The following is a 144,179-nucleotide window of genomic DNA, read 5'->3' as shown; positions in this document are numbered from 1 at the left end:
CTATTTTTAGGTTTCTACTTCAAAGATGAGAAGTAATGCAATGTTCAAAGGAACACTTAAAAGTGCATTTTGAACAAACTGGAGTATATGTAAGTGTGGGGGTTGCAAGCGGCAGAGGCAGTGCTAGCCTATTGAGGGCTTTAAGCAGGAATATTTTTGCGGCCTCCAACACACCATATGATAAAAAGCATATGGGGGGGGGGCGCCATGAGCTGCTCCGGAGCCTAAGCAATTGCTTAGTCAGCTTATGCCTAGCACTGGCTCTGGCTAGTGGAATGACACTGTGGTCCTTCAAGCAAAGAGACTGCCGAAACTACATTAAGTGTTAGTGTCAGAGGGCTTTCCCTTCACCCTCTCCCCTAGTTTTTGTCATGCAGACAGAAAGCAGAAGACCAGCAGTCCGAAGTGAAGCAATGCGATGTTTATTGGGGTTAGTTCCAAGCAAACATATCCATAGCTCTACACGCCAGCAGAGTTGGTTTGCCAGTGTTCTATTCCCAGCCCTGACACAGCAGAGCATTTACTCCATGTCCTCCTTCCCAGCTCTGACGCCACAGAGCCTTGCCTGTGTTCCTGTTCCCCCTTCCTTATTCCCCATTTCACACCTCCTCTTTCTTAGCAGGCCCAAATATACCTGCAATGCACACCCTCGGTCCCACTCCTTACAATTTATGGTCATGTTCTGTTTTTGGGGGTCATGGGTCTGGGTCTTCATCCCACCTCTTTTGTACCCCATGGGAGAGGTAAGGAGTGAGGTTGTGTTCTGGCCAAGGCCAGGCCTTTCTTTGACTTCTGGAGTTTTTTATGTCCCCCCCGCCTCCACCATCCCCTTTGCTCCTCCTAACTGGTTGCTTTACCTTAGCTTGAGAAAGGAGCCAGGCAGCCTTTCAGTGTATGTTCATATATTAACACTCCCACCATACCCTCTAACACTTTAGCTCTACCCCTTATCTTTTCTCATTGTACTAAAACCCCATCTGGTTGTGGGAAACGCAACACACAGTGTCTTTGTTCATTGTTCTCACACGTTAGTATAAGATATAAGAATATCAAAAAGTCAAACCCAAAATTCTATCTCAGGGTGACAAACAAGCCAATATACTAATAGTTAGCATTAGTTTTCAGAGAATGGTCAGGATGTTGTGTTATCACCATATGAAATGCACCACATCTCCAGTTCCTGCACTGGGGAAGTCTGGAGGGTTTCACCATCAAATTCTGTATCAATGTGATTATCTCCATTTTACTACAGCCAGCTCAGATCGTCATTCCAGTAGTTTGTTTGGTTTCCCCCTCCCCACAATCAATATCATCTTCCTTTTCATCCTTTTTCCTTTGGTTACTTTACTGTTGTCCTTCCTGGCTCATCATTGCTTACTTGATACTTCTTTGTAAAACTAAAAGTCTGCTCAAGATCTGACTACATCTTGGACTACACTGCTTAGTCTCAAAAATTCAATTTAAAAGCTAAACAGGAAAAGTTACTGTTTGGGGTTTTTTCTTTTTCCATTTGGTTTCTTCTTCAGAGAGCTTTGAAAATAGCAAAGACAACAGATCATTAGAGTTGCAGGTGGTCCATGGAAATATCTGCATCTCGTCACTGGTAATATAATTTAAAATGCACTAATTTACTAAGTAAGATGGGACCATCTAGGGAATTCATGAATACAAAATTATATTTTATGGCTTGAGTGTTTTTCTGTCTGTCCCCAAACACTCAGTCAATATTGACTGAACGTCAAGATGTTATTTTGATTATAGAGGTTTGTACTGCTTGGCCCAGATCCACAAAGGTACTTAGGTACCTAAACTCCAGACTTAGGAGCCTAAGTCATAGGTGTGGTTCCACTGTGATCCAGAAGAGTTCCACTGTGACGTTCCCCTCTGGTGTTATCCGGACCAGCGATCTGTTAGGTGACTTCAATCCTTGACTCTGGGAGCCAGCCTTACCCTGTTCTGCTGTGAGAACCTCTACTCCTGGGCTGTTCACGCACAGCCTCTAGCATGTAAGCTGCTCCTTGGATTGTGCAACTAAATGACACTAGACAGTATCTCCGGTCCCAGACACAACCCTAGGAACCCTTTGTCTTGCAGTGCCCAGTTATGCCCGTTGGACACAGCAAGCTTATATGAGTTTGTCAATTTAACAAAGAAATTGATATGTACCAGGCTTGTTATCCCAAGGGGAGTCTTAGTCATGCTTCAAACCAAATGCACTGCTTCAGGTAGAATAAACAAACAGATTTATTAAACTATAAAGATAGATTCTACTTCTGCAGAAAAGGACCTGGGGATTACAGTGGACGAGAAGCTGGATATGAGTCAGCAGTGTGCCCTTGTTGCCAAGAAGGCCAATGGCATATTGGGCTGTATTAGTAGGAGCACTGCCAGCAGATTGAGGGAAGTGATTATTCCCCTCTATTCGGCACTGGTGAGGCCACACGTGGAGTATTGCATCCAGTTTTGATCCCCCCCACTACAGAAGGGATGTGGACAAATTGGAGAGAGTCCAGCGGAGGGCAACAAAAATTATTAGGGGGCTGGGGCACATGACTTATGAAGAGAGGCTGAGGAAACTGGGGTTATTTAGTCTGCAGAAGAGAAGAGTGAGGTGGGATTTGATAGCAGCCTTCAATTACCCGAAGTGGAGGTTTCAAAGAGGATGGAGCTAAGCTGTTCTCCGTGGTGGCAGATGACAGAACAAGAAGCAGTGGTCTCAAGTCGCAGTGGGGGAGGTCTAGGTTGGATATTAGGAAACACTATTTTACTAAGATAGTGGTGAAGCGCTGGAATGGGTTACCTAGGGAGGTGGTGGAATCTCCATCCTTAGAGGTTTTTAAGGCCCAGCTTGACAAAGCCCTGGCTGGGATGATTTAGTTGGTGTTGGTCCTGCTTTGAGCACAGGATTGGACTAGATGACCTCCTGAGGTCTCTTCCAATCTCTTCTATCATTTTAAGTTATTATAAGTTAAAACATAACAAGTCAGATTTGGTCAAATGAAATAAAAGCAAAACGCATTCTAACCTGATCTTAACATGTTCAGTGCCCTTACAAACTTAGATGCTTCTCACCACAGGCTGGCTGGTTGCTCGTCAGCTAGGCTTTCCCATTTGATCAGCACTTCAGTCATTCGTCTGGTGTCTGTAGCTGTAGGTGGAAGAGAAAGAGAGCATGGCAAATGTCTCTCCCTTTTATCATGTCTTTTCTTCCCTCTTGGCTTTGCCCCCCACTCCCCCTTCAGAGTCAGGTGAGCATTATCTCATCGCAGTTCCAAACTGACCAAAGGAATGGGCGTGACTCCCTCAAGAGTCCAACAGATTCTTTTGTTGCTGCCTCAGCCAGCGTCCTTTGTTCCTGTGAGGCTGGACTGGGTTTGTCCCATACCTGCCCTGATGAGATGTGAACTGCCTCTCTGCTCTTGGAGAGTTTTTGCCTGGGCTTATTTTAAGCCATGAGGATATATTTTCAGCCTCATAACTATATACATGACATTATAACCTATAACCTTACTATAACTTTACTGTAACAATTACTATAACAACCATGCTCAGTGCTTCATGAGCCTTACGAAGACACCTGACATGACAAACTTTGCATTGGATACCACACAATCATTTTACAAGGATGAACATGGGGGTACTGAGTGTTCCCCTGTGGTACAGAGCGTCCCATCCACCAAACTCTGTAAACACACTTGGCACCTACATTTCAGGGTAAAAGTTCTCTCAGCATCCAAATTTCTGCCTCTGGACCTGTGCACTGCTGCCTCCCCCTACGTATCCAGATGCCTCTCTCTCACCTAAGCAGTTCATAAACCAAGCGTAGACAGTGTGGGGCCCAATCTGGTAGATGTGCTCACAGCCCACCTACCAGATCAGGTCCCATTCAAAATCTGTCTCAAGGTGGTGGTGCCCACCTTACAACTTTTAGCCTAGTGGTTAGAACACTCACCTGGGCTGTGGGAGACCCAGCTTCAATTCCCCCTGTTGGCAAGAGGGGGAGAAGAGATTTGAGCAGGGGTATTCCACAACTTAGAAGAATCCTCTAACCACTGATCTATTGTGATGCGGGCCTGTTGAAGCTGTTCCACTGTGAATAAATAATGAAAAAGTGGTTGGAGCAGGGAAACTGGACCCTGGGTCTCCCACCTCCCAGGTAGGTGACCTAATCACCAAAACTATAGAATCACTCTCAACCTTTGGCCCAATGCCTATTTATTTATCCACAGTTAAATGGCTCAAGCCCAAGCCCAAATGGCTACACTGCTTAGCCACATAGCATGAATCCAAGTCAGTTGACCTGGGCTCTGAGTTTCACTACCATGTGTCTTTTTTTTTTGGCAGAGTAGCCATACCCTGGGTCTCCCACATCGCAGCTGAGTGCTCTAACCACTGGGCTAAAAGTTGTAAGGTGGGCATCGGACCACCACCAACTTCTCCTCGTCTGGCTATTTTACGTGGAGTGAGGCAGATGTCTAACTCACTTGTGCACAAAGTGCCCAAACTGTCTGACTTCAAGAGACTGTTTCCCACTTGTTGATTACTAAGCAGCAATAGGTGCTTAAATCTGGGCTGCAGGAAGGCGACTATCTGGGAGAGAGGGGAAGGGATTACCACATACCCCTCTGGTGAGCATCTCCCATTGGCTAGCTTAGACACCTCACTGCCTAGTGTGCTGGGTTTTGTGGATCTCTTCCTATAGAATAGATGGCATGGGGGTTGAGGGGTGAGGGAGTCTAGGCACCTAACTCAGGCTTTGTGCACCACAATGTGGTTTCTAGGTGCCTAGATAGATGGCGTGATGCTCAGCGTTACAATCCCTATGTCCCTTGTGTTTAAATAAGAATCCTAACATGTCAGTGGAGACTAAGTCTGTAGGAAGAATGAAGCTTGAGATGCATGGTCTAGTGAATGGTCTTCTCCTGCTCGGACCAGCTCTGTTCACAACACATGAACAGTGTGCTCATGTGTGGTGTCCCTTTATAAACCAAAGTGCTACAGTGAGAGAAGTGGCAATAAAGCATTTTTTTAAGTAGGAAGATGGTGGGAAAGGATGAGATTTGTAAAAGCCTCACATGGAGGAGATGCAAGGAGCAGAAGAAGCCTCTTGGAGGGGCAACAAGGAGAGAGAATGAAGAAGTTAGTATCTTTGGGAAATGTTTGGGTTTCCTTTACAAACGTGTGAGGCCAGCGCTGTCTGCAAACACTGCCAAACACAGTGAGCGTGAGTGTGTAAGTACATGTAGGTGTACAGTTGGGCCTCAGGCAATGTGACAGCCCTGGATGACACACCCGGGACTGACCAGAGACCTCCAGAGCTGAAAACCATTAGTGGCTAGAGCCTGAACTAAAGAGGAAAGACTAACTGGGGGCTGTAACAACTCACAGCCTCTTGATATCAGCACAAATGGGAACCTAGAACACGCTCACTAGTGGGTTACAGCAGGACCTCAGGAGTCTTTCATTCTGTAGCAATCTAGTGCTAACACCCATTGTCCACAATAACAAAGTTTCACAGTCAGAACCATAACTGAGCATTTTAGCACCCGCGCCGAGCTATAATATTTGCGCCTGACTCCCATTTAGCACAGAGATTTTCAAACCATGGGGTGTGCCTTTCTAAGGGGATGTTCCCCACAGTTTGAGAACTGTCACCTCCAGCCAAGAGCTGGCAGATCGGAAGCTGGAGGGAGCTGTCCAGCCTGCTCGGGCTCCTGGCTCTCTGTGCTGTGGAAGCCAGAGTGCTGGTTGGCTGCCCAGCAGCCCTCCCTGCCCTGTTCCCCAAGCTGGCCGCCTCTGCATGGCCGGGCACTCCCTATACGAGCTGCACCCCGATACGCTCTTGCCTCTGCCCTGAAGGAGCCTGGCAGTGGCTGGCAACATCCCCTGGAGCCAGGATCTGCCCTTGGAGCCTAGCTGCCATGAGCCGCTTCCTGCAGCATTCATCCCCTTGGGCTTCTGCCTCTCAGCAGCCAGGCCACACTACTCTTGCTGCCCATGGACCTGCCACTGCAGCCAGGTCATTCTCCCTATGCTCCCTGTGAATAGAGAGGAACTACCCCTTGCTCCCCTTGGCTGCCCTGCCCCAGTCCCATGGCTTCTGGTCTCAAGGTCACAAAGCCCAAGCTCTGAGCTCAGCCACATGAACCCAGTGTGCAGCCCAAGCATTGGGGGCCGGCGGCTGCTGGCAGGGCAGACTTGCTCCCACCAGCTCCAGAAACCAAGGCTGTGAGAATGGAGTGACCCCGAGGGTTACCATATTTTAAGCTCCCAAATGGACGACACTGCCGGGGGGAAAGGGAGGAGGAACTGAAAGGGATATTTGGGGGGTGTTCAAAGAGATGTCTGTGCACTGGGAGGGATATTTGAAGGGCACTGAAGGGGGTACCTGTGGCTGGGGTACCTGCAACAGGGGTACCCTCTGGAGGTGGGCTGCCAATGCTGGGGGAGATGGGCTGGCTGAAAGGGGGAGCCCCAGCTGCTGATGCCACTGAGGAGCCACTGCACTCAGGCTCCCACTCCCCCCTGCCATTCCCCATCCCCTTCTCTTCCCCACTATCCTGTGCCCCTATCTCCCTCCCCGGCCCTATCCCATCTGCCTTCCTGCCCCACTGCCTCTTCCCCTCACCTCACCCCCCTTTCCCCATCCCGTCCCCCCCCTGCCCCCACGGGCACTCACCCTTGTACAGAAAACAGGATGCTGGCCATGCAAGGCACCCAGGTTCTTGTGTTAAGCGACCCCTTGTTCTTGTGTTAAGTGAAGGAGTAAACAACACTTCCTTAGTCATTTTCTCCACACCAGTCAAGATTTTATAAGCTTCTATCATATCCCCTCTTAGTCGTCTCTTTTCCAAGCTGAAAAGTCCCAGTCTTCTTAATCTCTCATCATATGGAATCTGTTCCATACCCCTAATCATGGTTGCAGGTTTCAGAGTAACAGCCGTGTTAGTCTGTATTTGCAAAAAGAAAAGGAGTACTTGTGGCACCTTAGAGACTAACCAATTTATTTGAGCATAAGCTTTCGTGAGCTACAGCTCAAATAAATTGGTTAGTCTCTAAGGTGCCACAAGTACTCCTTTTCCTTTTGCTAATCATTGTTGTTGCCCTTCTCTGTACCTTTTCCAATTCCAATATATCTTTTTTGAGATGGGGTGACCAGAACTGCATGCAGTATTCAAGATGTGGGCATAGCATGGCTTTATATAGTAAAAGTGGAGGAGCTTGGTTTGCCAGACTGATCAGCTAAGCCAATACTGACAACCTATATGAAAAGGCTGCAAAACACCGTGCCTCAGGTCTGCACCAACATGCAGAAAGCCTTATAAGCAAGTCACTGTCAAAGCAAATTTTAGCAGAACTTAATGAGGCTGTTAAGAATGCTGGAGACACAACTCAGTTTATGTGAACACAACTCAGTTTATGTTGCATCATACTTTCTATTTAAGCAAGAGAAACCACACGCTACAAACTGGAGGCCAATGTTAAGTGCATTGTCACTTGTTAATCCTGAAGTTGGACACTGGTTTCGAACAAGACTGGCAAATGCTCGCTATCTTTCTGAAAAAATGCAGCTGACTCTCGAAGCATGCGGTGCAACAGTGAAAGACTCAGCAGCTGAAAAAGTGAAGAACTCTCTCACCATATTCAAAATATGTGCATATATGCCTGATGAATGTACCAATGCAGATAGCATCAAGTCATTGAGTATGTTATCTTGATGTCGGTGGTAGGCCAGTAAATGCATTCTAATTGTTCAGGTTATAGAAGACACATCAGCTGCATCTGTGACATCTTAGAAGAGCTAAATGCTTGTAAACTGAATCCCAAACAGATGGCTGCTTGTGCATTTGAAGACATAGTGGAGTACAAGCTTTGCTCAGAGAAAAGTGTAACCCTAATCTCTCCTCTACCCACTGCAGAGGCCATCTACTCCAACCGGTGCTAGTACAAGCTGCAGCATCTTCAAAAAACATTTAGAAGCCATAAATTTAATGGCTTTTTATACTCTTTTTTTTTTTTCAGCAAGAGTCCAAAAGGACTTTATATTTTGGAAATAGAAGAAACACTGAGATTGAAGTTCAAATTAGTCCAAACTGGGAAAACTTGCTGGCTTTCTCATGAGCGATTCTTGGCTGTTGTCTTAAAATTACTGCAACCATTATTACTGGCTTTGGAAAGTATCCACCAAGATAGGACAGATCTAAGTAGTGAGGCTGGTGGACTAAGTTCAGAGAAGACTATCGCCGTTCTCTCTCTTGTAAGTTTATGGTTGAAACCACTTGGGTCATTAAACAATGTCATCCAGGCATCTGCTACAACAATAGTAGATCTTGTCCAGGAACAGAAGCTAGCCCTTGGATTAGTCAGAGATATCCACTGATAATGTACTGGAAGAAGCAAAGACTTCAGTTCAGAAATTGACTAATGAAGGTACTTATATTGACTCCTTTAGTGAAGAGGACAAGAAGTGTTTGTTGAGCCAGCTGAAAAAGTACACAGACTTGATTCTTACAAATCTACAATAGCGATTTCTGGATTCTACTCAAACTCCATGTAGCTTTTTCAGATGCCTGTCTTATAAAACACCTGCAGTTGCGTGGAGTGAGGCACTACCAGCATAGGGCTGCTATGTGATCTGGACAGAATAGAGAATTTTGAACACAGAGTGGAATATCGTACAACGAACGAATGAAGATTTAACTTCAACTTCTTTATCATCACAAGTGGTTCGACCCAATCTTTGTGCTATGTTTCCTAGGATGAAAGAAGTAGGAATTCATCTCTTGCTACTCCCAGTCACAACAGCTACAGTTGAGCATTCTTTTTCCTCATTGAATAGAACATAACATGAGAACATAAGAACGGCCATACTGGGTCAGACCAAAGGTCCATCCAGCCCAGTATCCTGTCTACCGACAGTGGCCAATACCAGGTGCCCCAGAGGGAGTTAGCCTAACAAGTAATGATCAAATGATCTCTCTCCTGCCATCCATCTCCATCCTCTGACAAACAAAGGCTAGGGACACCATTCCTTACCCATCCTGGCTAATAGCCATTAATGGACTTAACCTCCATGAATTTATCCAGTTCTCTTTTAAACCCTGTTATAGTCCTAGACTTCACAACCTCCTCAGGCAAGCAGTTCCACAGGTTTACTGTGTGCAGAGTGAAGAAGAACTTCCTTTTATTTGTTTTAAACCTGCTACCCATTAATTTCATTTGGTGGCCCCTAGTTCTTATATTATGGGAACAAGTAAATAACCTTTCCTTATTCAGTTTCTCCACACCACTCATGATTTTATATACCTCTAGCCTATCCACCTTTAGTCTCCTCTTTTCCAAGCTGAAAAGTTCTAGCCTCTTTAATCTCTCCTCATATGGGACCCATTCCAAACCCCTAATCATTTTAGTTGCCCTTTTCTGAACCTTTTCTAATGCCAGTATATCTTTTTTTGAGATGAGGAGACCACATCTGTACGCAGTATTCAAGATGTGGGTGTACCATGGATTTATGTAAAGGCAATAAGATATTCTCCCTCTTATTCTCTATCCCTTTTTTAATGATTCCTAACATCCCGTTTGCTTTTTTGACTGCCACTACACACTGCGTGGATGTCTTCAGAGAACTATCCACAATAACTCCATGATCTTTCTCCTGCTTAGTTGTAGCTAAATTAGCCCCCATCATATTGTATGTATAGTTGGGGTTATTTTTTCCAATGTGCATTACTTTACATTTATCCACATTAAATTTCATTTGCCATTTTGTTGCCCAATCACTTAGTTTGGTGAGATCTTTTTGAAGTTCTTCACAGTCTGCTTCGGCCTTAACTATCTTGAGCAGTTTAGTATCATCTGCAAACTTTGCCACCTCACTGTTTACCCCTTTCTCCAGATCATTTATGAATAAGTTGAAACACATTGGTCCTAGGACTGACCCTTGGGGAACACCACTAGTTACCCCTCTCCATTCTGAAAATTTACCATTTATTCCTACCCTTTGTTCCCTGTCTTTTAACCTGTTCTCAGTCCATGAAAGGATCTTCCCTATTATCCCATGACAACTTAATTTACATAAGAGCGTTTGGTGAGGGACCTTGTCAAAGGCTTTCTGGAAATCTAAGTACACTATGATCCCCCTTGTCCACGTTTGTTGACCCCCTCAAAGAACTCGAATAGATTAGCAAGACATGATCTCCCTTTACAGAAACCATGTTGACTTTTGCGCAACAATTTATGTTCTACTATGTGTCCGACAATTTTATTCTTTACTATTGTTTCAACTAATTTCCCCTGGCACTGATGTTAGACTTACCGGTCTGTAATTGCCAGGAGCATCTCTAGAGCCCTTCTTAATTATTGGCATTACATTAGCTATCTTCCAGTCATTGAGTACAATAGCTGATTTAAAGGACAGTTTACAAACCATAGTTAATAGTTCCGCAATTTCACATTTGAGTTCTTTCAGAACTCTTGGGTGAATGCCATCTGGTCCCGGTGACTTGCTACTATTAAGTTTCTCAATTAATTCCAAAACCTCCTCTAGTGACACTTCAATCTGTGACAATTCCTCAGGTTTGTCACCTACAAAAGATGGCTCAGGTTTGGGAATCTCCCTCACATCCTCAGCCATGAAGACTGAAGCAAATAATTCATTTAGTTTCTCCGCGATGACTTTATCATCTTTAAGTGCTCCTTTTGTATCTCAATCGTCCAGGGGCCCCACTGGTTGTTTAGCAGGCTTCCTGCTTCTGATGTACTTAAAAAACGTTTTGTTATTACCTTTTGAGTTTTTGGCTAGCTGTTCTTCAAAACTCCTTTTTGGCTTTTCTTATTACATTTTTACATTTAATTTGGCAGTGTTTATGCTCCTTTCTATTTACCTCACTAGAATTTGACTTCCACTTTTTAAAAGATGCCTTTTTTATCTCTTACTTCTTCTTTTAAATGGTTGTTAAGCCACGGTGGCTCTTCTTTAGTTTTTACTGTGTTTTTTAATTTGAGGTATACATTTAAGTTGAGCCTCTATTATGGTGTCTTTGAAAAGCGTCCATGCAGCTTGCAGGGATTTCACTCTAGTCACTGTACCATTTAATTTCTGTTTAACTAACCTCCTCATTTTTGCATAGTTCCCCTTTCTGAAATTAAATTCCACAGTTGGGCTGTTGAGGTGGTCTTCCCTACACAGGAATGTTAAATGTTATTATATTATGGTCACTATTTCCAAACAGTCCTGTTATAGTTACCTCTTGGACCAGATCCTGCACTCCACTCAGGACCAGATCGAGAGTTGCCTCTCCCTTTGTGGGTTCCTGTACCAGCTGCTCCAAGAAGCAGTCATTTAAAGGATCCAGAAATTTTGTATCTGCATTTCATCCTGAGGTGACATGTACCCAGTCAATATGGGAATAATTGAAATCCCCCACTATTATTGAGTTTTTTATTTTGATAGCCTCTCTAATCTCCCTTAGCATTTCATCGTCATTATCACCGTCCTGGTCAGGTGGTCGATAATAGATCCCTACTGTTATATTCTTATTAGAGCATGGAATTACTATCCATAGAGATTCTATGGAACATGTGAATTCATTTAAGATTTTTATTTCATTTGATTCTACATTTTCTTTCACATATAGTGCCACTCCTCCCTCTCCCCCCCGCATGACCTGTTCTATCCTTCCGATATATTTTGTACCCTGAAATGATTGTGTCCCATTGATTGTCCTCCCTCCACCAGGTTTCTGTGATGCCTATTATATCAATATCCTCCTTTAACACGAGGCACTCTAGTTCACCCATCTTATTATTTAGACTTCTAGCATTTGTGTGCAAGCACTTTAAAAACTTGTCTCTGTTTATTTGTCTGCCCTTTTCTGATGTGTCAGATTCTTATTTGTGAATGTTTCTTGTCTGATCTGGCCCATACTTTATCCTCTTCTATCCTCTCCTCTCTATCAATAGACTCTCCTCTAAGAGAAGTCTCTGTCCGATCCACGTGCGCCTCTGCAGGAATCGGCTTTCCCCCATCTCTTAATTTAAAAACTGCTCTGCAACCTTTTTAATGTTAAGTGCCAGCAGTCTGGATCCACTTTGGTTTAGGTGGAGCCCACCCTTCCTGTATATTTTGTGTTCTGAAAGAAAGAATTTTGTGTCCTGAAAGAAGTCGCCTTCTCCTGATCATGAGCATATCATGAAGGACCAGAAGTAACGGACACACACGAAGACACCAAAGAGTGCAAAATTACAAGAAGAAACCAAGAAGAGTGCTTCATAGTAGGCTTGAGTAGCCAACTTTAATTTTTGTGATGATTTTAAAACATGAGTTAGATCTAATAAAATGGTTGTGAAACATTTATAAAGTTTTTACTATGGTGCCATACAGCCCACCTTCACAGTCACAGTCTCAACCCTCGTTGGCCCTCACCCCCCCCCCGTGAATATTCCAACACCCACTCCCTAATTTCAATTCCAGGGAAAAACACTGCATGGCGTAAGGCCCTAAATAGAGCAGAATGAAATTGTGCATTCCTGCTGTTCTCCCTTACTGGCAGCTGCAACAGCCCTGTCAGAAAAACTGATTCATATGCGGAGGGGCCACTGGGAGACTTTAAACATTTTCACTGACATGGCTGCTGCTTCCATTGCTAGCTTACCTCTCAAAGGAGTGGCGCAGGGGATCAATGATGGAATATGGTAAAGAAAGAAGACTGGCAGAAGGGAGCTAGAAAGAGAAAAGATAACAGGAGAGCTAAAAAGACAGATGTGGGAGGGAGGCAAAAACATGGGGAAGAACTCCACAGCCCCTGCCAAAGATTCACATTCAGGCACTTTCCACTATCTCCACCTCCCTGCATAATTCTCTTCCATTCTTCTTCAACAAGAATGCAATGTCTCCCCTTGCTCGGCTTCAGTATTTAATATTCACTTAATCACAACTTAAAATAGGAAGTGCAGCTTGGCGCTTTTAGGACTCCAGGCTGCACTCTTCACGTCAATAGGAGTTTTGTCACAGACTTCCAGGGGAGCAGAATCCAGCCCAGAAAGAAGATCATCATTTAATTGTATTACAGTAGCACTCACAGTCCCCTATCAAAGATCAGAGCCCCATTGTGCTCGGCCCTGCACAGACAACAGAGAATAAGATGATTGCTGCCAGAAACAGCTCTCAGTCTAGGTTTATGACAAGGTGTGACAAGCAAATGAAGCAGACACATGGAGGGGTCAGTGAGTGGGAGGTCAAGGTACCAGCTCACTAAACAAATTTTGCAGACTAGACAGGAGTCAACTCCTCACCTGAGTCATAAGCAGCCTGTGGCTTTTTACAGGAATTACTGCACTGCAAGTTTTAAGGACAAGTCTGTCTGGATTGTGATGTGGAGTTTTTCAACAAGCATAAGGGATTGCACAGAAGAAAACATAGAGGCACTTGTGAAGATAAGAGAATAGCATTTTGAATGGCACAGGTAAACGTGGTGATGACGACGCAGCAAGATGAGCACTGCCAGTTGGATATCTACTGCTCTACTTGGGCCAGCTAATCCAGTGTTTCCAGTTCCCTAATGCATTTTGCAATGCTGAATTAGGGCAAGAGATTTTGTTCGTATTACTTAGAAAGAACTCTGCTTGTGTCCATTTTTAATGGTATTCAGTACAATGCAAGAAAATGAAATACTTTTTGGGACAGTCAGTTTTATTTTAGGGGACAAAGTGGGTTCACATTGCCTAATCTCTATTCTTGCAGTTGTATAGGAACATCATGGAGTAGATGCACAGTGTATTCCTAAACTTCCAGAATATACAGCTACCTAAATGTTTGCTGGTACAGGTTTTGGTAGGGCTTTCCACCTATATTTATGTTCCAAACCTCCATAGCTTCCGATTCAGAGTTATGACACATATCACTAACCTGTATGTTCAGTCACTCCCTGGAAGTTTATTCTTGACAACGAACTGTAGCAACTTCATCACCTTTTCAGTAAGCACCTGCTGGCTCATGCTTACTTTATCTGAAACTGTGATTGTGCCAGGTTAGTGCTTGCTTCTGTTCCTACTGAAGTGAAGTGGGTGAAAGCCCCGGTTCACAGAAGAGGGGCCCAATTTTGGGAGATGCTGAGTGCCCTCAGTGACCATCTTGCCATACCGAACACTGTGAGCCTGGTCCTGCTTCCACTGACATCAACAGCAGGCTTTCTGTTTACTTTAATGGGAGCTGGGCCAGACCTATAGAAGTATTTCAGAAAAAGACACGTGTCTATCACAATATCCTGAGCAAATCAGCTTCCACCAGGACAGGTGGCAGCACAAGGTGTTCACCAGCTGTCTAACTTGGCACGCCCATCTCTCTTTTCCCGACATAAATAGATCTATCAATGCTGCTAAGGTTTTGGGGACTCTAAGTAGAACTGTGAAAATAACTGATTTTTCTGGGTTCAATAGCCAAACCGAAAAGTTATAAAAAAAATTGTTTTGGGTCAAGCCACTAAAAACCACAAACAAACACGAAAATCCATTTGAGGCACTATTTTCTTACATGAGGAGTTGCAGAGGTGAAGACCAGCAACTACAGGAGTTTGCTGAGAAGGTGATTGAACTTCTCATTGTAATTTGCCTACTGCGAAATGTCTAATGTTAAATAACTCGAAAACTACATTGGTTTACATTTCCCAGGCACATGTTGACTTGATTGTGACTAATGAAACGGTACAAACTGGGAAAGGATACACTATAAGCAGGCTTTTACTCTACACCCCCAAAGGGACAAACCGACAGAGTCTATACTTGTAATATATATCACTGAACAAGGGCCCAATTTTTCAAAGAGTTCCTAAAATGCCCCTGAAAAATCCTGCATTGGCAGGTTAGAAGGTTTATTTAACACATAAATATGGTTATTTATTTGTGCAAATTCATAAAGTTTGCTGGCACAGCTTAAAAGGCTCTTCGGAAATTTAGGACCAGATCCTCAAATGGCATTAATGGATATCTCCATTGATAAAATAAATTCACCTTTCGCGTTTCCAGGGCATTCCACTTACCAGAGAGAGCTGCCCGCTGCTTTAGTAGTGGTATGGCTACCACATCCCGGGGTGGCAAGAGGTGCAGTGAATTCAGCTCGCTTTGACTAAACCAGAGTTGTGGGTGCTCGTGCTTCTGAAAATCACATCCTGGCAGGACTGGATTATGATATGCCTAAAATATGCCAAGTGTAAGAGGTCCCATACCATAAAAAAAAAATATATATTATTTTCATAGAAAGGTCATTGAAAAATAAACACAAAACCTTTACAGTTGCATACATACCAAGGCAAAGTTGTAAAAATAGAACAATCTAAGTAAAACAAATGTCTTGCAATATGCTTGTTTGCATTATAAAATAGTTTCAAAATTAACATTTTCATCTGATTTCTGAATTAGTAGATATCTACAGCAACACAAAAGCAGTTACTGTTACACACACCGGCTTACTTAATGAAAGCAGTAGAACCTGCAGTATGTCTGGTTGCACATCACATTAATTTTAACACTGAAATTTAAAATATTTTCTTTTGTGATTTTTGAAGCGCGAAGTCAAAGCTCAAATGATAAGCTATGGAGTTTGTCACTTTCAATGCACAGAATGCTTAGGGCAGATAGCTTTTCTTTCAGCATTTTCTAGGCAGACATCTCTCTTCGCGTTCACTTCTCTATCGTCTTTTGCTCTCAGGACCATTAGTTAATCTCAAGTAAACATCTTGGACACACAGAGTGACAACAAGCTATATGCGTGAAAGAGAAAGAAAGAATTTACCAGAAAAAGACTGGTAATTTCTAAACAGGCATTGAGAAAGTGAGGGAAAACTAGCCTATATTCAAGCAAATATAATGACTATTATAGGCTTTAAATCATATATACACATAGCTTGAAATAACTTGCTCACCAATTACTCAGAATATTTTGATACATATGTATATGTTCCTTCACTTCTCTCAAAACCCTCTATTTATCCTTTTGACAGCACTCTCTGATATTTACTGTGAAGGTTCCCGAAACTGACGGAGGGAAGCCAACACAAATTTATCCTCCTCAAGATCCACTAGATCCAAGTCCGTAAGATGATCACCTGCAAACTCAATCATGTGAAGCATGGACAGTGCATGAAGCAGAAAGTGGTGTGCACACTAAAACAACAATTGTATATATGTACATATCAAAAGAAGAAAGAACATACTAACACTTAAGAAAAGGAAGAAAAACAGGAGGGAAGGCACTATACAACTGAGCGTGCTGGACCATAAACAAAATATGGCTGCCTTCCAGCTATTATCAGCCAAGGGGGACACTATACTATGATGTCACTCCTAGGACGAGACCCATAAGAGTATGAGCTTGGCAGGATGGCTTCACGACACTGCCGTCTCCGACCTCATATTTTTCCCGATTTTATCAGCAGTGAGATTATTTATTTATTTAAATAAGTTATGAAGGCACAGTCAAAATTTTACTAGTAGCAGCTGGCCAAGAAAACACTGCTTTAGGAGATTTATAGCAGACTTCCTCATAGAAATACTAATTTTACAAGTGCAATTATTGGTGTTTTTTCTCAGCCCCGGCCTCCCACCTGTCAATAATAAATAATTAGTGAAGGGTAAGGGTAGGGTAAGGGTATTTGTATAGTCAGATGTGTACATTTTTGTCATATTTGAACAACAATGTCTATACTTAGAGAGAATCTTCTCTTTCCTATATCTCCTTTATTTATCAATCGATTTTGGTAAAATTTGACATGGAGTCAGTTTTTTCTTCTTTAGAGGCCCCTCATATTGCAAGGCCCTAAACTGTAGTTTAGTTATCTTATACCTTAATCTGGCCCTGGATATCTCATGTCAGGTACCCACAATTATTAGATACATTCAGAAATGTAGGGAAATAGGCTTTTGTCTCTGTACCATCTTTACAATGGCAATAACAATACTCCCCTACCTTGATAAATGGTTATGTGGGGCCCACATAGTATGGTGGTGAGTCCCATAGAAATGTCTCTCAATAGTATATCTATATTTTTAAAAATCTGTCTTCTACAAAGGAGACACAGTTCTAGTTCAGCTGTCAGTCCATCTGATTTCATTATATCCAAAGCAAACAGTTGCCCATAACTATAGTCTGATTTGTATTCTTACACTAAATAATGCAGATCAAGAGACATGCAGTAATCTCAGTGTCTAGGACAGTGGTTCTCAAAGCCCGTTCACTGCTTGTTCAGGGAAAGCCCCTGGCGGGCCGGACTGGTTCGTTTACCTGCTGCATCCACAGGTTACCTGATCGCGGCTCCCACTGGCTGCGGTTCGCCACTCCAGGCCAATGGGGGCTGCGGGAAGGGCGGCCAGCACATCCCTTGGCCCGTGCCGCTTCCCGCAGCCCCCATTGGCCTGGAGTGGCGAACCGCGGCCAGTGGGAGCTGCGATCGGCCGAACCTGCAGACGTGGCAGTAAACAAACTGGTCCGGCCCGCCAGGGGCTTTCCCTGAAAAAGCGGCGGACCGGCTTTGAGAACCACTGGTCTAGGACATGTACATCATAGTGTGAACTGGACACACCACCTACTGCTACTCACTGAATATATGGCTTATATATAAAAAAAACCTGTGTTGAACCAAGACCACCAATATACTCGAATGCTCAAAGTTGTAAATGGTGATTGCTCTTTCTTTGTGTTAAAGGTTAACATGGGAATTTGGACCTCAATTCTCTCCTACCTTAGCAGAAGGGAGCTAACTAGATTTGGGGTTGGTAAAGGAAGCACAAAGAGGAAGCTATGGATATTTAGCAAATGTCCTCCTGGGATGGGTATGTACCGCACCCAGGCAATGAAAGGGTCAATGTGGGCCTGCCTATACATGGAGGATTAGCCTGTCTTAATTATAGCTGGGGAAGAAGCTGGGTGTCTCTAATAAAGAGAGGAAATGCAGAGTAAGAAGCTGCAGGGAGAAATGTTGCAGTCACTCTGGGACTAGAACAGAGAGACTAGGGAAAGATCAAGGAGGAAGCCTAGGGGAAGAATTGGTCCTTGGTTCCTCACCTGAGTAGAGAGGCTGGCAAGAGGCTAGGAGGGAGACAGAGCAACCACTGGTATGAAGCAGGTTCCAGTGGTAAGGAGCCCTGATTATAATGGCAGGATCTGGATGTCAGGGAGAGAGCCCTAGGAGTGCTCAACTGAGGAACAGAGCAAAGGATCTTAAGAGACATGAAAGGTCAAGCCTGAGGCTAAGGCAAAAGTTGGCTTAACTTTATACTCTTGGTTTGGGATTTATTGGTGGATTCCAGGGGAGTCCTGCCCCTGAGAGAAGGGTGAATTTACAGAGGCTGTGGGAGAGGCCTGCTGACAGGCACGGTAGGAAGCAATTCAGGGAGGTAGCTGCAAGGAGCCTGGTGGCATGAGTCCAGCCTCCAGCCCAAGCGGGAAAGCCTTCACTGCTATTTTTAGCCCCAAAGTGGAAGCCTGAGTCAGTTGACCTGGGCTCTGAGACTCACTGCCATAGGCTTTTGTTTTTTTATCCCTCCTCCCCACTGTTGATGCACCCTTTGAGACTAAATCTCTGGGATCCCCCCCGTCCCAACCATATTAATGACATGTCCAACTCAGTTTTGACACAAGTGTTTCCCTTTGGGTACCTATGACAGCAAATCTTTGCAGTCATATGGAAACAAAGTCTTTGAAACAAAGCACATTTTATTTGTTACGCACAGGTACATGGCCTTTAGGAAAATGGGTTACCACAACTAGAGACCTAGAGGCAGACTTCCTTACCTCAGTTTAACTTCTCTATCCAGAGTTCTGGGAGGTCCAGCTTATTCCCATCTCAGAGTCGAGAGAGCCTACCTGTCCTGCTTGCAGCATGCTCCCTCCATCAATCTGGGTGTCAGCTTCCATCTGCTGACAACCCACTCCCCATCCTCTGTTCTGAGCCCAGGACATTGTAGTTCTAGGATTCCCTCTGATGCTAGACTCAAACTTGGGAAGAGTAAACTGTTCTGGCCCTGGTGGAGCCAGGTAGGGGATACTCCTCAAAACAGCTTTTCCATGGTTTCCTCCAGGATTGTGTCTAGTCTCTTCATTTCCAGTTGATTTTGCCTTACCACCCTCCTTTCATTTGACTCCTGGCAGTCAGGTTGATTAATATGACTCAGGTAACCTGAGGGGCATATAATATTCATAAAACATGGTACTCCTAAGCCCCTAATTCACCACATCCAGACAATTTGTTTGACTTTATAAAATTTTTTGCTTTGCTGTTTAATCCCAGTATCTCTGCATTGATCCCAGACAGCCTAGGGACAAGAGCTTGATCAACAACTAAAACTTTCTTTGCTTTAAAGCAGCGGGCTAGATTCTCCTCCCTGATAAGACAGCCATGTGCCATTCTATTAGAGCAATGCAGCATTATAGCTTCTCTAAGTGACCAGCTAGGGATATCCTCAGTGCTGGGGAATCTCTGGGTTGAAAATAACTGGCTCTATGGAGTATTCTAGACAGGGAAGAGACATGGCAAGAAAGCACTGTGCTTCAGCAATGCCTGACCAGAATGACAGCCCCTTCAGAGTCATTGTAGCTAGCTGTCAGTTAGCCTCAATGGAATTTGACCCCAGCAGCCCTGGGGCACTGGGAACACAAAATTGCTCTCCTGCACTGAGCACAACTCAACCAGTGTTTAGTTAAGGTTACACCAACACTGTAATATATGTGCAACACATCATTCTTCAGCTTTCTAGGCTCCATGTCTGTTTTGTTTTTGTTTCTAAACACACGCTGCAGTGTCAAGGAGGAGTTAGTACAGCATACAGAGCACCTTTACATTTGATAGATATTCCAATACAATGAACATCTTTGGAATTCAGTAGAATGATTTTCATTGCTTCAATTACATCTGAGAAATAGGGATTAGTTGGCTCAATACATAAAATTTAATTAAATGATGCAGATCAACATTCCGTCTGTAAGAGCTAAAGCTACATTTAGTCAGTCTTAGTTTAAGATTCCCAACCCCATTTCATTTCCATCCAGAAGATAAATATTTAAATATACAAATTTATTTAAATAAATACATTTAGATAAAAATTACGAGATTAGACTAGCTGGGGACATAAAAGGAAACAAGAAAACATTCTACAAATAAATTTGAAGCAAGAGGAAGACCAAGGACAGAGCTGGCCCGTTACTCAATGAGGGGGGAAAAACAATAACAGAAAATGTGGAAATGGCAGAGGTGCTTAATGACTTCTTTGTTTTGGTTTTCACCAAGAAGGTTGGTGGTGATTGGACATCTAACATAGTGAACGCCAGTGAAAATGAGGTAGGATCAGAATCTAAATAGGGAAAGAACAAGTCAAAAATTACTTAGACAAGTTAGATGTCTTCAAATCAACAGGGCCTGATGAAATGCATCCTAGAATACTCAAGGAGCTGACTGAGGAGATATCTGAGCCATTAGCAATTATATTTGAAAAGTCATGGAAGATGGGAGACATTCCAGAAGACTGGAAAAGAGCAAATATAGTGCCCATATATAAAAAGGGAAATAAGGAAAACCCAGGGAACTACAGACCAGTCATCTTAACTTCTGTACCCGGAAAGATAATGGAGCAAATAATTAAGCAATCAATTTGCAAACACTTAGAAGATAATAAGGGGATAAATAAGTAAGCATGGATTTGTCAAGAACAAATGGTGTCAAACCAACCTGATACCTTTTTTTGACAGGGTAACAAGCCTTGTGGATGTGGGGGAAGTGGTAGATGTGGTATAGCTTGACTTTAGTAAGGCTTTTGATACTGTCTCGCATGACCTTCTCATAAACAAGCTAGGGAAATACAACCTAGATGGAGCTATTATAAGGTGGGTGCATAACAGGTTGGAAAATCGTTCCCAAACAGTAGTTATCAGTGGTTAACAGTCATGCTCGAAGGGCGTAATGAGTGGGGTCCCGCAGGGATTTGTTCTGTGTCTGGTTCTGTTCAATATCTTCATCAATGATTTAGATAATGGCATAGAGAGTACACTTATAAAGTTTGTGGATGATACCAAGCTGGGAGATGTTGCAAGTGCTTTGGAGGATAGGCTTAAAATTTAAAATGATCTGGACAAACTGGAGAAATGGCCTGAAGTAAACAGGATGAAATTCAATAAGGACAAATGCAAAGTACTCCACTTAGGAAGGAACAATCAGTTGCACACATACAAAATGGAAAATGACTGCTTAGGAAGGAGTACTGTGGAAAGGGATCTGGGGATTATAGTGGATCACAAGCTAAATATGAGTCAACAGTGTAACGCTGTTGCAAAAAAAAGCAAACATCATTCTGGGATGTATTAGCAGGAGTACTGTAAGCAAGACACAAGAAGTAAATCTTACACTCTACTCTGCTACGATTAGGCCTCAGCTGGAGTCTTGTGTCCAGTTCTGGGTGCCACATTTCAGGAAAGATGTGGACAAATTGGAGAAAGTCCAGAGAAAAGCAACAAAAATTATTAAAGGTCTAGAAAACATGACCTAGGAGGGAAGATTGAAAAAATTGGGTTTGTTTAGTCTGGAGAAGAGAAGACTGAGAGGAGACATAACAGTTTTCAAGTACATAAAAGGTTGTTATAAGGAGGAGGGAGAAAAATTGTTCTTCTTAACCTTTGAGGATAGAACAAGAAGCAAAGGGCTTAAATTGCACCAAGGGCGGTTTAGGTTGGACTTTCGGAAAAACTTTGTAATTGTCAGAGTGGTTAAGCACTGGAATAAATTGCCTAGGGAGGTTGTGGAATCTCCATCATTGGGGATTTTTAAGAGCAGGTTGGACAAACCTCTCTCTCCACCCGGAGTGGTACCTGGGCGGCCAGTGCTGGGGGGACAGGCCATCTTATCGGGGCAGCCCCAGCTGCTCCTGGAGGCCACTCCAGCACCGGCTGCTGAAGTGATGTCCCTGCTCTGGTGCTGCTGCTGCCACCGAGGGGATGCCACATGCCAGGCTCCTGCTTCTCCTTATCCATTCCCATATCCCCTTCTCTTCCTCACCCCTTCCTCTCCCCACTGTCCCCTGCCCCATCCGATCCCTTTCTCTTCCCCCTGCCCTATTTGTCTCCCCCTCTGTCCCCCGCAGCCCCACCCTGCCCTCTTGCCCTGCCCCGCCCCTCCCATGGGGCCTGATCATTGTACAGGAATTTGGGGGGTACTAGGACCCAGGAGGAGGCGGCATCCAGCTGCTGAGGCAGCAGCCTAGAGTGCAGGGGGGAAAGCTGCTCCGTCTTGCCCCCCGAGAGCTGAAACATGCTATGGGGAGCAGGGGGAAGGTGTGTGTGGGGGAGGACAGAGCCCCCCGGCCCCGGGCAGCGCAAGCCCTAGAAGGCAGCTCGGTGCTCGCAGAAATGGGGGAGTAGCACGTGACCCCTCCCCATGCCTTACCTCTGTTGAGAGGGGCAATGGCCCTCCCCCCACATGCTGCCTCAGCCCCGACTTCCACAGCTCCCATTGGCTGGGAACTGCAGCTAATGTGAGCTGGGGGGTGGTGCCTGCAGGCAGGGGCAGCACGCGGAGCCCCTCCCCGTCTCGGGGCTTGCCAGCCAGGAGCGTCGCGGAGTCGAGGAGCCTGCCTCAGCCCCGCTACGCCACTGACCGGGAGCTGCCCAAGGGGAGCAATACCTGGAGAGAGCCCGCGCCTCTCACCCCCTCCCCACACCTGCCGCCCCAGCCCTGAGCTCCCTCCAGTATCCAAACTCCCTCCCAGAGCTTGCACCCCACACCCCAACCCTCTGCCCCATGCTCAGACCGGAGTCTCCTTCCACACTCTGAATCCCTTGGCCCGAGCCCAGAGCCCACACTCCCTCCTGTACCCCTGCCCCAGGCTGGGGAGAGTGGGGGAGAGTGAGTGACGGAGCAAGGGGGATGGAGTGAGCCGGGCAGGGGCATTTGGGTTTGTGTGGTTAGGCAGTTGGCAACGCTAGTCTCACACCTCCTGTTCACAGTCGCTCTGCGCCTGCAGTGGGCTGCCTTGCCTCCCAGCTCGACCCTCTGGCCAGGTCACTTCTTAGTATTACACTCCTGGGGTACTCCAGTCCCGAATCCACAGAATAATAACCAATCTTCAGGGTTACTAAGACCCATGGGATCACTGTAGATCACTCGAAGAAATCTCCACTCTAGTACTGCTACTCCCACTGAACAGCAAGTACTTCATCACAGCCAGTCTTGGACTTGCCATGGCAAGAACCCCTCACCTCCCACTGTCTTGGTACTTCCTCAGTCTCAGCTCCATACTGAGCCACCTTTTGGGCTTGCTGTAGTGAGAATCGCCATTTTCAGCAGCCTTTGCCTTTTAACTGCCCATACTTGGGATCTACCCTGTTCCCAGCAGCCTTCCCTGATGTGTTCAGCTTCCAGCAAGAAGCCTTGAGGAAGAAGTGCATCAGCCTTATGCCTGCAAAGTCATTCCTTGCTCTTATTTCAGAGCTTCTTCCTTAGAATCTCCCCTCCTCATGGGCCATTTCACAGCCTTCTGAACTTCAATCCAAATGCCCCTTTCACTTTAGCATCACTACCCTTTGGGCTTCACTGCCTCTGGCTTCCCCCTGGTTCAGGGCAACCTACCTCTGCCGCCAGGCTTCAGTGCCCTAGGCACCCAGGCTGCTTTCTAGCTCACCAAAGTTTCAGGCCTCCCTAGCTTCTCTCAGCCTTTAGCCCAAGAAAAGAAACACCCCGTTACTTTTCATCTGGGTCTTCTCCCGGGTCTCTTTTTCCTCTCTGCTCCCACTGTTAAGAGGGCCCTGCTGAGTTTGATCACCAGTTATGCACACACCTCCAGGTGCCACCCCATGGCCTAATTGGGCTTAGTCTCCAGTTAAACCCCGTGCTGGTTAACTAGAGGTTATACACCTGACCCAATCACATGGCCCATTCCCTTTTATTACAGTGATTTACTGTACTTGCTAACACATCAGCTACACCTTACACAGCAACCCAAAAGCAATGAATTGACTTGTATTACCAACTGCACTGGTAGCTAAAATCCTAGTTGTCCAAAAGCAGCTAACAATTAGTGTCTTCACTACAAATGACGGATGACAGCAGTCCTTGCGTAGACTATAAACTCTTTGGGGCAGGGACCATCTTTTTGTCTTGGTTTGTACAACACCTGGCACCTATGTGCTACTACACTGAAAATAAACAACGACAGATGTGTATTGTAAATATCACTGAGTTTATCCAAGTACACAGAGCTACGTTCATGACTTTCATGTGTTAAGGGCTATGAAAAGTTATAGTACTCAATAAATCCATCGCATACTTACATAAACAGAAGTGATTACCAAATCCTGTGTCTCCACGTAGTGATATGTAGAAAATACAGACCAAATTGCTATCAAAGCAATCACTGTGAAAATATCTCAAAGCCTTTAATCATTTAGTGTCACTCCCTTATGCATTATTTCTACTCATTATGTGCAGCGCACCCTTGGGGCTTGTTCTGCCTATGCACTCATAACATCATCAGTATCTGAGCACCTAACTGTAGTGAATTATTCCCACAATACCTTCATGAGGTAGGGAAATATTATTGTTCCCATTTTACTGATGGATCTTGAGGCATGAGTGATTAAGTAACTTGCTCAAAGTCACACTAGAAGGTTGCAGTAAAGCCAGGAATTGACTCTAGCTCTCCCGTCCCACACCTATAGTTTTAAACCATAAGCACACACTTCTTCTCCCTGATCTATGCATTAAACACCCTTTAACATCAAAGGGAGATGTATATACAGCATGTATACAGGTTAAGTAAAACCCTTCTGGGTTCTTTCAACTTTAGGTTGTAGGAGGGCTTTAAACATAGAAGAATATGCAATTTTAGACTCCACTCCAGAAAGGGATTCCACTCAGACAGACCTCTGGGTGTATGCAGATGTGCAGGATCATGACCTTCGTTTATTCGATGTGCACAGTTCCCAGCTGCTTTGAAAAGCCAAGCTACATTTTATAATGAATCTTAATTATTTAAGTTAGTTAGTTATGCAAGTGCCGTAGATGCTGCCATTATGAGAGCTAAAATAAAAATAAACAATTGACATAAAATCAGGGGAGAGAGCATGTTTCAGTCAGTGTGATACACACAATAGCAATTCTACAATGGAACATGTTAATTATTGTGTAGCTCCTACTATATTGAGTGAGTATCAAGCAATTGCCTGCTATTGCTCATTTGTTAGAACTAAAAGAAAGCAGGAAACAGCATGGGAGTGAGAAAACATTGCAAAGATGACTCAAAAGCATTAATTTTGGAGTTAGAAATATTTAAGCCAGTTTGTTAGAAATGCTCACACTACCAGCTAGGGTGTGGCTGTGATGGGAGTAGAAGCGGAGAGGTGAGCAAAGGTAGTGGAAGGATCTCAGCTGGGAGCAGCACAGTCAATGTTCCACAGGTCCCCTCTCTGTTCCTTCCCTGCCACTTGCCTTCAGTGCATGGGGGCTTCTCTCTTTCCTTTCCTTTGTTGTGCTGCAGAGCATGGGTGGGAGAGGAGCCACCAGCTGCACCTGGGGTCTATCCCATGCATTGCTGCTGCCGCCACCACCATTGAACAGGGTGGTGTTGCTGTGGCCAGGTGATTGGCTCCCAGTTGGGAGACCTCAAGAGGAGGGGTTGATGGAGTTTGCTGCCTGAGTGGGTAGTCATTGTGGGTTTCATTTCAGTCCCACTTTTCCCACCCTTAATCTAGCAGCTGGGTCTCTAGTGATGCTAGGCTGACTGCCAGTTTTGGTGTCTGCAATGGATTTTTCACCTTTGGAAAACTGGAAAATAGCCATGTGGGTTTTTCACTTTTCACCAGCCATCCAGAAGGTCTAGTTTTGGGGGTTTCAGTTACAATTGCTGCAGCTTCGTCAGGTTACCAGTGGATTTGGTGGGTTAGTAACGGTGTGACTTAGATTCCTGCAACCCCATCGGTTGCTTGAGCATTGGTCACAGCATAGCCTTGCACAGTGAGAGGGTACATCGCTAATTTTCATCCAAGAATATTAAAGGAATTGGCACATGAAATTATAGCCCATTAGCAAGAATTTTTAATGAATCTGTAAACTCAGGGGTTGTACCGTCTGACTGGAGAATTGCTAACATAGTTCCTATTTTTAAGAAAGGAAAAAGAAGTGATCTGGGTAACTACAGGCCTGCTAGTTCGACATCTGTAGTATGCAAGGTCTTGGAAAAAAATTTGAAGGAGAAAGTAGTTAAGGACATTGAGGTCAATGGTAACTGGGACAAAATACAACATAGTTTTACAAAAGGTAGATCGTGCCAAACCAACCTGATCTCCTTCTTTGAGAAAGTAACAGATTTTTTGACAAAGGAAACGCAGTGGATCTAATTTACCTTGATTTCAGTAAGGCGTTTGATATGGTGCCACATGGGGAATTATTAAATTGGAAAAGATGGGGCTCAATATGAAAATTGAAAGGTGGATAAGGAATTGGTTAAACGGGAGACTACAGGGGGTCATACTGAAAGATGAACTGTCAGGCTGGAAGGAGGTTACAAGTGGAGTTCCTCAGGGATCTGTTTTGGGACGAATCTTATTTAATCTTTTTATTACTGACCTCGGCACAAAAAGGGGTCAGTCCTGGGGCCGGTTTTGTTCAATATCTTCATAAATAATCTGGAGGATGGTGTGGATTGCACCCTCAGCAAGTTTGCAGATGACACTAAACTGGGAGGAGTAGATATGCTGGAGGGTAGGGATAGGATACAGAGGGACCTAGACAAATTGGAGGATTGAGCCAAAAGAAATCTGATGAGCTTCAACAAGGACAAGTGCAGAGTCCTGCACTTAGGACGGAAGAATCCAATGCACCGCTACAGACTACGGACCGAATTGCTCAGCAGCAGTTCTGCAGAAAAGGACCTAGGGGTTACAGTGGACGAGAAGTTGGATATGAGTCAACAGTGTGCCCTTGTTGCCAAGAAGGCCAATGGCATTTTGGGATGTATAAGTAGGGGCATTGCCAGCAGATCGAGGGACGTGATCGTTCCCCTCTATTCAACATTGGTGAGGCCTAATGTGGAGTACTGTGTCCAGTTTTGGGTCCCACACTACAAGAAGGATGTGAAAAAATTGGAAAGAGTCCAGCGGAGGGCAACAAAAATGATTAGGGGACTGGAACACATGAGTTATGAGGAGAGGCTGAGGGAACCGGGGATGTTTAGTCTTCAGAAGAGAAGAATGAGGGAGGATTTGATAGCTGCTTTCAACAACCTGAAAGGAGGTTCCAAAGAGGATGGCTCTAGACTGTTCTCAGTGGTAGCAGATGTCAGAACAAGGAGTAATGGTCTCAAGTTGCAGTGGGGGAGATTTAGGTTGGATATTAGGAAAAACTTTTTCACTAGGAGGGTGGTGAAACACTGGAATGCGTTACCTAGGGAGGTGGTGGAATCTCCTTCCTTAGAAGTTTTTAAGGTCAGGCTTGACAAAGCCCTGGCTGGGATGATTTAGTCGGGGATCGGTCCTGCTTTGAGCAGGGGGTTGGACTAGATGACCTCCTGAGGTCCCTTCCAACCCTGGTATTCTATGATTCTATGCGGGAGTGTGTTTGGGTTTGTGTGATTAGACAGTTGGCAATCCTAGCTGGTGGTTGCCTCATGCAACCATTTTTATCCTGTTTTTATCCTATTTGTCAAGTTTTATCCTGTTCTTACTTTTCCCTCTCCTCCCTCCCCCCCCGAGCCCAGAGCACCCCTACCGCAGCTGCCAGCCTCTCAGCCCCCAGTCACCCCAGTGCCCCTGACCCCAGCCCTGGAGTGTGAGGCAGGCAGCACTGCTGACACAGTGTCCCCGACCCCAGCTCCAGAGCGCCAGGCAGGCAGGCAGCAACCCCAGCATCCCTGAGTCCAGGCAGCAGGCTGTCAGGCCTCAGCCCCAACCTGAGACAGGAGAGAGTCAAGGCACTCCTGGGGGGCAGAGCATGGGCAGGGCCACGCCAGGCTGTTTGGGGAAGCTCAGCCTCCTCTGGCCTATGGTACCCACCACCCATGTCGAGGTGGTTTTATTTTGTCGCTGAAACTGAAGAGTTTTGTTGCCAAAAGTGGCATTGCAGTGTGTAAACCTCCACCCTTTCGTTACCAAAAACTGCCTTTTGGCGACAAAACCCTGCAGTGTAGACAAAGCCGAAGATGCAGGGTTCTCACTGCTATGCACCAACTCTTATGGTTAAAGCATATCAAGCTCCTAGAGAACACAAAATGATTTGCACCTCGCAGAAGCTCTGAAACAACTTGTGAATTAATGCTTGAATTGCGTTGCTGGGTGGGTTGCCAATCCTCCTGGTTTGACCAGGAGTCTCCCGGAATCAAGCTCTATCTCCCAGAGGCTACTGAAGCCAAACAGGGAGATTTTAGGCCACTGAAAGTCTGGTGGTGTTGCAGGGCTAAGGCAGGCTTCCTATCTGCCCTGGCCCCACACTGCTCTTGGAAGCTGCCAGCACATCCCTGTGGCCCCTGCAGAGGGGCGGGAGAGGAAGTTTACATGTTGCCCCTGCCCCGAGGCTGGGAACTGTGGCCAATGGGAGCTGCGGAGATGGCGCTTGGGGCAGGGACAGCACATGCAGACCCCTGGCTGCCCCTAGGGGCCACAGGGCCATGCTGGCCGCTTCTGGGAGTGGCATGGGGCCAGGGCAAGCAGGGAGCCTGCCTTAGCTCTGCTGCGTCGCTGACTGGGAGATGCCCAAGGTAAGTGCTGCCTGGCTGCAGCTCGCAGCCTTCACCCCCTCCTGCACCCAAACTCCATCCCAGAGCCTGCACCCCAGCCCTGAGCCCACTCCCACAGCCAGCATCCCAAACCACCTCCTGCACACCAACCCCCTGCCCTAGGCTCAGCCCAGAGCCCCCTCCCACACTCCAAACTGCTTGGCTCCAGTCCAGAACCCACTTCCCAACCCCATGCCCAGTGAAAGTGAGTGAGGGTGGGGGACAGTGAGCGACAGAGGGAGGGTGGAAAGGGGTGAGTGGGGAGGGGGAGAGGGCAAGGGTGTTTGGGTTTGTGTGATCAGACAGTTGGCAAAACCCTAGCTGGTGGTTGCCTCATGCCCTTGTCCAATTTTATCCTGTTCTTACTTTTCCCTCTCCGCCTCCCCCCCGCACCTCCAAGATTCAAATATACATGATTTCCTAAACAAGATACTCCCCCAGGGAAACCAAACTTCAGCCTGTGCTGCCATAGGAAGTTAAATACAATGTATTCTTATTAGGGCTGTCAATTAATCACAGTTAACTTACACGATTAACTGATTAAAAAAATTAATCATGATTAATCTCACTGTTAAACAATAGAATATAAATTGAAATGAATTAAATATTTTTGGATGTTTTTCTACATTTTCAAATATATTGATTTCTATTACAACACAGAATACAAAGTGTACAGTACTCACTTTATATTTTTATTACAAATATTTGTACTGTAAAAATGATAAAAGAAATACTGTTTTTCAATTCACTTCATACAAGTACTGTAGTGCAATCTCTTTATCTTGAAAGTGTAACTTACAAATGTATTTATTTGGTTACATAACTGCACTCAGAAACAAAACAATGTAAAACTTTAGAGCCTACAAGTCCACTCAGTCCTACTTCTTGTTCAACCAATTACTAAGACAAACAAGCTTGTTTAGATTTACAGGAGATACTACTGACTGCTTCTTATTCTAAAGTGTGAATAGGCGTTCGGCGTGGCACTTTTGTAGCTGGCATTGCAAGGTATTTACATGCCGGATATTCTAAATATTCATATGCTCCTTCATGCTTCAGCCACCACTCCAGAGGACATGCTTCCATGCTGATGATGCTCGTTTAAAAAAACAAAAAATGCATTAATTAAATTTCTGACTGAACTCCTTGGGGGAGAATTGTATGTCTCCTGTTCTGTTTTACCCACATTCTGCCATATATTTCATGTTATAGCAGTCTTGGATGATGACCCAGCACATATTCATTTTAAAAACACTTTCACAGCAGATTTGACAAAATGCAAAGAAGGTACCTGTGCCAGGTTGGATCACAGGAACCCCCTGGGGCTGCCAACTGATGTGCCAAGACTACTTCTGCCCCTGCTTTCTCTACCCTCCCACCTGGGGACTTCAGTGCTCTGCCTGGTTTGAGCCAGACCCAAGTCTGAACCACGTCCCCTAACAGCCGTAGGCTTAAACTGAAAGCAGCTTAAGAAGTGTTCCTGTCTTTAACACTGATGCCCAACTCCCAGTGGGGTCCAAACCCCAAATAAATCTGTTTTACCCTGTATAAAGCTATACAGGGTAAACTCATAAATTGCCCGCCCTCTATAATACTGATAGACAGATATGCACAGCTGTTTGGTATTAATACATACTCTGGGTTAATTAACAAGTAAAAAGTGATTTTATTAAATTCAGAACGTAGGATTTAAGTGGTTCCAAGTAGTAACAAACAGAACAAAGTGAATTACCAAGCAAAATAAAATAGAATATGCAAGTCTGTGTCTAATACAGTAAGAAAACTGAATACAGATAAAATCTCACCCTCAGATGTTTCAATAAGCTTCTACCACAGACTGGACGCCTTCCTAGTCTGGCACAATCCTTTCCCCGGTACAGCCCTTGATCTAGCTCAGGTGGTAGCTAGGGGACTTCTCATGATTGCAGCCTCCTTTGTTCTGTTCTACCCACTTATATATCTTTTGCATAAGGTGGGAATCCTTTGTCCCTCTCTGGGTTCCCACCTCTCCTTCACAATGGACAAGCACCAGGTTAAAGATGGATTCCAGTTCAGGTGACATGATCACATGTCACTGTGAGACTTCATTACTCAATTGCCAGCACACACCTATACAGGAAAACTTACAAGTAAAACAGAGCCATCTACAGTCCATTGTCCTGGTTAATGGGTGCCATCAAGATTCCAAACCACCATTAATGGCCCACGCTTTGCATAATTACAATAGGCCCTCAGTTATGTTTTAAAGTTCTAGTTTCAGATACAAGAATGATACATTCATACAACTAGGATGAACACATTCAGTAGACTATAAGCTTTGTAAAGATACCTTACATGAGACCTTTTGCATGAACCATATCCCAGTTACATTATATTCACACTCATTAGCATATTTTTATAAAATCATATAGAGTGCAATGTCACAGTACCAATGTGAGATTTCTAAGGATAGATATAGCACTCGACACAAGGTTTAAGAATCTGAAATGCCTTCCAAAATCTGAGCGGGATGAGGTGTGGAGAATGCTTTCATATGTATTATTAAGAGCCATGCTCCAATGCGGAAACTACAGAAGCCGAACCACCAAAAATCAAAAAAGAAAATCAACCTTCTGCTGGTGGCATCTGACTCAGATGATGAAAATGAACATGCATCCGTCCACTCTGCTTTGGATGGTTATTGAGCAAAACCCATCATCAGCATGGACACGCCTTCTGGAATGGTGGTTGAAGCATGAAGGGACATATGAATCATTAGCGCATCTGGCATGTAAATATCTTGTGATGCCAGCTACAACACTGCCATGAAAACACCTGTTCTCACTTTCAGGTGCCATTGTAAACAAGACGTGGGCAGCATTATCTCCTGCAAATAATCAAACTTGTTTGTCCGAGTGATTGGCTGAAGTAGGACTGAGTGGACTTGTAGGTTCTAAAGTTTTACGTTGTTTTATTCTTGAATGCACTTATTTTTTGTACATAATTCTACATTTGTAAGTTCAACTTTCATTATAAAGAGATTGCACTACAGTACTTGTATTAGGTTGCAATCAAAAATAAATGCAAAGTGAGCACTGTACCCTTTGTATTCTGTATTCTAATTGAAATCAATATATTTGAAAATGTAGAAAACATCAAGAATTTAAATAAATTGTATTCTATTTTTGTTTAATCACAGGATTAATTTAATTGCTTGACAGTCCTAATTCTTGTGTACAGTAACTCCTCACTTAATGTCATCCCAATTAATGTTGTTACGTTGCTGACCAGGGAGAGCACATGCTCATTTAAAGTTGCACAATGCTCATTTATAATGTTTGGCAGCCACCTGCTTGTCCACTGCTTGCAGGAAGAGCAGCCTGTTGCAGCTCACTGGAGGGGGCTTGGAACCAGGGTGGGCTGGCAGCCCCCCCCCATCAGCTCCCCTAAGTTCTCTGTGCAGCAGCCGCCCAGCAGGCTACCAATTGCAACACAGTTCAACTGTCCCTCCCCGTGCTGCTGTGTGGTGCTCCTGCCCTCTGCCTTGGAGCTGCTCCCAGGAGCCTCCTGCTTGCTGTGCGGGGGGTGGAGGGAGATGGGTGTTAATATCAGGGTGTCCCCCTCCTCCTGTACCCCATCTCCACAGAGCATGGTGGGATATGACAGGGCTCAGGAAAGAGGGAGCTTGCTGGCTGCAGCTGCTGTCTCAACTTACTGATCTACTTCAAAAGGCAGTGTACTTAGGGTGGGGTCAGCGTACTTAAAGGGGCAATGTGCATCTCTCTCTCTCTCTCACACACACACACACACACACACAAGGTGGGTGGGTGTCTCTCTGCCATGCTGGGTCTCCTCCCCCCATTCATGCTACCACATGGACTGTGAGGCTACATGAACAACGTGTTAACCCTTGAGGGCTCAGCCAAGTGTTAGCGCATCATTTAGCAGTAAGGCATTCCCTGGGAAATATCCCACCCTCTTCCACCCACTGACTTCACCACCTCAACCAAGCTTCACAGTACAGTATTAAATTGTTTGTTTAAAACTGTGTATGTATATATACACACATATCTGGCAAAAAAAAATTCCCTGGAACCTCCCTCCCCCCATTTACATTAATTCTTATGGGGAAATTGGATTTGCTTAACATCATTTCACTTAAGTAGCATTTTTCAGGAACATAACTTCAATCTCAGGCGAGGAGTTACTGTACTGCACTAGCAGTGTTACCCTATGCTGAAGACGCCCTGTTCATATGTCCTCTCAAGCAGCTGGCCCCTCACTAGTTTGTGGTGGTAAAAGCAGACTTTTTAGGTCACACTGGTGTCCCAATTCAATTGTTTGTCAAGCCAAAGCTATAATATAGAGTGCAATTATTTACTGTGATTTTCTTGTGCACACTATCTACTGTATCTTTTTATCTCCCTAGATGTTTTGACCAAGTGTGATTGGTGGTCTAAATCTTCTCATGCACGTACTCAGGGGGTGAATTACTGAATAAAGAAAGAGCTCATTAACACTGTTTGAGAATATTTAAACAGTATAAAAATGTCATTAGTTTCACAAGTTGATGACAGTGTATTCAATTATATTCAATGGACAAGGAGTTAAATTACACATTTAGCTAGGATATTTGTACTTCATCTTAAATTCCATAAACATTTAAGTTACAACATACAACAAAAATCAGATTTTAAAGTCATTTATCAGTTGTTAGAGGTGAACATGCAGTTGCAACTGGACATTCAGATCAGTGTTATTCTATACATATTAGTCTTAAATAGCTTAAAGGCAAACACTACAGCTAGGTTACTGGTCACATGAGAACTGGAGTTTCAGAACTGATAGGCTGATTTTATTTTAATTCATTAACTTGTTTATCTGATCACTGAATTCTCCCTACCATTGTATCAGATTGTTCTAGCTCTTTTCAGTTGTCTTAAGCTATGTCTCATTTGCCTATGAATGCAATAGAAAAATAAAAACAAGTATTTCATATGTCTACTGAATAGATGTTGCACTCATGCACATACACTACACTGCTCTTCCATTCTATTTTGTGAACAGATGCTAAAGTAATCAGGGAGAAAATGGCATTTTCCAAAGAAATGAATTTTAGTAGTGTTTGGTAATATGACCTTTCCTTTTACCGAAAGCTATTTCTTCCTCAACAGCCTTCTAAATGAAAAGCAACTGCACAGATTACAAACTGATACTGAATATGCAGAAGGTATTCAGTGCCAAGCTTTTTGAGAACACTGGTGTGAATGAGCAAAAAAGAAAATTACATCTTGACTCAAGACTGACAGGACGCAGCCTCAAGCTTTCTTGATAATGGCACAATTTAGTTCTGAAGCTTTGATCATCTTTGCATTCTTGACACAGTTCCTGTTTCATTTAAGATGTGTTCCTGGCACAGTTCTTGTCGTTACGGACATGTTTCTGAAAAAAAAAAAAGCTAGATTTAATTCAGTGATGCTCAGACCTCAGTGGTTCAGGAACCAGGTTAGCAATAAACATTTCACACTACTGTGGCTCTTTTGAGAGTATTCATTGTTTCGTTTACTATTTATATTTAGTATTAACCAATTGTTGTTAATAAAATACTTGGTCAGTCATATATATTCATTCTCATAGCAAAAGGACAAGTATTTTATTAACAACAATTGGTTAACATAGTAAAAGCTCAGGATAACTTAAATTGGTTAATAATTAAGTCACACACTGTTTTAGTAGATGCTGCAATGAGCCGCAGGAGATACATTAAAGAGCCACTTGCAGCTCTTGAGCCTCAGTCGGAGGGTCACTGATTTAAATTAAAACAAATGGCACCCTTTTCCCCTTCACAGGAACAACCCGCATGATGGGAGGAAACTTTGCAAAGTTCAACTCACAATTTCCTACTCACAGGTCTGTTGGAGGGTTCCTCCATCCTGCAGAAGCGTTCAGGGATTTCCCCACCTTTAATCCACAGGTTGCAATGGAGCATCCGCAGAAGTGGCCTATGCTCTTGAGTATAATTCCTGATCTTGACACAGACCTCCTGACTATACTTCTCTTTCTCATAACTTTGGACAGCACTGGCTCCAGAAGGAGCTGTCCTCTGGGGGTTCCCTCGGCACAGCTGCTGCTGGTGCCCCTCAAAGGGGATGTTTCAAGTGCACACAGAAAAGCAGTGTACATTAATACAGCCTCAAGTTGTATTTGCTTACACCTTCCTTTCTTGTGGGATTTGGGGGGCAGAATATGGGAGGAACCAAGATGGTTCTTGTACCCTGCCCACTAGATTCCAAGCTGAAATCCTGTGGAGTGCCCATGTAACACAATGGTGGAGCTGAGCAGGCATGCTGCAGAAGTAAAACTCCTCTTTCATGGTTGAGGAGGAAAGCATGCATAGATTAACAGTCACAAGGACCATAAACAGCATGACAACATTTTCACTAAGAGATTGACTCAAGCATGTGATCTTCACATAAGCAAATATACTAGTAACTCATTTCCCCAGGCTTGTAATAGGTGTATGTCACTTACAGTCTTCAAAGGACTGCTAGCTTTCTTTAGATATAGTGAAACAGGTTGATCTAATTCAAACCCTGTGACTTCCCATGAATTTCTATAGTAATTTAAATAGATTCCCAAGTATCTATAAGAATGTTTGTGTATTAAGAAAATTGACTTGTATTGCAGTACTCTGCACTGCTTTATACAATTCTATTCTGACTGACAATCTAGTTACTTTACAGACACTATATAATACTGTATATAAGTACTATACTTAAGATATTTTTTCTTACAATGTTTAATAGGAACAAAGTATACTGCATTCTAAATTAAAACAAAAATAAGGTATTGTGGCAGAGTCCAATGTACATAAAATCTCTGCATCGAATTAACATGTTCCTACATCTGCTAGGGTATAATATGCTTATTTTCCAACTTCTACTGAATTAAAAGTAAAAATGATCAACTTCTCAAGTTTAGTATAACCCTTTTAGAAACAAACATTGCAGTAATAATATTATATGTACTGTACTCCAACCAGTGTATAGCTCAGACACACACAATTAGTTTTTCAACAGCACGCTTCTATCAACATCCTTAACACATATTCTGGTTTAATCTCTGCTAGAGCATATATCAAAGAGTCATGTCTGTCACCTTCAGCATATATATATTCTTATAATCCCAAAGCCAGACATTATTTTTTTTTTAAATAAAGCTTGTCAGACTGCCAGTTTTAGATATAAAGCAACAAATATCTGGGAACTGGGGTTATTTAGTCTGCAGAAGAGAAGAGTATGGGGGAATTTGATAGCAGCCTTCGATTACCTGAAGGGAGGGGTCTAAAGAGGATGCAGCTTGGCTTTTCTCAGTGGTGGCACGAGACAGAACAAGGAGCAGTGGTCTCAAATTGCAGTGGGAGAGGCCTAGGTTGGATATTAGGAAACACTATTTCACTAGGAGGGTGGTGAAGCACTGGAATGGGTTACCTAGGGAGATGATGGAATCTCCATCCTTAGAGGTTTTTAAGGCCCTGGCTGGGATGATCTAGTTGGTGTTGATCCTGCTTTGAGTAGGGATTGGACAAGATGACCTACTGAGGTCTCTTCCAACCCTAATATTCTATGATATAGCTAACAAGCAAGGTCTTAAGAGTTAGGCAAGTGGTGCAGGCAAACTTGTACCTTGATGTGCTTTAGGGCTTGCCAACACAGGGAGATTACGGCACTCTGAATTGAAGCACACTAGCTGATACACAGTATGTAAGAGGCAGTAATAGCATATGCACAGGACAGTTGTGTCCTCTTTCAATTCAAATAATTGCATACATGAAGCATGTTAAGTAGATCAGGTACAATGAATTCGCTTTCTCCCTTCTGGGGACTTGGGCTTATTTAACTCTCAAAAGAAAGTAAATTGGTGGCATCATCCTAGTTCCGGTTTGTTCTCATTACAACCCACCACATGACTGGCAGTCTCTGTACAATGAAGAGTTAGCACTGGAATGGAAAGTGCACTAGCCTGTACTACATCTGGCTCAAGCGAGCATAAACAATCCCTTGCATTTAAAGAGAGTATAGTCAGAACCAGTTAAATGTTTAATCATTAGCTAAGATTCCTTATCAAATGTTTTTCTAAAAGACATCACTAATACAGCCCTGTTAAAACTGCAATTATCCCGGGTACTCTTTTGGACCAGCGAGTAAAGCATCAGTGATGACAATGAAAAATAACCGCAGTAGAGGGCAGCTGTAGATTTTGCACTAGAACTGACCATTTTCTTAACTAACACAGCATGGTAAAAGTTACATGTAGTTTGACTTTCTGGAAAAAAAATCTACGGCTTTCTTTTATTCACGCTTCCCTGATATTTGAGAAATGGATTTTATTGAAAATAGCAGTAACTAAACTATTACGCAGGTACAATAGGTACTCATTTTAAAAAGTAATTACAAGTCAAGAGAAAGTGTTGCTTCAGTAGTGAGTACAAAACCTCACAAAGCATAAAACATACAAGACAAGAAAATGATAGCTCTTGTGACTTAAAACAATTCAAGCAGTGTCATTTTAGCTTTTTTCATGGCGTAACTTTTGTTCGGGAAACAATTTCATTCACAAAACCGTTGTTCTTTGCCAACACTTCAGCTTTCAATTGTTTCAGTTTGGTTCTGATGTCTTCCTCTGACATGTCTCTCAAGGGCAATGCTTTCACTTTACAAAGGAATTCCTGAATTATTTTTTCGCCTTCCTGAAAGAAAAATGAAAGCGTATTTCACCTTTAAGATCATTCTCTCCCCAATCCCACCAAGGAAGCATCAAGAACAGAATTTCATTAAGTGTCAGAAGTTTTCCTGAAGTAAAGGATTTAGTAGAGTAATTAGTAGAGCAATTAGTAGCAGAGCAATAAGAGTGCTTTCACCTTCTGAACGATGGGTAGAAATCTTTTGTTGACAAACAAAAATGGTTAGAGGTTAGTAACTGGCCATGTAAAGACCTGTAGATTTAAAAACCTGCTAGTTTGAAAGGCTGGATCTACTGTGTGTGTTTCATATTTAAATCCCAGTCCATAGTTTAGCTCTAGAGCTGTGCATTAGATGAACAGAGAGACTATTCCAATATATTTGATCGGCAACAGCTGGAATACCTATACAGCTATTATGAAGCTAAACTGCAAATAGAAACATGTTTTTAAAAACAAAGGAAAGGACAAGTTGTTACCAAGCAACCAGAGACTGGCAGTCACCAAGGGGAACACATGAAAATAGAAAAGCTTTATGCATTTGACTTTAAGGAAACCAATGAGAAGAACTTTTTTAAATTGAAGTGGCGTGCAATAAAACCAAACATTAAGAGCACCAAATTCTTTACTAGTATTCAATATCCCTGTGTTGGTAACATAATATGTCAAGAGTACAAGATTCTGCATAAGCCCCTATTGCACTGTGCGACTCCAATGCAATAACCTGCTTAATCCCATGGCTCCTATAATTGTGATTTCCTAGCATGAAGTGCTTATGCAAAGCACATCCAGTGGGGAACCTTCATCAGTCTAAAGGACTTGCAGATATAATAGCATGTGTCTGCCTCTAGAAGTGATGTTAATGCATCTGGTAAGTTAACACAGACAAAACAGCTGAAACTATGCAGTACTACTGCATCTCTTTCTGAAGTGACACTGTATGGTATAACCTTAAGAGTATTTTTAAAAAACACCTAAGAATGAAACATTTCCCCCTACTTTGAGAGGTTTGCTACAGTCGGTTATAGCAATTTAATTTACATCCGATTAAGAGATGACATCATTTGAACTCAGACAAACAATTTTGCAGATTATTTTACCCTGACCTTGATTAAGATGCAACAAAAGAACAGTTACTGGTAAAAAGTAACCTAAATTGAGTAGACTACAGATTACATACTCTTGAGATGTGTATGTACCTACTCTGGAAACCCCCCTGGAATCCTACTGGGCCACGACCACAGGGCTGTGTGTATGCTCCCTCACAGGGAGGAACATTCAGACTTCGGAGTACAGTATTGTATGGAACTGTTGCCCCAACCATCCCTCAGATCCTTCCACTTCCTCAGGACTCCATAACAAGACGATGCATTTATTAGGATTTATAAAAAGATTTATAGGAAGGAATGTGGGTTTGGACTAAGTCTATCTGAAGAACTACAGCTACTGGCTAAGTTCCCTCTAAGCTGCGCAGCCGCGCGCAGCTGCCTATTAAGCCCTGTGCAGGAGCTCACGGCTGCAGCAGGGAGAAGAGCCCCTCCCCGCCAGCCCCACTGCAGACCTGCCCCGGTCTTTCCATGTCTGGGGGAGAGGAGCCCCTCCCTTGGCCCGGCCCAGCCCCGCTGGAGCTGCCACGGCTGGGGAGAGGCACCTCTCCCTGGCCTCGAGATGCTGTGATGAGATAGGGCTGAGGAGAGTCCTGTCTCCCCACTGCAGCCCTGGAGCAGCCTGCACCCTAAACCCCTCATCCCTGGCCCCACCCCAGTCTTCACTCCTAGATGGAGCCCTCACCCCCTGCACCCAGACCTGAGCCCCCTCCCACACCACAAACCCTTCATCCCCAACCCCACCCCAGAGCCTGCACCCCCAGCCAGAGCCCTCATCCCTCCACACCCCAACCCTCTGTCCCAGCCCTAAGCTCCCTCCCGCACCCTGAACCACTCATCCCTGACCCCACTTCAGAGCCTGCACCCCCAGCCAGAGCCCTCATCCCCCCACACCCAAACCCTCTGCCCCAGCCCTGAGACCCCTCCCACACTCCGAACCCCTCAGCCCCATCCCCACCACATGAATTTTGTTATGTGCACCAATATAAGGAGATGGTTTCCTCAGATTCATCTCCATATGTCACAAACCTAGGAGACCTAGGTTAGATTTACATGCACCAATGTAACTAGGATAAGGTGGATCCATTACTGGCACCCTTGGTGAAAAGGCAATATGGGATCATTATTGGCACAAGGACTCCCAGAATGGCAGAGAAGCCAACTAGAGACTGTTTATAAGAAAGCCTCCTGTTGCCTATTACTAGGAGGCATTCTGGGGAATGAAACCTTGCTTAAGCCTATTAGAGGGGGGAAAGGAAGAACAAAGATTAAGAGGAACAATTTTAATTGGCAGCTCATTTCCATGATCAACGGCAGCATCTAGTACTGAATGATCAATTGGTGCTGACAAAGGCAACAGACCACTGGAACCATGGCAGTGTCTGAATCAGCTTCCCTTGATATCTGAGATTGCTCTCAGATCAGCACCTCCTCAACCTCCTCCCAGAGTCTGGGTAAGGCCAAGAGGGAACACTCATGCCTTTTCTTCGTCTGATGAGGAAGAGGAAAAATCTCAGCCCAAATTCTCTTACGGTCTTTGAACCTAAAGACTGCTTCAGAACATCTATAAAACACTGAAGTTCCAGAGTCCAAATAGCTAAGTCTTTAAGCAGATTAACCAGTAATGCTCTCACCAACAACAGTAAGTTTACTCAAAGAACAAGAGTCTAAATGGGTATAGGCTATGCACCTCCCCAGGGAAAAAAACAGTTACTCACCTTTCCTAACTGTTGTTCTTCAAGATACGTTGCTCATGTTCATTCCGTTGTAGGTGTGTGCGCTCCCCACGTGTGCTGGTGCTGGAAGTTTTTCCCTCAGTGGTATCTGTAGGGGACCAGCTCTGGCACCCTCTGAAGTTGCACGCTTATGCACCAGTATAAGGGGCGCCACCCCTCCTCCCTCTTCAGTTCCTTCTTGCTGGAACTCCAACAGAGAGGAAGGAGGGTAGGTATTAGAATGGACATGAGCAACGCATCTTGAACAGTTACGAAAGTTGAATAGCCATATTTTTCTTCGAGTGCTTGCTCATGTCCATACCATTGTAGGTGACTCCCAAGCAGTACCTCCAGAAGGGGATAGGAGTTCATGGACGTGTCAATTGCAACACAGCTCTGCCAAAGCCAGCATCGTCTCTGGCTTGGTGGGTAATGGCATAGTGCATCGTGAAGGTGTGTACTGAGACCGCGTTGCAGCTCTGCAGATGCCCTGGATAGGGACACGTGCCAGGAAAGTGGCCTGCGACGCCTGAGCTCTTGTTGAATGAGCCATCACTATCGGTGCAGGCACAGCCTGTGCTATCTCAAAGCAAGTACAGATGCAGGCAGTGATTCAGGTTGAAACCCTCTGAGAAGACACCAGGAGGCCCTTCATCCTGTCAGTCAGCACAATGAAGAGCTGAGTGGATCTGCGGAAGGACTTGGTGCACTCCAGGTAGAAAAGCCAGGGTACGCCTGACATCTAGGGTATGCAGACGCCTCTCTTCGTTGGATGTGTGAGGCTTTGGACAGAACACTGGGACAAAGATATCCTGGTTAACATGGAATTGTGACACTACCTTTAGCAGGAAGGCTGGATGGGGACGCAGTTGTACCTTGCAGAGTACTGTATATGGGAGCTCCAACGTAAGAGCTTTAATCTCAGAGACTCACCTCGCCAATAGAGGCTCACCTCGCCAATAGAATGTGACCTTCCATGACAGGTGCAAAAGAGAGCAGGAAGCCAGAGGCTCAATGGGAGGGCTAGTGAGCCTGGAGAGGACCAGGCTGAGATTCCATTGGGAAACCAGATTCCAGACTGGCGGGAAAAGTCTTGCAAGGCCTTTCAGGAATCTGATCATCATCTTGTGTGAGAATACTGATCTACCCTGGATGTGAGGGTGGAAGGCCAATGTGCCAAGTGCACCTTGATGGATGAAAAGGTGAGGCCCTGGTGCTTTAAGTGAAGGGGGTAATTCAGGATGGATTGTAGAGATGATTGGACCAGAGAGATATTCTGGTCCGACACCCAACAGGAGAAGCACTTCCACTTCACCAGGTAAGTTGCTCTGGTGGAGGGTCTTCTGCTTTCCAAGAGAACTTGCTGGACCTGACTACAGCAAGCTTGTTCCTCAAGATTTAGCCACACAGCATCCACGCTGTGAGGTGGGGAGAGGCGAGGTTTGGGTGCAGTAACCATCTGCAATCCTGAAAGAGCAGGTCCTGGACAGTTGGGAGAGTTCATGGGGCTGCTACAGCTAGGTCCATGAGTGTGCCGAACCAACGTGGCAAGGTCAAGCCGGGGCGATCATAATGATTCACACTTTGTCCCTATCGATCTTCAAGTCGCCCTGGGGCACACCCTCAAAAGGCCTGCTTGCTATCCAGCTAGTGGTGGGTAGAACCCGACTGAGCAGAGGTGGTCGGCAGTTGGCCCTGACAGTGCTTATAGCCATTACCCTTCTTGTGGTAGGGCTCCGACCTGCATTTGCTCCCGAATCTCTGGGTCTGCTGCGGTCTGAACCACATCCTTGCAGGCGTGGGCGTGCAAAGACCCAGGGAGCACAGTGTAGCGCTGAAATCTTTTAGACTGTGCAATCTGTCGTCTGTTTGGTCTGACAACAGCACCAGGCCATCGTAGGGGAGGTCCTGGATTGACTACTGAACCTCCACCAAGAGCCTGGGTAACTGTAGCTAAGACGCCTTTCTCATGGCCATGGCCAAAACCATGTCCTGGCTGCAGAGTCTGCCATGTCTGAGGCTGCTTGGAGGGCAGCCCGCACCACTGTTTTGCCCTCCTCGAGAATGGCCAGGATCTCCTGCTTCCAGCCCTTTGGCAATGAGTCCACAAACTTGGCCATGGATTGCCAAATGTTATAATCATATCTTCCAAGCAAGGCTTGGAGGTTGGCCACTTGCAATTTGAGGCTGGTAGTTGAATAAACCTTTCTGCCCAACAAATCGAGCCTCTTTGCATCTTTGTTCTTAGGGGTTGAACTGGGTTGCCTCTGCCTTCATGCTCATTGGCAGTGGATGTGACCAACGAGCTCAGGGAGGGTGGGTGTAAAGGTATTGGAAGCCTTTAACCAGGACATATTTTCTCCCCGTGTGCTTGGAGATGGGGCGCAGGGAGGAGGGAGTTTGCCACAAAGCCTTGATTAACTTTACCACAACCTCGGGGATGGGCAGGGCCACATTAAAAGGGGCTGCTGTGCTCAATATGTCAAATAGGGTGTCGGAGGGTTCCGACAATACCTTGGCATCCAGACTTAGATTCGCTGCCACTCTTAAGTAGCTCGTGGTGAGCTTTGACACCCTCCTGGGGAACCACGTGGGAGGGCCCCACCACTGTCTCATCAGGTGAAGAGGATAAGGAGGCGGGCACAGGGGAGTCGACCACCTCCATTTCCCCTGCTGGGGGAGCCTTGGCCGAGGCTGGCTGGCCCTAGGCACCCTGCTCCAACTCCTCTTTTGAGTCTGGGGGTGAACGGGAGACTGTCACCGATTGCTTCTCAGATGTCCCTGAGACCGACTGCTGCACATGCTCCGATATCTGAGGGAACCCCCACAGATTTCAGAACTGCCACAGAGCCAGCCACTGGCCCTGAGGCCACACGTTTACTGGCAGTCCCGGGGGAAATCCCAATGCCATTGGTGGGTGATGTGGGCCTGGGCACACTGTGACCTCCTTGCCTTCCAAGTCTGAGGAGGAAGAGACTTGTCCAGAGGACCAGAGTGGTACCGCTGCCGCCTCCTTGCCCTTTCCATGCTGGCTGTCTCCGTGCTCTTCCCTTGGGGACTGGTGCCGGGATGTCAGAGCTCGGTGCCATGCCTCTGGTGATGGCGCTCGGCGGATCAGGGATGGTAGCCCGGTGATTGATGCCTCACTCTGGGAACGGCGCCATGGCTCCGGTGACTGGGTATGTGAAGATCTTTGTCTTGATTCCAGAGACCAGCGTCAGGCCTCTGGAGAGGCGTACCATCGATCCGGAGACCGGTGGCGTGACTCTGGGGACCGGCATCGAGACTCAGGGGATCGGTGCCGCGAGTCTGGAGAATGACGCGGATGCTCAGGAGACCTCTGCTGGGCCTCTGGGGACTGGCAGCATGCCTCAGGAGGTCTGCGCCAGATAGCCGGTGATCAACAGTGGTATTACGGAGAGCAGTGCCGGGAGCTCTGGCAGGCCAGCCAGCTTGTGTTGGAGGGACGATAGCGCGGTTCTGGAGACTGCTGGAGGAATACCGCCTACAATGGTGCTGGGGAGCGGTGCTGCGGACATGGGGATTGTTGCAAGGGCCACAGGGCTTGCCTCTCAAGCAGGCAACTTCTCTCGCACGTGTTGGTGGCACCAAAAGGGACAATATGTCCTTAAGCAGCTTGAAAGGCTCCAGCGTGGACGGCACTGCCAGGTGCTGGGTGCTTCTTCCACTTCCCGGGGTGGCAGGCGGGCCCCAGAGGGGGCTCGACAGATCAGATGGTGATGCTGAAACCTGGCTGTGCTCCGGTGGGGATGAGCTGCCCCACGTGGGTCATTGCTCGGCTCCAGCTTTCTCCTTTATGGGACATGGGAGGCCGCTCTCTCCCAGTGTGTTTCTTCTGCTTCTTAGCAAGCACTGGTGATGGGGACAGTGGGGTGCTCCCCACTGATGCAGAGGTGCTTGGAGCAGAGTCCAGTCTGGCCAGCTTGGAGGCCGATGTGAGGGCCCACTCCATAAGGAGCACTCGAAGCCGAACGTCCCGCTCCTTTTTGGTTCGCGGCTTAAAATTTTTACAAATGCGACACTTGTCACTTATGTAGGTTTCCCCCAAGCACTTCAGACAGCTTTGGTGAGGATCGCAGATGGTCACAGGTTTTATTAATGCTCACCATGCTTGAAGCCCGGAGACTGGGGCATGCCCCATCTCTGGGCTAAGTCCCATTGGGGACTAACTTTTTCTATACTTACATTAAGGGAACTAATAAGAACTACACTGGAAACTACTCTCAACAACTATAAATAGCAAAAAATACTGGAAAGCACACTGGAATAGTCAAAAACTTGCTGAGGCAAGGGGACGTTGCAGCACCGTCACTGGCGGTAAGAAGGAACTGAAGGGGGCGGGTTGGGGGCAGCGGCACCCCTTATACAGGCGCATATGTCGTCCACTCCAAAGGATGCCAGAGCTAGTCCCCTATGGATACCACTGAGGGAAAATCTTCTGGCACCAGAGCATGTGGCGAGAACATACACCTCCAATGGAATGGACATGAACAAGCACTCAGAGATTGATGACTTTCATTTTGCATAGCACACACCTGGTATGCTAATCTTTGACATTAATGTTAAAAAAATTTAGTGTCTGTACATCTGGGTATAAGTGCTTAGATTATCCACACATACAAAGTTTGTTTTAAAAGTCATAAGATACATATAGATAAGATACATATATAGTGCATAATCAGCAATAACCCACATTTAGGTGAATTTTAACAATACAGTTTAGATATTGTACCCCAGTATTCAGATTCTATCACTCATGAAAAGTTGTCGAGAGTTTTCATTGTGGAAAGCAATATATATTAATGAGTGAAGATTGTCCCTCAGTAATAGAGAATTTAGGGTACATTGTCTATTTAGAAAATACAATCCATGAAGGAAGTATTTCAGTTACTTTCCCGACTGTGCTTCTCATCAGAACTCCAGCTTATCCCTCCTGGTATTGCTGATGTCCTGTGATATGTTCATGTAGATGTCCCTCGACCACCTTATGGCATCTAACACCATGAGTTGCCACATCAGCCAAGCATAGCGCTGACTGATTCCACATTCTCTTAATACTTAGAAAACAATATGAACCTAACTTTTTACTGGCATCAACTATACTGAACAGGCCTGTCTGAGGTTCAAGAAATTAGTACAGATGAACACTCACGTAACAGGACAAAGACAGTGCGTCAACTGCAGAGCCATGCAAACTACAAACCTAACAAATGCAAGAGCTATTAATTGACATATAAACTAAATTACAACCAAAGGCGCACACAAAGCTCCCCACCCCCACAAAAAAACCCAATTCTGGCCTCCAGCCCATGGGAGAAAGAAATAACTGAAGGATAGTTGGAGCCATAGTCCCATATATGCCTTCAGTCCCCTACTGTTCTGCTCAGCGAGAAGACATGCATGCAACTCCACCCACTGCTTTCTAAAGGCTTCATGTGTATCTCCCTGGAGGGGAGCTGTAAACTGACAACACTAGAGAAGATGACATTCTCAGAGTCTGACATTTTTCTAGCCCACTTAAACAGTGGCTAAATATAGCAAAATACAATTCTGCAAGCTGTTTGTTCACAGAAAGGATGAAAGGCTTTTGCCAGTCACCATCTTTTTATTCAAAATCATGTATTGTTTGTGTATAACCATTATTCACTGAAAAAAGTTGTCAGTGTGACTAGCAGACATAGGTTTTGTTTGGCCTATGTTAACAAACCTCTTTTTCTCTGTAGCATCTCTTAGCTGCTGGTTCTCCTTCAGATTCTTCAGGTTTTCCAATAGTTTGGAACTCCTCTAGCTCCAGAGCCTTCTCTTTTGCACTCTCTATTACATGCTTTGGAAAAGCAGCAAGCTCTGCTACATGTATTCCAAAACTCTGATCACAGACACCTGGAGAAAAATAAATAAAGTCAACTCTCAGGAAAAAGTATTTACAATGACTAACAGATCATAAAAACAAGCCCTGCAATATTTCTCTTTTTGAGAAGGGAGTGATATGATTTAGGTCCTCCCAATATTTCTTGACTTACAACCACTTAGTTTATGTTTGATAACATCCTAGGAAATGTGTTATTTGCTTACATCCCTGCATAGAATAGTGCAAAGAAAGTAGATAACATTCCTTTAAGTTACAATAATTTTTGTCTTCAGTCTGTTAGTACTATTTGTAATTGCTTTAAAACATTTTTCTTTCCTCAATTTCACCCAAGCATTTTGGTATGGAGCTCTGCAGCATATAATTAGCTATGCCAAGATATAAGTCCAAAAACACACACAAAGCTATGAAGAAACTTGGAGGTTTATTTGTATACATTTTGATGGCTGGTACATCATGGCATATTCCTTTAATCTCAGACTTTAAGGCCCACAGGAACCATCATGATCATCTAGTCTGAGCCTCCTGCACATCGCAGACCATAGAACCTCATCCACTCACTCCTGTAATAGGCCCCTAACCTCTTGCAGAGTTACTCACAGAATCATAGAATATCAGGGTTGGAAAGGATCTCAGGAGGTCATCCAGTCCAACCCCCTGCTCAAAGCAGGACCAACCCCCAATTTTTGCCCCAGATCCCTAAATGGCCCCCTCAAGGATTGAACTCACAACCCTGGGTTTAGCAGGCCAATGCTCAAACCACTGAGCTATCCCTACCCCCTCAGGCCCTCAAAACTTGATTAAAAGACTTCAACTCAAAGACGCCACTATTCTAGTTCAAACCAGCAAGTGACCCATGCCTCACACTGGTAAGGAAGACAAAAATCCTCCAGGGTCTCTGCAAATCTGACCTAGGAGAAAATTCTTTCCAAATTCCAAATATGGTGATCAGTTAGACTCTGAGTTTGTGGGTGAGACCCACCAGCCAGAGACCTAAGAAAGAATTCTCAGTAGTAACTCATGGCTTGTCTACATTGGCAATTTACAGTACTGCAACTTTCTCGCTCAGGAGTGTGAAAAAACACCTCCGAGCGCAGGAAGTTTCAGCGCTGTAAAGCGCCAGTGTAAACAATGCCCCTCGTAAACAGCGTGCCACAAAGCAGCACTTTAGCGTTGCTAGTGTAGACTAGCCCTCAAAGCCCTTCCCATCTTGTTGGTGGCCAATTTATTTCCATTTGTTCTTGTGCCAAGATTGGCCGTTAATTTAAATAACTCCTCTCCCTACTTGGTGTTTTCTCTCTATACATACATCAGAGGGATAATCAGATCTCCCCTCAGCCTTTGTTTTGTTAGGCTAATAAAGCCAAACTCCTTAAGTCTTCTCTTGTAAGTAGGGTTCTCAATTCCTCCGATCATCCTAGCAGCCCTTCTCTGAACTTGTTCCAGTTTGAATTAATCTTTTTTAAACAATGGAAAACAGAACTGCACACATTATTCCACATGAGGTCTTATCAGTACCTTCTACAATGGTAATAACTCTTCCCTCTCTCTACTGGAAATACCTCGCCTGATGCATCCTAGGATTATATTAGCTTTTTTCACAGATAAAAGAAAAGGAGTACTTGTGGCACCTTAGAGACTAACAAATTTATCTGAGCATAAGCTTTCGTAAGCTACAGCTCACTTCATCGGATGCATTCAGTGGAAAATACAGTGGGGAGATTTATATACACAGAGAACATGAAACAATGGGGGTTATCATACACACTGTAAGGAGAGTGATCACTTAAGATGAGCGAATACCATCAGGAGAGCGGGTTGGAGGGGGGGAAGAACATCTGACGTTCTTGTCAACTGCTGGAAATGGCCCACCTCGATTATCATTACAAAAGGTTTTACAGACTAACACAGCTGCTACTCTGAAACCAATTTTTCACAGCTGTGATTTACCAATACACCCAGGTCTTTCTTCTCCTGTGTCGTTTCCAACTGATAAGTCTCTAGTTTATAGCAAAAATTCTTGTTGTTAGTCCTTAAGTGTATGACCTTGCACTCTGAACTATTAAATTTCATCCCATATCTATTGCTCCAGTTTTCAAGGTCATCCAAATCTCCTTGGAGGATATTGTGGTCCTCCTCCTTATTGGCAATACCTTCCAACTCTGTGTCATGTGCAAATTTTATTAGCACATTCCTACTTCTTATGCTAAGATCGTAACTGAAAATATTAAAGAAGATTGGTGCCAAGACTGATCCTTGAGGAACTCCACTAGTAATCTCTCTTCAGCCTGGCAGTTCACCTTTCAGCATGACCCATTTTAGTCTCCCCTTTAACCAGTTCCTTACTCCTCTTTTGATTCTCACATTCATTTTAAATATGGAACTATCAGATGCTTTACTGAAATCCAGGTAGATTCAATCTACTGCATTTCCTTTGTCTAGAAAATCAGTTATCTTCTCAAAGAAAGATCAGGTTGGTTGGGCACAATCTACCTTTAATAAAAAACATGTTGTATTTTACCTCAATTACTGTTTAGCTGTAGGTCTTCAATTATTTTTCTCTTTCAAAATTTGTTCTAAGGCCTTGCATACAATTGAGGTGAAACTTTCGGTCCTGTAGTTTCCTGAATTAATTTTTTTCTCCTGTCTTAAATATAGGTACTATATTTGCATTCTCCAGTGATGCAGTACCCGAGTTTATGGATTCATTAAAAATCCTTGCTTTTGGGCTTGCAACTTCATTTGCCAGTTCCTTTTAAAAAGGGCAAAACCTTTTTCCTAGATATGAATTGTTGCAGAAATAAGTTAGCCAATACCTTCAGTGATTACGCCTCCACACATTGAACCATTTGTTAATTAAGACATACGTATCCGGAGCTTACGGTTTTATTTCTTTTTACTATCTTACTGAACTGTTCTGCTAAACTCTAAACACCTATCCTCCCCGTAGAAATAGGTTCCAATTGTTTGCTCTAAAACAAAATTATAAGGCATGAAATATGCCAGAGTAGTTATAGGTAGTATGTTAATTAGAAAAATGCAGAGCTGTGAAATTTGGGAAGGGTTTCTCCTTTTGATAATCCAATATTAAAAACAAGACAAAAAGCTTTAATTTGTGTTGTAGAACTATGTTTGGGGATCAAAACAACTCTTTTCATTACCAAAATATACTGATTTTCATCTGTATTCACCCAGAGATGCAGCTCTCTGTAGGTATCCGATTTCAGAGAGAAATGTACCAAATCATTAGTGATGGCTAAGAACAGCTTGAGACCTAGTATCAGAATAGGAAAGGTAGTTTCAGGTCTTTTTGCAGGAAAGGCTCCCTCTTCTTCTCCCACGGCATCTGATAGTTTTATCTTGTTCACCATTTAAAAGATCTTACCTTTCTTGACACGATAAAGCATAGTCAGCATCTCATCAGTGGTTAGTGCTGTAACATGTAAATTATTCACAGTTGGCACTTGGTTAGCAAGTGCTGTCAGTTCATGAAAATGTGTGGCAAACATACAAAAGGCACAAATTTTGCTGGCGATATATTCTGAAATAGCCCATGCCAATCCAAATCCATCATATGTTGAAGTTCCTCTTCCCAACTCGTCAATGATTATTAAGGAATTTTCAGATGCTGTCCTAAAAATAAAAACATTTTTTCAAAGTTTAGATACTGTAAGTGCTCTGAAATTCAAAATTTAGTCTAATGCCAAGTACAAATAGCTAATTGTGTACACACACAGAAAAAGAAATGAGATTATGCAAGAGACATGTTTATCAGACTCACATGACAATGTGTGAATGAAGATGAGCACTTATTAAGTATAACACTTAAGCTGTCCTTATCTAGGAGCACAAGTATCTATGGTGATAGATTAGATATTTTCTAAGTAATAGAAACAAAAATGGTACAATATAAAGAAATCCTTTGAAGTAGCCTCATCCCGCTTTGATGAAACAACGCAGGTACAACTCTTACCGAAGAATTGAAGCAGTTTCTAACATTTCCGCCATGAAAGTTGAGACACCTTTCAACTGACTGTCTCCTGCTCCTACCCGAGCCAGGATACAATCCACAATAGTCACTTCTGCTGAGTCACATGGTACAAAGCACCCAATTTGGGCCATAAGAACTATCACTCCAGCCTGGCGAATGTATGTTGATTTCCCTCCCATGTTAGGGCCTAAGAAATGAATTTTGACAAGAAATTAATAAGTTAGCTTCCTCTCCTTGGTACATTGTGTATAGCTTTAAGGGATTCTTCAGCTTAATGGGTCTGAAGCTCAATTTAACCTAAAACTGATATTTTAAAAACTTCTTCCTCCCTATATAACCAACAGCTGCAACAAGTAGCACAGCTTCATGGACAGACTTGCTTGCAACTGCAAATACTTGACTGCAGTTCTTCCTAAAGAAGATTTTTTTTAACCCAACTTCTCAAAAATATGAGCAACAATCTGAAGCACATGTACATACCTGTAAACTAAAGCAAAGGTAGAAGGGTTTAATTTTATGCTCATCAGTCTTGATAGTGTTTCCTTTCAACAATGAATGCAGTCTGTTTTAAGTTACAAGATCAATTATTTCCTCCACAATCTGCTCCATATAAAACTATTTTTAAAAATGATTTATTAAATGAAGGAAACATCAACTGTAGTTAGTGAATTGGTGATTGTTTCTGGTCATCTAACTTGCTCCGGAGCTTTTGAAAATCCTACTCGACACCTATCTGCATCTTTAGGTGCCTATATACACACACACACACACCCACCCACACACCTTTGAAAATCTGGCTCCATGTCCCTCAAGTTTTCAGAATTAACAGACCTCATCCTCCCCCACCTAATTTTTATTAGTAGACTGGAAGAGGAAAACAGGCTCTCCTGATTTTTCAACATCCAGTCAGTTTCTCATCTTTGAATTAACTCCTCCAAATGAAGAAAAACATTCTCTGCGCCTGCTAGACAAACAAACCAGAATTTGAGGAGGGCTCATTGCTGCAGCACTTCTTTATGTGCATGATTGTAAGAGATTATAGTAAGTTTAGGCCTTAACATCGGTTGTCAACTTCAAATTTAAACAGATTTTAAAAATAGAACTGTTTAATTTACATTCCCCCCCACCCCACCCATACACACTTTTTAAACCATCAATTTTTATCCACTCTGGTAACAGAAGAGTATGAAGGTATAGCAGATTATTCATATTAAAGATGAACTTTTACAGGAAATGTACATATATATACAGTGTAAATACTTTTTAGACAAACTACACATCTATACACTGTATAGAAACTACACTGTCTGCTGGACATATTAAAATATATTGCTCCTGTAAAGCCTGCCTGTAAAGTAATCCACACTTACACTATTAATGTGACGTTTATACATCTCCACTGATAAGTCACATTAGCAACAACTTCTGAACAAGGACTGTAGACAAAATTTTCAAGTAGAATGACCTATCTAATTATCATAACAAGAATGGCAATATAATGCAATGAATTATGATGCTTTTCAAGTTAGATCCTGTGATCTTTCAAGGCAGAAACCACGGTTTCCTCCATGTATGTACAGTGGCAATCATGCTGTTGGTGTTAAGAATGATTTCACCTTATAATTTGTTACCAAAACAAGAATTTATTATATCACTAATTTATTAAGTCATACTACCTTTTAAAGTAGTCCACTGTACGTTAATTTAACAGAGAAATTTAACATTCCCTTAAGTGTTAACTTATAACTCTGACTCAAGCGTATTGCAACTCCACAGAAATCGTGAACACGTACACGGTCGTCTTTTAAAGTGTTATGGGATTTACTAATGTTTAGTATTTATTTATAAATATCTTGTGTGACCTCTCTCTCCTGTACCCTAACAATCCTGTTTAAATGTTACCAGACCCCAAATGCCATGACCAGCATTCCCACAAGCGCACCTCTACTAAAATCATGCAGACTAGTCATTTTGAAGACTGCTGAGTCCGTGTGTATGAAGTACCCAGCACAGAAGGAAACATTTTATAAGTACATCATGGCCACTTTTTGTTCTAAAACACATGCTCATTAACCATAACCATCACAAAAATAAAGCGGTGCTGAAACTGGCCTATAAAAGCCAGTCTCATCTTTTTTTCAAAACCTACCCCAAATGCCAACACTGGTATAAGTAAATTACTAAATGGTCTCTTTCCTCCCCTCCCCCACCTATAAAGCACTGAATGGTTTTGATAGACTTATTTTTTAAAAACATCTTCCACAAGAAATACTTCAAAATTGACATTGCTTCTTGAGTTTAAATGAAAACTGAAAATATTGCATATAAATTAGTTTTTACCAGTAATAATATGGAACATCTGCTTGCCCTTCTCAAAGTTAACATCATTGGGGATGAATGCTATGTCATCTTGAACTTCAATGCAAGGGTGCCTGGAACCTTTCAACAGAATCCTTCCTTGTCCCTTTTCCAGAATGACCGGACGTACGTATGGCACAGGTGCTCCATTTGATACATGAGCAAAACTGACGACAGCATCTAACTGAGCTATCACATCATTCATTGTCTGTATTGGCTCTACATATCCTGTTTTAAGAAAAGCAGAACAATTCATCTATAACTGTACTGAATTTATATTTATAGAAATAAAAAACAAGGGAACTTTTAACATAAATTTGAACTAAAATAGGGTAAGTTCTTTAGGGCAGGGACTGTCCCTCCTTTTGTGTTTGTCCAGCACACAGCATTTTGTGGACACTATGAAAAACAAAAGACTGCAATTTACAATAAAACTGCATGGAAAATCTCAAATCAGAGTTCAACTTATCCTTCACATACTTTCCACTCAATTACTATGATCTGGTCACAAAATTCATGTTTTTTTAATTAAATTTTGCTTTAAAGCAAATATGGAAACCAATAATGAAGACATTTTTGATAAATAACTCCATTCATTTTGCAGACCACCTATTGCAGATGATAGTGACAAATCTGAACTGAATGAATTGTATGTGATAATACAAATGTGTACTTGGCTGCTTAAGTGACAAATCACCACACACCATATTTGAAGCGAGAGTTAAGACGTCATGATGTGATTCCTCCACTTGGGCCACAAAGATAAGATGCTCTCAGTCTATAATAGGGAGGAGGCATGCCCATTACTAATTGCCTCTTACTGGCATTAGAGAAGGGGGGAAGCTTATTTTAATATGGAAAAATAGATGGTCAGAATGACAATGTAGCTGGAAATATTTTCCTCCCACACAATCTCTGATGACCACTATTTGGATGTGTTGCGAAAACAAGGTCGAGTGAGAACATATATTGTGCAGTTATTTAAATTCTATAACCTGTGTTAATAGCATTAAATGTTTGTTGGGGGTGTTTATAGTGATTGAACTACAAACCTGTAATTACTTTAATATTTACAAGTGATATAACATGTCAAAAGAAGTGACTAGGGCAGTGCAAAAAAATTTCATTCCAGAACATTCTACCAGGCAATCTTCACTGGGAAATTAGAACTCTCTCACTGGGTTTTAACTAGCTCCACTGACATCTCATTGAACAGCAGGGTACAGAACAGCATGAAGGCTTTTTTTTTAAAAGATCACTTCCAATTAAGAATTGTATACCCAATCCAGACTGTAGAAAGTTTCTTTATTGTATTGCTTCCACTGAAGGAAGACAGAAAAATTATGTTTAAATATAGGATTATACATCTGTGGGCTTGTGTTAACACACCAGTGAAGTCTTCAAATGAGTCAAGAGAGACCTACTTTTATGTCTGCTGGATGTTTATTGTAGAAGATGCCATTTTTACAAACCTCCTAATTTGCTTTCACGCAGCTGCACCATGTATATTAAAGCAAAAGACATAACGAATAGCTACTGCATGATGCAAACTATGAAAATACGATCCAATCAAGCCAAACGAATGCTGGCTTTGCAATGTGTGAGTGAATTCTATACATAGTAGTGTATGCAAGCGGCCACTGCAACTGACTATAGTTAAGCAAATGAATACAACAGAAATTGAGAATAAAAGTTAAACAAGCTTTATGCAAAAAAATCATTATGGGGGATTTTGCTGCCTTTAACTCCAGATATAAGTAAACAAAATGTAATATAAAACTTCAGTGGAGAGCAAGAGATTCAGTCGTCTTCTAAACATTTTGTATTTCTTTAATTATGGTACCCAGATACAGAATAGGACCTACAGTTCCTATAATCTGGAACAGTTTATGTGGCAGAATGAGAAATCTTGAGTAATTTCCATTTCTTTTTCAGCATCATATCTGTGCTTAACCATCTATTCCCAAAATATATTTGCTGTGAGAGACAAGCTAAAGAAAGAAAAACCATTAGGACGAGGCTGCTGCAACAGACTGGTCTCAAGTACGTGACGGTTGCTACACACACATGCACCTACTGTAGTTCTACAGAGTGTGAAACACACGTGGGTGCTGCAATGCTAATTGATTATTTATCCCTCTGCACCTAACATTTTTGCCTCCTATCAGCAGCTTTTTTCCTCGTTACTCATTCTCCCTTTTATGCACTTGCAAGTTTACCAATTATTATTCAAAACCCACTGCAAAGCCAGTTCTTAGGAGCAGTGCTTCACATAAATAATTACCAGCATTTCTTTGATCGACTTAAAGCAGTCAAGAAAGTATTCATAAAGACACAGAACGCTTATACTGTGTTGCTTTCTACAATTTTCTTTACTATTCTTTGGCTTAAAGATGCAGAACTGTCAGCTCTTTCCTTACTGGGCTAGTGGCTCATTTAAATAAAGCTTGCTTAGCAGCATTTTTTTCTTCCCCCCTAGATTTGGGATTTATGTCCACGAGCTTTTTAATTTGTCCCCTAAAGATTTAAGAATTGCTTTGCATGAAACTACGCTTCCAGGTAAGTTATAACTCTTCATCCAGGAATATTAAACATTTTGGACACCTGAATAGGTGACCAATCCATTTTCAAACAATTTGGGAGTTAAGGGACTCGTGCTTGAAACCAACTGCAAACAACAGATCATTGTGTATACAGGAAAAAAAGAAAGATTATAGTAAGTTCTCCAAACATTTCAGCTCATTTCATTTGTTAACAGAGCCCTATTTACCTGAAGCAATATTAATGATTTCTTTAACAATGGCTTCCTGAGCCTCTTCATACTCTTCTCTGCTTCTTACGTAGTCTTCATTGAAGGAGCTCAATTTACTGTGAACAAAATCACAATATTTCAAGTTGATGTTCTCTCAGTCTGTACTACCATTTGCTACAATACATCACTTTTTGTTTTTTCAGTTAATGGCAAGATATTGTCCTGGGTGTTCAACTTGGGGAGGACAATCCAAAAATCAAGATGCAGAACGTCTAAGGTTATGTTGGTCTGAACAAATGGATCAGAGTTTAGACTACAGTCCAACAGAAGATCACTGCTGTGACCCTAAGCAGCAGTTTAATGTGTCTGTACACTGCTATTTTTAAAATCTAGCAATGTACCTGTTTGCTATGTGTGTGTGTGATGAGAATGGATTTATTTTTTAAAAGGACAGAAGCAGAACTGAACTTTGGCTACCCTATAATGAACTGAGATGTGTGGAAGATCTGATGGGGGAAAACCTGACACTGAGCAAACTGATTTGTCCAAACACGTAGAGAGGTCCATATTAGAGCTGTGCACAGTTGAAGAAAGCAATGTATACTATGAGAAGTCTACCTTTTTCATTCATAAAGTCTCAAGTAGCTACTACACATTATGAACAATTCATAGTCTTCAGATAAGGTGGATTCAGATGGATGTGTGATGCTGGCAGATCAGGAGACAGCTCATTCCAAGGCCCCTAGGCTTCAACTGAACATTCACAAATGCATAGCTGAAAACCAGTCTGGCTCACCTGTATGTTAGCATTGTTACAACAGGTATTAGGTTTATGAAAACATGTTTAGTGTTAGACTTTATGAAATGCTTGTAAATTGATGCAGGCAGTAATCTCACATATCTGCATCCCATGTTATAAGGTAATATTTACGTGTTTGCTCTGAAACTGTAAACCCCCAGGGTCAAGAGAGAAGCACTAGCATGTGCTAAATACTAGTTCACCACAGGAAGTATTATTTCCTGTCCAACAAAAGAAGGCCCACAGACACCAGACAAATCATTGTGGAACACCAAAGGACAAGACTTCATTGATTGCTCCCCCCCACACCTATGAAGAGGAGATGTGCATGGGGACTTGTCAGATCAGCTTGAACTCTGCGGGAAGGGAATAAAAATCCCTGACAGGAACAAACCGCTTCTCTTCACTGCCTGGACTTGGAAGGTGCAAGATTTCTAAGCATACACAAGGGATCCCCAGTGCTTGGCCTGGGTTAACCCTAGAGGACTTATAGAGCTTGCATATTGTAGCAGCTTCCAATACACACACAAATGAGTTAATCTTAGGTTCCAAAGAGTATGTTTACTTGCTCTAACCTTGTAAATAACTTATTTCTTTTTCTTCGTTAATACATTTTTAGTTAATTTATTATAGAATTAGCTACAATTGTCGTCCTTGGAGTAGGACCTAAAGTACAACTGACCTGGGCTAAGTGCCTGGTCCTTTGGGACTGAGAGTAACCTGAATATTTGATTTTTGATATAAGGGACCATCTATCACAACAGCAAGCTTATCTGGGAGGCAAGATAGACTGGAGTACCTAAGGGAACTGTCTGACTCCATGTTAAGGCTACCGCAGTGCCTGAGGAATTCACACTTGGTAATTCGTTGGTGAAATCTATGTGTGCCCTCCTCCTTAACAGTCTGCCCTGAGGTTGGTGCTCATGCTCCTGAGCCACTCCAAGCAGCTTCACAACATGATGTTCAAACAAATATATATCTACATACAACTCTAAGCTACCTTTTAATCTCCGCTCTCCAGGTTAGGTTCTATGGGGCCGTATAGGAAAGCATGCACTGCGACTATGCCTATTCTATGAATAGAGGAGATTCAGCTCCATGACTGTCATCTCAGTCTATCTGGGTGCCTTTATGCACAACAAAAATGTTACAAAAAAGTTCAGTTTTTCTAAGGGATTCTTTTCCCTTGTTAAATTTAGCATCTTCAATAGCTGATTAACAGTATTTAACATCAATTTTGGATTGTGAAGTGAAACAAGATTTAGAACAACTAAGAGCACAAAAGATAACTGCTTTACATTTTAGGGATGTTTTGAAGATCATTGTAATCTTTCAATCAAATTAATGTTTATTTCCTCATTCTTGTTTTGATCATCTACACAAATGTACAAAACAAACTAAGCCAGCATATTTGGAAAGGCCAAGATGCAAGAAAATTAATTAAGCACTAGAGGACAGAAACGATTACCTCAAATAGCAGCATATAAAATTCAGGGATAACTAGAATTTGCTGTATTCTACAACAGCCTGCAAGAATGCCTTCACTGCAGCTGTTACTATGGTCAATTGCAGCCAAATCATCCAAGAGAAATGGACTGAAATCAAAGCAGCAAAAATCTATAGCAGTATACAAGGGGAACGTGTGGTCGTGACAGCCATGCCTGCACCAGCACTCCCTTCCCTCACGCCTATCTCAACAACATTTCAGTCTGTGAGCAGAATGATTACACAGAAGAGGGGGAAACCAAGCAATTCAGTATGTAAATAGGCTACTCCTGGGGGCATTCTGCAACAAAAAATTAAAAATTCTGCAGATGTTGTCAAAATAACACTGCATAATCACACCAGTTTCAACTACTTTGGTAATTTATTTCAAAATACCTGTCGGCAAGTAAGTCTATAACAATACAGACGGGCAAAAATTCCCCCAGGAGTAGAGAGTTAAAGAAACCCCTATGACAACCCAGTTCCTGTTTCTCTTCCCCATTCCACCCCCATCCAGAGCCCAGATGGGGGGGCTAGACAGCCACAACCCCTCCCCCCCAATCCAGCCACAGGGCCCCCCCCAGCCAATACACCCAAACCCACTCCCCCACCTCCCCACAGAGCCCAGCCACGCTCCCTGGCCCAGATACCTGTATCCCATCCCCCCAACCCCTGCCACGGGGCTCCCCCTTGCCCAGATACCCCCGCCCCCTCTCCCGCCCAGAGCCCAGGGATACAGAGGGAGAAACAGTCTGATGCTGGGTCCCAGGCTTGCTCACTGTCTCCTTCCCTCAGGGCGTGCTTGGAACTGCAGCTGCCAGGAACCCTCTACCTCCCGCCCCCTCCCCCCCCGTGGTGTCTTCTATGTGCGAGCTAGACTCTGCCAGGTCCAGCTGCCCCTAGTGGTGGCTAGCAGGACTGCAAACCATTTCTTGGGGGGTGGGGGGGGGAGGGAAATTCTGCATGCAAGTTAATGCAAAATTCTGCATTGCGCAGTGGTGCAGAATTCCCCCGGAGTAATATGCTAACAGTATTTTTCTGAAAGACGACCCCCATAGGTCTACACAAAAAGGGATGAATTAGCATCTCAAAACAAACAACTGAAAAGATGAATTATGTTTGCCAAATACCTGTTTGTGAATTTCACACCATTCTTCTGGGTATCTAAGATCTTATATTTTGCATTGTTCCGGAGAACTTTTTCTTCCCGGCAGGTAATTCGGAAGTAATGTCCTAACTGTGAATTGGAGTCCAGTTTGATGTTCTTGCCAGCTTCCAAGCCTTTTCAGTAGGAGGAAGGTGGGGAAAGAAAAGAGAAATGAATGATTTCACCATTAGAAATACATGTCACCATATTATCCCTATTCTCTGAATGCTGCCTGTCAACTGGGTTGCCATTTAAATGATATTGGGCACGCCATGTTCCATGTTCTTGTCTTTGGTGCTACAGATAGGAAACATCTGAACTTTATTCGGAAATGTATTGCTCACCTCCACCATTAATTCAGTAAACCATCAAATGGCACATTTATCTAACTCAAAGCTCCATCCTGCTGCTGGATACAAAATAAGCATCACATCATAGAATCATAGGACTGGAAGGAACCTCAAGAGGCCATCTAGTCCAGCCCCCTGCACTCATGGCAGGACTAAGTATTATCTAGACCATCCCTGACAGGTGTTTGTCCAACCTGCTCTTAAAAATCCCCAATGATGGAGATTCCACAACCTCCCAAGGCAAATTATTCCAGCGCTTAACCACGCTGACAGCTAGGAAGCTTTTCCCTAATGTCCAACCTAAACCTTCCTGGCTGCAATTTAAGCCCATTGCTTCTTCTTCAGCAATTAAGAGGATTAATTTTTAACAATTAACAATTTTTCTCACTCCTCACTCCTTTTCCCTCCATATTCAACTAAGACTTAATATGATGTGTACAAAGCAAATTACAAGTATTGTCTATACAACTATCAGTATAGAACAGCGGTTCTCAGACTGTGGGTTGGGAACCCAAAGTGGGTCGCGAACCCATTTGAATGGGGTCACCAGGGCTGGCTTAGGACTTGCTGGGGCCTGGGGCTGAAGCCGAAGTCTGAGCCTCAAAGCCGAAGCCTGAGGGCTTCAGCACTAAGTGGTGGGGCTCAGGTTACAGGCCCCCTGCCTAGGGCTGAAGCCCCTGGGTTTTGGCTTTGCGCCCTCTCCGCCCAAGGTTGCAGTGGGGGAGGTTTAGGTTGGATATTAGGAAAAACTTTTTCACTAGGAGGGTGGTGAAACGCTGGAATGCGTTACCTAGGGAGGTGGTAGAATCTCCTTCCTTAGACATTTTTAAGGTCAGGCTTGACAAAGCCCTGGCTGGGATGATTTAATTGGGGATTGGTCCGGCTTTGAGCAGGGGGTTGGACTAGATGACCTCCTGAGGTCCCTTCCAACCCTGATATTCTATGATTCTAAGGTGGTGGGGCTCGGGCAGGCTCAGACTTCAGTTCCCCCTCATAGGGTTCTGTAGTAACTTTTGTTGTCAGAAAGGGGTCACGGTGCAATGAAGTTTGAGAACCCCTCATATAGAGCTAAGCTCATTTGTATTAAAAGAGCTGCTTATCTCAATTGATACATGCTTCTGGAGGTGGAAACCCCAGTTCCACTCCTAGCCAATCAAGTCTTTTGCTCCCTTTCATCCAGGTATTTTGTTTAGAAGCACAAAGTAAAAACAAGTTTGGTTTACTTGTGTCCCAAAAACCAATCAAAGTAGCCAGAAATAAGTTTAGTTCCATTTTTGGAAAACAGCAAACTAAGCAGAGTTTCATTCACTCAAGTAGTCGACTAACTAGATGATCTATAAAGAAAAACTGAATATTCTGATAGCAGTGTGTGTGTAGGGTACATCTGGAACCTCCAGAAGAAGCAGCAGGGACACATGAGCAAAACCATGATGTAAATATAAAACTAATTTAGATTAATTTATTTTGTCAGTTACTTACCACTTTATTTTCATTAAAAGAGATCATTTAATTATTGATCAGTGTGAGATTTGCACTGACTGTACACACAAGAAATTGTAGTCTTTAAATCTTTAATTCTGCTTAATAGAATTCTGTATTCCATTTTATATGCACCTTCATACCACAGAAATGGGCATTTCCAGAATGGACACCCATAAGAATAGATAAGGACAGGATATTTGAATACACATTCCCCAAGGATCTTAATAAAAATAAAATCAGTGGAGAAGGCTAGACACAGTTACAGTAAATAAACTCTGTACAACCCTGTAATAGGTATGCAGCAACTGGGTAAACGTTCTGAAACACCATCTTTCACAAAAAGCAATTTGGACATAAAGCTGCTTGTTACTCTCCATGTACCATACTAAATAACACCATTAAAATCATCCAGCAGTCTAACAAATAATTAAATAATTAAACTAAAGATAAAAATACCTTACTCTTAAATGGTCAGTAGAGCTCAAAGCACTTTATGAAGAAAGTATTCAAGAGAGTTTTACCCCACCGTACCTAGTTCTCTGGCTGCAGTCTTTAGAAGAGACTGCATGCTCTCCTCTAGTTTGTTCATCTTCTCTCTCAACTCTGTCAGATTAGGATCAAAAGAAGCCTTCACAAGGAATTCATGATTTTCCACCTACGAAAAGAAGAATGAGAATGAATATAACTATTTTGATTGCTGCATACATTTGTTATGCAGATATTCAATGTTTTTACATTAGTCATTTAGTTTGATTTGGTTTAATAGATTTTGTTCAACATTTCATAATTCAGTATTGTTTGTGTCAGATTATATTCTTAGCTGGTGAGAGTTTAGCTGAATCACATACAAAGCCTGGTAGCGCTCCCCATCTGGCTGGACACTCTGCAGGCTGCTGTGTTTGTCACTGGGTCCCATGTACGCTAAGCTTTTTGAATCTAAACACATTCTAAGCATTATCCCATGCTAGAGTGTCCCTCCTGAGACCTGGCACCCTGTGCTTCAACTGCCTAGCCCCTGGGAATAGTGTGGTCTCATCAGACTTCCCCATAGCTTAAATACACCTTTTCCCAGAACTCCAGCCTCATGGGAACTCTGGGTTTACAGTTACCTCTTTAGGGATATGTAGTGTTCTGCATTTTCAGTTTTTACCTATTTTCACGGAAAAATTACCCATTTTTTTATTAAAGGAATTCGGTTTTTACTGATTTACACCTGTTTATCAATCCACTCAATTTTTTTTCAGGTACTTATTTTTGTTAAACACTGCGTGTTGTGTCCCGCAGCTCTGTGATTCAAGCAGTTCCAACATAATACACAGAACACACACAAAGTGGTGGCTGGAAAATCAAACAAACAATATTAATACTGCACTACAATAGGCTCACTGCTCGGCTATTTTTTTGTATCCATTTAGCGCAGTACTGAATTCAAACCAGAAATCCTCCACAGATAAAGATGAGGTAAAAAGGTAAACATGGGGCGAAAACACAAATCTATGCCTGAATACCAACAAGAAAATCAGTGCTTAGAAATTTCCAAGAAAAGTAAAGACAGGAACGAAGAGAATGCATTGCACTGCAAGTATTACAGCACTGAGGTCAGTGCTCACACTAACAGAATAAAGGAGCCTGTCGAAAGCAAGAGACCCAAGAAGCTTAAAGAAGAAAGTGAGCTTTCAAAGTTCCAAGATCAAAGATCCATTTAGTCAGCTTACTCTCTCTGACCTTGGCTGGTCCTGCAGTTAAACAGGACCACCCACTACAAAAGCATGCACATTTCTCTCTCCTTACCTAACAATAGTGCTCAAGCAAAACTACTGGACAGGTAGCCTACACTATCCTGACTATAGTTTTTCCACCCCCAGATCTGAAAGCTGTGCACCAAGAAAGCTTTCCTGCACTGAACTTGGTGAAAAAAATCCTGCATCTGGATTGACTACCACCTGCCTGACATATCAAGAAGACCGATCCATTCACCTACAAGAACGGGAGCCACATCACAGAAACTAATTTCACACAGACCAAACAGCTACGAGGAGCTACAGATTCTCGTCCCCTGCCAACTAGGACTACACACAGACTCACAAATTAAAGGTTGAAAGACTCCCATGTTCCATTTCAAACCAAATCCAGTTCCCCCCTTCTGCTCCAAAGCCAGTAATCACAAAAAGGCAAAACATGAAAATAAGTTTTCAGCATTTATATCCATAGACACCTAGAGGTGTGTATCCCAGTTTGCACTGCTTCCAGTAAGAGTCTGTAGGAGCCAGCAAATTGATTGCTTACTCCAACTCCTGTAAACAGATCTGTTATCACCTGTGCCACTTTCAAGTATTTGAAGACTATACTCAACTATCCTTCACTAGCAGATGCTGAAACAGAACTGTTACATTTGACCACATTCTCCAAGGTAAGCTGATTAAGCTAATATTTAATGTTTTATAAACCTTAACTGTGAAAATTGAACTGACTAGATGATGCAGCTTATTAACAAACACACACAAAGGAGTTCCTAAACTATTTGGTAAAAAAACCAACCAAACAAGCAAAAAAACCAATCAATCATATCTGCCATTCCGGATAAAACTTTTCAGAATAATAAAATAATCAATCTATTATCCCAAAATAGAACATTGGAAAGTTTAAACTTTAATTTTTTTACAAACTGTAGCCCTAACTGTATTTAGAAAAGTTGCCCAACACAGAAGCTATTCTCTTCTCCTTCACCAAGTCTCTCTTCATTCCATGTGCAGCTGCCAATCTGGTGTGAGAAATTTTAGAAAGAACATGTGGAATTGTGAATCCCAATAGTTTTCAGACATTAAAATGCTTTTTATGGCAACATTCTGCCATATGACTATGGAAAAATCCACCAGAACCTAGGAAAACACTGAAGGACTGGATTTATTCTCTCCTGGGCTTCCCATAAGAGCAGGAATAAAAAGTCAGCCACCATCACCATGCACACATTTTCAGCTTTAAGAGCACATCAATGATTTTTTCATTGTTGAAATGGATACTGAATTCTAAAATAAAGGATTCTCCTATTCCAGTATAGCCAAATGTCCACCTGGCTTCAGAGATTAAGGAGTACAAACATGCAGTTAGTTTCAATGGAATCTGCCATAACAGATCAAAGATTTTGATTTCCATTCCGGGCATGGAACAGTAGATGAATAACAGTCATGAATGGACAGATTGCTGTATCAAACATATACCAGGGCATTCCCTTACACCATCTTCTGCTTTTGCACATTGGGCTACCCACATTTGCCATCCTTGCCAGTCAACTGCCCTTCTCTCCAAATCTTCCCATTTCATGTTGAGGTGCTTGATGTTGTTCAGAATTGTTCCTTTCCACGTTATTCAAAGTTTTCCTCTCTTTCTTCCTGCATTTTCTGGCTTCCATTCAAGGGCAGTATTTGGTGACCGCTTTTTCCATTTTCAGCACATGTCCCAACCACTGATGTCTTCTGTAGATTATTTGTGAGAGGGTGCCTTATCCAGTAATTTTTCTGACTTCATTTGTCTTCTTATCTCTGTATGTTATTCCCAATATTCTTCTCAGACATTTGTGATTAAATGCATCCAGCTTTTGCATATCTTTCTTGGTAAATTGCCATGTCTCACTGCTATATATTCTGATGGCGATAACAATTGCTTTGTTCACATTCAATTTTGTCTTGAGGGAGATGTTTTTGAGTTGCCAGATGTTTTTGAGTCTTCCAAATGCAGCATTTGCCTTCCAGTTTCTTCTTATTTCTGCGGAACTAGTACCATATTGGCTGATGGTACTTCCAAGATCCGTAAAACTGTCCACCTTTTCCATTTTCTCTTCAATTTTGATTTCTGTCCCTGTAGTCCCCATTAATATGACTTTACATTTTTTTGCATCGTATCTCAAACCTTTCTCCATTACTTTTTACTTTGTTTGTGCATTTTTGTAGTCCGTTGGCATCTTCACTGATAAGAGCAATGTCATCAGCAAAGTCTAGATCAAATAGCCATGAGTTGTTCCATTTTAAGCCATATGTATCTCTGTCACATTGTTTTAATCCACATGCATTCACTTACCAGGGCATTAGACTGAATGCAAATCTCCTAACTCAGTGCTGACTAAACAAGAGAAGAACTAGCTAGCCCCCTCCCATCTCACCCCCCGCATCCCACCCAAAAAAGCCCTTTTTTCAGCTTGCCAAGATTTAGTTTTCTCAGGACTGCTGGTGTATATTAATAAACACTCCGACACATTTGGCTATGTTAAAAATGTACATGGGCGGATAATAAATAAGATACAGCTCAAATGCTGCAAACACTTAAGTAGGTACATATATTTACCCATTACTAATTAAAATCTATTCCATTTGGATCCCTCTAGGCAATGCTGTAGTCTAATACACTCTTTGTACATGTACAGAGCATCAAGCCTATGGAAAAAAGTGATAACTAATCAAATACAGGAATGGAAAAAGAGTTATCCAGTTACCAATATTTATTACAGCTATTTAAGTGAATAAGTCATTATTAGGACTGCAAATATATATGCTGCTTTTCAAATAGTCTTCTTTGATACCTACCCCAGAAAGCTTACTCTGAATGGATTACTGATCAAACTTGGTTGCTATGACACCTTGTAATTCTGTCATACCTTATTCTCTATTAGACTCAGCCATTATAGTTAAATCCTATAAAAACCTAACAAAATGCAAAGCCGGAAGGCATAAATTTTAATGCTCATACTGAGGAAAGGTTATTGTTCCAGTACAACCACAGCTGGCAAATCAACAACCATTTTAATTAACTCCTATGACTTGAAAACAAATCCCACATAGTGCATTTTATAAGGTGCTACTACAAATATCCAATTCATTATTTTGTTTAGCAGAAGTGCAATAAAAACATTTACATCAAGTTGGAATGTGATTTGAAGGGTAAGAGCTTAGCACAGTTGTTGGAAAAGAACAGAAGATGTCCCAAGGCATAAAACTAAATCAACAGATGGTCTCCAACTAGTGTAAGGTTATAAATCTCTATTAGCATATATTGTAAATTCTAGGATTTTTGTCAATCGACCTGTCTTCCTTCAAACAAAGAGTGAAAGCCAATTATTAAGCTATACCATCAAAACGGCACACAGATGAAAAAAACCCTGACTAAATCTTGGGTGCTCGGGGGCAGGGCAGACCAGGGGCGCCATGGTGCTGGGCAGCAGCGTGCAGCCTGGGACCCCCACTGCTGCTTGGGGGGGGAGGGGGGTGGGTGTTTAGCAGGGCTGGCAGGCTCCCTACCTGGCTCCACACGGCTCCCCGGAAGTGGCGACATGTCCCTAGGCGCAGGCGCAGCCAGGGACCTCTGCATGCTGCCTCCACCCTGAGTGCTGGCTCCGCAGCTCCCATTGGACGGGAACCACAGCCAATGGGAGTTGTAGGGGCGGCGGCAGTGCACGGAGCTGCCTGGCCATACCTTTACCTAGGAGCCGAAGGACGTGTTGCCGCTCCCAGGGAGCCCCCCGTCCCTGCAAGGTAAGCACCACCCAGAGCTCCAACCCCCTCCCCAACCTCCTGCCCCAGCCCTGAGCCCCCTCCCACACCCAAACTCCTGCTGCTGCTGGGGGTGAGGGAGGTGTGGTGGCCTAAGACTGCCTGAGCAGCGGCTGGTGCAGCTGACCTAAGGGCTTCCTGAGCTGCTCACGCGGCGCCCGGGTCAGCCACACCGGCCTCTGCAGAAGCCCCGGAGGTACCAGAAAGTCATGGAATCTGTGACTTCCGTGACAGACTTGCAGCCTTAATTATCAGTAATAAAAGCTTTTCCTGAAATGACTGAAAAAATATATTGTGAACAGAATATTAATATATAGTACTAACCACGTGGGGAAATTAGTGACATCTATGAATCATGTTTGCTATTTTACACTTCAAAAATTACCGTTACAGAAATGCATAGGACCTATTTTAGTGAAAGGACATGAAGATGTCAACTCTGAATTTTCAGGACTGTTGAACATAGTCTACAATAAATCGCAACTGATTATTGCCACTTACTTTCAGAAACAGACCAAAAGGTCAGGGTTTTCTCTCTCAGAATCAGAAGCGTTGGGTTGGAAGAGACTTAGAGAAGTCCTCACATCCAGCCCCCTGCACTGAAGCAGGACCAAGTAAATGTATACCAACCCCGACAGGTGTCTGTCTAACCTCTTCTTAAAACACTCCACTGATGGAGATTCTACAACCTCCCTTGGAACCATATTCCAGAACTTAACTACACTTACAGTTAGAAAGTTTTTCTTAACGTCCAACTTAAATCTTGCTTGCTGCAGACTAAGGCCAATATTTCTTGTACTACCTTCAGTGAACATGGAGAACAATTGATCACCAAACTATTAGTAACAGCCCTTAACATATTTGAAGACTTATCAAGTCCCTCCCAATCAGTCTTTTTTTCTGAAGACTAAACATGTTCACTTTTCTGAACCTTAAGAATTTGATTTGAAAAACTAACCTTTTTTTAAAATCATTTCTGTTGCTCTCCTCGGGATTCTTTCCAGTTTGACTGCATTTTTCCTGAAGTATGGAGCTCAGAACTGGACACAGTACTCCAGCTGAGGACAACCGCGCCCTGTGTCTTACATACAACATTCCTGTTAACGTATTCCAGAATACAAGCCTTTTTTGCAACAGTATCACACTTGACTCATTTATTTTGTGATTCATTGTAACACCCAGATCCTCTCCTGTAGTACTACCATCTAGCTATTCTCCATTTTATAATTGTGCATTTGGTTTTTCCTTCTTAAGTGAAGTACTTTGCACTCGTCTTTATTGAATTGCATCTTTCAAGTCTTCCTCAGTGATCTGACATAAAATAGAAAGTTTTGCCAAAAATCTTAGACCTGTGATCTATGGTATCTTACAATGAAGTTATGTAACAGTTTAACAAAAGTTAATACAGGTTGTTTTTTTTCTTCATAAGAAAAAGCTTCTCTATGCTGGGAAGGAAAGTTAACTTTTATATCTGGATAAATTATTTGCCACAGAGGCAACTTATTAGCGATGCACACTTGATTCAATCAAACAATGCTACGTGTACTTGACATTACAGCAGTAGAGAAAAGTATCATGAACTGGTCACATGCTAGAATTACGAGTCCTGGAACAGGTTCCCTGACAGCACCAAAACTACGGGATTTAGAAACACTTCACAAGTGCCAATTAGTGGTTCTACACAAGTCTCTGTGGAAAAACAGTTTCAGAAGGTAATTATTTATATGTCCATCCAGGGACAAGTGACTTAAGAAATGCAGAACAATTGTTATTGACAATTATTGGTCAGTAAACAGATGTAGAAGTCACACAGTATTCAGGCTACAGGACGAACATCAATATTTAATACCATTTAGGAAAACTTCATTGGCCTCTTCAGAAAGTCAGAATTGCAATGATCTTTAAAGCCAAATGTGTGGCAGAAACTTGTTAACTTCCTTCTTTTGCTTATACAGTTGCTCAAGAGGTGATAATCTTACTGCAATTTTGATATTAGTGAATGAACTGTACATTTCCAATATACCCAAGAATAGAAGGTAAAGTATATTTAGGATATAGAGGTGGAATACAAAACATTAACCAATGTTGCAACACAGGGCCTACAGCCAAAGAGAAATGGGAGATCCCTAAATTAGTGGGGTGTGGAAGTATGGATAAGGAAAAAGGGGTTGGAAACGGTATACAACCTTAGTAGGGTAACTCAGGATAAAAGATATTGCCTAACCTATGTGCGGGGGTGGAAGTGGGGATGGGGAACGCACCAGGAGACGCTAGGACGACCACTACAGATGATGAGGAGAAAGTAATGACTGACACTCTGGGGTTCCTGGGCAGGAGATGTGAGCGATAGCAGTCATAGGGCTAAACACTTTGCATTGTTTCTATCCGCTGTCATATTTCAGTGCTTGTGGCACTGTTTAGCTGCATAACAAAATTATTAATAAAACAGTTGGGTAGTTATTTGTGAATGTTTCTGATGTCACTGTCATGTGTTCTTACAGTCGTTCATTCTCATGATAAGGATAATCTTCCTGATGTTGTGGGCATAAAGAGACCGAACATTTGCTAGACACTACAGTCTGAAAGACTGACCATTAATCAACACCCATCTATTAATGAGGCCTTACCAGTCATTTTTTATTGTCAGTATTGTCAATTTGTCATTTGTATTTTATTTTACCTCAAAACAATTAAAATACATATCCTAGTACTAGAGTAAAACATTTGCTTTATTTATTATTTGCATTACCATAGTGCCTTTGGACCCTAGTCATGAACCAGGACCCCACTGTGCCATGTTGTACAAACACAATGGTCCCTGCCCCAAGGGACTTACAATCTAAGTATAAGACATGAGACAGAGTGGCACAGGCAGGGGCTTACAGATGTGTCTCTTCCAGATACGCCCTCACATATAACATTCCACAGGAGTCCATAAGAGTTATGAATATTCATAGATTCATAGACTTTAAGGCCAGAAGGGACCATGATGATCATTTAGTCTGACCTCCTGCACACTGAAGGCCACAGAACCTTACCCAGCTGCTCCTACAATAGACCCATAACCTCTGGCTGAGTTACTGAAGTCCTCAAATCATGATTTAAAGACTTAAGTTACAGAGAATCCACCATTTACACTAGTTTAAACCTGCAAGTGACACCATGGTCCATGCTGCGGAGGAAGATGAAAAACTGCCAGGGTGTCTGCCAATCTGATCTAGGGGGAAATTCCTTTCCAACCCCAAATATGGTGATCAGTTAAACTCTGAGCATGTGGGCAAGACCTACCAGCTAGACAACAGGGAGAGAATTATCTTAACAGTAACTCTTCCCATTTAGTGTTCCATCACCAGCCACTGGAGATATTTGCTGCTAGAAGTCATGTATCAGCTATATGCCATTGTAGGCAGCCTCACCATACCATCCCCTCCATAAACTTATCAGTCTCCGTCCTGAAGTCAGTTAGGTTTTTTGCCCCACTGCTCCCCTTGGTAGGGTCTTCCAGAAGTTCACTCCTCTGAGGGTTACAAACCTTTGTCTAATTTCAAGACTAAACTTGCTGATGGCCAGTTTATATGCATTTGTTCTTGTTCCACACTGGCACTTAATTTAAATAATTCCTCTCCTCCCGCCCTAGTATTTATCCCTCTGGTGTATTTATAGAGAGCAATCGTATGTCCCCTCAGCCTTCTTTTGGTTAAGCTAAAAAAGCCAAGCTCTTTGAGTCCTCTCTCACAAGATAGGTTTTCTGTTCCTTTTATCATCCTAGTGGCCCTTCTCTGCACCTCTTCCAGTTTAAATACATCTTTCTTAAAGACTGGAGACCAGAACTGTACACAGTATTCTAGATGAGGTCTCACCAGTGCCTTGCATAATGGTACTAACACTCCCCTGTCTCTACCGGAAATACCTTGCATACATCCTAGGACTGCATTAGCCTTTTTCACAACCACATCACACTGGCAGCCCAGTCATCCTGTGACCAGCCAATACTAGATCTTTCTCCTCCTCCTGTCTCTTCCAACTGACAGCAAAACTTCTTGTTGTTAGTCCTTAAGTGCATGACCTTGTACTTTGCAGTACTAAACTTCATCCCATTTCTCCAGTTTTCAAGGATGTTAAATCTTCTTGTATGATATTCTGGTCCTCCTCTGTATTGACAATGCCTCCCAAATTTGTGTCATCTGCAAATTTTATTAGTGCCCTCCCACTTTTTGTGCCAAGGTCATTAATAAAATGTTAAATAAGTTTGGTCTCAAGACTGATCCCTGAGGAACTCTACTAGTAACCTCCCTCCAACCTGACAGTTCACCTTTTAGTATGAACTGTTGTAGTCTCCCCTTTAACCAGTTCCTTATCCACCTTTCAATTCTCATATTAATCCCCATCTTTTCCAATTTAAATAATAATTTCCCATGTGGAACTGTATCAAATATGTTATTGAAATCCAGGTAGATTAGATCTATTGCATTTTGTTTGTCTAAAAAAATCAATGATCTTCTCAAAAAAGGAGGTCAGGCTGTTCTTGCATGATTCTACCTTTTGTAAAACCACGTTGTATTTTATCCCAATTACCATTTACGTCTTTAGAGACTAACCAATTTCATGAGCTTTCGTGAGCTCATGCTCAAATAAATTGGTTAGTCTCTAAGGTGCCACAAGTACTCCTTTTCTTTTTGCGAATACAGACTAACACGGCTGTTACTCTGAAACCTGTCATTTACGTCTTTGTCCTTAGCTATTTTCTCTTTCAAAATTTGTTCCAATACACAAAATACAAATTCAGTTATTCTCTCCCATATTAGCCTTGGTACTTTGAATACCAGAGGTGAATTTTCAAAGCATTTTAGGGGATTTAGACAAAATCCCCCATTAACTTGAATGACAAATTTCTTACATAGTTTTGAAAATCTCAACCTCAGTATTTAGGATAGGCTCCCATGTGCAAGCATGTATTTATTATTTGTAGCACCTAGGAGCCCAATTTATGGACGAGGACTCTACTGTGCCAGAAGAGCTTACAATCTAAGTAACTTGTAATACTATCAACAGAAGATTTAGGTAGCTTTATTTTAGAAAAATTGTGCATCTAAAACCCTAACAAATGCTAAATCAGTAGCAGGAATTTGAATGTATAGCATCAGAATAGCTCTAGTCATCCAAAGTATCATCTGTACACAATTTAGCAGAAGAATATATCTTCGGTGGGAATTTTTTTTTTGCAGAAATTAAGCACTAGTTCAGGAAGCAGAGAAACATGTTTCTATAACTATTTAAAGGAACATATATGGATCAGATGGGGTGAACCAAAATCTATTTAGTCATGTTTACAAGTTCAAACCTCTCTAATATATCTTTAATTTGGGAAGTAACCAACCACTGCCTCTGAATAAGCTGCTGCAAACTTGAACAGGGAACTAAAAATAAGTAAATTAGCTTCAGTTTGGAAAGTTACAGTACCACTGCAAAATACAAAACAAAAACAAATAAATTGGAAGTGTAGGCAGATCAACCTGGCAATCCGCCACATATGAGTATGGAAACACAGCTGTGTAAACTTGTCTAAAAAACAGACTTTATATAATCAGCTATTCTATTTGAAAAAAGTTCTTGTACAGCTTGCTCAAGTGTGCCATGTTACCTGGCGGGAGTAGTTACCCCTGGAAATATTCTCTTCTATGTGAATTTAGGGTGAAAGTGTTTTTAAAATGGAAAAAGAAAGAAATTTCTAACTTTTTTAAATTGATCTTTACACTCTTGCTGGCTATTGCTCTGAGGATGAGAAGCAATGCTGCAGGCTTTGGATTTCAAGCAAGTAAGCACATTCATGCAATAAAGTGGTTTATTTAAACATTTTATATTTTATTTCCAAAACCCCAATTTGCAATTCTTCCAGCATTTTCCTATTATTTGAGTTCAATGAAAAACCTCTACGTCATCTCCAGGGCCCTACCAATTTCACAGCCATGAAAAATTTATTATGTACCGTTAAATATTCCCTTCCCCATGAAATCCAATCTCCCCATGCTACTGGGAGCACCCCAGCCGGGGGCTCCTCGGTCCTAGTCCGCGCTGGGGAGGGACAGAACTTGTCCATCCCCTGCACAGGCGCTCTCGACGGGGAGTTCTGATCCACTTCTAGAGGCAGGGCAGAAGTGAGGCCAAGACTAGCAGCTAAGAGCCCCTGGATGGGGTGTTCTCAGTAGCAAGGGGGAGATCAGATCCGATCCACCTCCACGAACCTCCTCCAGCTCCAGGAAGCTCTGGGGCTGCTGCCCAGCTGTGGAGCTTCCTGCAGCCTGTGGAGGTACCCAGAAGTGGGTCTGATCTCCCCGCCCTGAAAGGGGCTGTTCAGGAGAAGAGCAAGTCCTGTCCTTCCCCAACCTGTGGGGACTAGCAGCTAGGAGCCTCTGGTTGGGACACTCCCAGCAGCACATGGAAGATCAGACTCACCTCCACCTCCGGGAGCTTCCTCCAGCTCTGAGGTTTTTACCCACGAAAGCTTATGCTCAAATAAATCTGTTAGTCTTTAAGGTGCCACCGGACTCCTTGTTGTTTTTGTGGATACAGACTAACACGGCTGCCCCCTGATACTATCCCATACCTTGTTCATGTCTAAAGTTGTTTCTATCATTTCCTGAAACTTGGAGAAGTCAGAGTTGAGATCGTTGAGAGGCATTACAAATACTGCCAGCAACAACATCTGGTGTGCTCCTGTCAAAGAAAAAAAATGTGATAGTCATTATTTCTCTAAATATTCAGTTGAACTTACCAGCCTGAAGCAAAATAGCACCAGTACACAACTAATGAGTTGTTAGTTTTCACTGAGATGTGACAACAGTTATTTCACAGACTGCACTTACTTCAGAAATTCTTCCTACTTTTAGCTTATCTACCTCATTCCTAGGGTGGAGACTAACCATTTGCCTCTCACTAGACAAGTGGTTCTCAACCTACGGCCCGCTTGCGGCCCAGTCAGCACATAGCTGCGGCCCATGCGACATCCTCAGGGCCATACAGGTAGTATATATATATATATATATATATATATATATATATATAGAGTGTGTGGATGTGGCCCACGTAACACAGACAGCTCCATATGTGGCCCACAATGGTAAATAGGTAGAGAACCAATGCTCTAGAGAATCATTTCGTGCTATTACATGCACTTTATTCATATCCAAAGTGATCTAAATAAACTGCATTGAGTGCTGCATAGCATAGGTAAAGTGATCATCAGCCATCTCAATAGAACGCAGCGTTGCTGGGGGATGCAGAAATTTGAAAACTGCTTTTGCTGAGATTTTAACCTCTAGAGTTACCAATTTTTAAGATGTATTAATTGAAATTATTTGAAAACTTCTATTATCTTTGCCCCATGTGAATTGTTTGTATTAAAAATAAAATCCCACAAGTTAGGAAACTTCCGACATTACAAATTGTAACTCAGACCTTGGGCATCACTAGGAAATACTGTTAAAATATCTCTTCTTCACCACTCTGCATCAGATCTTTACATCTGCTAATACTAATTTCAAATGGGAAGCCAATTCATTAAACATTAAAAAAACCTGAATTGTAAAACATATCATCTATTTTTCTATATGTATGTCCTGTATACATGACCTAACCCTGAATACAATAGTCATACGAGAAGATTCCACATCTCACACAAAAGTGTATAGAATTTTCAAAGTATGAAATAATCCATAAGCAATGAAAAACAAAAACATAAGACTCCAGATTTATTGTTAGCACTTGCAGACTGTGTTCTGTGAAACCAGCATATTTTCTGAGCTGCAACTGTGAGCCTATACAATAGCCAACTGCAAACACTTCATATCAGTAAATAAATGTTTACATTTTTGCAACCATGAGGTATAATTTAATCACAGCAGCTAAAGTTACATCAGTATTACTAATAGGAATTATCATAGAATTCTTCAAAATGAATCAAAGGCTGTAACACTGCAGCAGCTGATTAAGTATAGAATTATGAGGTTTATTTCTGAACATAATCTACACCTTTCATGTTCACAAGTAACCTCAATGCGTTAACATAGGGGCGGGCAAACTTTTCGGCCTGAGGGCTGCATCAGGTTTCCGAAATTGTATGGAGGGCTGGTTAGGGGAGGCTGCCCCATCCAACCACCCCTTCTCCCTGTCCCCTGACTGCCCCCCGCTTCCCCATTCAACCCCCCTCTCCTTCCTGACTGTCCCCCCCACCCCCCGGGACTCCTGCCACCATTCAACTCCCCCTGTTCCCTGCCCTCTGACAGCCCCAACCCCTGTCTACACCCCCTCCCCCTGACCACCACCCCAAACTCCTCTGCCCTCTATCTAATCCCCCCCTCCCTGCCCCCTGCCCCCTTACCATGCTGCCTGGAGCACTGGTTGCTGGCGGCGCTATAGCCTTGCCGCCCAGAGCACCAGGACAGGCAGCCGTGCCCCCGGGCTGGAGCCAGCCACGCCACCTCACAGCACAGAGCGTTGGGTCAGGCCGCGACTCTGCAGCTGCACTGCCCCAGGAGCTCACAGCCACGCTGCCCAGAGCATTGAGCCAGCAGTGCAGTGAGCTGAGGTTGCAGGGGAGGGGAGAACAGTAGAGGAGGGGTCAGGGGCTAGCCTCCCGGACCGGGAGCTCAGGGGCCAGGCAGGAGGGTCCTGCGGGCCAGATGTGGCCCGCAGACCATAGTTTGCCCTCTGCATTAACATGTAAAGATAGTACTATGTACTGGGTATTACCAGAACTTCGCATTTCCTTACCAACCTGTTTAGAGAAACCCTTGTCTCTTCCCCTCCATTTCACTTTCACACTCACCCCTCGCCTCACCTCACCAATATTAACCACTGAGAAGTAACTGACTACTGCCTAAATGGTCTAGGTCTAGGACATGTTTATCCACAATCATCCCTCCCCTATAATAGTACTCCAGTTGCCAACATCTGAAACACTTGACTGGAACACCCTCCATTTGAAAAGAGTGGGCTACTGGCTCTGTTTTGATGCCCTCTCTCTCAATTCTAGAATCTGGATTTTTTTTTTAAATTATTTATTTATTTTAAAAGTTTTTAGGTATGAACTGACATGAACCACAACCCATCTTTTTGTCCTCAGGTATCTGGAGAGGTAAATTATTTCATTTCCATAAAACTCAACACCACTCTCTCATCTCCTGATTTCTTTGGAACCATACTGGGGGGAAGAAACATATACACTTCTTCAGTGTTTGTCCCCTGGTTTGAACACTCCATATCCCATTAGGTGTTGGACAGCTTTTAGCATAATGGAGTGCATCTAAGGATTTATTGATTTTGTGTACTGAATTGTATTTGATCCGTGACTTGGAGACCTCCCTGGGAATTGTCTACAGAAATTATCTTCAAGACTTGCCTGAAGTTTTCCTTTTAATTCCCCTCCCTCCTCCAAACTGGTGCACAGTGCAGAACAGCAGCAGCAGCTCACTTCCAGTAAGGAAAAATGGGAGCATATTCTCTGCATCTACTTCTGCCTATAATAGCGGCATGAACTGAGATAGTAGACAGTGTCTTAGTGCACTCCAATCCGTGTTTTTTCTGCCTTCATGCATCTCCAATGCTCAGCAGTGCAGGACTTGCAAAGGGAAAGCTAAGACCGTCAGGCTCCTCAACCTGCAGGGGAACTTTTCTTAAAAGTTACTATTCCAAAAATATTCTCAGGCTCCAAAAGACTGCTGGACTTTAGCATCACAAAGCAAATGCTGAAGCAGGAAGGTGAACAGCAAAGTTCTCACCATTTTCTGTTAACTTAATGAGCTCTGCAGACCTCCACTGTCAGGATTCTGCTTAAAACATGCCAAAATTTTGAATGGTCTAGGTTTCAAAATGCTAGAATGCCATCCTAACCTTTCTCACAAATTGTATTATTTAATAATGCACAAGTCTTTGAAGCAGTAGTAAATATTTGCTTCTTATATTTTTTTAAAAAGGAGTGAGACATTGTGTAATCTAGGTGCCAAGTCGTGTTTTACACTTTTTTTTTTTTTTTTTTTTTAATATAAAGACTCTCCCCCAACCCAGGCCAGCAAAGGCTAAAAAAATGCACAAGCTAGGGGACTAGACAGTTCAGGTGATCACTATCAGCATTATAGAGCCTTTCAATCCTAAATCATGAACTCCATTCTATATCAAGTTTCAGAGTAGCAGCCGTGTTAGTCTGTATTCACAAAAAGAAAAGGAGGACTTGTGGCACCTTAGAGACTAACAAATTTATTTGAGCATAAGCTTTCGTGAGCTACAGCTCACTTCATCGAATGCATCCAATGAAGTGAGCTGTAGCTCATGAAAGCTTATGCTCAAATAAATTTGTTCGTCTGTAAAGTGCCACAAGTCCTCCTTTTCTTTATTCTATATCAAGTACATTGTGACCTGTCATTTCCATCTGAAGGCTATTTAATGGGCTAAGCAACATAAGTTGTTGGTCTCAGTGTACATACAGCTACATCAAGTACCATCACTAACACAACTCTCACTGGCAGGCCAAGAATAGAATGGGCTCAGAGATTAAGCTATTCTGCTTTCAATCCTAGAGTTTCATAACTGACCGAGGGAAAGCTGGGTTTTTTGTTCTCCTTTTCTCTTCTGGATTTATTTTTGCTTAAATTTTTTTGATTTAAAAAATTGATCAATATCTATTCCTGAGTAAAAGATTAAATCCTTTCATTAGCAGACTGCTGAAGCTGCCGAAACGGAAGACAGTCATTTTAAATCTAACGAGTCTCTGGAAAATAACTTTGAAGAACAATGCAAGGGAGCACAGCAGAACAGAGAAAAGAAATATGTACCAATAAACTGGAAGTATGAAGTGTGCTACTATTTCAAGTGCGGAGTTTAAAATTGTGGATTTATGTGACATTGCAAAGTCACAAATTCCAGTCCATCTACAGTATGACTAATATGGAGGCAATTACGTTTCTCATTCCCAAGAGCTGAAGGAACATGAATTGTGATTAAAAAAAATAATCTAATATGTAAGAGAAAACTCGGAAGACAAACCTGAACTAATTTGGAAAAACGGGCAGCACTAAGGAGGTGGCAGGGATTAGATAAATAGAGTCAAATAATTTCTCTTCTCTGAAAGTGGACTCTTCAGTTTTTCATGCACTGATTAACAGAGCTGGGGCACATACAGTGCAATAATCTCATATATACCTGACTACTTGATAAATTATAGTAATTAAGTAGCAGTAAAAATTCACCTTCTTTAAAAGAATGAAGGAAGTTTAATGATACAACTTAAATAATGAATTTAGATGAACATGTTTTCCAAAAGTCTAAATGCAAAAAATATATAAATTCACAAAAAAAGTCAAATTTAAGATTAAGAAAATACTGGATTTCTTTTGCATATGAATCATATCAAAACAGATACTTTTAAAATTAGTTTAAATGAAAATTCATTTTCATTCTAGTTTTGTTACTTAAATCTAAGGCACGGTGATACAAGGCTTAAGACACAGTGAACACTGAGTTTTCATATGCACACTCTTTATATCAGGGGTTCTCAAACTGGGGGTCGCGAGGTTATTACATGGGGGGGTCACGAGCTGCCAGCCTCCACCCCAAACCCCGCTTTGCATCCAGCATTTATAATGGTGTTAAATATATTTTTAAAAGTGCTTTTAATTTATAAGGGGGGGGGGGTCGCACTCAGAGGCTTGCTATTTGAAAGGGGTCATCAGTACAAAAGTTTGAGAATCACTGCTTTATACGCATAATGCACCATATTAATGAATCAGTGATAGAATCCGATGAAGTGAGCTGTAGCTCACGACAGCTTATGCTCAAATAAATTTGTTAGTCTCTAAGGTGCCACAAATACTCCTTTTCTTTAAGCTTTATCAAGAAGCTCCAAATTAAACTCCATTTGTCACACTGTTGCATTTACAGCTTCATTTCAAAGGCCATTCATTTTATCACCCTATCAACATATTCTCTGCATGTAATTCCCATTGTTATTAAAGTAAGCTGTGCACATACATAGGAAGAGAAGAATTGACCTATAACATCTCCAAAGGTGAAAAGGAAAGGAATTAACCCATTGCAACACCCACCTCTGCTCTCATCTTTTTAAATTAAACTACTATTTCACAATTGCCACGATTTTCAATTTACTATAGTAAAAGGTTTTATTATACCTATTAACTCAAAATTAAAAATACTGCATTACTACACAGAAAGTTGAAAGGTAAGAGCACTTTGCATCTCAAATCTTGAAATATTATAAATTAAATTTTTTGCTGCTAGAAACAGCATTTTTACTAATAACTTACATAATTCATAAAAGTAAGACCAGCAATATAAAGAAATCCTCCAGGGAAAAGTAGTCACTGATGCCAACTTAATGATATGGTTGATATACTTCCCAAGAATCATTAATCAGGAAACAAAGTCCTGAAATGTGTCAGATTCTCAAACTTACCAGAAACTGTTTGAAAGTTTGACAATGAGTCAAATCTCTCAATGAGGTAAAAGCTCTTCCGGTCTCAATAAACAAATGGATAGGAAAATAATCAGATCAAGACTGAATGACAACATCATAACAAAATCACACCTATCCGCAATCATTAGGCCCATACCAATATTTTTCAGCAAGGGCAGCCGAGTAGTGAGAAAAATTAGAACAAGGTCACCTACTACAAATGATCATTTAGGTATGCTGCAAATAAATGAAATATCCTATCACTGTCACTCTCATATAAAATAATCAGAAACTTTTTGCACAATCATCTCAGGCATTGACACTCTTACAGCAGAATTATCTGGCTATTTGGACTCTCTCCTCAGACTCTATGCTACCAGCACTCTTAGCTATCTTTGAGACACCACCGACTTCCTGAGGAAACTACAGTACATTGGTGATCTTCCTGAAAACAACATCCTGGCCACCATGGATGTAGAAGTTCTTTACACCAATATTCCATATGAAGATGGACTACAAGCTGTCAGGAACAGTATCTTTGATGAGGCCACGGCACACCTGGCGGCTGAGCTTTGTGACTTTGTCCTCACTCACAACCATTTCAGATTTGGGGACAACTTATACCTTCAAGTCAGCGGCACTGCTATGGGTACCCGCATGGCCCCACAGTTTGCCAACATTTTTATGGCTAACTTAGAACAATGCTTCCTCAGCTCTCATCCCCTAATGCCCCTACTCTACTTGCGCTACATTGAGGACATCACCACCATCTGGACCCATGGAAAAGAAGCCCTTGAGGAATTCCACCATGATTTCAACAATTTCCATCCCACCATCAACCTCAGCCTGGACCAGTCCACACAAGAGATCCACTTCCTGGACACTACAGTGCAAATAAGTGATGGCCACATAACCACCACCCTATACTGGAAACCTACTGACTGTTATACTTACCTACATACCAGCTTCCATCCAGGACACATCACAGGATCCACTGTCTACAGCCAAGCCCTAAAATACAACCAAATTTGCTCCAATCCCTCAGACAGAGACAAACACCTATAAGATCTTTATCAAGCATTCTTAAAACTACAATACCCACCTGGGGAAGTGAGGAAACAGATTGACAGAGAGAGATGGGTACCCAGAAATCACCTACTACAGGACAGGCCCAACAAGGAAAAACAACAGAACACCACTGGCCATCACGTACAGCCCACAGCTAAAACCTCTCCAGCACATTATCAATGATCTACAACCTATCCTGGAAAACGATCCCTCACTCTTCCAGACCTTGAGAGACAGGCCAGTCCTCGCTTACAGACAGCCCCCCAACCTGAAGCAAATACTCACCAGCAACTCCACACCACACCACAGAAACACTAACCCAGGAACCAATCCCTGTAGCAAACCTCATTGCTTTCTCTGTCCTCATATCTCCCCTAGTGACACCATCATAGGACCCAACCACACCATCATTCACCTGCACATCTACTAATGTGATATATGCCACCCTGTACCAACAATGCCCCTCTGCCATGTACATTGGCCAAACCGGACAGTCCCTACGTAAAAGAATAAACAGACACACATCGGACATCAGGAATGGTAACATACAAAAGCCAGTAGGAGAACACTTCAATCTTCCTGGACATTCTATAACAGATTTAAAAGTAGCTATACTTGAACAAAAAAACTTCAGAAACAGACTTCAAAGAGAAACAGCAGAACTAAAATTCATTTGCAAATTTAACACCATTAATTTGGGCCTGAATAGGGACTGGGAGTGGCTGGCTCATTACAAAAGCAGCTTTGCCTCTCCTGGAATTGACCTCTCTTCATCTATTATTGGGAGTGGACTACATCCACCCTGACTGAATTGGCCCAGTCAACACTGGTTCTCCACTTGTGAGGCAACTCCCTTCTCTTCATGTGTCAGTATAATAATGCCTTCATCTGTAATTTTCACTCCATACATCCGATGAAGTGGGTTATAGCCCACAAAAGCTTATGCCCTAATAAATCGGTTAGTCTTTAAGGTGCCACTGGACTCCTTGTAGTTTTGGTAGATATGGGAGTTTGCCATATAATTTGCTCCTCAGTTCATTTCATATGTATGGATTTTCACCTGTAATGATGTCAGAGTAATACTGTTGATTCAAAGAAAAAGCCAATAGTGAAAAACAAAAATAAAACAGTGACAGAATGCACAGAACTACAGTATTCAAAGCGGACGAAAGCTACATCTGACAGATAGTCTAGGCAAAGGCACACTCCATCCCAGGGAGAAAGGGCAAGTGCAGGCTGCTAAGTAAGGTCAACATTGACTTTGAGGTTACACCCAGAGGTGGGAATAAATCCTTAGAATAAGGAGTAAGTGCCTGAAGAGCCTGGAAGAGGTGGCACCACAAAGGGTAAATTCAGCCAGAGCAACAGTTTTAGGCTGGATAGTGCTGAACAATATTTAGTTCCATTTTTAGTTCTTGCATAGTACATTGAGAGTATATTTTGCTACAGTATCTTGCAAGTGACTATAAGGCTCAAGTACAGCGCCTCTAATTTAGAGGAAAAATCTCGTTACGGGGTGTAAACTAAATACAATCTAAACTGATGTGAAGTTAGCAGAGTTTTAAATTTGCTTAATATTATTTTAAAACAAGTTAACAAGCATTACTTGTTCATCTTAATACACACATGCTTTAAGTGAAACAAAGATCTTTGCCAGAGGGGGCCAAGACCACAAATCCAGTATCTAGTTTTGGCAGTACTTGGGTTGTGGACAGACCTTGTAGAAGAGACCATGAATTATTCCCCCCGCCCCCAATTTGATCTGTGCATGTACTGTGGAGGATAAGAAGCCTAAACTTTGATCAAAAATGATTTTATTAATAAAAAATATAATTTATTATGGTAATTTTAGTTTATTACAAACTTGTTTAAGTAACTCCTAAAATTTGGTAAAAACAGTTACTTTCATACACATATTACTTGGAGAATAATAGCTCAGATGCTTGTTTTTGGTTGCTTATTTTATTTTATTAAATGAGATATTCAAGCTAATTAAAGGAACTCCTAGGAAACTTTGCTTTCTGTCAACTGTTTTCTAAGATAAACTAAGATAGGACTCACAACTGATTTGTGGAATAATATACTGTGGTCTTAAATTTACCTAGAGAAGGATGTCCCCACCAGGGCAGACCCACTCAAAGGTGTAATCTCTGTTGAAAATTCTCTACAGAGAGACATACAGGAGAAATTGTAACTCTTCTGGACCCACTGTTTACTGCTTACTTGTGTTTTGGTTTTATTCCTTTCTTTATTAAAATACTCACTTATTAATTGTGAGCATTTTACTTGTCTTAGTCATGGTATCCCATAAGACATGGTAAGACCTCCAGGAGATTAAAACAGTTGGGGCCACATCCCTTAACTGGCATCAATAGAGGCAATTAAGATTTGGCCCACTATTTCTCCTTTTTCCAGACTACAGATTTTTAGTAATTTTGGGGATCAAATTACTTGGTGTTCAGCATTCCTGAAAAACAAAACACCTCTTTCACCTCTACAGTATGCATAAATATACATATTACAAGGACTTTACCACCATTTTGTAAGGCCTTGTTCCGTAACAAGGACATTTTTAGTGAGATTCTGAGCCAAAACCTACCTTTATATATGGTGGTCTATATAATCAGATTTTAATTTTTTAGTAGCAATATGGATTTTCTATGCTTATACAGAGGTTTACAATGGATTACATTTTACACTGCATGCTAGGCTCATATCTGGAAGCCCATTTTCCACAATTGTGACAATATACCTTATTTTATGGTATTCTCCTTCCCTTTTCACACAGTACTACAATTTATCAAGAAAGAGAAACCTATTTTTGTTTATGGGTACTGAACACCTTCAGCTAAAATCAGATAGAAATACTCAATTTCATTTTTCTCTTATTCATTATGCCCTATAAGTAGCCATATTTTCTGCCTGAAGTAATAAAAGATTCCATTCTAATAAAAATCAAAGAGACTGCCTACCCAGCTGTTATTGCCTTAAGATGTGGGAAAGCTTTACCATGTTGCCTCACTAATTTTTAACAGAAAGCAAAAAAAAAAAAAAAAAAAAAAAAAAGTGTTACCAGTTATTTCACTAACATTTTCAGTTCCTGGGAAGCTGATTTTTGGATTTAAACACAGACTATTAAAGAGTTACTGCATTCTACAACTAAAATATTTCCTTCAAAAAAGTCAACAATAAATTAACTACAGCGTTACTTTCAAAGAAGAAAACTTACATTCTTTTATTTATTTTTAGATTTCAAGAGAGAATTCTAAAGACAGACTGGCTTATGGGATATTTCTCCCTAGCAGACAGGATTGAACTTTCCATCTTGGCTACCTATCAGTTATAAAGTGTTTTTGCAAAAGGGATACTACACCATTTGAGACATTTTATTTTCTATTCACTTGCTAAATTCATCTGAAAAGTATCTCTGATGTTCTAGAATTATCACACACTTCAAGTTCCCTTTCAGTTTTACTCCCTTCATCAAAACAGGCTACCACAGTCATCTTTTGAAATCCATTCTCTACTTCTTGCCAATATCAGTATGTCACAAGACATAAAACATGTAAAAAAGAGACGGGAGGCATGTTACCTTCATGTTTTTCCAGTGCTTGTACAACATTAGGTAGTTGGTTAATAGCTTGATACATTCGGTAACAGTCCTGCAGGGTTGCTACTTGTCTTTGAAATTTCTTGGCTAGCCGGTTGAGATCTGGAAAACGACGTAGAAGCTCTTCTTGAAGGCACTGCCGTAGCTCTGTGTCTACCACAAAGGCCTCAACCAAATTTAACCTACATAAAAGATCAAAAGAAGAATTATTGCAAATTGGCAAGCCTTTGTTATTAGTATGTCATAATGGAAAGCTTTACTGAACTGCAAAAATGGAAGTGTAGAAGGCTCTTTTAGTTTAGTTACACCCAATACCAACACTCGTTTGGTGGCAGAACTAGTGAAATTATGACATTACATAATACAAGGCTAAGCAAGTGAGTTTTTTTATTTTAATCCAAACTGCTTAAAAAAAAAAGTACAATTCAATATCTAGTAAATGTTTGAAAGAGGGGATCTCTTTAGAAGTTCAAACACCCCTGAACATTACAACAGTTTTTCATGTACATAAAAGGTCTTTACAACGAGGAGGAAAAAAAAATTGTTCTCATTTAACCTCTGAGGATAGGACAATCAGCAATGGGCTTAAATTGTAGTAACGGCGGTTTAGGTTGGACATCAGGAAAAACTTCCTGTCAGGGTGGTTAAGCAGTAGAATACATCCCCCAATGAGGTTGTAGAATCTCCATCACTGGATCTTTTTAAGAGCAGGTTAGACAAACACCTGTCAGGGATGGCCTAGATAATACTTAGTCCTGCCATGAGGGCAGTGGACTGGACTAGATGACCTCTCATGGTCCCTTCCAGTCCTATGATTCCCCCTCTGCAATAAAGGTGAGAAAGCTCACAATACACCTGAGATCAACCCTTACTCCCACAAAAACACAAAAGTAGTCCTCCAGCAAAATTAGGGAAGACAAGACTTGTCATTCCTAATATTTCTAATAAGCAGAGGAAAAGCCACTTTGAACACAAAACAAAACTTAAGCCTTCTTTATAAAACAAAGCAGTAAAACAAAGATACAATCCCCTTTTTGGGAAATCCTTTTCAGTTAAATTAAAATGGAGAGCAACTGGAAGATCATTACTAACTTCACCTTTGTAGTTTAATTACTCAACCAACATTATTTACTTTCCCAAATTACTGTCAGTGTTTCAAAGATTTTACAGAACCTTAATCCGCAAAAGAGCTGTTTTTTTGGCGATTTAATTTCATAATAGCTTAACTGCATTCATATAAAAAGAATTTTAGTCTGACACACACTTTAACTGTGTAAAGTTAGCATGTCCACTGACAAGTCTGTTATTGTCACAGTAGTCTTCATTTAAAGTGTGACCAATTAACATGTACTCAACAAGACCGTTGGAAAATCAGCAAGGTAACTAAGTGTTTTCCATCCTCTTAGCACAATATCTGGGAACAAGAAAATGAAATTCCAAAAACCAGGTCCTCCTCCTTTTTCCCCCCCCTTTTTGAAATTTTGTAAAAATATGTAAAATATTCTTAATGGGCTGTAAAGCCACAGTAGAGGTTCTGCCATCTTCATGACAAGTGATGGAGTACTGAGTTATATTTTTCTACACAAGGTAATATAGTACCTATGAGTTCCTTTTGAGAATAGTTTTTACTATAGTACTTGTCACTCCCCGTTGACATCTTTCCATACTTTGTATATTCTTGCATTTGCAATGAAAAAAAAAACTATTTTTCCTCCCTGCACACTGAACTATTCATTGGTCACATTAATAATGTTAGGTATAATTCTTTGCTCTAATATGTTTGAGCTATGTAACGTTTTATTTATAATTACGTAAGAGGAGAGAGTTGAACTACTTATAGGGACCCGCTATTGAAACAGAACACAGCTGTCCTAGCTTCTTGTTAAATCATATCAACATGTAAGTGGCCAGTGACTAGACTTCAGCATTAGTACTGCTTTAGGAGGCACGTGGGAGGAGAAAGGAACAGAACTTTCACTGTATTACTGCTATTGTTTTGCAGGCTTGCAACAGACTATAATGGTTTGAATTACACATTAACAGATATCTTTGCAGCTAGCAGTATTAGAAACGTCACTTTCTTAAATAAAGCTTAGCTTCTCGAGCAAGAGCTGCTGGAAAACCCAAGGTCCAGGGAATATAGGTGTTTACTAGGGCTGTCGATTAATCGCAGTTAACTCACGCGATTAACTCAAAAAATTAATCATGATTAATCACACTGTTAAACAATAGAATACCAATTGAAATGTATTAAATATTTTTGGATGTTTTTCTACATTTTCAAATGTATCAATTTCAATTGTACACTTTGTATTCTGTGTTGTAGGGCCCACTTTATATTTTTTTATTACAAATATTTGCACTGTAAAAATGATAAAAGAAATAAGATTTTTCAATTCGCCTCATACAAGTACTGTAGTGGAATCTCTCTGTCATGAAAGTGTAACTTACAAATATAGGGGTTTTTTTGTTACATAACTGCACTCAAAAACAAAACAATGTAAAACTTTAGAGCCTACAACTCCACTCAGTCCTACTTCTTGTTCAACCAATCGCTAAGAGAAACACATTTGTTTATATTTACCGGAGATAATGCTGCCCACTTAATTACAATGTCACCTGAAAGTGAGAACAGGCATTCGCATGGCACTATTGTAGCTGGCGTTGCAAGATATTTATGTCCCAGATGAGCTAAAGATTCATAAGTTTCACGTGCTTCAGCCATCGTTCCAGAGGTCATGCTTCCATGTGGAAGACACTCGTTAAAAAAATAATGTGTTAATTAAATTTGTGATTGAACCCCTTGGGGGAGAACTGTGTGTGTCCTGCTCTGTTTTACCTGCATTCTGCCATATATTTCATGTTATAGCAGTCTCAGATGATGACGCAGCACATGTTAGTTTTAAGAACACTTTTGCTACAAATCTGACAAAATGCAAAGAAGATATCAATGTGAGATTTCTAAACATAGCTACAGTACTTGACCCAGGATTTAAGAATTTGAAGTGCCATCCAAAATCCAAGAGGGACGAGGTATGGAGCATGCTTTCACAAGTCTTAGGGTATGTCTATACCACCCGCCGGATCAGTGGGCAGCGATTGATCCAGCAGGGGTCGATTTATAGCATCTAGTCTAGACACGATAAATCGACCCCCGAGCGCTCTCCCGTCAACTCCGCCTGCTCCTCTTGTGGCAGTGGAGTACTGGAGTCAACAGGAGAGCGGCAGCAGTCGACTCACCGCAGTGAAGACGCTGCGGTGAGTAGGTCTAAGTATGTAGACTTCAGCTACGTTATTCACATAGCTGAAGTTGCGTAACTTAGATCGATCCCCCCAGTGTAGACCAGGGCTATGAAGAGCAACACCCCGATGCAGAAACTACAGAATCCAAACCACCAAAAAAGAAAATCAGCCTTCTGCTGGTGGCATCTGACTCAGATGATGAAAATGAACATGTGTCAGTTCACACTGCTTTGGACTGTTATTGAGCAGAACCCATCATCAGCATGGATGCATGTCCTCTGGAATGGTGGTTGAAGCATGAAGGGACATATGAATCTTTAGCGCATTTAGCATGTAAATATCTTGTGATGCCAGCTACAGTGTCATGCGAACACCTGTTCTCGCTTTCAGGTCACACTGTAAAGAAGAAGCAGGCAGCATTATCTCTGAGTGATTGGCTGAACAAGAAGTAAGACTGACTGGACTTGTAGGCTCTAAAGTTTTACACTGTTTTATTGAATGCAGGGTATTTTTGTACATAATTCTACATTTGTAAGTTCAGCTTTCATGATAAAGAGATTGCACTACAGTATTTGTATTAGGTGAACTGAAAAATACAATTTGTTTTTACAGTGCAAATATGTCATCAACAATAAATATAAAGTGAGGACTGTACACTTTGTATTCTGTGTGGTAACTGAAATCAATATATTTGAAAATGTAGAAAACATCCAAAAATATGTAAATAAATGGTATTCTATCATTGCTTAACAGCGTGATTAATCATGCAATTAATTGTGATTAACTTTTTTAATCGCATGATTAATATTTATCACTTGACATCGCTAATTTTTATATTTGAAAATTTCAATGCAGATATTTGTGTGCTGTACGAAGCGTTCTATTCAGAGTGTTCCTATAAAGCCAAAGTGTTATACTGAACAAAATCAACGAGCCATTTTAAGGAATACATCTTAACCTTCATTTCTATTTCTTGACTCAACTATTACTCTTCATAAATTTGCAATGACTTAAGATCTAGGCCACTAGATTTTAAATGAGGACAAGCTCTTAGATATCCTGGAAAGGGGTGTGTCGGGGGAAGTTCGTTCACGTTTTTTATTTAGAAATAAACCAGTTAATTACATGGTCATTCCCCCCCCCCCCAGGTTAAAAACTGAAGCACATAGCCAGAGACAGTGGGAAGTAGACTGGGAGCCATTAAGGTCTCTCTGTTAAATCTGTCACTACTCTAAGAATTAACCTGACTTGCTATAACAGGGTAGGGCAAACTTTTTGGCCTGCATCGGGTTTCAAAAATTGTATGGAGGACCAGTTAGGGGAGGGGGGTGTGGGCCAGCCCTCCCCCTTATCCCCCCCTCGCTTCTCACCCCCCGACAGCCCCCCTAGGGACTCCTGCCCCATCCAGCCCCCCCTGCTCCCTGACAGGCGGCCCTCCCCCAACCGGGGACCCCTGCCCCATCCAACTACCTCTTCTCTCTGTCCCCTGACCGCCCCTGGAACCTCTGCCCCGACTCCCCGCCCCATCCAATCCCTCCTCTCATTCCTGACTGCCCCCCTGGGACTCCTGCACCCATTCTGCCCCCCCTGGGACTCCTGCCCCTGACTGCCCACCACCACCCCATTCTGCCCCCCCTCCTTCCTGACTGACCCCCCAGGGACCCCTGCCCCCATGCAACCCCCCTAATCCCCACCCCCTGACTGCCCAAACCCCTGTCCATTCCCTGACCACCCCACCCCCCCGAACTCCCATGACCTTTATCCAACCCGCCATGCTCCCTTACCGTGCAGCACAGAGCACTGGATCAGGCTGGGCTCTGCAGCCCCGCTGCGCCGCCCAGAGCATTGCACCGGCGGTGCAGTGAGTGAGGCTGCGGGGAAGGGGCCGGGGGCTCAGGGGCCGGGCAGGAGCGGCCCACAGACCGTAGTTTGCCCACCTCTGTGCTATAATGATAAAGTCTGAGTAGACAGAACTCAAAACAAACATTTTCATATGCATTAATCTGGAAACTGTCTCAGCTTTAGCTTAATGCTGAGCTTTTCTTCATAAAAACCACTGTTAAGGATACAAGTGAGGGTATGAGATGGATACATTAATCTGTCCTTTTACAAGAGGTAAAAAATTACTGCTTAAGTCAAAACTGAAAACTAATTTGGCTATTTTATCCTACAGCGTCACAAGTGAAAACATGCCCATGTTATAAACCACTACACAATGCTACATGACTTTTCTCCTACTTGAATTACTCTTCGGAACATAGGATACCCCAGACTGGATCAGACCAAAGGTCCATGTAGTCCAATATCCTGTCTGATAGCGGCTAATACAGATACTAAACAGCAGGGGTGGGCAACCTGCGGCTCCAGAGATGCATGCGGCTCTTCAGAAGTTAATATGCGGCTCCTTGCACAGGCACCAACTCCAGGGCTGGAGCTAGAGGTGCCGACTTTCCAATGCTCTACTGTTCAACCCCTGCCTCTGCCACAGAACTTGCCCCCACTTCACCTCTTTCCCCAAGGCCCTGTCCCTTCCCACCCCTTTCCCCCGAGCCTGCCATGCCCTCACTCTTCTCCTTGCCCCCCAGAGCCTTCTGCATGCTGCGGGAGGCACAGGGATGGAGGGGAGGTGCTGATCAGCGGGGCAGCTGGCAGGCGGGGTGGGGGGAACTGCTGACATAATACTGTTGCTCTTTGGCAATGTACACTGGCAAATTCTGGCTCCTTCTCAAGCACAGGTTGGCCACCCCTGCTAAAGAGCACGATGTAAGAACCCCATAGTAGGCAGATCTGCCCCCTACATTAGGTCTTATCTTCGTCTCCAGCAGACCCAGCAGCTGGTGTAAGTACAGGGAGGGGCAAAGGGTGGCCTTGATTCCCTACTACTATTCCCAGGGGGAAGAAGGGATCCCCATGCTGCTGCCCCAGCCTCTTGGAAAAGCAGGGAGGGGAAATTCTGCCACTGTTACTCCTAATGGAGGCAGGGCCATTGCATGGGGGCAGCTGTGTCTAGGGTCTTGGATTGCCTCAATCTGCTCCTGGGTAAAGACCAAACAGCGTACATCCAAAAGAGCAGCACTGCCCCCACACAAAGGTTCCACAGCCAACATTTTTAAGTGAAAATTTCTGGATTTCAATAAAGATCTACATTTTAGGATAGATTGTTCAAGTGGATGGACATTACTCTGATCCAGATGAGAACAGTGTTCAGGCACACTGGAAAAGTGGAAAGTAGGACATACTGTCTCCCACTAAGGGTATGCCTACATTACAAAATTAAGTCAACTTAAGTTATGTCGGCATACAGCTGCCACAGTAATTCAGTCGGTTGTACATGTCCACACTACACTCCTTGTGTCAGCAGTTTGCTTTCTCATTAGCAGTGCTTGCATCAATGCAGAGTGCAGTGCCCTGTGGGCAGATATCCCACTGTGCAACTCACCACAATCTAGCGCAGGATGTTTTGGGAAGTGTTTGCAATGCCTCCTGGGGGCAGAACATTCATGCAGGGGTGACTGGGAACATGGCATGAATGACCCATGATGCACTTTTTCCCTTCCCTAAGTTTATCTATGCCCCATAATATTTCATGCCTCTTTTCAAAAGCCAACCAAACCTGCACATCTGCCATCCCTAGAGAAGCACAGATCCTGCACAGCTCTACACTATTGTGGTGAGCATTGAGAACACAATGCACCTCATCCTGCAGCATTTCCAGAGCCGCTATGCAGAATATGACAATTCTTTCAAGTAGCCTTGCTGGAAGCCATGGAAAGAAACAATTCCTGGTTGCTGTTGGCAATCGCAGAGCAGCTGAAAATGGTGGCGCACCGGCTCTGATCTTGAGAAACAAGCATTGACTGATGGGATCCCATTGTGAAGCATGTATGGAATGAGGAGCAGTGGTTGCAGAACTTTCAGTTGTGCAAGACCACTTTCCTGGAGCTGCATGCAGAACTCGCCCCAGCCCTCAAGTGCAGAGACACCAAAATGAGAGCTGCTCTGATGGTGGAGAAGCAAGTGGTGATTGATCTGTGGAAGCTTGTGATGCCAGACTTATCAATCAGTTGACAATCAATTTGGCATTGCGACATCCACCATGGGGGTTGCTGTGACACAAGTATGCAGAGCCATTAATTGCCTTCTGCTAAGAAGGCCTGTGACTCTGGGCAACATGCAACACATAGTGGATTCCCAAACTGCAGTGGGGTGATAGATAGCATGCATATCTCTATCTTGGCACCAGACCATCTTGCCACCGCGTACATCAACAGAAAGGCTACTTTTCTATGGTGTTGAAAGCACTGGTGGATCACTGGGGACATTTTACAGACAAATGCAGGATGGTCCAGGAAGGTGCATGACACACATCTTTAAGAACATGTTCAGAAAGCCACAAGCAGGGACTGACTTTCTGGACCACAAAAATCACTGGAGATGTTGAAATGCCAATAATGATCCTGGGAGACACAGCCTACCCCTTACTCCCATGGCTCATGAAGCCAGACACCTCGAGAGCAGCAAGGAGCACTTCAACATCAGGCTCAGCAGGTGCAGAATGACTGTTGAAAGTGCCTTTGGCCATTTAAAAAGGCACTGGTGCAATCTACTCACCAAGTTACACCTCAGTAAAAATAAATATATATATATATACACACACATATCTCCATCCCTATAGGATGGTGCTGGAATACAGTTTGACAGGCTGCAGAGGGAGGTGAGCTTGAATTTTTTGCACCTGAAGGTCAACCAGACTCCTCAGCATGTCTGTTTGCTTTTTCAGAAGCACTATCTCCTGCTGCACATCACTCCTTCTTCTGAGCTTTTCTTCTGTCCTCAATGTCCCTGTCTATTTCATCAGAGTGTGATCCTCCACACCCTCTGCTCAGTGTCCGCTGCTCCAGAGACTTGTCATCCCGAGTTCTCTTCTTTCTTCTTATCTGGCTCAGTCGCTTCACTAGTGTTGAAGGAGAGGGGAAGGCCACATTTGCAGTTGCAAAAGAGACTGCATAGAGGTGCCATTGTGAGTGCATAGTCAAGGTATATGGAAGACCTGCTATACTGAAATCACTCCCTAATCCATGCAAGTTTAAAGCAGTACATTTTCACTTTGATCAGGTATTCACAGACTGTGATGGCTATCCCAGCCATGGTGACTATGGTGCGGGGGTGGAGAGAGGAGCAGCCAGAAGAGCACTAGTGTTTGAGGTTCAGGCAACTGAACTGATTACTGGCACCATTCCCCACAGGCTGATGTAACTTTCGCTGATCTCACTCCTGAGGGTAATGGAGGCAAAAAGGGAACCAGCTGCTGCACGTGTCCAGTTTCAGACCAGGTCTGTATGCTGCTAGCCTGTGCGCTGCAATGATGCCTGCCAAATTAATTGCCGAGTGGCATGGGAAAATGTCCTACCGCGGTGGCAGAAATAAGGCAGCCTTCCACAGAACCTTTGGCAATGGAATGCTGAGTACCTCCAGGGAAGTCGCCTTAAAATCTCTCTGGAGGATTCAGGAGACATCATGGTGCACACAAACAAAATATTTCACAGGGCCACCTCTGCCTAATTGTGCCAGACAATGAGAAGCAGGTAACCAGCAGAGGTAGAGTGGCTATTTCACTACCTCTTGTAATAAATAAAAAACTAGTAAATGAGAAGATGTGTCCCCGAAATATCAGTGCAAACCACGTACTTAGCAGAAGTTCCTTCCCTGGCATCATGCTCGCCTATGCTGGAGTGTTGCACCTAGCTTGGACTGCCTCTGGGGTTCAGAACAGCTCCTGACTTGCCATGACACTGGATTCCCTGGTCGCCTGTCCCCCATTCATGTCTTCAGGTTTGAGTGTGGTGGCCCATGATTCTGACTCCTCCAATGTCTCCGCAGAGGTCTTGGGAGTGATGGCGGGGTCACCACAGAGGATAGCACGTAACTCCTTGTAACAACGGCATGTCTGCAGCACCATCCCAGAGCGACTGCTTGCCTCCCTGGCCTTCTGACATGCCGGCTGCAGCTCCCTGGCTTTCATGCTGCACTGCTGTGGGTCCCTCTTGTAGCCCTTCTCCCCCATGCGCCAAGCGATCTGCTCATAGTTGTCCACATTTCTACAACTGGATCTGAACCGTGCCTGCACAGCCTCTTCTCCCCACAGACGCAGAAGATCCACCACCTCCGGTACGCTCCAGGCAGGTTCGCATGTGGAGCTTGTAGCTGGCATGCTCGACAGTTGCTAGGTGAGCTCTCCATGTTGAACAAACAGTACATGGAATTTTAAAAATGTGTAGGCCTTAAAAGGAATGGGGCTCATTTCTGCACACTTGGCCGCTGGGCAGCAGAGCTCAAAACAGTGAGCAGAGTGGTCGCAATGGAGCATTGTGGGAAGCCTCCTGAAGGCCACTTAAGTGGATGCAAGCAACACAGTGTCTTCACAACCACTGCGGTGATCTATCTATGTTGACTTAAGCATTAAGTGGTGGTAAGTCGATGTAGCAGGAGACTTACATCAGCGGGAGAAACATTGTAGTGTAGATGCTGAAGTCCTTAAACCATGATTTGAGGACTCCAATAGCTCAGACATAGGTTAGGGGTTTATTACAGGAGTGGGGGGGTGAGATTCTGTGGCCTGCATTGTGCAGGAGTTCGGATTAGACTATCATAATGGTCCCTTCTGACCTTAAAAAGTCTATGACTATCATTAGGTTGCCATAAACCACTTTGCGTTGACTTAACTTTGTAGTGCAGACCAGACCTCAGAGGGGGAGGGCAGGTGAAAGCATGCTTCTCACCACAGAACTGGGGAAACAATTTTGATTTAACAGGAAAAGGTACTAAACAGAGAATTCGTGTCCTGCATTGGTACCTAGCTCGTGGTTTATTTGTCATTAGTAAAAAAAAACAGGAGAATGTTTTTTTGTTTGTTTGTTTTTTAAATACAACCTTCAAGTCACGTTAGTCCATAACCTTAACTAAGGAAAACTGAAGTCATTCTCCCTGAATTTAGAAAGGGCTTTCAGCACCATTCTTTCTCAGTTTTTTCCTCTCACTAGTCCAAACTAATTCTTTCTATTTTGAATATCAATAGGTACTAATTTTGTAGATCTCTAAAGGAAATCAGTATCTCCACTTTTTTGGCACAACTCAACTGCTACCATTTCACCCCTGTTCCTACAAACCACCACTCTGATGTACCACTACAAAATCATGACTAATTTAAACACAGAACACCATGAAAAGACATGATGAATTCAATATGCTTATTTCCATGTCTTGTCTCTATTGAGAGGAGGTCTGCAAGCTTCTCCCTACACACACAGATTGCTTCCACTGTTGCTATGCCAATGGGCCTTTTTTAATTACAATGTTGATGGTATCAGACTCAATCCTGACGTAACAGGCATACCTTTCAACACAATTTCTAAGCTTTTACAGTTTGATATAAGGTTTCTTAAGTTGACAAGAAAGCATTAAGCAAGACTGATATGTATGCAAACCAAATTACAGAATCACAAGGTTAAAAAGACTGCCTTACAGAAATAAAGATATATCTGTAGTAATAGATACTGTGGTTTTCTGCGTGAATGTAAAAAGCAGCACGTGTGGAAGTGTCTGGTAAAAAAAATGCCCAACGGTCATTAATAGGCTTGACCAGGGTAGATAAAAACTGGTGATTTAAAAAAAGAAAATCACATCAGATTTTTTAAAGTAAAAGTCTGATTTAAATTTAACTCTCTTTAAAAAATAAGCCTATTTAAAATTATATTTGAAATTATGGCAACCTATGTTAAGACCTAAATTATAATCTATTAAAACAATTTCAACACATCAAAAATAAGCCATACATGTTTGCTGCTAAGGTCTGAAGAAAGTCAAACCACTGAACTTTCTGAGGTCACTGGCCAAGCAGATAGAGCTCAGGTTTTTTGAAGTGTTCGATAGTAGTAGCCTCTTTTGCAGGTGTAAAGGGAATATTTTCTTCATTGCAATATATTCAACTAGCTTAAAGATTAGTTCATTCAAAGCTAAGAAGGCAATAGGATAATATCTTTAAATACAGGACTGGCATTGTGGATTTACGTTTTTTTTTACACCTTTGCAATTAAGTGATTAATACTTTTAGCTCTCATGTTAATAATAAGTATGGCAGACTGAATGAGGGTTCTTCTTTATACTGGCATGACTTTGTCATAAGCTAGTTCTTTCAAAGATGACTTACCTCAGAACATTGCATTTCTGCTGAGCTGTCAGCAAATATCACAAACTATTCCATGGACTCGCTGCACCTGCACCCAACCAATTTTTTTGTGAGTCATCCAGAAATTGACGTAAATATAGTCTTACAAAACATCTTGGCTGTTTTACTTTGCTATTTAATCACTCTACAAACTGAAAAACCAGTACAGAGAACGAACCCATGCCCAATTGTTAAACTTCTGAATAAACAATATACACCAAGCTTACATGTATAAAGCACCTTTCATCCTGGGAGAACCCAATGTGTTTTACAAACTTCAGTGTATCGGCAGACTATACAGTAGGATAGTTTTATCTGCCATTAAACTGTAGTCAGTTTGCTGGGTGGACTGGGGTCAACATACTGCAAGTGTTTTAACAGCACAAAGCAACACTTACTGAGAACAGTCCATTCCAGGCCATTTTGTCCATTATCATCCCAACAGTTAAATTTAAAAAAACATGAGAATCTAAAGTGCGCAGATGTGTAATGGGGGGGGAGGGGGAGCAGATTTCTAGACAAATGGCACATTTACAAACATTTCAGACACACAGCAGCCCTGCCTCTTTCACAGGAGCACTGATTGGAATTACTGAAAGGAATATGAGGAGCAACACACAGCCCTCTCCTTTCGGCCCTATCTCCCAAAGGAGAGATGAGCCAACACACAGATTGCTATAATACACGCTACACAGGGCTCCACTTTGGGAATATTTGGAAAATGAAACTTGTGCAGAATGCTACAGCCCATCTATTAAGTGGAGTTGTCAGATGCACCTCTTTCCAGTGCTCTGGGATCTGCTCAGGATTCTAATAAGCTTCCAGGTAAAATTTGAGTAGTCTGTTTTAATCTATGAAGCAGAATTGCAAAGAATCATAGAATATCAGGGTTGGAAGGGACCTCAGGAGGTCATCTAGTCCAACCCCCTGCTCAAAGCAGGACCGATCACCGACTAAATCATCCCAGACAGGGCTTTGTCAAGCCTGACCTTAAAAACTTCTAAGGAAAGAGATTCCACCACCTCCCTAGGTAACGCATTCCAGTGTTTCACCACCCTCCTAGTGAAAAAGTTTTTCCTAATATCCATACTAAATCTCCCCCACTGCAACTTGAGACCATTACTCCTTGTCCTGTCATCTGCTACCACTGAGAACAGTCTAGAGCCATCCTCTTTGGAACCCCCTTTCAGGTAGCTGAAAGCAGCTATCAAATCCCCCCTCATTCTTCTCTTCCGTAGACTAAACAATCCCAGTTCCCTCAGCCTCTCCTCATAAGTCATGTGTTCCAGTCCCCTAAGCATTTTTGTTGCCCTCCGCTGGACTCTTTCCAATTTTTCCACATCCTTCTTGTAGTGTGGGGCCCAAAACTGGACACAGTACTCCAGATGAGGCCTCACCAGTGTCGAATAGAGGGGAGTGATTACATCCCTCTATCTGCTGGCAATGCCCCTACATATACATCCCAAAATGCCATTGGTCTTCTTGGCAACAAGGGCACACTGTTGACTCATATCCAGCTTCTCGTGCACTGTAACCCCTAGGTCCTTTTCTGCAGAATTGCTGCCGAGCCATTCGGTCCCTAGTCTGTAGCGGTGCATTGGGTTCTTCCGTCCTAAGTGCAGTACTCTGCACTTGTCCTTGTTGAACCTCATCAGATTTCTTTTGGCCCAATCCTCCAATTTGTCTAGGTCCCTCTGTATCCTATCCCTACCCTCCAGCGTATCTACCTCTCCTCCCAGTTTAGTGTCATCTGCAAACTTGCTGAGGGTGCAATCCACACCATCCTCCAGATTATTTATGAAAATATTGAACAAAACCGGCCCCAGGACTGACCCTTGGGGCACTCCACTTGATACCGGCTGCCAACTAGACATGGAGCCATTGATCGCTACCCGTTGAGCCCGACAATCTAGCCAGCTTTCTATCCACTTTATAGTCCATTCATCCAGCCCATACTTCTTTAACTTGCTGGCAAGAATACTGTGGGAGACAGCGTCAAAAGCTTTGCTAAAGTCAAGGAACAACATGTCCACTGCTTTTCCTTCATCTACAGAACCAGTTTTCTCGTCATAGAAGGCAATTAGATTAGTCAGGCATGACTTGCCCTTGGTGAATCCATGCTGACTGTTCCTGATAATTTTCCTCTCATCTAAGTGCTTCAGAATTGATTCCTTGAGGACCTGCTCCATGATTTTTCCAGGGACTGAGGTTAGGCTGACTGACCTGCAGTTCCCAGAATCCTCCTCCTTCCCTTTTTTATCTCCCATCCTGTCAGCCATCTACCCATTCCCTCCTATTGCTACTGCTCCCCATTCCTGACCATTTCCTCCAGCACTCCCAACTTTCATTTCATACAGTTTCGTGTCCTTCTGAAAAAACTCAGGAGTAAAGTCAAGCGATCACTACTCCTCTTCAGTATGTTTTCCCTTTCCCAGCATCTGAGGAAAGACTAGTATTCCTAGTCCTTATTTGATGTCAAATTTGTATGTAATATATAAAATAGCCCTCCTATGGGAGCATTTTCAGCATGAACACATGCAACTTAAAGGTTAACACTTTTGTTTCAGATGACAGAACATTTTTTAAACTAGTAAGCTTCGTTATCCTGCCATATTGTTAAAACCCAGGATAGCCCCCACTATGGGCAGATCTGCCAAATCTTAACTTCTCTTATTGGTCAATGTTGCACTCTGTAAAAATGTGTTCTCTCTAACCAAAAGGTTTCTTAGTGGCTGCTAAGGTGTTTGGATGATCGGAAACTATACTTCTGATCAGTATTGCTCTTTATACCAGATTGGGACCTGAAGTTGAATCAAGCCATTTCACTTCCTTCTTTGCTCCCTTACCCCCAACTGAACTGTGAATGTACTCTGTATACCTATATTTTTACTTTGAACAGGTTAAAATTACCTGGAAATGTTACTTTCACTATACAATTTGAATTGTGATATTGATGGTATCAATCATACATAAATGGGGACTTGATCATGTTATTATGGCTGTGGGAGGCTTCATTCCTGTCCCATACACTTTAAAACCAATGCACAAATCTTAAAAGATTGCTTAATATCCCAAATCAGTAATCATTTAGTCTTAAATGATGACCTGCAAAGGATTTTTTGTAAATACAAGTTGTAACAAAACACTGACAATCTTAGACCTGTATGTAGAAGCTATTTTCTACAAAGAAAAAAAAAGTATGAAAAGCAACAATACAAGAAAAATCATTACAATTTGTTGCATGACGCCAATAGATTTTACACCATTATTCTGTGACACCACTGCTACACAGGGTGCTGGAACAATTTGTATAGTGAGGGTGCTGAGAGCCACTGAACCAAACTGTAAACCCTGTATATGATAGAAACCATTTCAAGCCAGAGGGAAGCACTCCTATGCATCACCTATGCTGCTACAGTCAGTCCTTAAATATTATCTAAAGTTTTGTGCTTTGAAATACGTCTCTCTAATTTCTGATGGCGTTTGGAATCTCCAGCAGAGGGCAACATTGCCATTTACATAAAAGGTAAAATATCAGCCTCATGCAGTATTTACAATATAGTATCAATTAGCTATTTGAGTACTTTGAAGGTGAAACACTTGAGTATTAGTTCTCTACTAAGATTACTTATTTTAAGTTTTTTATACCAACAACTGAAAATACTGTTTTCTAAATACACTCTATGTGGTCAATTTAGGATATCAAAATGTTGCCTCTAAGACTTTACAAAGTTAAAACCAAATTTCATTAGTGCTGACAAAATTCTTCAGTATGCACTAACAGAATCCACCACTAAAGATAAAGTTATTATATTGTGTCTCTAGACTGACATGTAAATACTTATGCAAGTAAAAGAAAAAGTGTATGAAGTTTAGTCTCTCACGTTGTGCATCCTTAAGGGCTGAGCTTGTACAGAGCAGTTTCTCAGTTCACTCTAAAGCTCTTTAATGTGTTGGCCCATATTTTGTGTGAATGTATACATGTAGATACAAATGACTGTGGGAAGATAGGTAGTCTTACATCCTACAGTAGGGTTGCTCAGCCACTTTGGAAAATAAAGTTCCCTTCTAGAGGCATTACCACAGAACAATTTGTGCAATCTAGGACTCCACAATTTTCCTAGAAGCTTTCTAGGCCATCTAAGTTCTCCCCACAAAATTCTCCTGCCATTCCCCGCTCCCCACACACTTGCTCAAAGCTTTGAACGAAACTGTCTTAAGTGAGATAAAATTCTTCAGAACTTGCATTCCTAGTTTAGCATGTTACTTACTACAAGGTCAACACTATTTCCCCAGCTCATGACAAATTCCCAGTGCTTTTGTAGTATGCAATTTTCAGGGAATGCCACTAGTATGATGTAAGAAAAGTCAAGGAAAGACGACTTAACGAGCTTACAGAAAACAATTTTGAAAAACAAAGCAAGGTAACAGAACAAACAAAACATATGCACTAATAAATCAGGAATTGGGTGTTTAAAGTATGCTATTTTAGGTGTGGAGTTTGAAACTACGGGTTTGCGACACTGCAAAAATCACTAACTCCAGCCCATCCACTGTAGCTTCTGTGACTATAATCTGAAGGTGATTCACTTTCTCATCTCAAAAGCTGGAGGAATGGGAATTGTGATAAATGCTAGAAGGTTTGAAAAATTTTCCGGATAAAGTAATTTTTTTAATAGAAAGACAGACCTGAACTAATCTGGAAAAAAAGGATGCACTAAAGGAGGAAGAAAACAATATTCTCCTCCTCCACTCCTCAAATAAAAAGGCTTGTAGAAGAACACATGGTTTATTCAGGTCCACCCTCCAACTAGTTACTGCCAAGTGTCAATACCACCAAGAACTAGCTAACGTAATCCTACAATAACAAAATCATAAATGCAGGATAACAGTGTTAAATATTAATTTTCAGCTAATGAAATACAGCATTAAAGACACATGCAATACCGCTGCCATTAGTCATTAGATACAATTTAACTATGTGCCCTCTCTATCAGAGAAAATTCAGAAAGTTTTTTCATGAAAGTTTTTCATTAAATGCAGGTGTTAGTCTCTAGGCTAAAAATGCTTCAAATTACACCAGATAGCTCATTTACAAGCTGATGAACAAAGATACACACAGGCTAAATTTTCCATTTACATAGAATATATGATTTATTACAATGGATAAATGCTAAACCCAGATATTTTAAATCTTTATTTAAACCAAGGTAACAGACTATTTCATTGACAGAATATACCCTTCTAACATAGCTTACTGCAAGTATCGAATTGTTATGAACATGCCAGCTCCTTATTGGGCATTGTGTTAACTCCTACCAGCAGAGAGCTTCATAATCCTTCCAGCACAGAAAAACAGAATAGAGCCAGAGGCAAGAGAGGACCTGGGTATACCTGGCCCAGGAGGACAGAAACACAGCGAGGCTATGTCAGAGCAGGTTGGAGGCAGCAGTCTTGGAACTGGCTGTGGTGAGAAACCCTAACAAGCTTGGGAGCTGGGGTCAGAAACAGCCCATCGCTGGCTGGCAAGGAGGCCAGTGGTAGCCACAACAGGCAAACACTCTGGAGTAGCTTGTAAACAAGGTGGCTGTACAGGAAGGTCCAAACAAGTAGACAATAGAACTGAACTCTGGCTGGAAAGGGGGGAAATCTGCAGGCTAGTGTGATGTTTCTTCCTTCCAGGAGGCATCAAACTATTGCTGGAGCACCCCCAGCTGATAGCACCAGAACCAGGTGGACGGGGGGCCAAGTTCCCCCCACTTTTTTAACATGGGTGTAGTTCAGGGAGGGTAACACTGCCTCTCACCCCCACCAAACTGCAAGCCTCGGGCAGGTGCTGCCTTGTGCGGCTCCCCCAGCACAAAGCACAGCCCCTGCAGGCGCCAATCCATACCTACCCGAGGCTTGCCAACTGGAGGGACAACGCTGCCACACAGCACAGCTCCTGCTGGCACTACTCTGTGCCAGCCCGAGGCCTGCAGTTTGGGAGGACAACCCTGCCCCCGCACTCCCAAACTATACCCATGCTTAAAAGTGGGGGGCATGTCCCCCAGTCCTCCCAGTTCCAGCACCGGTGTCCTCCCCCCTGAACTTTTACAAAGGTTCTGGCACCCAGCTCCTGGTCCAGCGCTTGGAGGGTAAAAGGGCCTTGAGCTGGCTGTGTGTGGGGAGGGACCACACCACCACCTGAACCCAGGGCATTCGCCCACACATAAGGTCAGTCCTGCCCCCCTCCCTGACCATGTGACCCTTGGGTCTGCGCTGCCTGCTGCTCTCCAGATACCCTGCTCTGAAAAACAGCACCTCCGTCAACAGCAATGCAGAATGGTGACAATACCGTGACCGCCCCGCCCCAGATGTAAATATCTGAAACCCTGAAATTTCACAGTCCTATGACTGTGAAATTGATCAAAATGGACCATGAATTTGGTAGGGCCCTAACCAAATGATATTTTTTGGCGGATAAGAGAATGAAAGTTATGGGAGAAGAAAGAAGCAGCTAACTTCTTGGTTCACAGTGATAGGCTCCTCTACACATTTGAACAGTAAGCTTGATTTCTGACATCTCAATAAGCAAGAACATATTTAAATCACAGTTTCTTTATCAACATGTAAAAACCAGACATTTCTGACATCAACCCTGTATCCTCCAATGATACGATACAAAGCAAACAAATAATTTCAGAACATTCTTGTTGGTAGAGCCCTGGAAATCCACAGATATCCGCTTTATATGCGCAGATAACCGCATCAGCAGATGCGGATATCTGTGGATCATTTTTGCGGATCGCCAATCGCACAGGGCTCTACTTGTTGGGCTACTTTCCAATTCCAGTACTTTACCACCATAGAACATTAGGGTTGGAAGAGACCTCAGGAGGTCATCGAGTCCAATCCCTTGCTCGAAGCAGGATCAACACCAACTAAATCATCCCAGCCAGGGCTTTGTCAAGCCCGCCTTAAAAACCTCTAAGGATGGAGGTTCCATCACCTCCTTAGGTGCTTCACCACCATCCTAGTGAAATAGTGTTTCCTAATATCCAACCTAGACCTTCGCCACTGCAAGTACTAATTCAGCCCAATTGGCTTCTTGGCAACAACATATCCAACAATTTATCCATCTTCCCATCCACTGTAATCCCCCAGGCTCCTTATATTGTTGTATTGACATTTAAATTGCAAGATTTAGAAAATTATTTTATATTAGGCACTTAGATACCTGGTTTTTATGGAAATGAAACTTTCATTCCAACCCTTCTTTCTCCAAAAAGTCTTCAATAAAACTAATTTCTTACTGAGGGTAGAGGATGGGAAGAAAAGGTATTGAAAATTTTTGTTTATCTGGGTTTCCAGCCTACTATAATAAAGTATTTCTTAAATAACTTTATTATGCACAAGGTAGGCAGAAATGTAGCAGCCTGCCTGTGTAGTAACATTGTTAATGTTCCTATTGTTAGTTAGCTATTCCCATTCTCAGTCAATTCTCCTAGGAGCATAAAACCTGTAAAACTTTTAAGGCCCCTACATTGCCAGAGAGATGTAAAGGAGCCTTATTATAAATGACAGCAAGGGAATACTCAGATAGGAAGAAGAAAAGGAGTACTTGTGGCACCTTAGAGACTAACCAATTTATTTGAGCATGAGCTTTCGTGAGCTACAGCTCACTTCATCGGATGCATACTGTGGAAACTGCAGAAGACATTATATACACAGAGACCATGAAACAATACCTCCTCCCACCCCACTCTCCTGCTGGTAATAACTTATCTAAAGTGATCATCAAGTTGGTCCATTTCCAGCAGAAATCCAGGTTTTCTCACCCTCCGCCCCCCCCCCCCCCCCACAAACTCACTCTCCTGCTGGTAATAGCCCATCCAAAGTGACCACTCTCTTTAAAATGTGTATGATAATCAAGGTGGGCCATTTCCAGCACAAATCCAGGTTTTCTCACCCCCCCACCCCCCTCCAAAAACCACACACACAAACTCACTCTCCTGCTGGTAATAGCTTATCCAAAGTGACCACTCTCCTCACAATGTGTATGAAAATCAAGGTGGGCCATTTCCAGCACAAATACAGGTTTTCTCACGAAAGCTCATGCTCAAATAAATTGGTTAGTCTCTAAGGTGCCACAAGTACTCCTTCTCTTTTTGCGAATACAGACTAACACGGCTGTTACTCTGAAACCTGTCAGATAGGAAGATCTATGAGCTTTATCACTTTTTTCCTGTGCCAAAGTGGCACAATGGGGTGAGATTACAGCTCAGGATTTAATTTACAGATCCATTTAATAAATTAAAAAAAAAAAAAAAAAAAGGGCAAATAAAATATTTACCAAGCAGTCAAAATGTCAGGACAATCAAAACCAAGCACTCCCCAAGGTACCCAGCCAGGTCCAGGACAATGAGCATCAAAACTATGACTCATGTGTGAAAGTCTGAGCAATTTAAAATGACATTCTACTTGTTTTTTTTTCCCTGTGCTGTTTGATATTCTGTAATTTAAATGAAAATCCAGGACTATAACTGGAATGCAGAGTATTAGTTACCAAATGTTTGTAACTTAACTTTCATGTGTTTAGGAAATGCTAAATACTTATTGTGAATTTTTTTCTGTATCGTAGTTTAAATAAATTTCCAAAACAATTGAAACTGGTGTGATTATATTACATTTTGACAAATAAAATATGCAGAATTTTGATTTTTTTGGGCACAGAATCCCCCCAGGAGTAATGTCTAATTTAAACAATAAAAATAGTTCTTGACGGAACAACAGTTGTTCAGTCTTTATCACTGAAAATTTGTATAAATTACCATGGAAATGTAAACTGCCCCCACTATACTATGAACCAGGTACAATAATATAAAGTGAGTTTAACCCTGAATTATATAACTCAGTTAGCTTATGACACCACCAACTAGTTCGGACTGCTGCAGGCAATACTGCTGAACAGCGTCAAAGCAGAGAGATCGTTGTCATCATACTTAGGATTCAAACAAAGAGCCTTCAGTTTCACATTGAATCCTGACCACTGAATACCAAACAATTCATACACAAGAAACTCTTAGTCATGCACGAGAGTTATTGACGGGAAGACAGTTTCCTGTTAAAGGAAACACCTAAATGACGTTTGCCTGTCCACTGAAACCTAAATACGTTCATGACAGAACGACAACAAAAAAAACCAAGATTAGCCGTTTTAAAAGCAACATTTTTCATATGACAAAACAGCGGAGACTATTTTTATTCTCCATAATTACAATAAAGAACAAGCAGCAAAGTACTGTACAGTAACTAGCCAGTTTATCATTTCACATATTGAAACTGCCCCACCCTTAACTCTTCGAGAAAAATCCTGAACTGGCTGAAACTGGTTCTCAGTATCATACTTTTCTAGGATTCCTGGTGATTTGTGCCAGTTTTCATTTTGTTAAATACTAACGCCTAACAAAATCATAACTACAGATTCTTCAAACTGCTGGGACAGTTTAGAGAAACAGGTTTGCAAAGAAGTGTCACTGAAACCTGTATTACTAAGCAAAGCACTTTAGACTTTTAGAATTGAATTTTAATCATCTAAATTTACTTCTCCAAAGATAATTGTGTTCCTTTGTTTTTTACTCTTTGCACTTCACTGAGCTTGTACAATTTAAGAACAAACTAACCAGATCAGATTCTGGTTTTACTGCACTAGCACAATGTTTCCATATATATATTGCAAATCCTAGAGGAGAATGGTTTTCTGGTCCATAGATTTAATGAAAATGTTTCTATCAGGACTTATAAAAATTAAAAGTAATCTAGATTCAACTACTTGTCAGTGCCCTAGTAACTGGCAACTCTAGTTGTTTAGGATAGTCAAACTTTCATCCAGTGTTTGATTAAGTAGAGCAGTTGCAATAATCTATAAACTATGCAGGGCTCCTTTGCCTTTACATTAAGTGAATGAGCTCAAATTTCTAATCAAGAAGGACACCATGACAAAAAGCAATTATCTTTGAATGATTACTGTTTACTATTTGAACACACAGTTAAGTCATTCAGCCTTTAAAAGGTTAACTGGAGACTTTTGTCATTTAAGAAAGAGAGGGCAGAGGCGTTCAAAGTCTGTTTTAGTTCCTGATTTGTCAGAAACAAATCTTAAGCAAAGCCTCCATTTTTTTTTAAAGTTATTATACCTTAACCTTGGAAGGCTGAGAACAAAAGAAGAGGAGCAGTATGATGTCCCTAGTCTATTAAAGAGGTGTGAAATTTTTATAACAAAGCCTAAAAGCCAGACAAAAACCTGACCGTTTCAGCCAAGTTCCTGTTTTATTTTCTTTGAACCCCAGACTCAGGTTCAGAACAGTGTGGGTGGAAAAAGAGAAAAGAAAGGTTTGCTTGAATTTCTGAAATGAAGCCCATTAGTTTCATACAGTTCTATTAGCTTTTACCTGCTACTGAAGTGGTGGCATGTACTGAGCAATGCTAGAACAGGAAATCTCAATGAAAGTCTACTTATTCTTCAATATTGGTTGGGTATGGGCATGTTGTAGTACCTATTTAAGCTATCAGGCTTTTTAAGAAAAAGACAATTCAACCCTATTTACTTTTGTACAAAATATCAAACAAGAGGACAGGTCAAGACAATTTACACTTTAACTCAGAGTTTGGAGCTTTAACCTAAAGTTTCATTTATTTGTTTTGGCGCACAATCAAAAATACTAAATGTTTAAAATGTTCCATTTACATCTTTCATGAAAATACTATTGAAAGCATAACAAAATTAGAAGTGCTGAGGGTCATACTAAGGATGGTCAAGTCTATTTGGATAAATTAACAGCGTTTCCCACCTAAATTAGATCAGATTGGCTATCTAATTTCTGGACCAAAGTAGTTTGGATAAGTGTGGATAAGCAAACAGCTTTCAGGCACATATCCAACCCAAACACTGATACGTGTCCCTTGGGCACAAACTACTGGTTTTAGAAGGAGTCTCTGTTCAAAGTTATTTGTTTATTCCCTAGAATATTACAGCCCAACCAAATTAATACAGGTAAAATCACTTGACAATCATTTTAAAAAGTTAAATCCATGTGTAGCACATGCAAAAATTAAAATCAGTGATTTGTAGAGGACAGTCATAAAAGTGACTAGTTTGATCTGTTTGTGCTGGGCTGATGAAGCTTTTGTTTAGTAGGATTTTTTGTTGTTGTTTTTTTAAAAACACTTGAAGTCCATGTCTTTAGTTGGCTTTTGCTTCTAAAACCAAAGTTTATGAAAATGTAAGTGACCCTGAAGCAACTTTTAGAATACAGTAACTCCTCGCTTAACGTTGTAGTTATGTTCCCAAAAAACACTACTTTGACATCTCTCTCTCTCTCTCTCTCTCACACACACACACACACACACACACACACACACACACACACACACACAGAGTTGTAAACAAACAATTCAATACTGTACACAGGAATGATGATTGCGAAGCTCGGTTGAGGTGGTGGAGTCAGAGTGGAAGAGGGTGGGATATTTCCCAAGAAATGCGTTACTGCTAAATGATGAACTAGCACTCAGCTGAGCCCTCAAGGGTTAACTCATTGCTGTTAATGTAGCCTCATACTCTACAAGGCAGCAGGAATGTAGGAGATACAGCATGACATAGAGAGACAGACACATACACCCTGTGGGGGGAGGAAGAGACAGAGTGTGTGTGTTGCACATTGCCCCTTTAAGTACACTGACCCCACTTTAAGTACACTGCCTTTTTAAGTACATCAGCAAGTTGAGACAGCAGCTGCTGCAAGCAAGCTCCCTCGGTCCTAAGCTGTATCGTGTCCCCCCCCAAGCCCACTCTGTGGAGATGAGGTACAGGAGCAGGGGGAGGGGGACACCCTGACATTAACACCCCTCTCCCTCCCCCCACCTCCCACACAGCAAGCAGGAGGCTCCCGGGAGCAGCTCCAAGGCAGAGGGCAGGAGCAGCACACGGTAGTGGAGGGGAGGGACAGCTGAACTGCCCGGCAATTGATAGCCTGCTTGGCGGCTGTCGCACAGGGAACTTAGGGGAGCCGATAGTGGGGGCTGCTGGTCCAGGCTGGTTCCAAGCCCCCACCAGCTAGCTCCAAGGGGCTGATCTTCCTGCAAGCAGTGGACAAAGCAGGTGGCTGCCAAACAACATTATAAATAGCACTGTGCAACTTTAAACGAGCATGTTCTCTCCCTGATCAGCCACGTAACAACAAAACAACGTTAACCGGGATGACGTTAAGTGAGGAGTTACTGTATTAAGCATTCTTGAAAAGGGGTTTATAATGCAAATGCTCAAACAGTTTTAAGCACTGCTATGTCACCTTGTCATCAGATAAAAATGTATATCTATATTTTAAACTAGAGGCTTATTGCAAAAGCCAGCAAGTCCTATTCAAGTCAGTAAAATGACCGCTCATTTCACCTGCACTATTTACAGTAGCTTGTCCTGTAAACCAATCACAAGTCACGTTCTGATGTGAAACATCCATTGATCAATCTATATGTTGGAAACTTCCCTGTAGCCATTAGGTGCACTTTCAGAGTTTGTCCAAATTCAAAAGGGGTCTAAGTTTAGGTCAGAGTTTGCTACCTCCAACCTAACCAGGATTTTTTTCCATGGTGTAGATGCAGGCTAATACCTTTCAACCTCAACACTGAAGGCTGATCTCAAACAAAAACTGAAAGGTCCCAACTTCAACCTTGACTGACAACTGTTCCAGAGCATCATTACACTAACACTTCTGCTAGCCACAGTGATAACTGTCAATACTTTGCAGGGATAAATTATTATATTTTCCTGTTCTGAGAGAAAGTTTAAGAGAAAACTACTACAGAGTATCTTAATAAAACCATTAGCGTTACCCTGACTAGTTAAAATACTTTGAAAGGTGTTAAAACCCATTGCACTAGGTAGCAACAAGTTTTTAAACCCTTAAATAAAACCCATTAGTTTAGCAGAGTTTTTTTTAAAACCTTTTTAGTCTAGAAAAGGTCTTGAATGAATCACTAGAAGCTCAGCGAACAAGGAAATTCTACCCGAACCCCTTGATTTCATCATCCAAATCTCCCTGAGTGGTATAAAGTTTCAACATCTAGTAGTCAGATTAACAATAGTTTGAGGCTGCTAGAGCGGGGATTCATTTCCCTAACCAAGGTAAACAGCAGAGACAGCAAAGCAAAATTTAGAAGCATCTCAGAATAATCCAGCCAGGTAACTAATGTTAAAGTGCATAATTCTACAATATATTTAGACTAAACTCTTCAAGGTAGGGACACTTATGTGTTTGTACAATGCTTAGCACAATAGGGCCCAGATCAGGTCCCAGAGACTACCACAATAAGACAATACACATGTAGGACTATATAGGTCAGTGGAATCAACATTTTTGTTTAAGAAAGGTGAACAGAAATTATACAGTGAGATACTTCAGAAAGATGTGAATGCACCCCAGACTCAAGGAATGAGCCAAATATACCATGTATGAGAGCTCACCAAGAAGCATGATGCAGCAACCTCTACTTTTCAGTCAGCGGAATTTCTAGTTTCTCGGGATTTCAAAGGTCTGCCAAACAGCAAGGACTTTCACAGGCTATTTTTATAGTTAGTAATGTTACACACTATAATCAGTTATGTATTAGCTCTTAGTATCTTTGTATGACTCATCCTATTTACCATTATGGGCTGCATATGTAGCTCTCTGTGTGTTATGTGGGCTGCATCCACACAATTTTTTTATATTATATATATATACACACACACACACTATCTGTATGGCCCTGAGAATGTCACATGGGCCACAGCTGTTTGCTGACTGGGGCACAAGCAGCCCAAGGGTTGAGAACCACTACATCAGAGTCACTCAGGCAAAGAAGAGATTCCCACAGATGCTAAATTTCTTAAAATATCAAATTTTAACTCAACTATTTGCTTGTATATTATCAGAAAAAAAGTCATTCTGTACTCAGCGTGAGTGGGGGAAAGACTTTCAGACAGAAAAAGAATTTAGCCTCTTTCAGTGCAAAATGGAATTCAACCTTAGCTATGGAACTGTGACTGGCACCACCATTCTTAAAAAGGACACAAATCCAAAGGGTCAAAATGGATCTTGGTTTGCAACTGGCCAAAATAAAAAATGAGGTTTCAGCTACAGGTACAATCCAAAATTCATGCAGATAGTCTATGAAAATCATCTGACGTTCAAGCAACTTAGGGACAAATATTTCAGACAGATATTTAATATAACATTTTTATGAAGGAGGCTTGCTTTAAGCAAGTTCCTAGACAGCATACACTGGAGGTCTGACTTCTATTAAAATAAGAGTTCTTAGAACTTTCATTCTTATACTACTCCATGTAGTTATACTACCCCTTGTTCTAAAGACATTGCAGCTAGGGTGGTCAAGCAATTAAAAAAATTAAACGTGATTAATCACACTGTTAATAATAGAATACCACTTAAATAAATATTTGTGGATGTTTTCTACATTTTCAAATATACTGATTTCAATTACAACACAGAATACAAAATGTACAGTGCTCACTTTATATTTTTGATTAAATATTTGCACTGTAAAAAACAAAAGTAGTATTTTTCAATTCTCCTAATACAAGTACTGTAGTGCAATCTCTTTATCACGGAAGTTGAAGTTACAAATGTAAAATTATGTCCAAAGAAAACCATTCAAAAACAAAATATAAAACTTTATTTAGAGCCTACAAGTCCACTCAGTCCTATTTCTTGTTCAGCCAATCGCTCAGTGAAACAAGTCTGTTTACATTTGCAGGAGATAATGCTGCTCGCACCTTCTTCGCAATGTCACCTGAAAGTGAGAACAGGAGTTCACGTGGCACTGTTGTGGCCGGTGTTACAAGTTATTTACATGCCAGATGCGCTAAAGATTCATATGTCCCTTCACGCTTCATCCACCACCGAAGAGGACATGCCAATGACAGGTTCTGCTCAATAACAATCCAAAGCAATGCGGCCTGATGCATGTTCATTTTCACCATCTGAGTCAGATGCCACCAGCAGAAAGCTGATTTTCATTTTTGATGGTTCGGGTTCTATAGTTTCCGCATCGGAGTGTGGCTCTTAAGACTTGTGAAAGCATGCTCCACACCTCATCCCTCTCAGATTTTGGAAGGCACTTCAGATTCTTAAACCATGGGTTGAGTGCTGTAGCTATCTTTAGAAATCTTACATTGGTACCTTCTTGCATTTTGTCAAATTTGCAGCGAAAGTGTTCTTAAAACGAATATGTGCTAAGTCATCATCCAAGACTACTATAATAGGAAATATATGGCAGAATGCGGGTAAAACAGAGCTGGAGACATACAATTCTCCCCCGAGGAGATCAGTCACAAATTTAATTAACAAGCATCATCATCATGGAAGCATGTCCTGTGGAATGATGGCTGAAGCATGAAGGGGCCTACGAATATTTAGCATATCTGGTATGTAAATACCTTGCAATGCTGGCTACAAAAGTCCCACGCCTGTTCTCACTTTCTGGTGACATTGTAAATAAGAAGTGGGCAGTATTATCTCCCATAAATGTAAACAAACTTGTCTTAGCAATTGGCTGGACAAAAAATGTAGGCTCTACATTTCATGTTTTGTTTTTGAGCGCAGTTATGTAACAAACAAACAAAACAAAAAAATCTACATTCCTAGTGCACTCTCTTTATTGTGAAAGTGCAACTTACAATACTTGTATGAAGTGAACTGAAAAATAATATCTTTTGTTTATAATTTTTACAGTGCAAATATTTGTAATCAAAATAAATATAAAGTGAGCAGGGTATACTTTGTATACTGTGTTATAACTGAAATCAATGTATCTGAAAATGTAGAAAAACATCCAAAAATATTTAATAAATGTCAATTGGTATTCTATTGTTTAACAGTGCGATTAATAGCAATTAATTTTTTTAATTTGTGATTAATTTTTTGAGTTATTTTCGTGAGTTACCTGCGATTAATCAACAGCCCTAATTGCAGCATATACAGTGTTTTATATAAGTATGTCAAGCAATATCGGCAAGGCATCATATGAAAGCCAGCCTTTGGGGCCATTTCAAAGTTAAAATCAGAATTTCCTGGCCTCCGTTTCTGTGCTTTGCAATATAATTTTAAAATGTACATATATACACACAAACCTGCTATCCATCTGAGAACATGACAGGATAACTCAGTTATTTTAGGAAGTGTCAAAAATTTCATTTGTCTGCTTATAGAAAGATTATGACCAAGATGTCACAAGGCAAACAAGTTACTTTTCAAACATATCCTCTGACCTTCAACCTGTATGTCTAGGAGGAAATAAAAGCTAACTAACCATTCACACGGAGTGGGAGTGTGCCAAAAGCTCTATGAAGTATCAAAATCCTTGGGGTACTATTATTGATTTTACATAAAAGGCACTCAGATACTATGGCGATGGGCTGCAGCATAAAGCCCCAAGAACAGACTATTTATGTGTGTGGAGTATTTGATCTGCATAAGTATTGATCTGCATAGTAAGCGTCTATAAAAGGTGGACAAGTCCCTCCACTCAGAAGGTAACATTCCTAATGGTGTGATCTAGATGTGCTATCCTATATAAGTGATCACTCAGGTGTCTAAATGTTCTGTTAACACAATGGAGGCATTTTCAGAATAGGCTGGGAGACCGGAGTATTCATGCTGTGTATAGTTTACTTTTAGATAAGAATCAGAAAGTGGCTGCTGCATTTACATAGCTTGAGTCTCAAGTGTTCAAAACTGTAAAGCCTACTGTGGCTCCACACCCCTGTAACTTGTGATATATGGTTAAGTATAAATGATTATAACTGGGAGGGTTTAGCTTAGTGACCTGATGCACAAAAAGAAAAGGAGTACTTGTGGCACCTTAGAGACTAACCAATTTATTTGAGCATGAGCTTTCGTGAGCTACAGCTCACTTCATCGGATGCATACTGTTGCATCCGATGAAGTGAGCTGTAGCTCACGAAAGCTTATGCTCAAATAAATTGGTTAGTCTCTAAGGTGCCACAAGTACTCCTTTTCTTTTTGCGAATACAGACTAACACGGCTGTTACTCTGTGACCTGATACATTAATCCTTCTATTAGATATAAATCGATTAGAGAAAAAAAGCCCTTTTCTCCAAGTATAATGCACCACCTAACACATTCTGTAAACAAATTTACATTATCCTCTACAGAAATCTCTAAGTGCTCGTTAGTCTATTTTCCAATAGAAAGTCACCACTTTAACCTTGAACAGCTGTTTCTGATAAATATATGGCTAAATAATATATTTGCTAAAAAAAAGCATGACCAGACTCCTATCTATAGTGTAAGGATTTGCAGTGAAGTGATCAGATGCATACCAATATGTATGTTTACCTTTCTTCTATTCTGTTCTTGTCCGTAAGTGGCTGTTTGATCCACTGATTAACCAGTCTTTGTCCTTGAGGAGTTTTGCACTTATTTAATAACCCAACCAATGATTGTGTACTGTTGGCATTTTCAACAGAACTCTGGAAAGAAAAATATAGAAATGATTTTAAAAATAGAGGGTATGGCAAAAAAAAAACGATGACTGCAGCTTGGTAGAACATTTGAGTTTTCTAGTTTTACATTTCTGACCCAATGAAATTTAGCAGAATAATGGCACTTTGTGGTACTATACACTACAACCTTTAAACCAGGTCTGTTCAGATTATAGTACACTATCTTCAGTCCTTGGTTAGATATTAACTGCAGACCTGTCGTGTGCACCCGCACAGCTTTATATTTTTTAATGAGCTATACAAAATTCAGCCAGCAGGAAATTCGCAGACACATTTAACACTCAAAAATAGCTGATACATCTGCTTCAAGGCCTTCAAGTCTCAGCTTGGGTGGAGGGGTTTGTAGTTTTGATCTCTTCTCTCTCACCCTCTCACGCACACCTATAACTAAAATCAAACGGCTTCAAATGGAAATCCAGTCTCAGATCTGATTTCACTATCAGAGAGAGACACACTATAGTAATGGAGAAAGTGTCCAGAAGAGAGAAATGGAATTCAGCAAGGTAGAATATCAGTTTAAAATGAAAGTGAGAATCTTATTTTGGCAGAGTACAATAGCCACAGTCAAGATATCGGAGAACTGTATACGACTATGAAATATCAAGCTGAGTGCAAGCAGACCCAAGACCTAACACTATTTTAAAATTTGTCATGCCAACTCCAAAATACTTTATATAACAGTCACTGGCACTTCACGTATATGAAACATTTACTCTATTGTATGTAATAGCTAAAAAGTGTTTGTTTAAAAATACATACCTAGTCAACTGACGGACAGTAGAACAGATATTTGGTTTTGCATCTCTTCAAAAGTTTCCTAGCAAACTTTATTTTTCTGCACTTGCCAATCTACATTACAACTGTATGGCTCAGGCAGCATGTGGAACTACATGACATCAGCTGCGCTATCAGTCAGAAACTTCCTGCCTCACAGAGTGATTGACTCAAATTGTAAAGCATGTAAGAGCAGACTTCATAACAGATTTTCTATTTAGATGAAACACTAGTCAAGACAGAAAAGCCTGACATTCAAGCAGTAGTGCCATGTGGCAGACCTCTTTGTTCCCAGGCTGGCAACCCAAGGACAGATTAGGAAGTGCCTTACACATAAGGCAGCAAATGCATAGGCGGTTTATTGAGCCACATCCATTGTCTTTGGAGAGAGCTGTTTCCAGCTCATTTTACCTACTTAGACACACCCTGTCAATCCTAGCTCAAGATGTTGCATTGTACTAATTACAGCAGCGAGAACCAGGACAAAGCTTTGAGCACCATGGGTAAAAGAAAGATCCCATGAAAAATTGATTGAAGGTGCTCCCCTGATGTAAGTACAGAGAGGAAAAAAACAAAGCAGTCAAGTCCTTAATTTTGCTGTCTAAACTGCTTTGTTTTCACCCTGTAATTACTCTGGTTCTGAAGTTATAGCTAATGTATCACTTACAAGTGATACATTAGCTAAGTCTTAGAAATAGCTAAATTGTATTTAAAACACATTTTTAATCTGAAAACTGTCATAGCCAAGATTCTTGTTTAGTGTGTCTAGGTGATTTTCAAATCAAATCTGCTTGGTTTACGAGAGGCAACTCCTCTGACATTCTGCAAATTCAAAAGCAAATCTGTATGACAAGCTGCGTGTTTTGGGTGGTCACAATATTCTACAGTTGGGAGTTTGGTTAACACCAACTATGATGCAAAAGACAAAAAAATCCATCTTGTTCTCTGAAAGATATATTGCTCTGCAATGCTAACAGAAATAAGGAATATAGCAAGAAAAGCTGGCTGGAACTCAGGGTGTTCGGTTAGGGAGAAGTTGTTTCAGAATTTGTTTTTGTTCCAATCTGGAATTAAAGCAAAGTTACTGAAATTTTTAGGCAAGCCAGAGATCAAAATTTTATTTTGGAATGACCAAAATATGGTGTGCTCCAGCAGCAGGGGGAAAATCAACATCAGACCGCACCCCCCCCCCCTTACACACACACCACACCTCTGCAGCAGCAGAATTCCACAGTAATGGTTTGCTATGTGTCCCGGAGCAGACAAGCATGCCAGCTGTCAGAAACAAAGCTTTGAAAGGGGATATCCACATGCCTGCAGCCAAGTTCAAAACAATGACCAGAATGGCCACTTGACTTCAAGGGATTATGGGACGTTCCCGGAGGCCAATCGCAGCGCAATAATGCAACATGTCATCCACACTGACACCCTGGCATTTCAGCCAGGACACAGCAAGATCTATGATTCTTGTGGAGGAGGATTACCGGGGCGCTCCAGCTGCAGAGTCCAGGCGCTCTACGTGCCTTGCCTGTGTGGACACCTCAGGCGTTAGGGCACCCGGGGCTGATTTAATGCGCTCTAACTTGCAAGTGTAGCCAAGCCCCTATGTTGTCATTCACTGAATCCTAGATATGAAACTCACAAGGATTCCACTGCAATAAGCCCTGGAGCTCTTGGGGCTGATGGGCACCCTGCTTGAGCCAGGATTCTCCGGTCACCCAGGGTCCCTGACACTAAACTGTGAGCCTGGAGGTCATAGGACCAATTCCCAGGGTCTGCTGCACAGAGGCAGCCCCACCATACAGACTGCCTCAGGCTGGTGACCCCAGCACTTCCAATCTCCTGGGCCAGCTGGAAGCCCTGAGAATGCCTGACCCTGGTGTAGTCTGTATGGCAGGGGCTGTCCCAAAACCTGTGGCTCTGGAACCTGATTCTAGGAATCAAAGCTCCCAGCTCCACAGCACGGACCCTGGAAGCCCAGGCTTGAAAACGGGAGCTCAGAAACCTTGAGTGCCAGCCCCAGCAGGGTCCCTGGAACACCAGCAAGTTTCCAATAGAAACCTACCTGTTTCAACAAGACTTTTGTGAAATCTGTAACAGATTTGGTGAAACATTCCACTTCAGCGAATTTGCATTTTAAAGTCAGTAGATCTATTGTGTAAACAAGGTGCCATTTTACTAAGCTACTTTTTGATCCCCTGCATTGGGGACTTTTAGGACTATATTTTGAGCTTGCTCTATGCAACACCTCCCTTAAATAAAAGCCCATCTTCAAATGATTAAAATTAGATGGGAAGAGTCCTCCCAATGCCAAGAATCTAGTCAGAAAATTACATCTGTCCCAGTCTCCCAGGCAGGAACTCAGGAAGGAGAGGAGTTTAGAGGGTGCCAATCCCAAGAACTCCTGCATAAAGTTGGAGAAGGGAATGGAGCAGAGGTTCCCCTCCCTAAACTCTTGGGTATAGCAGGAGAAGGCAGCAAGAATGTTCAGGCTTCTCCTTTCTCCCTGAGCTAGCAAGCCTAGGTGCCAGATCTGAGTTCTTTATTCCCTGGAATCTCCAGGAGCCTCTCCTTTGTGGAGTGGGGAAGTAGTACTCTACTCCCTGGGCTTCTTCCATGGGCCCCAAAATGCATATACTTTGTAACTCAGGCCAAGGAACACTAAGCAGAATCTGGTATGAAAAAAATACAACAGGTGAAATCAGTATATACACCAGTGTTTGAACTATTTCTCTGTGGGTATAGTCAGCAAATACACCAAAAGCGACATTCGGCTGTTGGTTTTTAAAAAGGCTACGCTGACAGTGCCCATTTAAATATGTCAAGGTTTCTTTGGCAGAACTTTCAGAGGAATCTGTTTACTGACTGCTTTCAGCTGCATCTTGCATCACTTCCTGCTCAATAAGAGGAGCACTGTGACAAGCCCCTTCCCCCCTCAGCCCCCCCGTGTAAGGTAGGATTCTGCATGCAAATAAATGAGACCGAAAATACTAAGCTGCAGACACTGGAGATGGGAACCCCTCTAGCTCTGCCTGCTGGGAATTTCTCGGGGGGGGGGGGGGGGGTTAGATAAAGTCCCCCACTCTGCTTGTTTTTTTCAAGTAAATTACACAGCATCAGAGTGGCCAAACACACAAAAAAATAGAAACCAGAAATCAGAATCTCCAATTATGCACCACCACCGCTATAAAGGATTTTTGGGATAGTCTGTATTTGCAAGTAGCAAAGTGTATACTTTTATGAATTAAACTGGAAGCAAGTTCATTAGTTTAAATACATGTTTGTTTCTTACCTGGAAAAGGTTAAGGGCTCGAACAGCTGCATTATCCAGTATCATATATTGACTGAGGTCAAAGCTAGTCAATTCAAATTGTCCAAAGTTAGATTCATCCAACAAGAGCTCTAAATACTTGATAACGGCCGACAAGGATGAAATCGCAACCTAAAGTTACAAAGGTGTGTTACAGTAAAACAAACTAGTTCTGACAACAGATGCTTTTATAGAATGACAATATCCAAAAGTAGCATCTCAGAGCCACGTCAACTTAAAAAAATATCAAAAAGCAAACAAAAATTCTGATTATCTGATGAGACTTTAGTCTAAAACAGGAATTCACAATGCCCTGGGAACTTGGGTTACACTCAGGGTCATCAAACCTCTGCTGAGTTACAAAATCCAGTATATGTGAAGATAAAGCCTATGTGTCTCATGCATTTCCACAGAACTGGTTACCAGGAATCTTAGAAATTACAAAATACAAAGTATTTTAGTATATAAATACAGCATGCGCTAAATATATGTTCAAAATATTCAGAAACAAAAAAAAAAATTTTACATTTGTTATGGCTGTTTGCCAACAAACCATAAAAAAATTAGGAAATAAAGTACAGGATTAAACTTCTTGAGAAGAACGATTGGCAAGTAAGTAAGTATCCTTTGCATGTGCATCCAGCTTTCGAAAGCAGAGTATCTTGAAGTAGTTAGGTAGGAGATAAAGGTACTATCCCTGGCTCCCATCTCAAATCCAAATGAGACCAAGGGGGAATGGAATATTTTTGTGAGAAACTGCTTAATACTGCATATGCTTATACAGGTGTTTAAACTTCATCTGTTTTCACTGAAGTACTATGGAAGAAGCTGTTACTGCTGCTCCCATGGTACCATCATACATGCTTACTCCCTGAGCCACCCAAAAAGAACTACCCTTCTGTCTCTCTTGAGGCTGTTCGAGCCGCAGAAGTAACCATACCTTTTCCTAACACATGAACGGTGACCCTAGGAAACCCTCAGTGCCAACAGGCAAAGTGTTCACTGTTCTGTAACAGTAACTCTTAAGAGGCCTGACAAACTCACTACACCTAGCACACCACTTTCATGGTACTTATCCAGATATGAGGTCATGTAAAATTAAATGAAAGCCAGAATCACACTGATAACTAAACTTATTGTGAACTGTATGTATGGATGCTATGTAAAGAGGCAGGAGGGTAACAAGGTGACTCTCAGGGCTGGGGACCCCAAGACCCATCACGTAGATGCCATAAAGTTGAAGAAGCCATTAATGGAACATGAGACCACCACCTCTCCCACTTGTGACCTATTGCAAAAAGTCACAAACAAATTAAGTAACCCATGCAGAATTTTACTCCTTACCATCCTTACCATTCCTAACCTGCATTATAGTCTATGGTGCCTAGCTGTGACAAGCAAGTTGGCCCTCCCATGAGATTTTTGCCTAGAAAGGTCACTGCACAGTTGCCACAGCACAAAAAACACAGGATGTTCTCACATATGCAGAGGTCAGCCATGCAGAAACTGGACTGGCTGGCCGATTCCATTTGCTATGACTAACCTAAATGTGTAATTAAAGATTTAAGGAACATTAAGTCATAGAAATGAGATTTTCAATTAGTTAAGAAGGCACAAGGCCTGCAGTCACTCCTATTCCTTCTGGGATAGAATTCTATAGTCTAATTCCAACTCTTGGGAAGGTGCCCTCTCCTGCAATCACAAGCTTCCTCCTATAAAAACGTGACTGTTTCCTTGAGAGTAAGTGTTATGCAAGTCAGCGTGAGGGCACAAGTGCTGTCAGGCAGTTATGCCCAATTTCTTAAAGAGCTCTGAATGTCACATCAGGACCTTAAAATGGGATTCTATTCCATGGGGAACCAAAACAGAGAGCATTAATTTAGAGGTCTCTATGATAAGTTTCAGACCATAGGAATAAGTACCTAAAACCACTTATAAACCCATGCAGAAGAGTAGGATTCCATAACCACCTTATGTACAGAAATGTAAATGCACCAGGGCAAATTTAAAGTTACTTTTAATTTATGTTTTAGTAGTCCCTAGTAATAGTGGGTTTTCCTTTAAAAAGTGTCTATTAAAGAATCAACTACAAGGTGATGTAGTTTCAGTAGTCAGGGAAAGGTTTAAAAGAATCTTACAGACTTCAAGCTTTCCCCTCTAAACCTTTGGCATCAAGAAAGCCGTGACACCAGTACAGTGAAATCAAAATTATACACTATTGCTATATCTCATTTAAAAAGTATTGTTCACATTTTGGTGGTGCTCAAATATGCCAGATATTGGACAAACAGAAAGGCAGTCTGTGTCCTGAAGAGTTTACAGTCCGATTAACAAACAAAGTCAGGAAGAAATGAATACAGTAAAAGCAGAGTGGTCAGTCGACAACTGACAGTGTTCCATTTTTAAAAAAATATGTATTATCAATCACTACTCTATCTACAGCAGCTACAAGTTACTCACCTGTTTTTCTATCTCTGGTAATGTTGCACTAGTCACTTGCTCTTCCTTTTTTGATTTTAGCAAGCGGTTGAGATCCTGCACAATATCTTTTGTTGTGAATTCAGCCTTTTTTCGGTCTGTAATCATGATTCCTCCTCTTTGAATGATCTGTTGTGTATAAGTTTAGTAAGTCATTTCCAGTTCTCAAGAGAGCAAAAGTGAACTACTGAGAGTAGTCTCAAAGACAAGTTGTCAATCTGTATTCAATTGTTAGACTATACAGAGAGAAGTAAGATAGGTGTTTACTTTAAGGGTATGTCTACATTACAAAATTATGTTGACCTAAATTACGTTACCGTACAGCCACTGCAGTAATTACATCACTTTTTATTCCTGGGGGAATTCTATGCCACTGCATGCATGCAGAATTCATGTCCCCTGAAGATTTCTTTGCTTCCCCGCAGAGAAATGGCTTTCTGACAGAGAAGCAAAGGGAAGCCAAAAGAGCAGTCACGCAACCCCCACTCCTCCCTCAGCAGTGAGGGCGCGTCATTCTCGGGACCCAGAGCAGCCGGTGGAGATGTCAATCACTGCAGGTCTGGGGTAACCTCGGCTTGTGGCTCCTACCCTGCAACAGGCTGAGCTGCTAGTCCCAGCTGGGCTGGAGGAGGACAGGACTTCCTCTTCCCCTGCAAGGAGCTGCCAAGGCTGGGTCAGACCCACCCCCAGAAACCTCCCCAGCTGCAGGAAGCTCCATACCCCACCCCCCACTTCCAGCCCCCATCCTTCCTCAGTTGCAGGGGAGGGGTCACTTTGCAGGGAAATACGCCCCTGTCCGCCCAACCCCTGTGCATGTGGACCCCCCATCCATATCCATACCCTTGTCGAGCCTCACATCCCTGCACCCAGAACCCTTCCACCGAGCCTCACACACCTGGACCCCCCACCACCACCACCGAGTCTCATCCCCACAAGCCCCCCCCCCCCCCAACCTCCCAACAAGTCCCTGTGCATCCAGATCCCCCTGGCACCCACACCTCCCACCAAGCTGCCCACATCCACATTTTCCCCCCCACACAGAACTCTCTCACCCCACACATGGATTCCCCCATACTTGGATCCTGTAGGATGATCTCCCACCTCTGTGCAGCCAGGGGCCTGTGCTCCCGACTGCCATGCTGGAGCCACATTTATTTATTGACAAATAAAACGTGCAGAATTTTTTGGGAGTGGGAGCAAAATTCCCTCAGAAGTACAGACTTTTGCACGTCCCCACTACACTCCTTGTGTTAGTGGTGCATGTCCCCACCAGGAGTGCTTACACCAATTTAACTGTCAGTGTGGGGCAACAGTCCACGTAAGCAACACAGTGTCTATACAGACACTGCGTCGACCTAACTATGTCAACCTAACCACTACACCTCTTGTGCAGGTGGAATTATTAAGTTGGCACAGTGGGCATTATATCAGCAGGAGCAACATTTTAGTGTAGACGCTTAGAATTAGGTTGACTTGAGCTGCCTTGCGTAGATCTAACTCGAGAGCGTAGACCAGGATTAACAGTATCTTTTGTTGTTGATTACGTTTTAATCAACAAGCAATGTATGTATCATCCAGAATTCCCTCAAGTTAATTTATTAATCCTGTTCATTTCTTAGCCTTTATCAATCTTAGTTCACAACTTATTTCAGAGCTCTTTCTTCCCATTCTCAATTAATACAAATATAAATCAGTCAGTCCACATATTCACCCCACTTACGTGTCGCAGTTTTCCCATATCTCCAGAAGTCTCTCCTCCTGGTAGCACACATTCCTTAGGTCCAATTTGAACCAGCAGAGCTTCAAGGTTTGAGAACTGATCGTTATCTGGAAACTCACAGACTCCCAGCTTCCTGAGCGTAGTGTCAACATACCCAACTCCAACTATTCTTTGTCCATCAGCAGTATATAGCTTAACACCCACAACACCAATGGCAGTCGACATGTCATTATTGCCAAAGAGAATTTCCTCAAACTGGGCAAGGTTACCTGGAGAACCCTATTTGAGAAAGAAAACTTAGAACAGCCCTACAATTTTTTTTTCTAATCTTTTGCAGAACAAACACTGTCCAGGTTAGTAGAACAAATTGGGGTTTTTTTTTGCATTTCAGAGTAATCAGTGTTCTAAGATTTCTCAAACTTTAAAATCAGTCTGAAATAGAAATAAAAGCAAATATGATAATTAACTACATAAATTTGTATCCAATAAAATTAATTCCCAATGCAACTGGATTCCCAAACTATATTGAAATCTGAAACTGCTTTTAAAATAAGATAACGGGAGTGAGGTAATATCTTTTACCCGGACCAACTTCTGTTAGTGAGAGCCACAAGCTTCTGAATATACACAGGGCTCTTCTTTAGATCTCTTCCATGCTCCGTGTAAGCTCAAAACCTTGCATCTCACCAACAGAAGTTGGTCCAATAAAAGACATTGCCTTACCCACCTTGTGTCTCTACTATCCTGGGACCAACACAACTACAACACTGCATTCAAACTAAGATTAATTTGAACTACCTTTCTAGTCTCAAATTATGTTACTCTAATCCAGAAGTGTCAAAACACCCAGCCTGTAATTTGTGGACAACAGGACATTCAGATTCTACAGTTTTAGCTTTTGGTTTAAAAAAATGTCTTGTCCTAATGGTTGCAAAGAAAGCCTAAATGTGATTAATACAATGTTGTCTTTGGAGCGTGAGGATAGAAACATTTTGGCACCTGTAGTGTAGTGATTTTTTGATGCTGTAAAACATAGTAATATAATATGCTGTATATACATGCCTTTTTTTTTTTTTAAAAGGCACAAAGGGACAAATGAAATACTGCATGCTCACAGTACATAAAATAGACAGGGTTCTAACTTTTCAAACTATTAAGACTATACTTGCAGAAAAAAAATATGAATTTAAACCTCCAGCTATACAGTAAGTCAGTTGTCCTGAAACTCCCCCAGAGCATCATATGGCACACCTGCAGTGCAGGATCCACCCACCATGGAGTAGCGGGGAAATGCTGCGACATACGGAAAAATATGGACATACACCCCCCCACCCCCCAATCATATGGCCAACTGGAGGCACTGAAAGTCTGTAAGGAAGTTTGAAACTGGATGAATAGAAGCACAGTAAACATCTGCATTTTTTCCACTTCAATCATATGGAGATAGAAAATTGTACCTTGTATGCCAAATACCAGTCATTCTCTTTGGTAGATTTACTTCCTGCTTTGTTCTTGTAAATTTCAACTCTGTACTGACGAACCAGAAGTAAATCTCTCAGAAAAGATTCAAAGTTCATTTTACTAAGCACAACACTCTCGAGTTTCTGATTTCCTACAGGAAGAGGAAAAGTGAATAAAATATTTGTAAGGTAAATGTAGCTATTGGTTCTCTTACATACATTCTGTAATTGAGAGCTCTGCAAAGGATAAATTTAATAACCTTTAGAGGATACAGTATTATTTTGACAAGCAAGGAAGAAGTACGCACAAATTCCAAGAACCAAAATAAAAACATCTCACTTAGTTGTAAAGAGTAGGCGGATTTCCAAGTGTTAAGAACAGCTACAGATTCTGTAGAAAACTTGATTGACCCAGAAAGAAATCAAGTCAATTTCAAAAATTTTCACTAATCTATAAAATTGATCTACTTTTCCCTCGATATGGGTTTTACCCTCAGATTTTCTAGTTTGTCTTTCGCACTACACAATAGTTTTTCTGAGCAAGGATAGTGGAAACAAGCTACAGTTTTCTCTTCAGGGGAGTACTACCAAAGATAACTCATCTCCAGCAACCAACTCATGAAAAAGTCTGTTGTCTACATTAATTCAAGGGACGGCCTCCTACTATATAGTGACCTGAATTCTGCCACAATAAAAAATAAAATAAAATAAAAGAGTTAAGAGCCTGCACATTAACTCAAAAAAATGTATACATCACCATAAAGCCCACTACCCTAAGGAAACTATATGTAGCTGACAAAATTCTTGGTTTTACTCTTAAGTCCACCAAATTGGAAGCTTTTCTCTCCTTTTTATATCTTTAATAAGTATACCACCCACTTATCCTACAAATCTTACAACTATAGCAGGATTTTAGATTGTTTTCTTCATTCAGAACTCAACCAATAGCCATACAAATGAGTTACATTAGAATCAGAGGAAATGGAAACACACGCTGTTAAGCTCTCTCTCTGCCAATGCAGGATTGCTCATACAGCATGATGTTTAGTATTTTGTTCAGTCTGGTTTTAAAGTAATTAAAAGAGGTGATCATCTGCAGCACATGAGGAATGTGTGAATGAAGTTTTACATGTGACCTTCATTCAAAATAAAAGTTATACTTTAGGACATTTGAATACTGTAGCTGATACTCAAGAGTTAAGTTTTGGTTAAGTTTAAACCTGGAACTAAGGAAGAATATAAATGTATGCATGCATGCATGTTTAATATCTTCTGGATTTGAATGTTTATGAGCTTTAAAATTTGTAATACACTGCTCAATAAGTCTTTACAGTGCAAATAAAGAAAAAAAATCAAAGTTTAGCCATGTATTACAGAACAACGTTTTCCCTCTCGATACAACTGAGAGAAAAATTACTATCACTATTGTGACCGTGTCATTCAGATTTAGTTTACTGAATGTGAACTAGTAACATTACACTGTACAGTAACTCCTCACTTAACGTTGTAGTGATGTTCCTGAAAAATGTGACTTTAAGTGAAACGATGTTAAGCGAATCCAATTTCCCCATAAGAATTAATGTAAATAGGGGGGGTTAGGTTCCAGGGAAATTTTTTTTTGCCAGACAAAAGGCATTATATACATTTTAAACAAGCAATTTAATACTACAATCATCATTGCCGAGTATGAAGCGTGGTTGAGGTGGTGGAGTCAGAGAGTGGAAGAAGGTGGATTGTCCGGCTGCTCCTCTTGCTGAACTCGAAAAAACACATCTAGAGATTGTTGTTTTGCTTCCCCTCCCCCCCCCCTTTTTTTTTTTTTTTTTCCAAGTGAATGGCAAAGCTCCTGTGCATTTCACAGACTTTCATGGGAGCAGGGCCAGGTTCTGTGCATCTCTGCGCCACTTCTCCCCCTTGCTCCAGCGAAGCAGGCGCTGGAATGCTACTCCTGTAACTTGCTTTGGGCGGGCTGCCGCCCCCTGTGTTCTTACCTCCCTCCAGCGAAGGGGGGGAGCAGATAAAACATTATTTATTCTGTAGCAAGACAGCAAGGCAGGGCCTCTGCTGTGCACCGCCCGCAGCTGCTTTGCAGGCAGCCGGTGGCGTCGCAAGCACTTGGTGTAGAGCCCTATTCCCGAGCAGGGCCGTTGGGCCACAAAGCAACAGTGAATCGCTGGGGTGGGGGTGTAGTGTGCATGTGCTGTGTGTTTACAAACTTATTGTGCGTACAGTACTACAGTTGGGAGGTGCCCCTACTTTACCCCGCACAGGTACAGTCCACTGGTACTGGAGACAATGAGGCAGGGCAAGGAGGCTGAAGGTGCTGTGGGCTAAGAGAAGCACGTTGCGCAGCAGCAGCTTCCCCTACTCTGCAAGCACCAGGGGCGGAGGACTCAAACCTCGGCCCGGCCACTCCACCCCTTCGCCCAAACCCATACCCTTAACCCGCCTCTTCTTTCCCCCCACCTTTACTCCGCATGCCGCGTCCTCGCTCCTCCCCCCTCCCTCCTGCCAAGGGCAATCAGCTGATTTGCGGTGTTCAGGAGGCAGAGGAGGGAGGGGGAGCCTGCGCACCAAGTTCTTGCTCCTCCAGCCTCACCCCTTTCTCCTCAATGCCGCAAGCCAGCTGACTGCTACGGGCAGTAAGCAGGGGAGGAGGGGGAAGGCGCTGATCCACGGGATCTGCCGGTGGGTAGGAGGCACTGGGGCGGGGGGGGCCTAGGGAGGCTGCCAGCTGCGGAGAAAGCAGGCAGCCAAACAACATAATAGTGGAGCATTGCACAACTTTAAATGAGCATGTTCCCTAATCGATCAGTAACGTAACAACGAAACAACGTTAACCGGGACGACTTTAAATGAGGAGTTACTGTATTTAAAGCAATTCCTGATCAAGCACAATACGATGAAGTGAGCTGTAGCTCACGAAAGCTTATGCTCAAATAAACTGGTTAGTCTCTAAGGTGCCACAAGTCCTCCTTTTCTTTATACTAAGGCCTGGTCTACAATGCACAGTTTTGTCGGCAAAAGGCAGCTTTTGGCAATGAAACAGTAGAGGTTTACACACTGCAATGCCACTGTCAGCAACAAAATAGAACCACCTCAAAGAGAGTCATAGGGCTTTTTACACAAAAGTTTTGACACCAAAGTGCCTGTATAGACACCACACTTTATTTTATTGCTGTAACTGGCCTCGAGAGGGTGTCCCACAATGCCCATCCCAACCGCTCTGGTCAGCGGTTCCAACACTGCTGCCCTACAGCCAGGCAAGCAACTGTCCACCCCTCCTCCTTTAAAGCCCCGGGAATTTTTGAAATTCAACATGCTGTTCGCTCGGCATGGAGAGCTCACATCACATCTTCCCAACTGACCTTGTTCCACACAGCAGACGCTCTCCCACTTGGACCACTGCGGAGCTGCTGGATCTGGGGAGAGGCAGCTGTGCAGTCCCAACTGCGTTCCAGCCATAGGAATTTCAGTACCTATTGGCAGATTTCATGAAGCTTGGGCAAAAAAGGGCTATGATTGGGACATGCTACAATGTAGAGCAATGACCAAGGAGCTGAGGCACATGTACCAGAAGGCGAGGGAAGCAAACCACCGCTCCGGCGCTGCGCCCCAGACCTGCCATTTTTATAGGGAGTTGGATGCTATCTTCAGCGGCGATCCCACCTCCACCACCAGTAGCCCCATGGATGAGAGGAGACACCTGGTAATTGGTTTTGCTTTGTGAAGTGCAGAGGTGGGTTGATGGCATAGAAATGTATAAGGCTGGCTGTATTTCTGTGTGCTGGACATTCCCCTGTGCAGCTAAGCAGTATGGCAGAACAAGGTGCTGATGCACACTGAGATTTCATGGGAATCCTCCAGAGATCTCTAGGAAACTTTTCTGGATGTACTCGCCAATCCTCTGCCAAAGCTTCCTTGGCAGAGCTTCTGTGTTCCTTCCCCCATTGAAGGAAACTTTCCCACACCATTCTGCAAACACTTGCAGGGACCAAAGCAGCACACAGGCAAACGGCATAGGGACCGGGACGGAATCTGCAAGTGTGTAGTAGATGCACGCTTGCTCACTCTCAGGAGTGAGATATCTGCTACAATGACCCCCGTCTGTGGAAAAGGATGCAAAATTCAGAATATTGTCCCTAGTCAACTGCACTGCGACCCTTTCATATTGATTTTCTCTTGATGTAGAATGTACCTCCTCCTGGGATAAACTCACCATGCTGGTCAGTGAGGAAGTGATGTGTGTGTTAGTAGAGGTTTATTTTACTGTACTGTTTCAATCCTCTACATGTACTTAATCATGCTTCTGTGTATTGTTCTTTGTGCTTCTGCAGATGTGCCCTTCCAAGGCACCCTGTACACACCAGCAGAGCACCTCCAACAGATAAGAAAGCACCCAAGATGGAGCAAAGAAGTGACATTTCAGGAGATCATGCAATGCTCAGATGCAAAAAACAGGGAACACAGGCAGTGGAGGGAAATCAAAAGGCAGGACAGAAAAGAATATGAGGCTTACAACAGGAATGCAATAGAGAGGATGATAAAAGTTATGGAGAAACAAACCAAGATGCTACCATCCTTCATAATGCTCCAAACTGAGCAGATGCCTGTCTGTCCTCCCCACCAGCATATTCAAAACTCTTTCCCATGACTTCCCCAAACTCCACCCGTGAATTCCTTTCCGTTGTCTAGGACTTCTTGCTTTCCCGCTCACTCCACCCCACAGACATCTTTTCAAATGACAGCTGGACTTATGCACAGCTCTGAAAGTCGGCCCTCCTCTGATACCTCCTCTCCCCATAGCAATTGTGGGCGTGGGTGCGGGTGGTGCTGTATTTTTTTGTACAAGAAAAGCGAAGTGTTTTTTTTTTTTTAATATGAACTCTGTTTCCTGCAAATTGTGATAACACATGGCAGCAACAAACAAGCAAGCAGTTAAATCATTAGTTTATATTGAATCATAGGCCACAAAAAATCACAAGTTCCTCCTTGCAAAACTTGATTTCATTAAGCATTGTAGTCCAGAGCATAGCAACATACATTACTGATTCTCATCTTCGAAGTGTTGCCTCAAAGCCTCCCTGATTTGAACTGTCTCCTGTTGTGAGCCCTCCTAATAGCCCTAGTATCTGGCTGCTCAAAAGCAGCAGTCCACCCTTGAGCAAACTTTTTCCCCTTACCATCACAAATATTGGGCAACGTGCAACACGCAACTACGGTCGTGGAAATATTATCCTCATTGAGGTCTAACTTGCCATAAAGGCATCGCCAGCGCGCCTTTAATCTGCCAAATACGCATTCCATGGTCATCCCGCAGCTACTGAACCTATTGTTGAATCGCTCCTTATTGCTCTTTAGGTTTCCCATGTAAGGCTTCATGAGTCATGGCATTAAGGGGTATGCCAGGTCTCCCAGAATCACTATGGGCATTTCAACATCTACTGTAATCTTCTTGTCTGGAAAGAAAGCCCCAGCTTGCTACTTTCTGTACAGGCTGGTGCTCCCAAAGATACATGCATCATGCACCTTTCCAGACCACCTCGTATTGAGGTTAGTGAAATGCCCACAGTGATCCACAAGTGCCTGCAACACCACGGAGAAGTACCCCTTACTATTAATGTACTCCGTCACAAGGTTGTATGGTGCCAATGTTATACCAATAAATTAAAAACCAGCAGGATCTTATTAAAGAGGAAAAGACAAAATACCACATTTATTGTGAATACAGAAAGAATCATAGTAAGCAGTTATAGCTATAACATTCCATTCAGTCTCATATTTATTCACACATTCATTCATACAAACACACACACACAGGTTCTGCAAGGTTGTTATCATAGTTACCAGCCTTAGAGTTGCTCATGCCAAGCCACTGGCCAGGTGACCTGGACATGAGGAGGGAGCAAGGCCTTGTCAGATGCTCATCTGATGCTCCTGGAAGTTGGTTTGCAGAATCAGACCCCAAAGTTCTTGCTTTCTAGAGTCCATTTTTATAGGAATTTCTTCCTATGCCAGTCTATGGGAATTGCTTCATCATGCTGTTGCTGAATCAATCAGCAGATAGCACATTCCTGACGGCTCCGTGCTGCCAGATGTTATCTTGTTCTTTGGTTCTCCCATTCTTGAGGCTGTTGGGTGGATTCCAGTCTGCCCTCCGGGGGGGGTCCTCTGGTTATTTTCACTTGACGCCTTCTTCAGCCGATGGACACTGGATTCTTAGGCTGGCACCTCCCTGATCATTCAGTTATTATCCACACCAAGCATCCATCCACATACATCCTCTATCTCTATTTTAATCACAATTGTTAATACAATAAAAGGACAGGGAGTCTCTGGGTGCTGTTTCTGTTGTTACAGAGTATTGCTTTGAGTCTCTCTCTCTGTGCGAATTGCTTTGAGAACAGACTCTGTCTTAGAATGTACTAACGCAATTAGCAGCTTGCAAGTTTCACACAGAGGGAGAGAAACAGTACCAAAAACCAAGAGACCTCTTAATTAGTAATACCCTGGAATTTAAACTACGGCGAATCAAACTCATTTGTGATTTTAATACAGAACTTCTTTAATATGATCCAACACCAAAACTGGAAAGTGTGCACCATCTATCGCTCCTCCACAGTTAGGGAAACCCATCTGCTATTTCACATGCCAAGAGTCACGGTCTTTCATAGCAGGATGCAATTAATGGCCTTGCACGCTTGTGTTAACGCAGCCCCAACGGTTGACTGCCCAACTCCAAACTGATTTGCAAACAACTGGTAGCAATCTGGAGTCGCTAGCTTCCACACAGTGATCACCATGCACTTCTCCATTGAGAGCAGCTCTCATTTGGGTATCCCTGCGCCACAGGGCTGGGGCGAACTCAGCACACAGTTCCAGGAAGGTGACTTTCCTCACCCAAAAGTTCTGCAGTCATCCCAGACTTGCATAACGATGCCATCCCGCCACTCAGTGCTGGGTTCCCATGCCCAAAAGCAACAGTCCATGTGTTCAGTGGTTCCGTGAATGCCAGAAGTTATGTGTATTGCTTCTATTCATGGCACACAGCAGGTCAGGCAACCGTGAATCCTGCTCATATTGGAACTTCACGATTAACTGCACTGCCGTTCGCAATGTGCTACTGACAGCTAGAAGAGCATCTGATAGCAGTGCAGGATCCATTCTTTCAGACAGGTGGCAGAGCGAGCAGAAAACAAGCAACACTGAAAAATGCCTTGAGCCAAAGACAGAAGCACATGGAATGCTGGGATGGAAAGCAGTGCATCATGGGACACTGAGCCCAGACTCATGATGTGCTGCGATCCACTCCGCCTTTCCACAAGACCTAGCGGCAGAAGGCGGACAGCTGAACTGTGGGATAGCTACCCATAGTGCATTACTCTCACTGTTGATGCTACTGCCCCAAGTGTGGATGCGCTCTGCTGACAGAGGAAGACAGTGTGAACATGCAACAATGATTTTCTTTTAGCACATTTTTGATCGTCAACCAAACTTTCAGTAAAAAAAACTGTCAGTGTAGACATGGCCTAAGTTTGCCTCTCACATTGCAGTATTTTTCTGGATATCATTCTCTTTGGGCTTATCTAGATGCTCACAATATAAGTAACACAGGGAGGAAACGGAAAAAAAAAATATGCACTATATAATTAACATGCTAAATTCATTGCTGCAAGGCATTACTTGGCAAACAGCCTAATGCAATTCACAAATGGGAATTCACAGTTACAGCCACTAGAGACAACAGTACGTGGACTGCACTATGCCTCAAAGCATGTTGGTCAGTTATTACAATTTGGGGGGGGAGGGACATTAAAAATATTGCCAATCATGGTGTAACATTGCACTACACAATTGGCTGGATAGATTAGGAACGATTTAATTCCAAGTGTCCTATCACCCTAGGATTATGGGAAAGGCAAAGAGGAGTGCTTACATGAATTTAGGACAAAGTTTTCTTGCTTGGGTATCTAAAGTTAAACACCTAAAGCAGTGGTATCCAACCTTCTTAGCTTGGAGCCAAACATTTTATTTCAAACAGGTCAGGTGCCACATAATAATTTAGGGGAAAGTCTGTCCCATTACACTTACTTTGCAGACCTAGGGGAACTGGAACCACCCACAAATACCTAAGATTAGGGAAATTCTAAGCATGCGTAGAGCCAGCGCAGCAAGTTTCAATATCTCCCTTCCCACAACCCTGGGTGCAAGGCTGGGGGGAGCGTGTCATACTCTGGCTATTCCTAGCTGACCCGCGGTCCACTGGGGAAATACCCAGTGAGCACAAGTTACAGCAACCCAGAGACCTATAAATACATCCGATGAAGTGGGTTCTAGCCCACGAAAGCTTATGCCCAAATAAATCTGTTAGTCTGTAAGGTACCATCGGACTCCTTGTTGTTTTTGTGGATACAGACTAACAGGGCTACCCCCTGATACTTAAGACCTATAAATAAGCACTTATTGGTCTAAAACAAGTGCTTAGACTTTTAAATGTCAACGTGTGTGTCTAATATGAATACAGGTTTGGAACCATGGCCCACAAGATCTTTCAGAAGTGTTTTAAACCTAACCGAACATAATTAAACCACAAGTCTTATCCCCTTAAGCAACCATACAAGAGATTTTCATTCCTGAACCCAAAACATCAATACATTTCTTGCTTAGAGCCAGCCCAGCTGGCAGCCCCCAACACACTGCTCTCACTTCTCCAACTAATCTATTCAGTCCTGTATTTCTCGGTTGTACTTTTAAATGGGGGTCACTGCATAGGTGGTTTGTTAAATGTGTAATCTGAGATTTCACTCAATTTAATAAATTCACCAGAAACAACACATGGCAGATACGGTAAAGAAGCTTACTCTGCAATATGGCAACATGCAGTTAAATAGAGTGATCTGATGATTACAGTACTGTATAATGCTAACTAACAAATCCTCACTGTTGTAATGATTGTTTAGTCCCCAATACTGACACAGCAAAAATTTGTGGACCTGCTGAAGCTTCCTAAATAGTTAAAAATGCATCCATAACTGAGGTCACACTTTCTGCTCACTCTCTTACATCCGATGAAGTGAGCTGTAGCTCACGAAAGCTCATGCTCAAATAAATTGGTTAGTCTCTAAGGTGCCACAAGTCCTCCTTTTCTCTTACAGTGAGTCCCTCAAATGCCAACCATGACCCAGAATCCTATGCACCAGCAGCAGGCGCGTTCAAATCTGGGGCCTTGGCAGCTAATCAGAAGGCTCTGGAGCACATTTAAGAGCCAAAAACAAACCCACGCCAGACGAGAAGAGGGGCACGTTCACGTAATCAGCGAAGCGCCAGGAGGGACGCAAAGGGCTACAGTAACAACACAAGGATAACAAGTGGGTATGTAGAAGTTGTGCGGCCAGCAGAGAACAGCCCAGGACTGACCTGGGGGCAAGCTTTAAGCAGGACACCCACCCCACGTCCTTTCACAGTTACCCTGTGAGCAGCGCCCACATGGGGAGACTCTACTGCTGAGCCCAGCACACCCTAACCTACAGCTACAGTCACACACGAGACCCCAGCGTCCCCAAGCACAGGGCCGCCCACCCGGCTGCGCCCCGGCCCTTGGCCCAAGCCGAGATTACCCCCCGGCCGGCTGCCGCCCCGACCCGCGCAGCGCCGCCCTGCCGGGCCCCCGCCGCCGGACCCCGCCAGTACCTGGGCCCCCCGCCAGCAGCCGGATGACGCCGCGGGTGCGGAAGAGCTCGCGGGCGGCCAGCAGCGCGTCCCCGCCGTGCACCGTGTAGTGCTCGCCGCGCTCGAAGAAGCGCACGGTGGTGTCGGGCTTGTCGGGCAGCGCCAGCACCGCGCGCACGAACCCGCCCTCGGCGCCCGAGCCCTCCGGCCACAGCGACTCCCCCGCGGAGACAGGCGCCGCCGCCGCCATGCTGCAATCTCCCGCCAGCACCGCCCCCGCTCCCCGCCCGGCTCCGCCAATCACCGCGCGGCCGGCACGTACGGCGCCCGCGTGCCGCGTTCTATCCCCGCCCCTATCCCCAGGGCGGGCGGCGCTCCCGCCGATCGCTGTGCTGCGCGGCCGCGCTGCGATCAAAGGGGAGGAGCCCTGGCCTGCTCCCTGGCAACCGCCGGGGGCGGGGCTGGCTCCCGCAGGGAGGGTTTTGCCGGGTCCGTAGGGCGGGGGAGCCGCCCGGGGCGCTCGGGTTGGCCCTGCCCCCAGCCTGGTTATCCCCGATCCCTCTCCGCCCGCGGTCCCGCCGGCCCTGCTGCCATAGAACCACCTTCTCGCCAAGTGTTGCCCGGCCCCCGGCAAGCCGAGGGCCCCCGTTTGTGCCCAGGAGATCCTTTCGTGCCTGGCACCCCCACTTCCTGAGACCCGGGAGACCTCGGGTCAACTCCCCTGGCTGGGGGGGAGCCCATAGTGCCAAGCCCAAGTATTCCAAAATCAAGAGAGGTTTAAAAAATAATAAGTGTTACGGTCTTTTAATTTGACTTCTGGTTTTTTGAGGTTTTTTTAAGGCTTTTTTTTTTTTCTCCAGGTGTTGCACCACAACCATGAAGATGAGAAATGTACATTTATTTTCAATGAAAACTTCCCGAAAACTTCAGGAGCTGGAGTTTTTAAAAGAACGCTTAATACTGCAAGACTGGCTGCAAAACTCACAAGAGTTGGCAACGGAAGGGAATGTCTGCTGCAAAACAACCAGCAGCAAAAGCTAACATGGCCATAGCCAGTATCACCATGCTGCAGATGTACCAGTACATGCTGCATTGATCTTGAATCAGATTTGAGAGCAATCATAAGCTCATGCTGAGGTATATTCTAATATTTATATCTAAACCAGTGACCCATATCCTTTATCAGTAGGGTGTACTTTGCCCATATTACAAGAGTAACCATGCACAGGGTCATACTCATACCCTGTGTATAAATACATAATTTTATACAGGGTGCAAGTTTGCATCATAAATAAACTAATACAGATGCTGTCTTGTAAAAGTAAGCTTTGTCTTCTATTTCTTCAAACATACATGGTCACCTATCTGCCCAGTGATGCACCTTTGTAAGACAGGCATGGGCACCTTGTCCCTCTAGGGCAGTGGTTTTCAAACTTTTTTTCTTGTGACCCAGTTGAAGAAAATTGTTGATGCTCACCACCCAACGGAGCTGGGGATGAGGGGCTTGGGGTGTGGGAGGGGCTCAGGGCTGAGGCAGAGGATTGGGGTGCGAGGGTGAGGGCTGCAGGGTGGGGCCAGGAATGAGGGGTTCAGGTTGTGGGAGGGGGCTTTGGGCTGGGGCAGGGGACTGGGGGTGCAGGCTTGGGGCTGGGGATGAAGGGTTTGGGGTTCAGGAAGGGGCTCTGGGTTTAAGGGGAGGCAGGGGATTGGGGCATGAGCTTACCTCGGGCAGCTCCTGGTCAGCGGCGCAGTGGGAAAGCAAAGGCAGGCTTCCTGCCTGTCCTGGCACTGCTGACTGCACTGTGTCCTGGAAGCAACCAGCAGCAGGTCCGGCTCCTAGTGCAGAGCTGGTGCTTGGGGCGGGGGCAGCTCATGGAGCCTGTGGTCCCCCTACCTAGGAGCCGGACCTGCTGCTGGTGCTGACCAGAGCCGCCGCGACCCAGTGCCTTACATTCCACGACTCAGTACTGGGTCATGGCCCACAGTTTGAAAACCACTGCCCTAGAGGGACAAGGTGCCCATGCCTGTCTTACAAAGGTGCATCACTGCATGACAGAGATTGCACTACAGTACTTGTATTAGGTGAATTGAAAAATAGTATCTTTTGTATTTTTACAGTGGAAATATTTGTAATAAAAATAATAATATAAAGTGAGCACTGTACATGTTGTATTGTGTTTTAATTGAAATCAATATATTTGAAAATGTAGAAAATATCCAAAACTATTTAAATAAATGGTATTCTATTATTAACAGTGTGATTAATCATGTGATTAATTTTTTTAATCGCTTGACAACCCTATTTTTCCCTAATATTAGTTTTTGCATTTAAAACGTAGCTATATGCTCTTGTAGGAAGAGACCCAACCCCTTTCCTTTCCAGTAATAATAATACATAGCATGTATATAATGTATCACACATTTAAAGTATGGTATGGTATATTGCTACTTATTCCTCACAGCTCCCTGTGAGATAGATGGATAAGTAGTATTATCCCCATTTTACAGATTTGGGAATCTGAGGCAGAAAGATGAAGTCACTTGTCCAAGGTCACACAGTGTGACAGTGACAGACTTCTTAGAAAGGAACATGGGTATAACCTACCTTGGAAAATATTTGAAAATATGGTGCATACAAAATGCTGTCTTCCAAAGACAAACAAATATGCTCTTTAGAAGTAATCTAAATTGTATTAAGGCCCTCTTCCCTAATTATCTTCCTCACAGACACAACATAGAGAGAAACCCTTCAGATCATATGCATTAGGAATTTTTGTCTCATAAGTGTAAAATGAGAAACAGGCCTTAGTGTGTTTTTTGTAAAAACCTTTTGATATTAATATGGTTATTATTAACAGGGTCAAGCATGATGAGATTGGTAAAGTGAATGAATAGCTTTCATTGTGAGCCATGATTTATCAATTTCTGTTTCTACATATAGTGGACTCTGATCACCACACCCTGCAGCAGTACTAGACTCTTGACTGCTTGATGTATTAAAAAAACCACCTCTAAGAGAATAATATCACTGCTAGCAATTCATTTGATGCAAGCTAATGGGTGATGTTTATCTTGTTTAACTTTAGAGCCTACAAGTCCACTCAGTCCTATTTCTTGTTCATCCAGTCGCTCAGACAGACAAGTTTGTTTACATTTGCAGGAGATAATGCTGACCGCTTCTTGTTTACTATGTCACCTGAAAGTAAGAACAGGTGTTCGCATGGCACTGTTGTAGCCAGCATTGCAAGGTATTTATGTACCAGATGCACTAAAGATTTATATGTCCCTTCATGCTTCAACCACCATTCTAGAGGACATACATCCATGCCAATGACAGGTTCTGCTCGATAAGGATTCAAAGCAGTGATGATATTCAAAGCCGTGCTTCAAAGCGGTGATGATATTTATTTAAAAGGTGATGTAATATATTGTTTGAAATCTAATAACACACTGGTCAATATTTGTAATAGCTCTGTAGGTGAAATTATGGATTCTCTTTGATATTATGTCCTGAAGACTGTAAACAGACAAAGGTGATAAAAAAGGTTTTTTCTATATAAAGAGGAAAGAAAATATAGTGGCAAATGCCCTGTTCAGGAACAAGGGTTGTAACTTGTTGCTTCTGGATCAGCCAGTGGTTAACCATCCTACAGTTCTGTAAGCCCCTACACCCCAGGAAAGAGGGATGCTCAACTAAGAAACTGTTTAGTACACTGGTGATGATGCAGTTGTGAGCTGACTTCACTTTTTGCTTGGGAACATTTCTGGACTAAGCCCCTATCGCCCTTCTAAAGGGTTAAGATTGTAAGAGCACTTGGTGGACACAGGGAACAGAAACTTTCTCCACCCACTGCTGGGGAGACTTGCGGCCACTTCAGGACACTGGAAAGGTCCATCAAGGGCACTACTCCAGCCATGCCATTACAAAATTGTTGGAGAATGCAGGTGACAACCTACTCCCTGGGCAACGTCATGATCTATAGTCAGAGCTAGGAAGACTACCTAGAACATGTAAGTGCTGTACTACAACCCCTCAAGGTGGCTGGTCTGAGAGTGAACCCCGCTAAATATCACCTGGGCAAGAATGAGACTACCTACCTCAGGTACACACTGGAAAAAGGCAAGATGCAAACCTTGGTGGCTAAGATCCAGGCCCTCCAGATGTGCTCCATGCCCAATTCAAAGAAACAGGTAAGCCACTTCTTAGGACTGGCAGGATACTACCAATGGTTTATTCCCAGATTTTTGACAGATTACAGCCCCTGTTATGGATCACCTTAAAAATAATAGCCCAAAGAAGATCCAGTAGTTGAAGGCTTGTGACGAGGCTTTTCAAACCCTTAAGGCCCACCTCTGCCAAGAACCAGTCTTGTATAACCCTGAATTCACCAGAGAATTCCTGCTACAGTCTGAGGCCTCTGATGTGGGATTAGAAACCATTATATTCCAGGTGGTGGAAGGAAATGAACATCCTATCCTTTACCTTTGTTGAAAGTTATTTCCAAGGGAGAGGGTTTATTCTGTAATTTAAAAAAGAGAGGCATTGGCAGTGTAATGGGACTACGTTTTGGGTGGTCACGTCACCTTAGTCACCAACCATGCCCCACTATATTGGCTGTACACCATGAAGGAAACCAACCTCGTAATTATGCAGTGTTACCTGTCCCTCTCCTTCTGCATCCATCACGTGGCTGGAAGAACCCACCTGAATGCTGATTTTTTTCATGAGGTGGGGAAGACCCAATGGGGTGGGGCTTACCACAAATGGGGGTGTGTGGGGATGTGTGATGGAGCAGAGAGGTCTCACACCAACAGAGGAGATGTTGAAGAGAGCCTTTGGGCCCCGCTAGCCCCACGCTGCTATACGTGCAGCCAATGACAAGCCTAGAGGTGGAATAAAAGGAGATAACCTGGCTCAGTTCAGGGCTGATACCTAAGGACTGGAAACATGCAATTACTGTCCCAGTGAGAAAGCAGAATAAGTTGTGCTCAAGACTTTGAGGCATACAGAACAATTTCCCTCACAGCATGTTTAGGTAAAACCATGGAAAGATTGGTAATGGAGAGATTATTAGCACACCTAGCAAGAAATATGTTCATAGATGGAACACAAAGTGGGTTCAGAAGGAGTGCAATTGTCCACATTGTCAGGAAAGAGCTAGAAACACAAAAAAGCGTGAGAACCAAAGAATTCATGATAGTAACCTTCGTGGACATAGAAAAAAACCTATGATGCGATATAGAGAGAGGGACTAAAGTTAACTCCATGGCTATTATAGGAAAAATGTACAGCTGGATAAGGGACTTCTTAAACAAAAGAACTATACAAATCCAAATAGGGAAAGCTTTTTCCAATATATATTCAACTGCAAATGGAACTCCACGGGGAAGTGTAATTAGCCCAATTCTCTTTAACATCATAATCAGTCTCCCTAAGGAGATGAGTATAGGAATAGTGATCACATTATTTGCTGATGACGGTGCCATATGAACCAAAAGCACCACCAAAAGAATCAGTGATGCTGTTAAGAGAAGTGCAGAATGGGAAAACAGGTGGCGTCTCAAATTCTCTATAGACAAACCTAAGGGAATGATCTTCACAACAAGGACAATCCAAAAAGATGCAAAGTTATAGGTATACAACCTATAGTTCTATAAATATAGTGAAAAATTACCAATTCTTAGGTGTGATATTTGATATCAAACTCAGTTGAAAATATTAAAGCTAAGTGCAAAGGTAGAAGTACCTTACTTAAAAGTATCTCTGGAACATCCTAGGGCGTGGATAAGAAAATGGTGGTAACGGTCTACAGAGTGCTAATTAGACAAATTATTGACTCGTATGGATGTCAGGCCTTTGGGTCAGCAGTCAACACAAGTCTGAAAAAAGTGACTATATCCAAGCACAAGCATTATGTATTGCACATGGTGCCTTCATTACTTCACCTCTGTGTGTACTACAGATAGCCAGTGAAACACCTATCACTCTTAGCATGAAACTCCTAGACTTAACCTTTTGGGCTAAAGTACTAGTTAATAGTGAATTTGACAACACAAAGCTAATATGTAATGATTGTTGGGGACTACATGGAGGTTGAGAGCCACTGCTGTACAGGGCACAGGACAGAAACTAGATAATGTGACTTTCCTCATTAAACTGAAAAATGGAGGGGGCCCCATGGTGAACAGCAGGGACAGCTCAGACTCATGGCTCTGAAAAAGGCAGGGAAGGGAGGTTTGAAGGGCAGGGCTCGCTACTTCCCTGTCTGTCCCAGCTGAAATGATGGTCTAGAAAAACAACAGGAAGTCAGAGATGATTAAAATTCCTCATGTAAGCAGGGTACAGAAGTAGATAAAGGATCTTAATGAAAAGAGAGGATTAAAAGAGACCAAAATCTATAGCCATGGGAAAATGCTCTATCACTGGAAAACCATTCCCCCTGAGATAGACATGCAATTATATAATGAAATAAATAAAAGGAGAAGACCTCACTGGGACTCATAAGGTTAGCTAATTCTGTGTCCACCTTTACCACTGAGCTAACAGGAATTATGCTAGCACTAAGTTGGGCTTTAGATGTATGGCCAGCTGCCGCCATCCTGTCTGATTCCTTAGCAGGGCTGTAGGCAATTTATAATGTCTGCCAGCAAAAGTGATATTCTTAATGAAATATTACTGCTAACGATCAAACTGGCACAATTGGATATAACCTTAATAATAGCATGCATCCCGGCACACGTAGGGATAACAGGCAATGAATTGGTGAACACACAGGTAAAAAATACTATTAACCATGAATAAGTTGTCCTAGGAATCCCTATAAGAAAACTGGAATTTAAACACCTAGTCAAAAATGAGCTAAGGAAGGAATATCAAGAACTCTAGGCAAATGAAACGAAGGGCAAAAATTTCCGAGAAGTATGCCTAACATTTGAAAATGTTGATATAATCCAAGGCCCTGAGAGGAAGAGTGAAGTGGCTTTATTTACAATTCTAAATGGATTACATAGTAGTTCATTTCTAATTAACACATAAAATGGATTATGCATAATATGTAAGGTCCAGGAAATGATAGATCATATCCTTTGGGACTGTATAGACTGCACCACTGAAGGGAGGTGTTTATATAGAAAACTCAGACGTCTTAAAGTAACAATATTTTCCTTGCAACATTTATCAAGAATACAAGAAAAATGTGGCCCAATATAAAAAGCTCTTCTGCAATTTTTTTTAAAAAAAGAAAAGGAGTACTTGTGGCACCTTAGAGACTAACCAATTTATTTGAGCATAAGCTTTCGTGAGCTACAGCTCACTTCATCGGATGCATTCAGTGGAAAATACAGTGAGGAGATTTATATACACACAGAACATGAAAAAATGGGTGTTTATCATGCACACTGTAAGGAGAGTGATCACTTAAGATGAGCTATTACCAGCTGGAGAGTGGGGGGGGGGGGGAGAGAAAACCCTTTGTAGTGATAATCAAGGTGGGCCATTTCCAGCAGTTAACAAGAATGTCTGAGGAACAGGTTGGGGGGGGAATAAACAAGGGGAAATAGTTTTACTTTGTGTAATGACTCAACCACTCCTAGTCTCTATTCAAGCCTAAGATAATTGTATCCAATTTGCAAATTAATTCCAATTCAGCAGTCTCTCGTTGGAGTCTGTTTCGGAAGTCTTTTTGTTGAAGAATAGCCACTTTTAGGTCAGAAATCGAGTGACCAGAGAGATTGAAGTGTTCTCCGACTGGTTTATGAATGTTATAATTCTTAACATCTGATTTCTGTCCATTTACTCTTTTACGTAGAGACTGTCCATTTTGACCAATGTACATGGCAGAGGGGCATTGCTGGCACATGATGGCATACATCACATTGGTAGATGTGCAGGTGAACGAGCACATCTACCTGTATCGTTCGGCTTGAATAGAGACTAGGAGTGGTTGAGTCATTACACAAAGTAAAACTATTTCCCCTTGTTTATTCCCCCCCCATCCACTGTTCCTCAGACGTTCTTGTTAACTGCTGGAAATGGCCCACCTTGATTATCACTACAAAGGGTCTTCTCTCCCCCTCCCCCCCCCACTTTCCTGCTGGTAATAGCTCATCTTAAGTGATCACTCTCCTTACAGTGTGCATGATAAACACCCATTTTTTCATGTTCTGTGTGTATATAAATCTCCTCACTGTATTTTCCACGGTATGCATCCGATGAAGTGAGCTGTAGCTCACAAAAGCTTATGCTCAAATAAATTGGTTAGTCTCTAAAGGTGCCACAAGTCCTCCTTTTCTTTTTGTGGATACAGACTAACACAGCTGCTACTCTGAAACCTGCAATTTTTTAAGAGTACCGATGCGAGACTCTGAGTCATGAACAAGATATGAAGTACAGTGGATGGTGGTCATAGACTCAGAAATGAGTCTGTTATGCCACAAAACCCAAGAAATAGTAGTAGTTCCGGTCTGACTGGTGAGGCAACAGGATAGAGCTTTGTCTGTCTGTGTGAAGGGAGCTTTGCTGGTGGAGAAACAGGCCTGACAGTCAGGGTAGCCACTGGGGGAGAAGAACTTAGCCACCAAGAGAGTGACTGTTTTGGACACTGGGAATGACCCCAATCGTGAGTTGACTTTACTTTTTGCTTGGGAACATTTTGGGGCTAATCTCCTCCAGCACACCAAAGAGGTTAAGACTGTAGGAATGCTCAGTGGATGCAGGGGACAGAGACTTCCTGCCCCATTCCCTTCCCCCGCACCCGGGATACCCGTGGCCCTGTCAGGTTGCTGGGAAGTTCCACAAGAGGCTGCTATTCCAGCCATACCATAACAGTTCTATATATTTAATTATGTTTCTGCTTGGAGCAAGACACAGCATTGCTTAAATTAACCAATTTTAAAAAACCCATGCTTTACGATTTGTCCTAATCTAACCTTTTTAATCTTTATTTTAAAAAGATTTATAAAATATCATATTTTTTTACACTTTTTACAGAGATTTTAAAAATGCATGCTCCGTAGCCCAAGGAACTGGTGCAAATGGAAAATTAAGATAATATTTAATGTGCGTCATATAACTGGATATAGTGATTAGAATCTCTTAGTATAGCTTTTAAAAAAGGAAACAAGTTTTCTAAACTAGGTTAAGACACAGAAAGTGCTAAAATGGAAGACACTCGATATTTTGGTAACTCATCTTCCAGATATGTTTCCGTAGCAAACAGCTCTTCCAGCATTTCAAAACTACCATGAAGGAAGCATGAAAAGTTTGAATGTGCATAAAGTAATGCACGACCTCACACCTTATATTGAAGTTTGTTGGCTTCATTGGCTTTTATGTAAAAGCCCGTTTGTCAGTCTCTCTAAGCTAAAAGCCAACACATAGATGTAACCACTGGGATGGGAGGAGAAAGAACAGTCCTGTTGAGGTTTGCCTCAGCATGGCTGCAGGACTCAGGCACTCTCACTTCTGGTTTCTCTCTTCCCTCATCCCCACACATATTAACTTGTATATAATTATACCATTTGCTAGCAAGTGCTTGCTCAGTAAAGAGACAAAACTAGGTAAAGCCCAGTGCAATTGCTTAAAAAAAGAGATTAGTAGAAAACAATTGTTGAAACAGTTCTGAACAATGCAAATAAACTGTGTGTAGATCAGCTCTTTAAATGGTTATGTACCATTCTAACTATCTAAGTTTAGAAATAGATATGGTTAAAGCAATACAACGCCCTCGAGTGGATGCAGTTTTGCGAGTTTAAAAGTGCTTTCATTGACATAGCTTATCTTTGTAAACTACACTGATATGAGTACCTTTATAACAGTATAACTGCATGTACATTAGGGGGCTTAATTCTCTGTGTTTCTAAACCAAAATAGTTAAAACTATACAGCAAATGTGTGTAAACAATCCCTAAGAAAACAAAGGTTTCAGAGTAACAGCCGTGTTAGTCTGTATTCGCAAAAAGAAAAGGAGTACTTGTGGCACCTTAGAGACTAACCAATTTATTTGAGCATGAGCTTTCGTGAGCTGGAAATGGCCCAACTTGATTATTATGCACACTGTGTAAAGAGTTGTCACTTTGGATGGGCTATCACCAGCAGGAGAGTGAATTTGTGTGTGGGGGGGTGGAGGGTGAGAAAACCTGGATTTGTGCTGGAAATGGCCTAACCTGATGATCACTTTAGATAAGCTATTACCAGCAGGACAGTGGGGTGGGAGGAGGTATTGTTTCATATTCTCTGTGTATATATAAAGTCTGCTGCAGTTTCCACGGTATGCATCCGATGAAGTGAGCTGTAGCTCACGAAAGCTCATGCTCAAATAAATTGGTTAGTCTCTAAGGTGCCACAAGTACTCCTTTTCTTTTTAAGAAAACAAAGAAACACAGACTTCATTATAAAAACAATGAGGAGTCCTTGTGGCACCTAAGGGTATGACCACACTACAAAATTAGGTCGATTTTATAGAAGTCGATTTTTAGAAATCGATTTTATACAGTCAATTGTGTATGTCCCCACTAATCACATTAAGTTGACGGAGTGTGTCCTCAATACTGTGGCTAGCATTGACTTACGGAGCAGTGCACTGTGGGTAGCTACCCCACAGTTCCTGCAGTCTCTGCTTCCCAATGGAATTCTGGATTAAGCTCCCAATGCCTGATGGGGCAAAAACATTGTCGAGGGTGGTTTTGGGTACATGTCGTCAGTCACCCCTCCTTCCCTCCGTGAAAGCAAAGACAGACAATTGTTTTGCACCTTTTTTCCTGGGTTACCCATGCAGACGCCATACCACGGCAAGCATGAAGCCTGCTCAGCTCACCGCTGCTGTTGTGAGCATTTTAAATACCTTGCGCATTATCCTGGAGTATGTGCAGAACGGGGCTAAGAGATGCCACCATGAGGACGATTGTGATGAGGACATGGGCGCAGACGTTTCTGAAAGCACGGGTGTGGTGGAAAATTAACCACGCGTTGTGTTTGAAATCAGAAATGCCTGAGGAGCTTTATTCAAGTATACGTATACAGGGAGAGTCAGCCATAAGTCTGCATAAGCAGAAAATACAGGAGTTTATATAGCTGAAAACCACAATTTATAAGTACGCTTCCTTTAACAGTGTTTTCCTTATTTGGCAAATAGTATAGGCTCTAACAGTAGTTTTCCTTGTTTGGGATATAGCAAAACAAGCTTTTCCTGTTATTGACAGGTTCTTCTGTGCAGTTAGTGAGTCTTTCCTAATTTCTAACTGTTAGGGTTACATTTCCTAAGCTGTTCTGTTGCAACTTCCCCACAGTGGAATTTTTCTCAGCCTCTACTTATGCTTTTACACACACAGTTAGCTTGACCAAAGTTTTAGGCCTACTTGGGAAGTTTAGGCCTACTGGACATTTTCCACAACTGGCTGTGGCAATTGGGACATCATGGCAGCAGTGGGGTTGGTTGATACAGTGGAATGCCGATTCTGGGCCCGGCAAACAAGCACAGACTAGTGGGACTGCATAGTGTTGCAGGTATGGGGTGATTCACAGTGGCTGTGAAACTTTCGCATGCGTAAGGGCACTTTTCTTGAACTTTGTGAGTTGCTTTCCCCCGCCCTGAAGCGCACAAATACCAAGATGAGAGCTGCCCTGACAGTTGAGAAGCAAGTGGCGATAGCCCTGTGGAAGCTTGCAATGCCTGACTGCTACCTGTCAGTTGGGAATCAATTTGGAGTGGGCAAGTCTACTGTGGGGACTACTGTGATCCGAGTAGCCAATGCAATCACTGACATTCTGTTATCAAGGGTAGTGACTCTGGGAAATGTGCAGGTGTGACGTTATGAGTGTAATATAATATCTCATTGAAAGGTGACAGGGCCAGAAAGAGTTAATTAACTCACAGACTGACCTGACCCATGGCCGAACTTTAAAGACTGGTTAGGAAGATATGTAAATGAATAGTGCTTTGAAACGCAAGTCTGCATTGTTAGCGATAGAAGAGTAGATGTTTGCTCAAGTCTTGTGAAGTAAGCAAACAAGTCTTGTCTATTGCTAGAGCTTTGATTCAAAGATCAAAAAAGGAATATTAACATATACTTGAGTGAAATAGTATTATTGTCTATGTCTCTTTGAAGGTTGTGATAACCTGTATCTGAACTGTTTAATGGATAAATTATCCTGTGCTAATTGCCATGATGTTTGGAAGAAGGAAAGTTAAGCCTATTGTTTTCTCAGGCCAAAGGCTGCAGGAAATGTATAAAAACCTTGGGACATGATCCTTCTTCATCTCAGATCTGCTTTGGGTTTCAAGACGGGGAAACCCTGAGCCATAAGGATTGAGATCCCCAGTCACTGACTGGAGTCACCCTGAACATGGACATTGGACTATAACCTCCAGACTATTTCTAAAAGGACTTTTGGCTGCTACAAACTCATCTCTGCTATGTATCTGAACCTCAAGAATTGAACTCAAGTCTGTATGTGTATTGATCTTTTAACCAACACGCTCTCTCTTTTCCTTTTTAATAAATTTTAGTTTAGTTAATAAGGAT

The 144,179-nt window shown here is 42.6% G+C and overlaps 1 protein-coding gene across 2 annotated transcripts; it reads right to left on the bottom strand.

Annotated features, from left to right (window-relative positions):
* Nucleotides 1-37,085: 37,085 nt before the first annotated feature.
* MSH2 (mutS homolog 2) lies at nucleotides 37,086-131,915 on the bottom strand. Of its 2 annotated transcripts, XM_077813883.1 has the most exons (16): nucleotides 131,679-131,914; nucleotides 121,986-122,140; nucleotides 120,529-120,807; nucleotides 118,791-118,937; nucleotides 116,313-116,462; nucleotides 112,080-112,213; nucleotides 83,195-83,394; nucleotides 72,676-72,785; nucleotides 61,063-61,186; nucleotides 58,683-58,833; nucleotides 55,287-55,384; nucleotides 52,499-52,744; nucleotides 50,141-50,345; nucleotides 49,553-49,800; nucleotides 46,009-46,181; nucleotides 37,086-37,468 (listed from the first exon to the last, which is right to left on the bottom strand). In XM_077813883.1, the coding sequence occupies exons 1-16, from the start codon at nucleotides 131,905-131,907 to the stop codon at nucleotides 37,298-37,300; spliced, it is 2,820 nt and encodes a 939-aa protein (XP_077670009.1). In that variant the 5' UTR covers nucleotides 131,908-131,914; the 3' UTR covers nucleotides 37,086-37,297. The 2 variants fall into 2 exon arrangements, with proteins under 2 accessions (XP_077670009.1, XP_077670010.1); XM_077813884.1 differs by lacking the exons at nucleotides 37,086-37,468; nucleotides 46,009-46,181; nucleotides 50,141-50,345 and having other exon boundaries at nucleotides 49,651-49,800; nucleotides 131,679-131,915.
* Nucleotides 131,916-144,179: the final 12,264 nt, after the last annotated feature.

This window comes from Eretmochelys imbricata, chromosome 3 (assembly GCF_965152235.1).
Source record: "Eretmochelys imbricata isolate rEreImb1 chromosome 3, rEreImb1.hap1, whole genome shotgun sequence".
Classification (NCBI taxonomy): domain Eukaryota; kingdom Metazoa; phylum Chordata; order Testudines; family Cheloniidae; genus Eretmochelys; species Eretmochelys imbricata.
This window is presented reverse-complemented; position numbering and strand designations above follow the sequence as displayed.

Excerpts from the sequence above, each read along its gene's own strand:
- MSH2 (XM_077813883.1), bottom strand. The coding sequence starts at position 131,907 with ATGGCGGCGGCGGCGCCTGTCTCCGCGGGGGAGTCGCTGTGGCCGGAG. Across the intron at positions 120,808-121,985 it reads ACTGGTATTTGGCATACAAG|GGTTCTCCAGGTAACCTTGC; the intron begins GTACAATTTTCT and ends TTTCTCAAATAG. Across the intron at positions 72,786-83,194 it reads AGCACTGGAAAAACATGAAG|GAGCACACCAGATGTTGTTG; the intron begins GTAACATGCCTC and ends TTTCTTTGACAG.